The sequence below is a fragment of the Heptranchias perlo genome, chromosome 22, assembly GCF_035084215.1.
Source record: "Heptranchias perlo isolate sHepPer1 chromosome 22, sHepPer1.hap1, whole genome shotgun sequence".
Taxonomy (NCBI): Eukaryota; Metazoa; Chordata; class Chondrichthyes; order Hexanchiformes; family Hexanchidae; genus Heptranchias; species Heptranchias perlo.
In genome coordinates, this window is record NC_090346.1 from 50,265,309 (window position 1) to 50,408,365 (window position 143,057).

Below are 143,057 nucleotides of genomic sequence, written 5' to 3' on the forward strand. Positions count from 1 at the left end.
ACTCTGGACAGGCCGGCTGGACAATCCACGCCCTCGGGTAGGTTGACTGGACTAAACAACAACTACTACTACCTGCATTTACACAGCGCCTTTAAACATAGGAAAAGATCCCGAGGTCGCTCACAGAAACTAATCAAACAAAAAGTGAGGAATCTTACAACACCAGGTTATAGTCCAACAAATTTATTTTTAAATCACAAGCTTTCAGAGATTATCCCCTTCGTCAGATGAATGAGTCAATGAAACAAAAGTGGACACGGAGCCAAAGGAGGAGATATTAGGACAGGTGACCAAAGGTTTGACCAAAGATGGGTTTGAAAGAGGAGCGGCAGGTGCAGAAGAATGGGAGGGAATTGTAAGCATAGGGCCTGGGTGGCTGGAGGCACAGCTCTCAATGGCAGGGCGATAAGTCACGCTACACGTAACCCCATCAGCGAACAAAAGTTAACTGTTTTTAATATAACGGGTCATTTGCTGTCTTTCTCTTCCTTCCGGATGTTTCTATGTTTCTGCCTCTTTTTTTTTGTTCTGGCCGTTTGTATATTCAGTGGCCCTGTAAGTAACACCTATCTGTCTGAACACTTTGGTTGCCTTGGCAATGGGCAGTTGAAAAGACTAACTGTAATCACCAGGTATTGTTCTGTGATTTATAAATGCGAGAGGTTCGAGGATTTCTTGACATTCACCTGAGGAAGGAGGAAGCCTCCGAAAGCTTGTGAATTTTAAAATAAAATTGTTGGACTATAACTTGGTGTTGTAAAATTGTTTACAATTGTCAACCCCAGTCCATCACCGGCATCTCCACATCAGGGCGATCAGAGTTATCTGAAACAACCTTTTTACACCCTGATACCCATTGTTATGTATTCTCTGTGCAGCTTGGCAATCTTCTTGCAGGATATCCTTTAACTCTCCGTGTACTGCGGCTGGCAAGAAAGGATCCAATTAAATTATGTCATAGACAAAAATGCTTCACTTTTTTCACAGTGACATGATCTAGAAGCACTCAGTTTCTCCTCTCATGGGATCATAGAAAGTTACGGCACAAAAGGAGGCCATTCGGCCCATCGTGTCCATCCGCAGGCTGAAAAAGAGCGATCCAGTTTAATCCCACTTTCCAGTTTAATCCCACTTTACAGCACGTGGTCAGTAGCCCTGTAGGTTACAGAACTTCAAGTGCATATCCAAGTACTTTTTAAATAAGTTGAGGGTTTCTACCTCTATCATCCTTTCAGGCAGTGAGTTCCAGACCCCCACCACCCTCTGGGTGAAAAAATTTCTCCTCAGCTCCCCCCAGTTCTTCTACTAATTACTTTAAATCCAAGCCCCCTGATCACTGACCCCTCTGCTAAGGGAAATAGGTCCTCTCTATCCACTCTATTCCCATCATAATTTTATATACCTCAATTAAATCTCCCCTCAGCTTTCTTTGTTCCAAAGAAAACAACCCCAGCCTATCCAATCTTTTCTCATAGCTAAAATTCTCCAGCCCTGGCGACATCCTCGTAAATCTCCTCTGTATCCTCTCTAGTGCAATCACATTGTTCCTGTAATGTGATGACCAGAACTGTAAGCAGTACTCAAGCTGTAGCCTAACCAATGTTTTATACAGTTCCAGCATAACCTCCCTGCTCTTATATTCTATGCCTCAGCCAATAAAGGAAAGTATCCCGTATGCCTTTTTAACCACCTTATCTAATTGCCCTGCTACCTTCACGGATCTGTGGACATGTACTCCAAGGTCCCTTTGTTCCTCTACACCTCTTAGTATCCTCCCATTTATTGTGCATTACCTCACACTTCCCTGGATTGAATTCCATTTGCCACTTTTCTGCCCACCTGACCAGTCCATTGATATCTTCCTGCAGTCTACAGCTTTCCTCCTCACTATCAACCACACGGCCAATTTTTGTATCATCTGCAAACTTCTTGATCAAGTCCCCCACATTCAAGTCCAAATCATTAATATATACCACAAAGAGCAAGGGACCTAGTGCTGAGCCTTGCGGGACCCTACTGGAAACAGCCTTCCAGTCGCAACAACACCCGTCAACCATTACCCTTTGCTTCGTGCCACTGAGCCAATTTTGGATCCAATTTGCCACTTTCCCTTGGATCCCATGGGCTTTTACTTTTTTGACCCGTCTCATGCCATCTGTGTGCCAAAGATCTTCATCTTTCCACTTTTTATTCCAAGGCTGATGCCTACTTCGCCTGTCTGCCTGCCTGTCCAACTCTAAATCTTGGAAAGCCAACATTTCTGCCAGCGTAATGTTGGAAAAAACAAAATAATTCTTTTTGGCTGCTCTAAATTGCTTCATGGCTCTGTCCTGAACCCCATTAACCTCCCTGATTGCCATTTTACATTATAGAACCAGTGAAATTTGCAGTATGGAAGGAGCAATTTAAAACTAATCCCACTGCCCCGCTCTCTCCCCATAGACCTGTATCAATCCAAAACTGTTCCCACTGCCCCGCTCTCTCCCCATTGCTCTGTAGCAATCCAAAACTATTCCCACTGCCCCACTCTCCTCATAGTCCTGTATCAATCCACAAACTAATCGTACTGCTCCACAGTCTTCCCATAGCCCTGTATCGATCTCCACACTAATCCCACTGCCCTACTTTCCCCATAGCCCCGTATCAGTTCCCAAATTAATCCCACTGCCCCACTCTCTCCCCCTAACCCTGTTTCAGTCTCCAAACTAATCCCACTGCCCTGCGCTCTCCCCATAGCCCTGTATGTTTCTCTACTTTAAGTATTTATCCAATTTTTCACTTAAAGGCAGTGTGGTGGGTGTGGATCCTCAGTATGCTGCTTGATCCTGAGCTGAGTTTCCTTCCCCATATTTGCTCCATCACCAAGCCCACCTTTGTAACATTGCCTCTGCCACTATCTCTCACTCCTCCCACTGAGACTCTCAATCCTGTTTTTATCACCTCAAGGCTCAGCATTTCAATGCTGGCCTGACCAATTTCCCCACTCTCACCCTCCAAAAGCTGCAGCTCTTCCAGAAAGCTACTGCTCATGTGCTTACCCACTTACAGCCCTGCACATCTATTACCCCAGTCCTCACCAGGCTCGATTGGCTCCCCATAGTCCTACAAAATCAAATTTAAGATCCTTATTCTCACCTTTAAATGTTTCCAAGGCCTTGTCCCACCCGACAGCAGTGACATTCAAACTCATGTCTCTGTTCACTCCTGGTCTACTCCTTGTTCCCTTTGTTGCACCATTTCAGCTGCTCTTAGTCATCTTGCATCTGGAACTCCATCCAAATTCCCTCTGCTGTGCTTCCTCCCTCCCTGCTATCAAAAGCCAACTAAGAGGTCTTATTTTCAACTGCCATTTCAATTCTACCCCTTAAATCCATTATATCTTCTCTTCTCCTTCCCACTCAGTGACCATTCTATCTACTCTCTTCTTCACAATTCTTGACTCTGTGACATTCCTCATGTTCCTCCTTCTCAGCCTCCAGTTGCAGGACTTCTAGCTGGTTTCCAATGTTTCTTCCTCTGCAACTACATTGGCTAATTCTAAAGGAAAGAACTTGCATTTATATAGCACCGTTCATTTCCTCAGGACATCCCATAGCACTTCAAAGTGTGGTCACTGTTGCATTGTAGGCAAAAACAGCAGCCAATTCATGCATAGCAAAGTCCCACAAACAACAATGAGATCATGACCAGATTGTCTGATTCTAGTGGTGTTAGCTATGGGATAAATGTTAATGTGCTCGAGTCTCTGGAGTAGAGCATGCACCCACAACCTTCCTACTCAGAGGCGAAAGTGCTACCACTGAGCCACAGCTGACAATTCGAGCTCCTTCTCAATTCCTTTCTGAGCCCTTGTACTCATTTTTAACTGTTGCTATTTGCTCTACTTCATTTAAATTTAAAATATTTGAATATCCCGATGGCCTTTGAATGATTCTCTAATCTCACTTGTTGCTGCCACCACTGCTATATTTTTGGGTTTTTACTCCCAATATTTTTAACTGCTCAGACTGCACTCCCTATAACCCAGACCGTGCCTTTACTGGGTAATTGTAGTGAGCCCAGGGGTCAAACACAAGACCCTCGTTTCAGGATTTCAAGTTATACCATGTGCTCTTAAGTGACTTTTAACATCGGAAGATGCTGTATCAATGCAAGTAACATGCTACGTCACTGACAAAAGTACTGACCAACCCCCAAAAACACACATATATATCTCTTCATAAAAACCGATGGGGGTTGTGTAGGGCAGAGGACGTTTAAATATTAGGTGCTACTTTCTGATCATACAACTTTCTTAGTTTTTAAAGAAATGTGTACATTATGACAAGTGTTCCGCTCAGAGCTCCCTGTGTTGGAATTGTTTGAATTGCAGGTAATACGAGATTTAGATTATGATGCAATTGTCTCCTGTCACAAGCTGCGAGTCAGTGCTCCCTGCACTGTACTTGGTGCCTTATATTAACTTCAACCCATCTGCTAGATGGAGAGTCTAACACAGACAGAGTCAGTGCTTCCACCACAAAACCCAGATGTGCACCAATCAACTCTCAGCTTCTTAGAATTTGTGGGTGTTTCCGGTAACTTACTGTGGAAAAAGTGACTTTGCTTGAAGCTGCACGCACAGGAGTTCCAGTGGAGGTGTAATTCTTAGTCTTTTCTACTGTCACTGAATTAATATTCCATTATCTGTTTCAGGGTGAAGTCTTAATATAACGCACACTTCCAGATTTTACTCTCCAAGGCTGTCTTGTTATCTAGTTGCTTATTGAATTCTTTCTGCCCCACCCCAACCAAAACCGTTTTCTGGTTTTCTGAAGATGGTGACTCCCCAGGTGTCTTTGCCTGACGATAAGTACTGCCAGGCTAATTGACCATCGGGGCTTCGCAGCCAAACCTGCTTGTCTGTTTCTGTGACGCTGCCTGTGCCAACCACTGCCCTGGCACAGACCGGTAACTCGGCAATAGACCAGGGAACGGGACTGAGACCCTTTGTGTCCTGTACGGTTCAGAGCCAGGCCACGCTGTGAATTGCCCACTGATGTTGAAGTTCAGACGATACTGTTCATGAATCACTTCATTGTAACCAATTACTGGTGTATAGATCGCACCTTCATTAAGGTCCTGGCACAAGAGCCTGGCTTTTCATGCAAGACGTTCTCAGGTTTAGCATCACTGACCACTGCCATAAGCAGACCTCACATTTCCTACAATCCTGACTGGACCTTTACCTACACGATATGTAAATGTAGCAAGACTCAGGATGATGAAAGAAACCTTGCCACTGAACTCTGCCTCACTGGAATATATCAAATGCCAGCATGAAATCCCCTTGTGTTCAGTAGGTGGATGAAAATGTGCTCAATCAAACTCACCCAACAGACAGCTTTGCAATGGGTACGGTAACTAATGGTTATGAGACTGGGCTAGCGACCTGGAGGTTGTGAGTTCAAATCCCTATGCCTTTGTTACCTCTAGTCTTGACTATCCCAGTGCTCTCTGGGTCAGCCTCCCATCTTCCACTCTCTATAAACTTGATCTCATCCAAAACTTTGCTCCTGTATCCTAACTCGCACCAAGTCCCATTCACCCATCACCCCTGTGCTCGCTGACCTTCATGACTCCCTGTCTGGGGACGTCTCAATTTTAAAATTCTCGTCCTTGTTTTTTAATCCCTCCATGGCCTCACCCTTCCCTATCTCTAAACTCCTCCAGCCCTACAACCCTCTGCGATCTCTGCGCTCCTCCAATTCTGGCCTCATGTGCATTCCCGATTTTAATCCGACCACCATTTTTTAAAATTTCAAAATAGACTTTATTTCATAAAAGTTGAAGGTACCACAATTCCAAGGCGATACAATTCAAAACAATACAACACGGATTGTGCACAATACGATTACAATTTAAACACAGTACATTTCTTATAATACATGGTGAACAATACAAGGTGGAATGGCCTTACACGGTGGCCTTTCCCCATAGAGCTTTTGCTTTGGCTGCACCTCGCTTCAGTGTGTCCTGTAGCACGTACTCCTGGACCTTGGAGTGGTGCCAGTCGGCAACACTCGGTCGTGGAAAGCTCCTTCAGCTGGAGGACCAGCAGGTTTTGGGTGGACCAAAGGGCCTCCTTCACCGACTTCCAGCCGTAGGTGATATCTGTCTCAGTGTGTGTCCCAGGGAACAGCCCGTGGAGCACAGCGTCCTGTGTTACCGAACTATTGAGGATGAACCGGGACAGATACCAACTCATCTCTCTCCACACCCTCTGTGCAAAGGGGCAGCCCATCAGGAGGTGGACGACAGTCTCGTCCCCGCCGCAGCCCCCAGGGCAGCTCGTGGTGGTGCAGAGATTCTGTGCTTGTTGGAAGGACCGCACCAGAAGGGCCCTTCTCACCACCATCTAGGCTACATCCTGGTGCCTGTTGGTCAGTTCCGGCAATGAGACATTCTGCCAAATGGCTTTGACCGTCTGGTCGGGGAACTGCCCGATCAGATCCACTCTCTCCTTTCCCTGCAGGACTCGCAGAATGTTCCGTGCTGTCCACTGTCTGACGACCTTATGGTCGAAGGGGTTCCTCCTCAGGAACTTCTCCACTTCGACAGGTGGTGGGGTACGGTCCAGCTGGACGGGATGTCCTGCGCCTGCTCGGTCAGCGTGGCCAGATTCAGCATTCTCAGTGTGTTGGACAGGTAGAAACTGAGCACATAGTGACACTTGGTGTTTGCGTACTGGAGCTCCACACACATCCTGAGGCAGCCACACTCAAAGGTGGCCATCAGGATCAGAGCGGCGTTGGGGACGCTCTCCCCGCTTTGTCTGGGGGCTTGTACATGGTGACCCTGCAGAGGGGTTCTACCTTGGACCTCCAGACAAAGTGGAAGATTGCTCGGGTGACTGTGAGCAGAGCTGTGGGGAATGGGCCAGACCCTGGCCACATAGAGCAACACCACGAGTACCTCACACCTTATCACCAGGTTCCTGCCGGTTATGGAGAGGGAGTGACCCCCTCCCCCCCACATACCAAGCTTCTGTTTGGCCTTGGTGACCCGCTTCTCCCAGTTTTTGGTGCAGACCTGGGGCCCCCTGAACCAGATCCCAAGCACCTTTAGGTAGTCGGCCCTGACAGTGAAGGGGACAAAGGACCAGGTCTCCCACCTGCCAAAGAACATGGCCTCACCCTTACTTCTGATTTCCTCCCCAAACCCCATTTTGGAGAGCATGTCCATCATCTACGTGTGGGATATTCTGTCTAAGGCCTTCTCCTGGTCCAGGCTGATGAGGCAGGTGTTCACCCCCCTGTCTTGCACGTAGGTGATCGTATCCCTGAGCAGCGCCAGGCTATCAGAGATCTTCCTGACGGGTACAGTACAGGTCTGATTGGGATGGATCACCCACTCCAGAGCAGACTTGAGCCTGTTAACAATAACCTGAGACAGAATCTAGTAGTCGACACTTAGCAAGGAAATGGGTCGCCAATTTCTGATATCTTCCCTCCCCCACTTCCGTTTGTAGATGAGGGTGACGATGCCTTTCCTCATGGACTTTAACATGCTGCCTGCCAGAAGCATACCCCTGTACACTTCCAGCAGGTCTGGGCCTATCCAGTCCCACAAAGCCGAGTACAACTCAACTGGTAAGCCATCGCTTCTGGGAGTTCTGCTCTTCTCGAAGGATCGGACGACCTTTGTCAGCTCGTCCAAAGTCAGCGGCCGATCCGTGCTCTCCCACTCATTGTCCTCTAAGATCTCTGTGATCGAGAGCAGGAAGGACTGGGAGGCCGTGCTGTCTGTGGGTTTCGCATCATACAGCCTGACATAAAAGGATTTGCTGATCCTCAGTATGTCGGCCGGTGAAGACATCACCGAGCTGTCTTCCTCCTTCAGGCTGCTGATCACAGAGGTCTCTGTACAGATCCTGGAAGAAGAAGCGCGAGCACTTCTCGTCCTGCTCATGGAGCGGATTCTGGACCGGAAGATGATCTTTGAGGCCTCGGAGATGAAGAACGAGGTTTGCTGGTCCTTCACCTCTGAGCTTCTCCCCGACATCGACCCCCATCGACTGCAGCTGGAGCAGATCCTGCACGCTTTTCTGGAGCTGCAACAATTCCCTCTGTGTGTCTCTCTCTCTCTCACCTTCCGAGCACCTTTGAGGATGAACAACTTCTTGATGTTGGCCTTGATCGCTTCCCACCAGTGCACTGTGGAGTTGGAGAGGGGTTTCATGGTCCTCCAACCTGCGTAATCCCTCTTTAGTTCCTCGATGTTCTCTGTGATCAACAGTCTCACGTTCAGCTTCCAGATCACCCTGGCTGCCTTCTGGTCCGTCCTGCGATTGACAGTTGGCCAGTAGGAGGCAGTGATCAGGGAAGAACACAGGCTGGACGTTGGTGGATCTGACCTTGGGCGTTGGGGACACATAAAGGAAGTCTATCCTGGAACAGATGGACCTCTCTGCCCTGGACCAGGTGTATCTCTGCGACGCTCCTCCTGCAGGGTTGCTGAAGACGTTGTGAAGCTTTGCGTCTTTCACTGCTTCCGTCAGGAGTTTGGACGTGGTGTCCAGTATTCCATTGCCCCTACTGGATCGTCCAGCCGCATCGATGATGCAGCTGAAGTCTCCGGCGAGAATGATCAGCCTGGAGGTCGCCAGCAGCATCGGGAGATACTGGAAGACCTCCGACCACTCGCTCCTGAGGGTCAGGGCGTACACATTGATCAGTCAGAGCTGGGCGTTCTTGTACAGAACGACTATCGCTGCCTCCCAACCAGATCGACTGCCCCCGGGTCCACATGCGTGACCACTGCCAGTCGTTGCTGAGGTGCAGGATCCCTCACTCCTGCAAGAACAGCAGGTCCCTCTCGACCCTGGCCAGGTAGTTCAGCACATCGGATAATTGATTTAATACAATGCACGTTTCAGGATGCAATTTTTAAATCCATTTTAAAAATACAAAAGGACAACCATCAAGGTCTTACAATTGCATCCTTCTGGGTTCCACGTGAACGTCCATTTCCGACCCTCGGTCCAGATTCTGCATTTGTGTGGTGTGCAGGAACTTCTCGACAGTCCTTGGGCTGAGGAAGGAGGCCTGTCCTCCGTTGGGGGAGGGTCCATGCTCAGAGTGGGGGTCAAGGGTGGGGTCTCGTGGGATGGTGTGTCCGTGAGATCCGTGGCCGTGAGGTCTGGCTCCTCGGCCGTCGCTGGTGGTTCGCTCTCTGCGACCGTCATGCTGCTCCCGGTTGCCCGGAGTTGGGGTGCGATGGGCACGTCGATGCTCCCAGTGCCCCGGAGCTGGGTGTTGCTGCTCCCAAGTTCCTGGAGCTGGAGCGTGTTGTTGGTGTCACTGGTCACTGTCGTGTTTTGCCGCTTCCTTTGAAGAAGGTGGGGTTTCCCCCCTTTCCTTGTTCATCAGCCGAGGAGTGGCCGCTGTTGTCCGGTGGGGACTCTGAGCGCCTCTTCCTGCTGGTCGCTCCTTTGGCGTTCGTACCTCTGATCCTATGGGACTTCCTCTTTTTCTTTCCCTGTGTTATCCATCCTTCCTCTGTCCCTGGGTCACGTTCCATCAACTCTGTGTTCTCAGGGGAAGTCTTGGGGCTGGGGTTGAGGTTTGGTTGATTTCCTCGACTGTCCCTTCCTCCTCCTTGTCCTCCTCCTCCTCCTGATCTTTGCTTCTTTTGTGGTGGGCGGTGGTGGGGGGCGGGGTGGAGGGGTCTGGCCTCCTTCTTTGGGGCAGCTACGGCTGCTGCTCTTCTGCGTCACCTCGCCTCTCGTTGCCTGTGCATAGCTGTGTCTGCGGTTTGGGCAGGTCTTGTACAGGTGACCAGCCTCTCCTCACAGGTTACAGCACTTAGCCTCCTGACAGTCCAGTGTCTGGTGGCCCTCCTTCCTGCAGTTCCTGCAGATGACCACCTTGCAGGAGGTCGCATCGTGCGTGGATTTGCCGCAGGATCGACACACTCTGGGCTGCCCCTGGTACAGCACGTACCCACGACTTGTCCTAATTGCGATACTTGATGGGAGATGGATGATGTTTCCCTCAACATCTGCCCTCCGCGTCGCCTTGATGCTCCTCTTGCTGGTCCAGATCCCGTGTGTGTCCTGGATGTCGATGCTCCGATCCGCTCTGTTCATGTATCTCTTGAGGAACATCAGCATGTCCACGACAGGCACATGCGGGTTGAACATGTGGACCGTTAGTGTTCGTTCCTCCTCCTGCGGGAATGCGAAGATCGGCTCCATGGTGAGGAGCAACAACTGCGCTTCCTTCCCCTTCTCCTTGGACATCCTGCGACATCCCTGAAGGTCACATCGAAATATCCGCTCCTTCAAGTCCTGCAGGCAGAAGATGTCCACGGCCTCAAATCCACAGGCTTCGAGAAGAACCTTCCTCACGAAGACTTTCTGTTGCCACGGCGAGGGTCCTTCACCCGTCCTTGTGGTCAGCCTGACGGTGTTTCTCACCCCGTGCCCAGGTGCTCGGGAACCTGTGGCTGCTATGTCCGCCGCAAAGAGAAACCATTTTCACCTTACTGGAAAAGGGTGTTAGACCGGTCTCCGGCCAGCATTAGGATCCACCGCAACGTCAGCAAAGCAAAACTGGTTGTAGCTGATTCTACTCGTCCTGGGAGAACCTCCTTCTGGATCACAGACACTTCCCTGCCTGGTAAGTCTACCATTGGCGGCCGTGCCTTCAGCTGCCTAGGCCCTAAGCTCTGGAATCCCCTCCCTAAACTGCTCCGCCTCTCCCCCTCTCTCTCCTCCTTTAAGACGCTCCTTAAAACCTGCCTCTTTGACCAAGCTTTTGGTCACCTGTCCTAATATGTCCTCGTGTGGCTCGGTGTCAAATTTTGTTTGATAGTCGTTCCTGTGAAGAGCCCTGGGACCTTTTACGATGTTAAAGGTGCTATATCAATGCAAGTTGTTGTTGTTGGGCTGGATCCAGAAAATGACCATGAAAAGTGCCGGATTGTTGTAAAAATCCAACTAGTTCACGAATGTCCTTGTCTGGTCTACACGTGACTCCAGTGCCACGCTATGTGGTTAACTCTCAGGGCAACTGGGATGGGCAGTAACCCATAGGTGACTCGCCAGTATCACCTGCGATGCTGTTGCCAAGGGAGACGCACTTGCCTGAAACTGGGAGTGAGGAGACACATCTCACATTGTTTGGAGATGGAAGAAGCACTGGCTTACAGACTGGGGAGAGGATGGACCCAGACAGACATGGACGCCCATCTCACTGAGGTGTGAAAATAGTGGAACAACAATCAGAGCAAAATATAAAAGATTTTCTTTTCTTATTGCTCTTGTAGCCCACGTTTAAACCAAACGTAAATAGGTCAATTTAATATCATGTAATATTCGGAATTGGTAAGAGTCATCTTGTAAAATTGAAGTAGAATATTTTTAAAAATTAATATTGGAAACAAAGGCCGAGTGACTGTGCTTAGGTGTATCACATTGGGTTAGATGATAACTCTTGTGGCCCAACTCATCTTTTGTTGAGTCCTATTTTAGTCTGCAGTGTGACTAGTTACCGTGTGCTGATTATTCTCGACATCCTGTTGTCTGTCATACTAACAGGAAGATAAAAAAAATTCAACCAACAGGAAGAGATATCACACAGACAAACTGGTTTCTTTCAGACAAGAAGTTACAGGAACCGTAAAGATTTGCCGGGAGCAGCAATTGCTACAATGAAACACCTTTAGGGGCCGTTTCCTGATGGATCTCGAGTCCTTCCAAAAAAGAATTTAGTTGCATCGATTTTAAATATAGAGAAAAGTGACAGACAGGTCTGATTCCTCGTGTGGGTCTGTTGCGGTTTTCTACTACCCACCAAGAGGCTGCCAGTAGTTTCTCTTTGAACACTCAATAATATTTGAAAGGAAATAATCTAACGGCTGCAGGGAAAGCTGCTCTCTCTACCTCCGGGCTGCCTCTGTACCAAGGGTTGTTGGACAAATACCAGGAGTTTATGTGATGATTTAATCTTTACCCGTACTTTGGTCGCACAATAACTTTCTGAAATTTCACTCATTGGGTAAGTTCTATTTTGGCCTCAATATCTTTTTGTAAATTAAGATAAATAACTTGGGTGGAACAGGACAATGGAATTGTTGCTGATATGTGACCTGACCTAGGTGGTTACAGGGCAGGAATTATTCTGTAAATTGAAATGTGCAAATCCTTCCAGTTTTGATTGGTTCAAGGAGCAAATGTTAAGGGCTAGCTGGCGGAGTGGGTCAGCTCTGGGACCAGGCTTGGTGGATCCTTTGCTCTGCTCTCTGTAAGGTTTCCATGTGAAATGAGTTTGTGCAATCTCAAACCAGTTCCTGAAGGATTGGGGCTCACAAACTCATCACTGCCCTAATTTGGTCATAATTGGCAATCTCACTCACAGAGGCCATTAGGGTGGCTGGGATAGGTGGTGATTAAGGGTGATCTAATTAAGGTGTTTAAGATGATTAAAGGATTTGAGAGGGTAGATGGAGAGAAACAAATTCCTCCGGTGGGGGAATCCAGAACAAGGGGGCATAACCTTAAAATTAGAGCTAGGTTGTTCAGGGGTGATGTCAGGAAGCACTTCTTCATACAAAGGGCAGTAGAAATCTGGAAGTCTCCCCCAAAAAATGTCCCTCTAAAATGTTCTCTAATTACCTTTTTAAAAAATGCTATTGAAGGTGAGGGATATCAGAGCTGGGAATGAAATGTCTTTGGGATCCAATGTTATTGTCAGGTATTCTCAGATCACATACAGCACGGGTTAGATACAGAGTAAAGCTCCCTCTACACTATCGCATCAAACACTCCCAGGGCAGGTACAGGGTTAGATACAGTGTAAAGCTCCCTCTACACTGTCCCATCAAACACTCCCAGGGCAGGTGCAGCACGGGTTAGATACAGAGTAAAGCTCCCTCTACACTGTCCCATCAAACACTCCCAGGGCAGGTGCAGCACAGGTTAGATACAGAGTAAAGCTCCCTCTACACTGTCCCATCAAACACTCCCAGGGCAGGTACAGCACGGGTTAGATACAGAGTAAAGCTCCCTCTACACTGTCCCATCAAACACTCCCAGGGCAGGTGCAGCACGGGTTAGATACAGAGTAAAGCTCCCTCTACACTGTCCCATCAAACACTCCCAGGGCAGGTGCAGCACAGGTTAGATACAGAGTAAAGCTCCCTCTACACTGTCCCATCAAACACTCCCAGGGCAGGTACAGCACGGGTTAGATACAGAGTAAAGCTCCCTCTACACTGTCCCATCAAACACTCCCAGGGCAGGTGCAGCACGGGTTAGATACAGAGTAAAGCTCCCTCTACACTGTCCCATCAAACACTCCCAGGGCAGGTGCAGCACAGGTTAGATACAGAGTAAAGCTCCCTCTACACTGTCCCATCAAACACTCCCAGGGCAGGTACAGCACGGGTTAGATACAGAGTAAAGCTCCCTCTACACTGTCCCATCAAACACTCCCAGGGCAGGTATTACATAGAATGTACAGCACAGAAACAGACTATTTGGCCCAACAGGTCCATGCTGGTATTTATGCTCCACACAAGCCTCCTCCTTCATCTAACCCTATCAGCTTAACCTTTTATTCCTTTCTCCCTCCTGTTTATCTAACTTCCCCTTAAATGCATCTGTGTTAGTCACCTCAACTATACCTTGTGGTAGTGAGTTCCACATTCTAACCACTCTCTGGGTAAAGAAGTTTCTCCTGAACTCCCTATTGGATTTATTAGTGACTATCCTTATATTTATGGTCCCTAGTTCTGGTCTCCCCAACAAGTGGAAACATCTTCTCCACGTCTACCCTATCAAACCCTTTCATGACCTTAAAGACCTCTATCAGGTCACCCCTCAGCCTTCTCTTTTCTAGAGAAAAGAGCCTCAGTTTTCTCAATCTTTCCTGATAGGTATATCCTCTCAGTTCTGGCATCATCCTAGTGAATCTTTTTTGCACCTTCTCCAGTGCCTCTATATCCTTTTTATAATATGGAGACCAGAACTGTTGACAGTACTCCAAGTGGTCTAACCAAGGTTCTGTACAAGTTTAACATAACTTCTCTGCTTTTCAGTTCTTTCCTCTAGAAATGAACCCCAGTGCTTGGTTTGCTTTTTTTATGGCCTTAACCTGCGTCGCTACTTTTAGTGATTTGTGTATCTGTTCCCACAGATCCCTCTGCTCCTCTACCCCATTTAGCCTTCTATTATCCAAGCAGTATGTGGCCTCCTTATTTTTCCGACTAAAATGTAATACTGCACACTTATCTATATTAAAATTCATTTGCCAATTACACGCCCATTCTGCAAGTTTATTAATGTCTTCCTGTATTTTGTCGCAGTCCTCCTCGGTAATAACAATACTCCCAATTTGATGTTGTCCACAAATTTTGAAATTGTACTTCCAATTCCCAAGTCCGAATCATTTATGTACATGGTGAACAACAGCGGTCCCAGCCAATATCTAACCAATACTTGCGGAACACCACTTCCCACCAGTCTGAGTAACTACCTTTAAGCCCTACTCTCTGTTTTCTGTTTTATGGTATAAATTGCTGCCCAGGAACTGTACACCAATAAATTACTGCCCTGGAACTATACCCCAATAAATTGCTGCCCAGGAACTGTACACCAATAAATTACTGCCCTGGAACTATACCCCAATAAATTACTGCCCAGGAACTGTACACCAATAAATTACTGCCCAGGAACTATACCACAATAAATTACTGCCCAGGAACTATACCCCAGTAAATTGCTGCCCAGGAACTATACCCCAGTAAATTGCTGCCCAGGAACTATACCCCAATAAATTGCTGCCCAGGAACTATACCCCAATAAAATACTGCCCAGGAACTATAAACCAATAAATTACTGCCCTGGAACTATACCCCAATAAATTACTGCCCTGGAACTATACCCCAATAAATTACTGCCCAGGAACTGTACACTAATAAATTACTGCCCAGGAACTATACCACAATAAATTACTGCCTGGGAACTATACCCCAGTAAATTACTGCCCAGGAACTATACCCCAATAAATTACTGCCCAGGAACTATACCCCAATAAATTGCTGCCCAGGAACTATACCCCAATAAATTACTGCCCAGGACCTATACCCCAATAAATTACTGCCCAGGAACTATACCCCAATAAACTACTGCCCAGGAACTATACCCCAGTAAATTATTGCCCAGGAACTATACCCCAATAAATTACTGCCCAGGAACTATACCACAATAAATTACTGCCCAGGACCTATACCCCAATAAATTACTGCCCAGGAACTGTACCCCAATAAATTACTGCCCAGGAACTATACCCCAATAAACTACTGCCCAGGAACTATACCCCAATAAATTACTGCCCAGGAACTATACCCCAGTGAATTACTGCCCTGGAACTATACCCCAATAAATTACTGCCCAGGAACTATACCCCAATAAATTACTGCCCAGGAACTATACCCCAATAAATTACTGCCCTGGAACTATACCACAATAAATTACTGCCCTGGAACTATACCCCAATAAATTACTGCCCAGGAACCAAACCCCAATAAATTACTGCCCAGGAACTATACCCCAATAAATTACTGCCCAGGAACTATACCCCAGTGAATTACTGCCCTGGAACTATACCCCAATAAATTACTGCCCAGGAACCAAACCCCAATAAATTACTGCCCAGGAACTATACCCCAATAAATTACTGCCCAGGAACTATACCCCAGTGAATTACTGCCCTGGAACTATACCCCAATAAATTACTGCCCAGGAACTATACCCCAATAAATTACTGCCCTGGAACTATACCACAATAAATTACTGCCCTGGAACTATACCCCAATAAATTACTGCCCAGGAACTATACCCCAATAAATTACTGCCCTGGAACTATACCCCAATAAATTGCTGCCGAGGAACTGCACCCCAATAAATTGCTGCCCAGGAACTGTACCCAATAAATTACTGCCCCGGAACTGTACCCCAATAAATTGCTGCCCAGGAACCGTACCCAATAAATTACTGCCCTAGAACTATACCCCAATAAATTACTGCCCAGGAACTATACCCCAATAAATTACTGCCCTGGAACTATACCCCAATAAATTACTGCCCAGGAACTGTACCCCAATAAATTACTGCCCAGGAACTATACCCCAATAAACTACTGCCCAGGAACTATACCCCAATAAATTACTGCCCAGGAACTATACCCCAGTGAATTACTGCCCTGGAACTATACCCCAATAAATTACTGCCCAGGAACTATACCCCAATAAATTACTGCCCAGGAACTATACCCCAATAAATTACTGCCCTGGAACTATACCACAATAAATTACTGCCCTGGAACTATACCCCAATAAATTACTGCCCAGGAACCAAACCCCAATAAATTACTGCCCAGGAACTATACCCCAATAAATTACTGCCCAGGAACTATACCCCAGTGAATTACTGCCCTGGAACTATACCCCAATAAATTACTGCCCAGGAACCAAACCCCAATAAATTACTGCCCAGGAACTATACCCCAATAAATTACTGCCCAGGAACTATACCCCAGTGAATTACTGCCCTGGAACTATACCCCAATAAATTACTGCCCAGGAACTATACCCCAATAAATTACTGCCCTGGAACTATACCACAATAAATTACTGCCCTGGAACTATACCCCAATAAATTACTGCCCAGGAACTATACCCCAATAAATTACTGCCCTGGAACTATACCCCAATAAATTGCTGCCGAGGAACTGCACCCCAATAAATTGCTGCCCAGGAACTGTACCCAATAAATTACTGCCCCGGAACTGTACCCCAATAAATTGCTGCCCAGGAACCGTACCCAATAAATTACTGCCCTAGAACTATACCCCAATAAATTACTGCCCAGGAACTATACCCCAATGAACCCCAAACATTTGCCTGAGGAAGGAGAAAATCTCCGAAAGCTTGTGAATTTAAAATAAAATTGCTGGACTATAACTTGGTGTTGTAAAATTGTTTACAAGTGTGTAGAACAAGGTTCACATAAAATTGAGACGAAACCATTCCCTTTAAGGATCATCGTATCTCTGTGTTCCCCAAAAAGATGTTTTAAATTTATGAAGCTCCAGATTCGAGCCAGGATCTGAGCATATAAAGAACAGTGTTACTTTGGGCAGTTAGGCTGGGGGGAGAGATCTCTCTTCCTCTCCTTCGCATTGCCTTTGTGTGAGCTGGAGAAGCTGCAAAACCAAGGAACAGATAAGATCAGGGCGTGAATAGGCAGATGGGGGGACGGTTGAGGAAGAACAGTGGCTATTTATCTCCTTGAGATTCTATAAATCATGTGTTTTGATGTCTGTGTGTCAGCCTTCTCTGCTGCATTTCTTACATTACAATGGTGACTACACATCAAAAGTACTTAATTGGCTGTGAAGCACTTTGGGACATCCTGAGGTCGTGAAAGGTGTTATATAAATGCAAGTTTTCTTTTCTTTCTATCCTGGGACAGTGTAGAGGGAGCTTTACTCTGTATCTAACCCGTGCTGTACCTGCCCTGGGAGTGTTTGATGGGACAGTGTAGAGGGAGCTTTACTCTGTATCTAACCCATGCTGTACCTGCCCTGGGAGTGTTTGATGGGACAGTGTAGAGGGAGCTTTACTCTGTATCTAACCCGTGCTGTACCTGCCCTGGGAGTGTTTGATGGGACAGTGTAGAGGGAGCTTTACTCTGTATCTAACCCATGCTGTACCTGCCCTGGGAGTGTTTGATGGGACAGTGTAGAGGGAGCTTTACTCTGTATCTAACCCATGCTGTACCTGCCCTGGGAGTGTTTGATGGGACAGTGTAGAGGGAGCTTTACTCTGTATCTAACCCGTGCTGTACCTGCCCTGGGAGTGTTTGATGGGACAGTGTAGAGGGAGCTTTACTCTGTATCTAACCCATGCTGTACCTGCCCTGGGAGTGTTTGATGGGACAGTGTAGAGGGAGCTTTACTCTGTATCTAACCCGTGCTGTACCTGCCCTGGGAGTGTTTGATGGGACAGTGTAGAGGGAGCTTTACTCTGTATCTAACCCGTGCTGTACCTGCCCTGGGAGTGTTTGATGGGACAGTGTAGAGGGAGCTTTACTCTGTATCTAACCCGTGCTGTACCTGCCCTGGGAGTGTTTGATGGGACAGTGTAGAGGGAGCTTTCCTCTGTATCTAACCCATGCTGTACCTGCCCTGGGAGTGTTTGATGGGACAGTGTAGAGGGAGCTTTACTCTGTATCTAACCCGTGCTGTACCTGCCCTGGGAGTGTTTGATGGGACAGTGTAGAGGGAGCTTTACTCTGTATCTAACCCGTGCTGTACCTGCCCTGGGAGTGTTTGATGGGACAGTGTAGAGGGATCTTTACTCTGTATCTAACCCGTGCTGTACCTGCCCTGGGAGTGTTTGATGGGACAGTGTAGAGGGAGCTTTACTCTGTATCTAACCCATGCTGTACCTGCCCTGGGAGTGTTTGATGGGACAGTGTAGAGGGAGCTTTACTCTGTATCTAACCCGTGCTGTACCTGCCCTGGGAGTGTTTGATGGGACAGTGTAGAGGGAGCTTTACTCTGTATCTAACCCGTGCTGTACCTGCCCTGGGAGTGTTTGATGGGACAGTGTAGAGGGAGCTTTACTCTGTATCTAACCCGTGCTGTACCTGCCCTGGGAGTGTTTGATGGGACAGTGTAGAGGGAGCTTTACTCTGTATCTAACCCATGCTGTACCTGCCCTGGGAGTGTTTGATGGGACAGTGTAGAGGGAGCTTTACTCTGTATCTAACCCGTGCTGTACCTGCCCTGGGAGTGTTTGATGGGACAGTGTAGAGGGAGCTTTACTCTGTATCTAACCCGTGCTGTACCTGCCCTGGGAGTGTTTGATGGGACAGTGTAGAGGGAGCTTTACTCTGTATCTAACCCGTGCTGTACCTGCCCTGGGAGTGTTTGATGGGACAGTGTAGAGGGAGCTTTACTCTGTATCTAACCCGTGCTGTACCTGCCCTTGGAGTGTTTGATGGGACAGTGTAGAGGGAGCTTTACTCTGTATCTAACCCGTGCTGTACCTGCCCTGGGAGTGTTTGATGGGACAGTGTAGAGGGAGCTTTACTCTGTATCTAACCCGTGCTGTACCTGCCCTGGGAGTGTTTGATGGGACAGTGTAGAGGGAGCTTTACTCTGTATCTAACCCATGCTGTACCTGCCCTGGGAGTGTTTGATGGGACAGTGTAGAGGGAGCTTTACTCTGTATCTAACCCGTGCTGTACCTGCCCTGGGAGTGTTTGATGGGACAGTGCAGCGAGCTGAAGATTAATTTTGTAAACAGGAGGAGATGGAGAACATTTCTTCTATTTTCTGCATTAACAGTTTAAAAAAACTGGTGCAGAAATGAATTGAGTTGGTGCCTGATCTGAGTGCAGATATCCCGCTCGGACTGTAACTGCAGTCTGGGCCCTGTGTAAGCTCGCATGCAGCTGCTCTCGGTGTGGTTTCATGGTTTGTGAGCCCACAGCTCTTTCAGAGTGCCGTCTGCTTGTTTGTTGTGACCTAGGTCACTCGGGTACTGCCCTGATAATAATTAGAAACTGCAGCACGACCCCAAGCTTCCTTGGTGTTTAATTCCAACCTTTTAGAAGTGCTGAAGCCTTCACAGAGGAGATGAAATTTGGTCAACGATTCCAAAACCAAATTGAGTGAATCGGCTGTTTAAAAATAATCGTTATTTGTCTGTGAATCTCTCCTGAATGTTTGTTTGGTGTTGGAGTAGATTTGTCACTTCTGCATAATGTTGTTTAGACATAAATATAAATGCCGGCCTTGCCAGCGATGCCCACATCCCATAAAGGAATTTTTAAAAATAAGAGCCTTGAAATTTTGGGGTGGAGGGAGTGGGGTTTGTCCGGTCTCCCTCCGGGGTGGGTTGCGGGAGACCAGCAGAACCCCCACAGATACAGCATAAAAGGTCAGAGTTACAGTGGGAGACTGAGAGTGCCCCCGCAGAATTTCAGGGCCAAGGTGCTTTTATTCCATCCCCCCCGACACAACCTTGGAGTCCTGCTCAGTCCCGAGTTGAGCTTCCAACCCCAAATCCAGCCCATCATCGAGACTGCCTCCTTCCCCCTCAGAAATATCACCAATCTCCACCCCTCTACCTCGGTTTCTGTGTTCTCTCTCAGATACACAGTAATAACAGGGATTCAACCAATCCCCAGCCAGTCTGAGCCCACTGTACAATAAACAACAATGCTGTGATTCACTTGTTACACACAACAACAATTTGCATTTATTCAGCGCCTTTAATGTAGTAAAACGTCCCGAGGCGCTTCACAGGAGCGATTATCAAACAAAATTTGACACCGAGCCAAAGAGGAGATATTAGGCCAGTTGAGAGTTAGGTTCTAAGGAGTGTCTTAAAGGAAGAAAGAGAGGTGGAGAGTTTTAGGGAGGGAATTCCAGAGCTTAGGGCCTAGGCAGCTGAAGGCACGGCCGCCAAACACAAACGATTGGTGTTCAGAGATATGGGCCCTCGGACTAACTCACATTTCGATCCCGCGAGGTTCTCTCAAAAATCCCAATCCCGTTCCAGGCGTGTGCAGTCCGGTCGTACACAATGCTTTAACTTTATTTTATGATCATTCTCTGAAACATTATTGTCCCCAAGCATGAACCGGACCCCCGGCCTGTACCTATCACAGCATCCTATTGTTGGTGTTTGGTGCCTATCACAGCATCCCATTGTTGGTGTTTGGTGTCACCAGCACACAACATTCCATAGAAAGCCGTCTCACCAGGAATAGCCTTCCCTGCCAATCTGCTGTCTACTGTGGATGTAAAAGATCCCATGCCCACTATTTCGAAGAAGAAGAGTGGAGTTCTCTTCAGTGTCCTGGCCAATATTTATCCCTTAACCAACATCACTGAAAAACAGATTATCTGGTCATTATCACATTGCTGTTTGTGGGATCTTGCTGTGCGCAAATTGATTGCCACGTTTCCTACATTACAACAGTGACTACACTTCAAAATTCCTTCATTGGCTGTAAAACGCTTTGGGACGTCCTAAGGTCGTGAAAGGCGCTATATTAATGCAAGTTCTTTTTTATTATTCTTGGGATGTGGGCTTCACTGGCAAGGCCAGCATTTATTCCCATCCCTAATTGCCGTTGAGAAGGTGGTGGTGAGCCGCTGCAGTCCGTGTGGTGAAGGTTCTCCCACAGTGCTGCTAGGTCAGGAGTTTCAGGATTCTGACCCAGCGACGATGAAGGAACGGTGATATAGGTACTGAACAGCTCCAGGCCGAGCTGGCTCCTTGAACCTGCACTGGCGTGAAGTTACTCTGCTCACTCATTTGTTCCGGATCCTCAATTCATTCCTTTGCTACGATCCTACAAGCTGCCCCACTGTCACTGTGATCAAGGGAGGTAGCAGTGGGTGGGCCTGAACTGGGAGAAAATCAAACAAATTAAACCAAATGTCTTGAGTGCCGCAGTTTTGAATGTTGAATAAAATATAAACTTGTGTTACAGCAGCATGGAGAAAGGGTGACCTGAGGGGCAGCTGTGGATGGTGTTGTGCAGATTGTGGTTTCAAACCGCCCTGGATGGTATGTGTTGGGAGCTGGTGTCGGGGAACAAGCAGAGGTAAGGGGTGAATATCAAACCTACTGGAACCGGCAGCACAAAGATTGACAGATGACGTCACAGGGGATTGGAAGAAGCCACTCGCACCCCTCTATACTGTAGCTGCTGCGTTAGACAATGGAAGGTACGTCTGGGGTGTGAGGCTTAGAGTGAGATGTGTGGAGTGTGACCTCTGGAATTTGAGGTTTGGAGTGTGTCACCTGGAGTGTGACTCCTTGGAGTGTGTCACCTGGAGTGTGACTCCTTGGAGTGTGTCACCTGGAGTGTGACTCCTTGGAGTGTGTCACCTGGAGTGTGACTCCTTGGAGTGTGTCACCTGGAGTATGACTCCTTGGAGTGTGTCACCTGGAGTGTGACTCCTGGAGTGTGACTCCTTGGAGTGTGACTCCTGGAGTGTGACTCCTTGGAGTGTGTCACCTGGAGTGTGACTCCTTGGAGTGTGTCACCTGGAGTGTGACTCCTTGGCGTGTGTCACCTGGAGTATGACTCCTTGGAGTGTGTCACCTGGAGTGTGACTCCTTGGAGTGTGTCACCTGGAGTGTGACTCCTTGGAGTGTGTCACCTGGAGTATGACTCCTTGGAGTGTGTCACCTGGAGTGTGACTCCTTGGAGTGTGTCACCTGGAGTGTGACTCCTTGGAGTGTGACTCCTTGGAGTGTGTCACCTGGAGTGTGTCACCTGGAGTGTGACTCCTTGGAGTGTGTCACCTGGAGTGTGTCACCTGGAGTGTGTCACCTGGAGTATGACTCCTTGGCGTGTGTCACCTGGAGTATGACTCCTTGGAGTGTGTCACCTGGAGTGTGACTCCTTGGAATGTGACGTCTGGATTATGAGGTTTGGAGTGACGTCTGGAGTGTGAAAGAACAATAGGGTTCCATCCCACCATTGAAACATTTCAAAACATCCTTCCTGTGGAGATACATCAGTGAACTCATTCTAGACACTGGCTGTTTGCACAGGCTCCTATATTATTATACTCAGTTTACTGTTGGTTCAAAGACAGTTTCTTCCCGTCTATCTCATTTAGCCTGACGTGATCCTACACTTTAATCGGTGACCGTAACAGACAGACCGACCTGGAACACCCTGCTCTGAGAATCTGCCACCGTTGCGGTGATTCCTGCTGTAAGTTTGGTAGGAGTCATCCGGGTGCCCCCTCCTCAGGACCCGGATCCACTGGGCTCAGCCATTCATTGGGGATTTCTGGATGGCCTTGAGGGGATGGTGTCTCCATCTGCTGCTATGAGGCCTTTAGTACAAGGAGGGCTGGGCCAGGGGTGGGAGGACTGGGACTCCCAAAATCGGGACAGGAGTTCTCAGTCATTTGTGTACGTACCCTATCTGTTCGAAATTGATGTGAAGTAACTGTGGCACTAAAGCAAACAAAACCTGAGTCAGCAAGTAAAGGGTGAACATTGCCCCTATGGCACAACCTGTATAAATAGAGTGAACCAGAGGTTCATGAATGACAGAGGTGGGGACCAGTATTAATGAGAAAGTAAAAGCTCACATTAATACGTCGACTTACCACATCCTCAGGGCCTCCCAAAGTGCTTCACAACCAATGGATTACTTTTTTAGTCACTGTTATTTAGACAAACACAGCAGCTGATTTGCATGCCGCAAGATCCCACAAGCAGTAAATGAGATGAATGATGGGGCTGTTTGAGGGGTGAATATTGGCCAGGACACTGGGAGAACTGCCTGCTTTGCTTCCAATAGTGCCCTGGGATCTTTAACATCCACCTGAACCAACGCAGAGCACCCAACGGAATGTTGACCTACACGGCCAAAACAGTAGAGTACAAGTCAGAGGAAGTCGTGATCAGGCTGTACAGGGCTCTGGTCAGAACACACCTTCAGTCCAGTTCTGGTTGTTGAGAAGGGCTGGAGCCTGTGCAGAGAAGAGCCAGGATGCTGATCCCCAGGGTCAGGGATCTAAGTTATGTGGAAAAACTTGGGGTATCTGAGAGGGGACTTTATAGAGTGAAGGGAATGGAATACGTCAATCCAGAACATTTCTCAAGTTAAATAGCAAGATTAGGTCAAGGGGTCACAGGTTCAAACTAGTAAATGATAATTTTAGGACTGATATCAGGAAATTCTTCTTCAAAGAATGATCAATGTGTGGAATAAACCTCCAGATAGGCAAAAACTCTGGAATCACTTAAGAAACAATTCATGCTACAATGGGGGAATGTTAGGATTTCACCTATTTTGATGGGTCAAATAGTCTTCCTCATCTCTAATTATCTTGTGATCAGGTAGATGGGGCCTCAGTTTAACATCTCATCTGAAAGACGGCACCTCCGACAGTGTAGCACTCCCTCAGTACTGTGCTGAAATGTCAGCCTAGATTATGAGCTTAAGTCCTGGAGTGGGATTTGAACCCAGAGAGGAGCGTGTTACCAACTGAGCCAAGGCTGACACTTAGAAGAGCTTGAGTGAATGCCAGTTAGGAATGAATATTGACCCAAACCCAAAACCCAGAGATGTCTGAATGTGGCCCTTTTTGGTTTTGAGGTTGAGGACTTGAATTTGCTCAAGTTTGGCTTCAGTAGACATGTCTCTGCGTTCTGCGCGTGTATAATGTCATGCTGCATGAACTGGAAGCACCTGGTGTCCCATCAAGAGCTTCCCTTTCATCATGATTGGCAGATGTTTCTGACTTTAGGGTACAGCTCCCTCTATCCCTGTCAGTGAGTGCTGGTCAGTGGTATTCCTTTAACGTCTCATTGGATTCATGATACCAGCTTTGGTCACTAGAGTTTGTTGAGTCTTCTTTGCCGAATGGCCACTGAGATTCTGGATTTTCATTCCCCATCGTGTCTTATGTGTATTTTAGGTATTTGGATCAACAGATATCAGAAGCAGCTGGTAAAATCCATCAATGGGCCCTTTCTGGAGACAATAATCCGTTACATGAAGAGGCAGGATCTGATCAGCGCTGAAGAAGTCAATCAGATTCAGAAACTGAGTGCCCCATCAGACAAAGTGAAGGCAGTCATCGATGTTCTGGCTGGTAAAGGGAACACAGCCTCCGAGTCACTGCAGACCTTTATAGAGACCACTAATTCACAGCTGTACCTTTTAATTACTGTTTATGGTAAGATGTTTTTATTTAAAGTGAACTATCCCTGTCTTCTCCCTGCTGTTGTCCCATGGTGTCTCTGGGTCCCAGGGGCTGGGAAGGCTGATCTCAGGATCCCACCAGTGCCCATCAAATCCGAGGAGCTGGCTGTTGGGAGGGCTTGGCCTCTGCTCAGTATCTCCCCACAGCAGCGCAGAAAGGCAGCAAGAAGGGCATTCAACCTGTTGACACCAGGGAATGGCACATCTCATTCGGCATCTTTCTAAACACTGAACTTAGGAGTGGAGGCAACACTCGTGCAAATAGCTATTTTATAAATTAAAGGAGCTGCAATATTATTTAATAAAGTGGATCTTTTATAGTTACACTAAAACAGTCACTGTATAAGATGTGTTGACTAGGAGCTGATTGGGTAACTTGAGTGAGTGCCAGTTGCCAGACAGACTAATGAAACTGAGACACTACAGTCTGGACACTACTTCCTGCAGTGACACAAGGACCCTGTTCTAAAAGGAGTGCTGCAATCTCTGATCTGATTGTGAGTCTGAGTTTGGCTGAATTGGAATTTCAGTCAGTGCTTCATTATTGCAGGAACTGGATTCCGTTGATATGTAGAAAGAAAAAGATTAGTGAAGACAAATGTAGGTCCCTTACAGTCAGAAACGGGAGAATTTATAATGGGGAACAGGGAAATGGCAGAGCAATTAAACAAATACTTTGGTCCTGTCTTCACGGAAGAGGACACAAATAACTTCCCAGAAATGCTAGGGAACCAAGGGACTAGTGAGAAGGAGGAATTAAAGGAAATTAGTATTAGTAAAAAAAATAGTGCTGGAGAAATTAATGGGACTGAAAGCCGATAAATCCCCAGGGCCTGATAATCTCCATCCCAGAGTACTAAAAGAGGTAGCCATGGAAATAGTGGATGCATTAGTTGTCATCTTCCAAAATTCTATAGATTATGGAACAGTTCCTGCAGATTGGAGGGTGGCAAATGTAACTCCACTATTTAAAAAAGGAGGGAGAAAGAAAACAGGGAACTACAGACCGGTTAGCCTAACATCGGAAGTAGGGAAAATGCTAGAGTCTATTATAAAGCATGTGATAACAGGACATTTAGAAAATGTCAACGGGATTAGACAAAGTCAACATGGATTTATGAAAGTGAAATCATGTTTGACAAACCTACTGGAGTTTTTTGAGGATGTAACTGGTAGAATAGATAGGGGAGAACCAGTGGATGTGGTTTATTTGGATTTTCAGAAGACCTTTGATAAAGTCCCACAAAAGAGGTTAGTGTGCAAAATTAAAGCACATGGGATTGGGGGTAATATACTGGCATGGATTGAAAATTGGTTAACAGACAGGAAACAGAGAGTAGGAACAAATAGGTCTTTTTCGGGGTGGCAGGCAGTGATTAGTGGGGTACCACAGGGATCAGTGCTTGGGCCCCAGCTATTCACAATATATATCAATGATTTGGATGAGGGAACCAAATGTAATATTTCCAAGTTTGCTGATGACACAAAACTAGGTGGGATCGTGAGTTGTGAGGAGGATGCAAAGAGGCTTCAAGGTGATTTAGACAAGTTGAGTGAGTGGGCAAATACATGGCAGATGCAGTATAATGTGGATAAATGTGAAGTTATCCACTTCAGAAGGAAAAACAGAAAGGCAGAGTATTATTTAAATGGTGATAGATTGGGGAATGTTGATGTACAAAGGGACCTGGGTGTCCTTGTACACCAATCGCTGAAAGCCATCATGCAGGTGCAGCAAACAGTTAGGAAGGCAAATGGTATGTTGGCCTTCATTGCAAGAGGATTTGAGTACAGGAGCAAGGATGTCTTACTGCAGTTATACAGGGCCTTGGTGAGACCACATCTGGAGTATTGTGTGCAGTTTTGGTCTCCTCACCTAAGAAAGGATATACTTGCCATAGAGGGAGTGCAGCGAAGGTTCACCAGACTGATTCCTGGGATGACAGGACTGTCGTATGAGGAGAGATTGGGTCGACGCGGCCTGTATTCACTCGAGTTTAGAAGAATGAGAGGGGATCTCATTGAAACATATAAAATTCTGACAGGGCTAGACAGACTGGATGCAGGGAGGATGTTTCCCCTGGCTGGGGGGTCCAGAACGAGGGGTCACTGTCTCAGGATACGGGGTAGAACATTTAGGACTGAGATGAGGAGAAATTTCTTCACTCAGAGGGTGGTGAACCTGTGGAATTCTCTACCACAGAAGGCTGTGGAGGCCAAGTCACCGAATACATTTAAGAAGGAGCTAGATAGATTTCTAGACATAAAAGGCATCAAGGGACATGGGAAGAGAGCGGGAATATGGTATTGAGATAGAGGATCAGCCATGATCATATTGAATGGCGGGGCAGGCTCGAAGGGCCGAATGGCCTACTCCTGCTCCTATTTTCTATGTTTCTATGATCTGCTGGCATCATGAACCGATCCTAATGTTAACAATAGAATGGGTCCACTTTTCACCATAAGTGGGAGAAAAATCACCATAACCATCAACTACATGGAAAATTAATATACTCAGATAACGTATGAACAGAGAACAAGAAATCTTGATACACCATTTTGGGTGGCATGTCTCCTCCACACTCCCCCCGTCTTCTCCTTTCTTTCTTTCCTACCTTCTCCCTCCCATCTCCCCCTCCTCCTTCCTTCTCTCTCTGCTCCTTCTTATCCTCTTCCTCTTCCTTTCTCTCCTTCTCTTCCTCCCCTTTTTCCTCCACCTGTTCCTCCCCATCTCCTCCTCAATTCTCCAACCAGCCCCCCCCTCTGAGTGTGGGATCAATGGATTTATCCTAAAATGGGCTAAACTGTCAGCTCCGAGTGCTTTAGAATGTCTGTTCGGTAAGATCATCGACAGTGAGTAGCCTGCGAGGACGTGTCTTGGGCAGGTCGATTACTAGTGTTGGCTGGTCAGTGGGTTCTTATTTCATTCTCTTCTGTTCTTGTTTAAAGAGCCGATGATACAGAAGCACATAGAAGTCCTGCAGAGTAAGTTCGGGAGTGGGAATGAAGTCAATGCAGTGAGTGAAAAGCCCTCCCTGGAAAGACTCACCAACCTCCTGCTAATCGATGGGCTGACGGACATCCAACAGAAGGAGCATGACGTCATGCAAACGGAGGCCACCAGAGGGATGAAGAACAGCCTGAGACATACCCCACTGGACAAACTCTTCCTGCCCCTTTCTAAGGTTAATATCCCGCCACGCATTTCAGTAACAGTTGGAGTAGCTGGAATCGGCAAGAGCACTTTAGTGAAAATATTGATGTACAAATGGCTGAAGGGGGAGTTGTACAGAGATGTCACTTTCATATTCCCTTTCATGTTCCGAGAGCTGAACTCCTTTGAAAGGATATCTGCAGAAAAGCTGGTCAAGTTGTCCTTTCCCCACATCTCTGAAACCAACCACATCCTGAACGGGACCGTGAAGGTGGTGCTAATCTTTGACGGGCTGGACGAGTTCAAGTATCCATTAGAGTTTTCAAACTCCCAGACGTGTACTGACCCAAAGAAAGACATCCAGATAGACAACTTAATCACCAATATAATACGGGGCAACATCTTCTCCCAGGCAACGGTCTGGATCACCTCACGCCCGACAGCAGCAAGCCAAATCCCAGCTGGACTTGTGGACAGAATGACGGAACTCAGGGGCTTTGGGGAAGTGGAGATGAAGGACTTCTTGGAAACACTTTTTGAAGAGAGAGCAATGGCCACACGGGTCTTTTCACATATAAAGGCCCACAAGTCACTCTACATAATGTGCTCGGTCCCGTCCTTTTGTCTAATGGCTGGGCTATCCCTTGCATACTTTCTCAGAATCAGTAACGATGGTCACAAGGCTGGAAACTTCCCCAGGACAATGACAGAAATCTACACATATTTCTTCAAGATGATTCTCAATGGAGATTGGCAGGAAAAGGAACAGGAGGCACTGAAGATTGACCAAGCCTTCAGCAATAACAAGAAACTGATCGTTAACCTGAGCAGACTGGCATTTTATGGGTTAATCAAACGTAGGTTTGTTTTCTATGAGCAGGACATGAAGGCCAATGGCATTGACCTCACATCACTACAGGGAAGCTTGTGCACTAGGATCTTCGCCAAGGACGACTCCAATATCTGTACAGTTTACTACTTTACACACATAACCATGCAGGAGTACCTGGCTGCCACTTATTATTACACAGCAGCCAAAAGGGCCATATTTGACCTCTTCACCGAGAGCGCCATGTCTTGGCCCAAGATAGGCTTCCACAATCATTTTAAGAACGCGGTTAGTAAGTCCCTCCAGTCAGAAGATGGCCACCTGGACATATTTGTGCGATTTCTCTCTGGCCTACTCTCGCCAGCAGTGAACAGATTGCTGCAGGGCTTGCTCCTGACCAAGGACGAGCACAACAGCTACCGAGGGACAGTGGTAAACCACCTGCAGTGCTGCCTGAATACCGATTACGTCATCTCCTCGAGAACGGTGAACGTGATGCACTGCCTGCATGAGCTGCAGCACACCGAGATTGCCAAAGGAGTGGCTGACGCCTTGAGGACTGGGAGCCTGGCTGGGAGACTGACCCCCATCAACTGCTCCGCTCTGGCCTACCTCCTGCAGGTGTCTGAGGAATGCATGGAAGAGACCAATCTCTCCAACTGCCTGAGCTACAATATCTTCAAGAGCTTGCTTCCCCGCCTTCTCTACTGCCACAACCTCAGGTACTTTTCCTTTGGTGTCTCTGAACCTCCATGACTTTAGGTGCGGTGGATCCCAACTAAAAGTGTTTGGTAACCAGAGGTCAGCTGCCTCAGCAGGGAGAGGATGTGGGGTTTGAACCTCAGCTCTGGGTTGAACAGGGCACCAAGATTTAGTCCAGTCTGGTTCATTCAGAGCAAGAGGCTGGAGGGGGGGCTGACATCAGGAGCAAGGGAACAGCGTTTATGGCAGGGGCTTAAAGCAGTGGTTTTGGTCTTCCTGTTATTCAGCGGGAGTATTCATCCATCACACTGTCTGACAGCAGAGGTGGATCTCGAGTTGGCGGAGGTGATGGGGAGGTAGAGCTGGGTGTCATCGGAGAACATGCTGATACTGAACCCATGTCACAACTAGATGAGGAACAGCCAGGGGTCAAGGGTAGATCTTTGGGCAGTAAGGACTGAGGGAGTGCTGCATTGTTGGATGTGTTGTACTGGGAGTTTTGCATTGTTGGAGCTGTAGGTCTGAGAGTGCTGCATTGTTGGAGGTGTTGTACTGAGAGTGTTGCGTTGTTGGAGGTGTTGTACTGAGAGTGCTGCATTGTTGGAGGTGTTGTACTGAGAGTGTTGCGTTGTTGGAGGTGTTGTACTGAGAGTGTTGCATTGTTGGAGGTGTTGTACTGAGAGTGTTGCATTGTTGGAGATATTGGTCCAAGGGAGTGCTGGAGATGCTGCATTGTTGGTGAGATTTGTGGCCCAGATGTTCCTTGGGGGACGATCTTGGTGATTCTTCTGACCCTGTGGAGTTTGCCTGGTCAGTGGGTGGGTACCTCATTAGCCTGGGATAGGCGGCTGCAAACACCACTCTGGGCAAATCTGTAATACCTGTCCCCCACTTCCTAGAAACCCCCTGTTTGCCCCACTCCCGGGAAACCCCCCTGTTTGCCTGACCTCGGCGGGAGGTGAGGGGAGGCCCAGACTCCAATACACACCATCAACTTGTGTCATTCATCTATTGTCAACTTCTCAACAAATGATAAGAACAGCCACAAGCCGGGAGCTTCTGAACACTCTGATGTCCTGTGACATTCTTAACTGTGCTTGGCTCAGTATAAAGATGTTGTGATTTATTTATTTTCTAAAGGCTGGAAAACAACCAGTTCAAAGACAACGTGATGGATCTACTGGGGAGTTTGCTGAGTGCGAAGGACTGTCAGATCCAAAAGATTAGGTATTGTCTTAATTCCTTCCAAACATATGACTGGTCAGCACCCTGGACATTTTCTATATTAAAAGCACTTTATAAATGCAAGTTGTTGTTGTTGTAGGTACTGTTACACAAACTAATTCCCAAGCACGGCAGGGTAGAACACATCGCAGACGTCACACTCCAGCACCTCCAACAATGCAGCACTCCTTCAGTATAGCACCTCTGCCAGTGCAGCACTTCCTCAGTCCAACACCTCCGCCAGTGCAGCACTCCCTCAGTCCAACACCTCCGCCAGTGCAGCACTCCCTCAGTCCAACACCTCCGCCAGTGCAGCACTCCCTCAGTCCAACACCTCCGCCAGTGCAGCACTCCCTCAGTTCTTACTGCCCAATGATCTACCCTTTACCCCTGGCTGTCCCTTATCTACTTGTGATATGGGTTCAGTATCAGCATGTTCGCCGATGACACCCAGCTCTACCTCCCCATCACCTCTGTCAACCCGAGATCCACCTCTGCTATCAGACAGTGTGATGGAGAATCCTCCTGCTGAATAACACGAAGACCGAAACCATTGCTCTAAGCCCCCTGCTATAAACGCTGCTCCCTTGCTCCTGATGTCAGCCCCCCTCTCCAGTCTCTCGCTTTGAGTGATCCAGATTGGACTAAACCATGGAACCCAGAGCTGAGGTTCAAACCTCACCTCCTCTCCCTGTCCATCACCAAGACTGCCTATTTCCACTTGTACAACATTGCCCACCTGCCCCTACCACAGATCCTCTGTCACACAGCCGCTAAACATGCTTTTGTCACCTTCAGTCTCAATTACCACAGAGCTCTTCTCTCCGGCCACCCATCCAACACCCTCCATAAACTCAATCTGCCTGTATAGTGTTCCGTGCAATCTGCCGCTCACCCATCGCTGACCTTCACTGGTTCCCTATCCCCCAACACGTTAAACCCTCCTTCTCCAATCCTTTCATAGCTTCATCCCACCCTGTGTTAGCAACCTCCTCCAGCCCTTTACCCTCCCTCCACCCCCACAATTGTTCAGTTATTATCTGATGGTAAATAATTCCACATCAGCCCACAAACTAAATTAGGCTTTCAGCACAGCTTCAGCAGTACTGACACCAGCATTGGTTTCAGGGCAGACAGTCATTAAAGAGCAGCAGAGACTTTGTGGTACATCCTGCAGGTCATTACAGACAGCACACAGTTAAACTCTGTCTCATCACATCACCATTCCGGATAGCAATGTTTTGGGCTGGTACCTAAACATTCTTGTCTCGCTGGTTGTGTCTCCTTGGGTCACTAACCCAGGACACTCTGTGGTATCGTTTAAAGAGGAAGTTGGGATTAAGCTGGGAGCATAATGGGAGTTGGGATCGGGCTGGGAGTGTAATGGGAGTTGGGATCGGGCTGGGAGCGTAATGGGAGTTGGGATTGGACTGGGAGTGTAATGGGAGTTGGGATCGGGCTGGGAGTGTAATGGGAGTTGGGATCGGACTTGGAGCGTAATGGGAGTTGGGATCGAGCTGCGAGCGTAATGGGAGTTGGGATCGGGCTGGGAGCGTAATGGGAGTTGGGATTGGACTGGGAGTGTAATGGGAGTTGGGATCGGACTTGGAGCGTAATGGGAGTTGGGATCGGGCTGCGAGCGTAATGGGAGTTGGGATCGGGCTGGGAGTGTAATGGGAGTTGGGATCGGACTTGGAGCGTAATGGGAGTTGGGATCGGGCTCCGAGCGTAATGGGAGTTGGGATTGGACTGGGAGTGTAATGGGAGTTGGGATCGGGCTGGGAGCGTAATGGGAGTTGGGATTGGACTGGGAGTGTAATGGGAATTGGGATCGGGCTGCGAGCGTAATGGGAGTTGGGAGGTTCCAGCCAATGGCTTTATTTGTGAGTGTGTGACCACAGGTGACGGTGTCTTGCGTTAACCCAGGTTGTGGATGTTGTTTGTTTTGAGCAGTTTGGCTGAAAACCTAATCAGTAACAAAGGGGCGAAGGCAATTGCTCGATCGCTGATGGTGAACAGGACCCTGGTTGCTTTAGAGTGAGTATGTTCACCGTCTGCCGTTCAGGATCTTTTCCTTCACGCACTTTCATCACTCTTCAACTGCTTGTTATTCCTCAACAGCCTCAGAAGTAATTCGATTGGCCCCAGAGGAGCGAAAGCATTCGCCGACGCCTTGAAAATAAATCAGGGCCTGGTCTCACTAAAGTAAGTGATTCACCCTGGACAGAGTGCAAAACACAAACACCAACAGCAGGGAATATTGATCAGTCCGCCAGACAAAGGTGCCCAGAGAAGGTGAGGGAAGCAGAGGGAGAGAGGCCCGAGGGGGAGGGAGAGAGGCCCGAGGGGGAGGGAGAGAGGCCCGAGGGGGAGGGAGAGAGGCCCGAGGGGGAGGGAGAGAGGCCCGAGGGGGAGGGAGAGAGGCCCGAGGGGAAAGGGGAGAGGCCCGAGGGGAAAGGGGAGAGGCCGCGGGGGGAAGGGGAGAGGCCGCGGGGGGAAGGGGAGAGGCCGCGGGGGGAAGGGGAGAGGCCGCGGGGGGAAGGGGAGAGGCCGCGGGGGGAAGGGGAGAGGCCGCGGGGGGAAGGGGAGAGGCCGCGGGGGGAAGGGGAGAGGCGCTGGGCTGGGACAAGGGGAGCGGCCCTTTAGTTTGTGGGACAGGGAAATCCAGGAAGGAATACGGGAGAAAATAAGTTTAGAAATGTAAAGGATATATGGGCCTAACCTAATATAAGGAGACCAGACCCTGGGGGATTGTACAGGCTGACCCCTGGTGTGAGTGTGACGGAGGGTCAGGGGCTCTGACCCCTGGTGTGAGTGTGACGGAGGGTCGGGGGCTCTGACCCCTGGTGTGAGTGTGACGGAGGGTCGGGGGCTCTGACCCCTGGTGTGAGTGTGACGGAGGGTCGGGGGCTCTGACCCCTGGTGTGAGTGTGACGGAGGGTCGGGGGCTCTGACCCCTGGTGTGAGTGTGACGGAGGGTCGGGGGCTCTGACCCCTGGTGTGAGTGTGACGGAGGGTCGGGGGCTCTGACCCCTGGTGTGAGTGTGACGGAGGGTCGGGGGCTCTGACCCCTGGTGTGAGTGTGACGGAGGGTCGGGGGCTCTGACCCCTGGTGTGAGTGTGACGGAGGGTCGGGGGAGGGAGCCGGCTGTTTGCTGTGTTTAATGAGCCTACTCAGTGGGTGAGTGTTGTGCTGGGGGAGCTGCTTCCTGTGGTGGCTGTACGTCAGCCTGTTGTACTGTGTGTGGTTTACACAGCCTGAGCTGCACAGTTACCGACCAACTCCGGATATGTTGCATTTGATTCACCGAAAGGCTGGCTGTTACTGCAAAACAGCATCACGTGCTGCCCAACAGGGCATGTCGATTACAAGAGGGGAAGCTTCTCAATAAAAAAGAAAGTGAGCATTGTTTCAAATGGACAGTCAGCCATTGGAGGACTGAATCCTTTTAGTTGCTTGTAAACTTTATTTACTGGGATTCACATTCTACCCAATGCATCTCTCACACTAAAACCCACAACTACTCCCTTATATATGGGAGCCAGAGAGTTCCCAACTGGTCATGCACCTGAGTCAATCATTCATCATCTGATGTAATTCACTTATGTACAATTAACAAGTGTGTGTGTCCACCCTCCATCATTTCCTCCCACACCCCAATCTGTAGCAGATAGAGGGGAGACGCTTGCTGAGGAGTCCCAGGCCCGGGCCCGCGGTGTGGGGAGTCCCGGGCCCGGGCCCGGGGTGTGGGGAGTCATGGGCCCGGGCCCGGGGTGTGGGGAGTCCCGGGCCCGGGCCCGGGGTGTGGGGAGTCCCGGGCCCGGGCCCGGGGTGTGGGGAGTCCCGGGCCCGGGCCCGGGGTGTGGGGAGTCCCGGGCCCGGGCCCGGGGTGTGGGGAGTCCCGGGCCCGGGCCCGGGGTGTGGGGAGTCCCGGGCCCGGGCCCGGGGTGTGGGGAGTCCCGGGCCCGGGCCCGGGGTGTGGGGAGTCCCAGGCCCGGGCCCGGGGTGTGGGGAGTCCCAGGCCCGGGCCCGGGGTGTGGGGAGTCCCAGGCCCGGGCCCGGGGTGTGGGGAGTCCCAGGCCCGGGCCCGGGGTGTGGGGAGTCCCAGGCCCGGGCCCGGGGTGTGGGGAGTCCCAGGCCCGGGCCCGGGGTGTGGGGAGACTGAAAGATGTGACGAGATTTTTGAAATTATGGATTAAAGTGAAGCCGTGAGTTTGTCCCTCTCGTGTCGTCTCGTCGCCCCCCCGCAATGTCCAGCTGACTATTCGCAGCTGTAACGTTTCCCTTTGCTTCCCTGCAGCCTTCAGAATAATTTTGTGGGTGAAGATGGGGCGAAGTTCATGGCGGAAGCTCTTCATGTGAACCGCAAGCTGACCACACTGAAGTAAGCACAGGAAACGGGCACTTAGCATCGTAGGAATTGCTAGAGGAAAAAAGACCAAGTTCCATCTAGTTTGCCTTCTACCCGCCTGGTAGTCGCATGATACAATGATAATGGAATTGTTGACTAATCACGGCAATCAATCTCAATCAATGAGTCTACAACAGACCCGGACATGAGGCGAGGAAAACCCCCAGTGGTGGAGAGCTTTGGGAACCAGAGGTGCAAAGTCACCTGTTCCTCCCAAACATGCTACACTTACCACGTCATGTCTCGAATTATTCATTGACTGTATCCCAAAATGTTATTTTCTGAAAGAAATCCAACAAATTTGCATTTGAATGAATCAATACTAACTGCTTCCACCATCTCCCCAGGGAGCCTGTTCTACAGATTGCCCATTCACTCACTGGTTTGTTTCTGCAGATTAGTTCTGAATTTACCCCCTTTAAGCGTGGGCCGTGTCCTCTGGTTCTACTGTTCTGGACGAGGTGGTCTGTAGGGTGCAGGTTACTCCCTGTACACTCAGAGACGAACACTGAATATCACCTCCCAGCAATTGTCAGGCAGGAGGGCGAAGGTCTCAGGTGGAAGCTGAGCCTGTTCTGGACTTCCCAGATCCCTCACAATCAGACCCAGCTCTCGGAGTGAACCCGGAGTCAATCCCATTGGGATTCTTACTGTAAAAAGCCTGCACTTTGAATACTTTGGACCCGAGCAGTAGAGTTATTAGTGGTGGGAATCTGTCACCATAACACTCTCACTGGGTAAATACTGACCCATACAGGCCAGGTTTAATCCCTGCCTGCCCTGCGCCGATTTGGCTCCAGTCCCCCGACGATGGAGGGTGAATGTCAGCCGGACTTCCCTCTCCCACTCCTTCATGTTCAACAGCAGCCATCGTGACCCTTATGGGAAAGTTCACACATGTTAATGTCAAGGGTTGGGATTGGGCTGTGCTGTGAGGCCCCCTCATGCTAGAAAAGCAGATACTCATGGTCTTTATTCACACAATCAAACTCTTCTCTCTCTTCATTTCAGCCTTCAAAAGAATTCCATTGGCCACGAAGGAGCGAAGCGGATTGCGAGCGCCTTAAAAAATAACGGGAGCCTAAAGGAACTCGTGTAAATCCCAGCTCTCTCCTTGGGGTTTGGGGGGAGAGTAAATAACTCACCAAACTTTTATTATGGAGCTTGACACCAGCAGGGAGTTCGACTGATGCTGCATCTTCACCAGTCCCCATTAACTCAGCCCCTCCCCTTCACAAGTCCCCATTAACCATCAGCCCCTCCCCTTCACCAGTCCCCATTAACCATCAGCCCCTCCCCTTCAGTCCCCATTAACCATCAGCCCCTCCCCTTCACCAGTGTCCATTAACCATCAGCCCCTCCCCTTCACCGGTGTCCCTTAACCATCAGCCCCTCCCCTTCAGTCCCTATTAACCATCAGCCCCTCCCCTTCACCAGTCCCCATTAACCATCAGCCCCTCCCCTTCACCAGTGTCCATTAACCATCAGCCCCTCCCCTTCACCAGTCCCCATTAACCATCAGCCCCTCCCCTTCACCAGTCCCCATTAACCATCAGCCCCTCCCCTTCACCAGTCCCCATTAACTCAGCTCCCACTGTGGTGCCTGATATCTTTGCCTTGTTTTCCAGCCTGTCCAGTAACTGTGTGGGTGATATTGGAGCCACAGCCATAGCTGAAGCCTTGAAAGTGAACAGAATTCTTACAACACTCAAGTAAGTGTCTGTCTCTGTGTCCTAATCGTTAGCAATCTCTCCACAACTTGTCACCGGTTCTTTAACTCAGATGGTTTATCACAGGAAATTGTTGCAGGAAAACTTGTGGATTAAACATATAGGTCAAGGGGCAGATTTTTCTAGCTTGGTCGCTGGAAAGGCAAAGTTATTCGTTCATGGGATGTGGGCATCGCTGGTGAGGCCAGCATTTATTGCCCATCCCTAATTGCCCTTGAGAAAGTGGTGGTGAGCCGCCGCCTTGAACCGCTGCAGTCCGTGTGGTGAAGGTTCTCCCACAGTGCTGTTAGGAAGGGAGTTCCAGGATTTTGATCCAGCGACGATGAAGGAACGGCGATATATTTCCAAGTCAGGATGGTGTGTGACTTGGAGGGGAACGTGCAGGTGGTGGTGTTCCCATGTGCCTGCTGCCCTTGTCCTTCTAGGTGGTAGAGGTCGCGGGTTTGGGAGGTGCTGTCGAAGAAGCCTTGGCGAGTTGCTGCAGTGCATCCTGTGGATGGTGCACACTGCAGCCACAGTGCGCCGGTGGTGAAGGGAGTGAATGTTTAGGGTGGTAGTGTAGATTAAGTGTGCTCCACCTGTCCAGGCCTCAGAGTGCCTCAGGTTGATTGAGTGGATCATGGTCAGGGCCCGATCGCATTCCCGGTGCAGGCCTGCCTCCTGACACCCGCGTCCCCGGAATAGGTGGAGGCCAACATTTCCGAAGCATGAGGCAGACGGTGCCAGAGATATGCCCAAGGTGACCCCCACTCTGCGCTAACGAGGAGTCGCACCTGGTTTTGTAAAGGACCAGCAGTTTGTTTACTGTGATAATTAACTGTGAATATGTTAATTGATTGCTGCCTAATTAATACCGATCAGCCAATTAAGTCTCCCTCAGATGGTGACTCGTGTAATTTTCTTTTTTCCAGTTTCCAGAGTAATTCCATAAGTAACAATGGAGCCACTGCCCTGACTGAAGCTCTGAAACTCAACCAAGGCCTTATTGACCTGAAGTAAGACTCTGTGCCTTGATCTGCTGGAGCTCGACACCTGGCTTTAAATGTTTCTTTGTGACTGGAGTCAGGCTTTGGGTGGAACAGTATTGGTTCAGATGTGTAAAGTTGATATTTTACATTTCTTATGACTGTGTCAGAGTGAATGTGAAATGTTATAAAATATGTTTTGTGTAGCTGTGAAATCAGAACCAAAAATGTGGGAAACACAGCAAAGGATGTAGATAGTTTGCATTTCAGTGATGGCATTTCTCCATTGTCCCTTAAGTTAGCCTCCCATTGCCTCACTAGACATCATTCCATTGCCCCTCTAGACTCCGTTCCGTTGCCCCTCTAGACTCCGTTCCGTTGCCCCTCTAGACTCCGTTCCATTGCCCCTCTAGACTCCGTTCCGTTGCCCCTCTAGACACCGTTCCGTTGCCCCTCTAGACTCCGTTCCGTTGCCCCTCTAGACACCGTTCCGTTGCCCCTCTAGACACCGTTCCGTTGCCCCTCTAGACTCCGTTCCGTTGCCCCTCTAGACTCCGTTCCGTTGCCCCTCTAGACTCCGTTCCGTTGCCCCTCTAGACACCGTTCCGTTGCCCCTCTAGACACCGTTCCGTTGCCCCTCTAGACTCCGTTCCGTTGCCCCTCTAGACTCCGTTCCGTTGCCCCTCTAGACTCCATTCCGTTGCCCCTCTAGACACCGTTCCGTTGCCCCTCTAGACTCCGTTCCGTTGCCCCTCTAGACTCCGTTCCGTTGCCTTTTGAGGTATCCTTTTGACTTACCCACCATTCTGTCAGTGGGTATGTGTGTTGTTGACTGCTGTGGGAAGAGTAGAATAGATTGCACTTTTATTAAATTGTATTTCCATTTCTAGCCTTCGAGAAAATTCTATTGGCCTCAATGGTGCAAGGGAAATTGCAAATGCACTACGTGTGAACAAGGTGCTCAGGACCTTGGAGTAAGTCTGATCCGAATACATCTATTTCTTAACACTGCAAAGGGCAGCCTTAAGCTGTTCTTGTGGTTTGTATTGTGTGTTAGCGGAGGGAAGGGTCTTTAATTCCATCGTACTGAAGTGTGAAGTGAGGGCTCTTGTACATTGTACATACCTGCTTACAAAGAATGAGTGGATTTGTAATCTTAAAGGGGCTACGATGCTCATCCTTATTAAGGATTGGCCCAACTCCAACTGTCATTATCCATTGATGATGTCAGCACAAATACTCTGATACTCTGCCCTTGAACATCTGTTTAAATATCTAATGTCATTTAAGATACACAGAGGGAATTAGCTCTGTCTTGAGGTTGCTTCTCCCAAGATTTTCTCCAATTGCAACTATTAACTGAGCAAATCGTACAAACCGATGAAAGTGAAGGAGAGACAGAGCAGCAATGATTTGAGTCCACGGTGTAATATCATGCAGCACTCAACCCACTCGCTGGTAATGCTAACCCACTGGTGGTTAGTGTGGTGACCGTGGTCCTGGACCCAGCAACCCAGAGGGCATAGGTTCAAATCCCACCAGGGCAACTTGTGAAAGTGCATTCAATAAATCTGGTCATTTATGGGGTAGAACCAGAAATTACCCTGAAAGCTTCCGAACTGGTGTAAAAACCCAACTGGTTCATCAATGTCCTTCAGGGAAGGGAACCTGCCACCTTACCCGGTCTGGCCTACACCTGACTCCAGTCCCACACTGTGTGGTTGACTCAATGTCCCCCTGAAGTGGCCAAGAAAGGCAGCCAGTTGTAGAAACAATCACTGGCAACAGGGGAAGGACAATAAAAGCAGCTTTGCCAGCATTGCCCAGGAGAAGCCTTCAGAAGGATGGTCATCACTGGTGCAATATCTACAGAAACTATCAGAGATATTTTTACTTCATCTCAATGCTCGATTGTGCAGTCCCTTCAGGTAGATGCTGTTTCTGATATAAGGTCCGCTTAATGCTCTCTGTTTCTCCTTATCAGTTTAACAGCGAACCTGTTACATGACGAAGGAACGGCAGCCATTGCTTTAGCTATCAGAGAGAATCAGACCCTCACATCCCTTCAGTAAGTACATTGATCTCTGCTCCATTTTTGAGATATTTTTCACCTCATTAGATCCCTCTGTGCTGCACGCAGTCTCTGCCCAGATCCCAGTCACGCGACACAGAGGCTGAAATACACACAACAGGGCATAACTCTTTCCCCGAGCCTTTGTTGGACCATTGGACCCAGCTGAGCTCCTCCCTGATGGAGCAGCCAAGAAACAGGAGAACCGCACCTGGAAACTACAGACACTCACCACCTAACAATGTGTTGGATTTTAACATGAGACTGGAGTTCCCATTTACTGACAGTATGAGGTTAGAGTGAGTGCGTTACTAGCGGGGTGAGCGTGGAGTGAGTGTGTTACTGGCGGGGTGAGTGTGGAGTGAGTGTGTTAATGGCGGGGTGAGTGTGGAGTGAGTGTGTTAATGGCGGGGTGAGTGTGGAGTGAGTGTGTTAATGGCAGAGTGAGTGTGTTACTGGCAGGGTGAGGTTAGAGTGAGTGTGTTAATGGCGGGGTGAGTGCAGAGTGAGTGTGTTAATGGCGAGGTGAGTGCAGAGTGAGTGTGTTAATGGCGGGGTGAGTGCAGAGTGAGTGTGTTAATGGCGGGGTGAGTGCGGAGTGAGTGTGTTAATGGCGGGGTGAGTGCGGAGTGAGTGTGTTACTGGCGGGGTGAGTGCGGAGTGAGTGTGTTAATGGCGGGGTGAGTGTGGAGTGAGTGTGTTAATGGCGGGGTGAGTGCAGAGTGAGTGTGTTAATGGCGGGGTGAGTGCGGAGTGAGTGTGTTAATGGCGGGGTGAGTGTGGAGTGAGTGTGTTAATGGCGGGGTGAGTGCAGAGTGAGTGTGTTAATGGCGGGGTGAGTGTGGAGTGAGTGTGTTACTGGCGGGGTGAGTGCGGAGTGAGTGTGTTAATGGCGGGGTGAGTGCGGAGTGAGTGTGTTAATGGCGGGGTGAGTGTGGAGTGAGTGTGTTACTGGCGGGGTGAGTGCGGAGTGAGTGTGTTAATGGCGGGGTGAGTGTGGAGTGAGTGTGTTAATGGCGGGGTGAGTGTGTTAATGGCGGGGTGAGTGTGTTAATGGCAGGGTGAGTGTGGAGTGAGTGTGTTAATGGCGGGGTGAGTGTGTTAATGGCGGGGTGAACGTGGAGTGAGTGTGTTAATGGTGGGGTGAATGTGGAGTGAGTGTGTTAATGACGGGGTGAGTGTGTTACTGGCAGGGTGAGGTTAGAGTGAGTGTGTTACTGGCAGGGTGAGTGTGGAGTGGGTGTGTTAATGGCGGGGTGAGTGTGGAGTGAGTGTGTTAATGGCGGGGTGAGTGTGGAGTGAGTGTGTTAATGGCGGGGTGAGTGCAGAGTGAGTGTGTTAATGGCGGGGTGAGTGTGGAGTGAGTGTGTTACTGGCGGGGTGAGTGCGGAGTGAGTGTGTTAATGGCGGGGTGAGTGTGGAGTGAGTGTGTTAATGGCGGGGTGAGTGTGTTAATGGCGGGGTGAGTGTGTTAATGGCAGGGTGAGTGTGGAGTGAGTGTGTTAATGGCGGGGTGAGTGTGTTAATGGCGGGGTGAACGTGGAGTGAGTGTGTTAATGGTGGGGTGAATGTGGAGTGAGTGTGTTAATGACGGGGTGAGTGCGGAGTGAGTGTGTTAATGGCGGGGTGAGTGTGGAGTGAGTGTGTTAATGGCAGGGTGAGTGTGGAGTGAGTGTGTTAATGGCGGGGTGAGTGTGGAGTGAGTGTCTTAATGGCGGGGTGAGCGTGGAGTGAGTGTGTTAATGGCGGGGTGAGTGTGTTAATGGCAGGGTGAGTGTGGAGTGAGTGTGTTAATGGCGGGGTGAGTGTGGAGTGAGTGTGTTAATGGCGGGGTGAGCGTGGAGTGAGTGTGTTAATGGCGGGGTGAGTGTGTTAATGGCAGGGTGAGTGTGGAGTGAGTGTGTTAATGGTGGGGTGAGTGTGTTAATGGCGGGGTGAGTGTGGAGTGAGTGTGTTAATGGCGGGGTGAGCATGGAGTGAGTGTGTTAATGGCGGGGTGAGTGTGTTAATGGCGGGGTGAGTGTGTTAATGGGGTGAGTGTGGAGTGAGTGTGTTAATGGCGGGGTGAGTGTGTTAATGGCAGGGTGAGTGTGGAGTGAGTGTGTTAATGGCGGGGTGAGTGTGTTAATGGCGGGGTGAGTGTGGAGTGAGTGTGTTAATGGCGGGGTGAGCGTGGAGTGAGTGTGTTAATGGCGGGGTGAGTGTGTTAATGGCGGGGTGAGTGTGGAGTGAGTGTGTTAATGGCGGGGTGAGTGTGGAGTGAGTGTGTTAATGGCGGGGTGAGCGTGGAGTGAGTGTGTTAATGGCGGGGTGAGTGTGGAGTGAGTGTGTTAATGGTGGGGTGAGTGTGGAGTGAGTGTGTTAATGGCGGGGTGAGTGTGGTCTCAGTATCTCTGAGACTTATTTTGTGGCCAAGTTTGACAAATGAGAATTTAAAAAATTAATGAATTTAAATTTTAATTTATTTTGAATAACAGATCATATTTACCAAAAAAGATGGAAAAGTTGCTGTCCAAACTCAGTGCACTTAATGAGCAGAGAGATCGGTGCAGTGATATTTGTAAAGGTTTAAATAAGATGGCTTTAAATTGTTCAGTGTTGTACATTATGCCGATGTTTCATGTACATCTTAGAATTAGTTGGAGAATATGGATGTGAGAGGCTGAAAGGCACTTCCCCATTTAATGTCTGTCCATCTTCTCTTTCACAGTCTTCAGTGGAACTTCATCAGTTCAGAAGCTGCCAAAGCCTTAGCTCAAGCACTACAATCCAATCGCAGCATCACCAGCTTGGAGTAAGTCTCAGTCTCTCTCACGTACAACCAGCTGCATTTTATTCACTGCCGCACCTCCACTGTGCGGCAATGAGGCCGGAGAGTCACAACCCCAAAATACACCCCTCAGGCCATCTCTCATGACCTCTCCAATCTCGAGGTCTCAATCACCGATCAGCTGCCAAGACCGCCCGACGCTCCCCCATCTCAGCTCCTCTGCTGCTGAAACCCTTCCTTAGGCTTTTGTCACTTCTACACTTGACCTTTCTAACGCTTTCCTTGCTGGTGGACAGAGCTCCTTATGCAGAGACCAGGCCATGGAAGGAGTTAAACATGAGGATGAGAATATTATATTGGGGGACCAGGAGCCAATGTAGGTCAGTGAGGATGGGGGTGATGGGTGAGCCCGAGACCAGGATTAGAATTACCACCTGTGCCCCTCTCATTACATTATTTACATTCCTGCTGACATCCTCAACATTAATTATTTGGACTTGTTTTGTTTCCAGCCTTCAGGAAAACAGCATTGGAGATGAAGGAATCATCGCTCTTTCAGCTGCACTCAGATGTAACTCGGTGCTGACCTCCTTGTAGTAAGTTCCCGTTTCTTGTTTACTTCGGCTAACCTGAAGTAATGGGTTTGATTTAAATATCAAACCCCATCTAAGCTAACAAACTGCAGTGAAGGAGGTTCCAGGTTCCAGGGTACAGGGTACAACCTCAGAATCAGTGCGAAACCAACCTAATATTGACGGAAGGGTCAAGGACCAAAGGACATCGATTTAAGGTGATTGGCAAAAGAACCAAAGGTGACATGAGGAAAAACATTTTTACGCAGCGAGTGGTTAGGATCTGGAATGCGCTGCCCGAGGGGGTGGTGGAGGCAGATTCAATCATGGCCTTCAAAAGGGAACTGGATAAATACTTGAAAGAAATTGCAGGGCTACGGGGATAGGGCGGGGGAGTGGGACTAGCTGGATTGCTCTTGCATAGAGCCGGCACGGACTCGACGGGCCGAATGGCCTCTTTCCGTGCTGTAACTTTTTTCTATGATTCTATGATAATGCTTTTTCGATGGTGCTTAAACTGGTAAACACTATAGTGTAAATTCAATGCTCCCAGTGGGGAACCCTGCTCAGAGTGTGGAGATAGGGTTACAACATCAGGGCAGATCTCCGATCCATGCTCCCTCTGACCACAGCTCTCCACGGGGAGCACTGAATTTACTCCAATGTCCGATCTTTAAATAAACAGTCCCCTCCTATTGGCTGAAAGGGCACATTGTATTATTGAACGGCAGGGTTACACAGCAGACTGTAAGTATCGTTAAATCACCTTGGTTTTATTGCAGGCTGCTGATTGGTGCATGTGGGTCTGTTCACGGAGTGGTGTCGGTGTGAAGGGTAATTTTCTGGTCTTGGGATATGTTAAAATTTGAATTGATTCCACGATCTTGCAGTTCCTCACCGCCCCCACCCCCCCAAAAAAAAATTGGCCGTGTGGTTGATAGTGAGGAGGAAAGCTGTAGACTGCAGGAAGATATCAATGGACTGGTCAGGTGGGCAGAAAAGTGCCAAATGGAATTCAATCCGGAGAAGTGTGAGGTAATGCATTTGGGGAGGGCAAACAATGCAAGGGAATACACAATAAATGGGAGGATACTGAGAGGTGTAGAGGAACAGAGGGACCTTGGAGTGCATGTCCACAGATCCCTGAAGGGAGCAGGACAAGTAGATAAGGTGGTTAAGAAGGCATACAGGATACTTTCCTTTATTAGCCGAGGCATAGAATATAAGAGCAGGGAGGTTATGCTGGAACTGTAAAAACATTGGTTAGGCCACAGCTTGAGTACTGTGTACAGTTCTGGTCACCACATTACAGGAAAGATGCAAATGGACTAGAGAGGGTACAGAGGAGATTTACGAGGCTGTTGCCAGGATTGGAGAATTTTAGCTATGAGGAAAGATTGGATCGGCTGGGGTTGTTTTCTTTGGAACAAAGGAGGCTGAGGGGAGATTTAATTGAGGTATATAAAATTATGAGGGGACTAGATATTGTGGATAGGGAGGACCTATTTCCCTTAGCAGAGGGGTCAGTGATCAGGAGGCATAGATTTAAAGTAATTGGTAGAAGGATTAGAGGGGAGCTGAGGAAAAAATTTTCACCCAGAGGGTGGTGGGGGTCTGGAACTCACTGCCTGAAAGGGTGGTAGAGTCAGAAACCCTCAACTCATTTAAAAAGTACTTGGATGAGGTAACTTTCTGTGATTCTATGATTCCCCCCCCCCCCCCCCATCAGACTGTTCTTTGATCCCTGGGTACATTCAACCCCCCCCCGCCCCCTGGTGTGACACCTAAATTGGATTTTCCAATCCAGTAGATTGTAGGAGGAAGATAAGACTGAGGGCGGGGAGGAATTGTGCAGTTTGGAGGCAATGAGAAAGAATGAGACAAGTCTTGATTTGAACACAGTGAGGATGCAGGGAGGAGGAGGAGTTTGTAGGGGATTTGGAGCTTAAAGGGACAGGAGAGGAGCGGAGCACTGAATGAAAAACGGAGAAAGCCAAGGAAACATGCAGTGTAGAGATGGAGGTTGAGGAGGAGAGTCGGATTGCCAATTAGATGACAAAGAAAGAAAGTACTTACATTTATACAGCACCTCCCACAACCTCAGGATGTCTGAAAGTGTTTCACAGCCAATTAAATACTTTTGAAGTGTAGCCACTGTTGTAATGTAGGAAACGTAGCAGCCAATTTGCACACAGCAAGGTTACACCGTGTATTGGGAGAGATATGAGGCCAGGCTGTCGTTAATTGGTCCCTTTCACTCCAGCCTACAGGGAACGTCAGTGGGTGTGAGAGGTGCCAAGGCCTTGGCCGAAGCCTTGATGGTGAATAAGAGCCTGACAACTCTGGAGTGAGTACAACCCCACTGTTAATGATACCTTTGAATGTCAGCACTCACTTACACGGATGGGGCCATTTACTGGATACTGCACAAGTGCTGGTTTCACCCCGGCTAAGGCACTGAGTCCAATCCTGGGCACTGGTTCACAGGAAGGAGATAACTGCCCTCAAAGGAGTTTGGAGATCGGGAATTTAAGTTATAGACAGAAGGTTCAGGAAGTTGCTTCATTTTCTTTGGAGACTTGGAGATGATCTACTGGAGGTTTTGGAGATTATGAAGGGACTGACCACTCTGATCGAGGGGAATTGTCCAGTGCTGAAAGATTCAAATCCCAGGGGATGTTAGGAGTAAGAAGGAAAGTTGGGTGGGTGGGGTTCACGAAAAGGGCCATTACAGTTATGGAATAAATTCCATTTGAAGCCGACAAAATATCTGGGGTCAAGAGATAATTAGATGTGTTTCTGGTAAGAGAAGGAATTGAGGGATATGGTGAGAAGGTGGGTTGTGTCCAGTCCTTGTAAGCTGAGTGTGTTTATGATCTGTTTCAGTCTCCGAGGAAACGCGGTGGGTGTGGCTGGAGTGAAAGCCATCGCCGCTGGTCTGAAAGTCAACAGCAGCCTCCGGACCCTCAAGTACGTCCATCATTCACGTTCCACAGTTTAACCCGCGTCCTTGGAAAACACATTTAAAGTACTTGAATTAAATGCAGCGATGGTGATGGAATCTCGCCTGAGCTGAGTGTGGGAGGTAGGGCTGGACGGCAGGTCCAGCGGAGCGGGACCGAGAGCTTATCTGCACCACACACAGTGACTTACTCTGAAAGGACAGAGACGACAAACATGGCAAGATTCCACAAACAGGAATAAGATTAATAACTGGGACGTGGGCCAGGATATCAGGACCCTTTGCTCTATGAGTAGTGCCCGGGGATCCTCAGAGTCAGGCTGGGTCTCAGTTTAAGGTCTTGTCTTGAACACAGGTGAGACCACATCTGGAGTATTGTGTGCAGTTTTGGTCTCCTTATCTGAGGAAGGATGTCCTTGCCATGGAGGGAGTGCAACGAAGGTTTACCAGACTGATTCCTGGGATGGCAGGACTGACGTATGAGGAGAGATTGAGTCGACTAGGCCTGTATTCGCTGGAGTTTATAAGAATGAGAGGTGATCTCATCGAAACATATAAAATTCTAACAGGACCAGACAGACTAGATGCAGGGAGGATGTTCCCAATGGCTGGGGAGTCCAGAACCAGGGGTCACAGTCTCAGGATACGGGGTTTGCCATTTAGAACCGAGATGAGGATAAATTTCTTCACTCAGAGGGTGGTGAACCTGTGGAATTCTCTACCACAGAAGGCAGTGGAGGCCAAATCATTAAATGTATTCAAGAAGGAGATAGATATATTTCTTAATGCTAAAGGGATCAAGGGATATGGGGAAAACGTGGGAACAGGGTACTGAGTTAGACGATCAGCCGTGATCATTTTGAATGGTGGAGCAGGACCAAAGGGCCGAATGGCCTACTCTTGCTCCTATTTTCTATGTTTCTCAATGTTTCTACAGCATTGCTTACAGTGCAGCACTCCCTCAGTACTGCACTGGCCTGGATTACATGCTCAAATCCTGGGATGACCTTCTGACTCAGGTGAAAGTGCCACCAACTGAGCTAAACTGACACTTACACTAATTGTGAGTGACACTGGGAGTATTTATTGCCCATCCCTAGTCACCCTGAGGGCATTAAGAGTCAGCCACACAGTGTGGGATGGGAGTCACGTGTAGGCCAGACCGGGTAAGGACGGCAGGTTCCCTTCCCTGAAGGACATTAGGGAACCAGATGGGTTTTTACGACAATCCGACAGCTTCACGGTCACTTTTTCTGGTACCAGCCCACAAATGGCCACAGCTGGCGATGGTGGGATTTGAACTGGCAACCTCTGGGGTGCAGGTCCAGGCCCAGAACCACGACCGAACCTGAATATCGGTTACTCGCGATATAAAAACAGAAAATGCTGAAAATACTCAGCAACTCTGTCAGCACCTGGGAAGAGAAAAGGGGGGCTAATATTTTGGGGGTCAGAGGGCAGTTGCTGATTGGTTGCTGGACGTTCCCAGAATATTCTGCTTCTCTTTCTTTTTACATGTTGAATTAGAGACCAAGGAATTGAAGGAATTTCAGTGACGACCAATGGAAATGATCTGTAGGAGTGGGAGTTTAGCCTTGAGCGAGGGCCTTGCATCACCTGCACTCGGATCAGATAAAACCTGGAATTCTTAGTTTTAAGTTGCATCTGTCGGTTTGGCTCTGAGATGAGTGATGCATTGTGGGCTTTGCCGCTTCTCGACCAATCGGAATGCTCCTTTGCTCATACCCTTGATCAAATAATCCAGTTTCCACATTTTCTCTTTTGCAGCCTTCAAGAAAATTCCTTGGGTCTCGATGGGGCGATGTGCATCGCAATTGCTTTGAAATACAACCACAGCCTAAGCCACATCAAGTAAGTGTCTCCTTTGCTTTTGTCCTGGCTCATTTCACAATCTGCTTTCTCCCCCGTCCCTCTTCTAGGCCCCCACGGTAACCAAGAGCTACCAAGAGCTACAAAGAGTAAAGAAACTCCAAAAGGCAACAGAAGTGACTTTGATAGTAACCCAATGTACCTGTGAAGAAATTGATATTTGGCTTCATGCCGTTTACAGCTGACTCCACACTGGATTATCTTTTTTTTTCAAAAAAATACTTTATTCATAAAATTTGCAGCAATACATACAATACAGTTGTCATATCACATTCCAAACGTACACAATACAGATTATACAATTTGCAGATTACATCAAGTACAGTTCAATGAACACATTGGACATAATTACAGTTCATCACACTCTAGGGTGCCTCATTGCATTACACTCAATACAGATTATTGATTACAGATTCATTACAGGTACATTACATCAATTTGTATTTTACATTCTGCCCGGGGGTTTTTTTTCCCTGATTGCAGCCCCTCGGTATACAATGGCGGGAAGGCTCTAAACGGTTGCCTTTCCCCACAGGGCCTTTGCGGCGGCCGCACCCATCCTCAGTGCATCCCTCAGCACGTAGTCCTGGACCTTGGAATGTGCCAGTCTGCAACACTCGGTCGAGGACAGCTCCTTGTGCTGGAAGACCAGCAAGTTTCGGGCAGACCAAAGGGCGTCTTTCACCGAGTTGATGGTCTTCCAGCAGCAGCTGATGTCCGTCTCAGTGTGCGTCCCCGGGAACAGCCCGTAGAGCACAGAAACCTGTGTTACGGAACTGCTCGGGACGAACCTGGACAGATACCACTGCATCTCTCTCCAGACCTTCTTTGCAAAGGCACATTCCAGAAGGAGATGGGTGACGGTCTCGTCTCCACCGCAGCCTCCTCTGGGACAGCGCGCGGTGGCGCTGAGAGCCCGGGAGTGCATGAAGGATCTGACGGGAAGGGCCCTTCTCACCACCAGCCAAGCTAGGTCTTGGTGCTTGTTTGAAAGTTCTGGCGATGAGGCGTTCTGCCAAATGACTTTGACAGTCTGCTCAGGGAACCAACCGACAGGATCCATCGTCTCCTTTTCCCGCAGGGTCTCGAGGACGTTACGTGCGGACCACTTGCTGATCACCTTGTGGTCAAAGGTGTTTTTCTGCACAAACCTTTCCATGAAGGACAGGTGGGGCGGTACGGTCCAACTGGATGGAGCGTTCCGTGGCAGCGTGGCCAGGCCCATCCTTCTCAACACCGGGGACAGGTAGAACCTCAGCACGTAGTGACACTTTGTGTTTGCGTACCCAGGGTCTACGCACAGCTTGATGCAGCCGCACATAAAGGTGGCCATCAGGATGAGGGCCACGTTGGGCACGCCTTTCCCCCCTTTCTCTGGAGATTTGTACATTATGTCCCTGCAGACACGGTCCATTTTTGATCTCCAAACAAAGCAGAAGATGGCTCGGGTGACTGTCGCGGCGCAGGAGCGAGGTATGGGCCAGACCTGCGCCACGTACAGCAACACAGAGAGCACCTCGCACCTGATGACCAGGCTCTTGCCCACGATCGAGAGGGATCGTCGATCCCACAGTCCCAGTTTCTGCTTAACCTTGGAAATGCGCTCTTCCCAGTTTTTGGTGCACGCCCCGGCCCCCCCGAACCAGATCCCCAGCAGCTTCAGGTAATCCGACCTGATGGTGAAGGGGACAAAGGATCGGTCGGTCCAGTTCCCAAAGAACATGGCCTCGCTCTTGCTACGATCTACCCTGGCCCCCGAGGCCAGTTTGAACTGGTCGCAGATGCTCATCAATCTGCGGACCGACAGCTGATCCAAGCAAAAGACGGCGACGTCATCCATGTACAGGGAGGCCTTGACCTGAGTACCTCCGCTGCCTGGGATCGTCACCCCTCTTATTTTTTTTTTTATTCGTTCACGGGATGTGGGCGTCGCTGGCAAGGCCGGCATTTATTGCCCATCCCTAATTGCCCTCGAGAAGGTGGTGGTGAGCCGCCTTCTTGAACCGCTGCAGTCCGTGTGGTGAAGGTTCTCCCACAGTGCTGTTAGGAAGGGAATTCCAGGATTTTGATCCAGCGACGATGAAGGAACGGCGATATATTTCCAAGTCGGGATGATGTGTGACTTGGAGGGGAACGTGCAGGTGGTGTTGTTCCCATGTGCCTGCTGCCCTTGTCCTTCTAGGTGGTAGAGGTCGCGGGTTTGGGAGGTGCTGTCGAAGAAGTCTTGACGAGTTGCTGCAGTGCATCCTGTGGATGGTACACACTGCAGCCTCTGTGCGCCGGTGGTGAAGGGAGTGAATGTTTAGGGTGGTAGTGTAGATTAAGTAAACAGGCGTTAATCTGTTAAACAACCTGTCAGACCTTCCATTGCCTCCCGTTTGTTCAGGGAGACATTTTGAGCCCTGGCATACTTGTGACAACGATGATGTGACAGTATTTAATTGGTCAATGTTCCATCTGTTACTTGGTCTAAAGTCTGTCCTGTGTCGGATTTGTACGTTCTCTCCCCCTTCGAGCTGGAGCTAAAGAGGACAACACTGTAACATTTCATTCCATTGGCTCTTTTTCTCTTACAGTCTCCAGGGCAACAGGATTGGAGAATCAGGGGCAAAGGTCATCGCTGCTGAAATCATAAGCAAATCCCCGCACTGCGTTGTTGAAATATGAACCAAGCAGGACCTGGGCACGAATCATGAGCAGTAATGAGCATCTCACAGTGTCTCCTTCCTCCTTTAACCCACTCCATGTTACTCTAGATGCTTCATACACTTCGAAATATTCCCAACAGCTCCCCATTGGATAGATCTCAGGGTCTCGGATAGGTGTTTACTGGGTGTGGTGACCCCCAGATCTGGGGGTCTCGGATAGGTGTTTACTGGGTGTGGTGACCCCCAGATCTGGGGGTCTCCGATAAGTGTTTACTGGGTGTGGTGACCCCAGGACTACGTTTTTTTTCTCACTGCTGTTACTGAGGAGTTAGTATATTAATCATCCCACTCACAGGAGCAGATGACGTAACAGCAGTGACTGTATGTGTGAAATGACTAAACACACACTAATCTAATCCCTGCAAAAAGGCTGACTCCGGCACGGTCCTGGACGCAGGCTAATGCTGGAACTGTACTTTTCATCCTTTCTAGAATATTCTCCACCTGAGTTTGAGTTTGTCAAAATATTTCTTCCCAATTCCACTTGTAGAACCTGTCTGAATAGTTTTATTTGCTGGGACTGTTCCCGTCTGTCATTGGACAAACGTAGGACCCTGTCTGTAACTTAATCGTTCCAACAGCGCAAGGACTGTGCCCCAACACCCCAATCCCAGAAGTGCTGCTGTAGTTCAGTCAGAGGACAGAGATGTGATTAATTATTATTCACAGATAAACCACAGGGAATATTCCACAGGATCAGCAGTAATCACGAGGGGAGTTAAACCATGTGCTGCTCAGGAATCCTCCTGGTAAATAGACCCCATGTTTGAGGGAAGCAGACTCGTCCGTAATCCCTTGGTCTGTCACAGGCCAGGTTCCCCTCTCCTTCCATTAATCGTGCAGCTTTCTGTGAAATTCGGCACTGGCAGTGTCCTGGCTAGTTGCTCTGTGTTGGGGCTGTGCAGAGTAGCTGAGTGTGTAGGTAGGAGGCATGTGTGGGCAGTTGTTCTGTTTGTATATAAGTTATTTACAGTACAAATTTTTATTTATCTTTTTTTCAGTAAATGCACCGATTAAAAAAAATTGAGTGTTGAAGTGTTTTTGGGGCGGGGGCGTCTTGTCTCTGGCTTGTGTTGTACCTGCTTCTTTCTGTCAGCGGGTCACCATTAACCCTTTGTGGACTGATCCCAATTGTCATATTCTGCCTGTCAGGTAATCGAGCACTCAAAGGGAGGACAGGTCAGAGAGCTGGAACTCCAGTTTTGGAGCTCTGTCTCAGCCCCACGCTCCCTGCGTGAAGTCTTTCTGCTTTACGCTATTATTTTACTTGTAAATAAATCCAGAACGGTAGTTTAGCCAATGCAAAGTGGGCTGATGATACAATAGCTTCCAAGTGACAGGAGGTGTAAGTGACCATCCTACGTGTCCTCCAGGGAGCAATTGATTGTGATTGGGGTTAGATGGAAGATTCGGTTCTTAGGAGCCTTGATCTGCTCCTAGAAACTACCACCAGTCCGTGCAGATGTGGAAAAGTGTTGGGAGACGGCTCATCCCATCTGTCCCTCACTTTAACATCTCATCTGTGCCTCACTTTAACATCTCATCCAAAGCACCTCTGACACTCCCCGAGGACTGCAGTCTTGGTGGTATAAGCAAGTCTCGTTGTGGGGTTCACAGTCTCCTGGCCCAGAGGGAAAGTGCTGTCAAAAAAAAGTAAAATCTTCCATCGTGAATTCTTGGTGATAATATTGAAGCCTGCGATTCCAAGTGTGTGGAAGTGGATTGTCATGTAGTTCAAATAAGCCCAGCTGTGTCTGCGTCTGCATCTGTGGGAAGGATCCACAGGTTGGATATTCCACACTGCATAGAATTATAGAATGGTTACAGCACAGAAGGAGGCCATTTGGCCCATCGAGCCTATGCTGACTGTAAGAACAATCCAGTTAGTCCCATAGCCCTGCAAATCTTTCCCCTTCAAGTATTTATCCAATTCCTTTTTGAAAGCCATGACTGAATCTGTTTCCACCACCCCTTTAGGCAGCACATTCCAGATCATAACTACTCGCTGCGTAAAAAAGTTTTTCCTCATGTCGCCTTTGGTTCTTTTGCCAATTACCTTAAATTTGAGACCTCTGATTCTCATCCCTTCCACCAATGGGAACAGTTTCTCTTTATTTACTTTATCTAAACCCTTCATGATTTTGAACACTTCTATCAAATCTCCTCTCAACCTTCTCTGCTCTAAGGAGAACAACCCCAGCTTCTCCAGTCTATCCACATAACTGAAGTCCCTCATCCCTGGAACTATTCTAGTAAATCTTTTCTGCACCCTCTCCAAGGCTTTACATCTTTCCTACAGTGCGGTGCCCAGAACTAGACATAATACTCCAGTTGTGGCTGAACCAGTGTTTTATAATGGTTCAACATATCTTCCTTGCTTTTATGCCTCTATTTATAAAGCCCAGGACCTCGTCTGCCTTTTTAACCGCTTTCTCAACCTGTCCCGCCACCTTCAAAGATTTGTGCACATATACCCCCAGGTCTCTCTGTTCTTGCACCCTCTTTAGAATTGTGCCCTTTAGTTTATATTGCCTCTCCTCATTCTTCCTGCCAAAATGTATTCACTTTGCACTTCTCTGCATTAAATTTCATCTGCAATGTGCCTGCCCATTCCACCAGCCTGTCTATATCCTCTTGAAGTCTATCACTATCCTTCCAAGTTTTGTGTCGTCTGCAAATTTGGAAATTGTGCCCTGTACACCCAAGTCCAAGTCATTAATATCAAAAAAGCAGTGGTCCCAGTACCGACCCCTGGGGAACACCACTGTACACCTCCCTCCAGTCCAGAAAACAACTGTTCACCACTACTCGCTGTTTCCTGTCATTTAGCCAATTTTGTATCGATGCTGCTACTGCCCCTTTTATTCCACGGGCTTCAATCTTGATGATAAGCCTATTATGCGGCACTTTATCAAACGCCTTTTGAAAATCCATATACACCACATCAATCGCACTACCCTCATCAACCCTCTCTGTTACCTCATCAAAAAACTCAATCAAGTTAGTTAAACATGATTTGTCTTTAACAAATCTATGCTGGCTTTCCCTAATCAATCCACACTTGTCCAAGTGACTACTAATTCTGTCCCGGATTATCGTTTCTAAAAGTTTCCCCACCACTGAGGTTAAACTGACTGGCCTGTAGTTGCTGGGTTTATCCTTACACCCTTTTTTAAACAAGGGTGTAACATTTGCAATTCTCCAGTCCTCTGGCATCACCCCTGTATCTATGGATGTTTGGAAGATTATGGCCAGTCCCTCTGCAATTTCCACCCTTACTTCCCTCAGCAATCTAGGATGCATCCCAGCCTTTCTGGTACCTCCTCTTTATCAATTTATAGCCTATCCAGTATCTCAACTACCTCCTCTTTTACTGTGACTTTGCCAGCATCTTTTTCCCAATGGTTGAATATGATCAGTTTGCTTCCTGAGGGTGACAGTGTGCCTTACTCCCCCCTCCCCGATCAATGCAAGTAGCCCCTAAAAAGGCACTAATTCTGAACCCCAGTACTGCAGCTGGCAACAGATAAACTCAATGTTGACCAAGGCCAATGCTGAATTACACAAGTTGGAACAAACCTTTCCCATCTCACTGTGACAAGGCACAGAAATCTTAATGGACTGGAATGAAACTAGCACACTGTGTAAAGCAACATGCTGAGATTTATTTTGCTCCTGAGGTGGCAATACAAGATATAGAATCATTTACCTGAAATATTTAATATATATTAAACAGGACAGTAGCATCTTTGTTTCATTTGTGTCTCTAGTTGTAAAATATTAAAATCAGAAACATATAAAATAAACTCTGAATAATACAACAAAAACAAGTATGCAAGAAACAAACTGATCTGTAAAATGACGACTGCTTCAATGTGCGAGGCTGTGATTACAGGTGGAATCTCTACCCCTTTCCCCACACAGAGGCTGAGGGCAGTGTAAGTTTGTACTGAATAGAAACTCTTACACCAGCTGCTTAATTTGTTCCCAGTGTGACCTGCAGGCCGGACAAACCTGACTCCTAATAGCTCCATTTGCTGATTACAGAAAGGATGATTGAATGTAGTGCGATTTAGAATGAAAACATTCTCCATGTCCCACAGTAAACCGATTCAAAGAGAGGCCGGCCCCTTTAAGGGGCTTTTAACTGAGACTCAAGATTGTCTTCCTGTTATTGGGTTCTATAAGCTCATTCCATCAGGTGCCTGTCTCTCAGTGTAAGGTTTGGGAAGCAATGTTAATCGGAAGATCTGAAGCCTCAGCTCTCATTAATAATGCAGTAGATTTCTCCTGACCATATGGCACCTCCTCCATTGTCTGGGCATGGAATATGTTTGTTACTTCACTTACCACTGTGCTCTGGGGATGACATGGGGCAGAGTTTTGTCTTTCCTGCCTGAACTTTAAACCAAGCCTGGGTGGAGTGGAGAGAGGAAACTTGGGAGGGAGGAGAATCGCACACCCATAATGGAGCCTCATTTCCTCTCCGTTGCTCTACACACAAGACATGAATGTATTGCTTCTGGACATTGCAACTGGCCCTTTAAAATGCAGAGCCTTCCCTGTCTATGGTCCCTGTTGTTAGTGATACTTCCCTTGATCATCATGAACACCCTGGGAGATAAATTGCCCAGTGGTGCAGAAAGGAATGCTGTGTTGATTGTAGACACACTGACCATCCATCATCTATGTTGAGGCTGGAGTCATGGGCGAGTGGAGATGCTTGAATCGAGCTGAACAAGAAAGCCTGTTTTCCCCAAAAGGAATGATGCCAGGTTTGTAACCTTGACAGCCCTGAATCTCACGTGAATGTTTGCCCTAAAGAGTCAGAACTCTGACAGCTATCATGGCTCATTGGTCCTGCTCTTAGTTGGATTTACGTGCTGCCTTTTCTCCAGAATATAACAATCTCCACGACTTGATGCACAATCTGCGGATTGATGCAATTGGGCAACTGCAGCCTTGGGATCCACAGTCCTCATGTTTAGTTGATCAGACTCGCTCACCAATTAGTATCCAGGCCTTCAGGTGAAGCAACTTGAGCTAGCAGTGAACATCTCCAGCGTCCACAGGGTGTCTTCCTGTTGACAGCAGCTGGGGAGAAGGCAGAGGTTAATCCTCTTCCACCTCCCCAAGGAACCTATTGGGGAGGGACCAGCAGCAATGGAGATGAAAGGGGGTTACGTAGAAAGCTTCAAAAAAGGTTGATCAGATCCCACCCTGAGGAGTAAGCAGCACTGATGGACGTGAGCAGACCTGGGCGACACCAACTCAACCTACTCCCTCAGGTATATTTCATTGCACAATAAATGAACGATTGCAGAATAATAAATATGGAAAAAAAGAAAAAAAAACTGTTCCAACCATGGAAAAAAATTGAACAAAAGTTTGAGCAAAAAGTTTCGAAGTTGCTTCGACCACTTCCCCACCTCTCTGGAACAGCAGCAGTTTGTTGTGTTATAGTTTGGAGCTGTGGAGGTGACGATGTAAATATTGTTAGTGCAGCAGGCTAGGAGTCTTGGAGCACGATCTGATGAATACTTTGAGGAGCCAGAGAGTCAAATAAACAGCTGAGCGATCGTTCCACCTGTTCAACATAAGGAACTAAGATAATGAGGAGTAATCATTCACCCCACAAACCACACAGGACAGCTACAGGGAGTAATCACCCCACAAACCACATGGGACTGAGGTACAGGGAGTAATCACCCATAAACCACACTGGACTGAGGTACAGGGAATAATCACCCATAAACCACATGGGACTGAGGTACAGGGAATAATCACCCATAAACCACACGGGACTGAGGTACAGGGAGTAATCACCCATAAACCACATGGGACTGAGGTACAGGGAGTAATCACCCATAAACCACATGGGACTGAGGTACAGGGAGTAATCACCCATAAACCACATGGGACTGAGGTACAGGGAGTAATCACCCATAAACCACACGGGACTGAGGTACAGGGAGTAATCACCCATAAACCACACGGGACTGAGGTACAGGGAATAATCACCCATAAACCACACGGGACTGAGGTACAGGGAATAATCACCCATAAACCACACGGGACTGAGGTACAGGGAATAATCACCCATAAACCACATGAGACTGATCTACAGGGTGTAATCTCCGTGCTTAATGACATGGCCCAGAGGTTGTGGTTGTTCTGGGGGGAGGATCTGGAAATAGTTCCTTTAAGTTGACAGTACTGAGACAGGAACTGAACTTTGCTGCAATCGTTTCAAAACCAGATTGGAAAATACCTAAAGGAAGTTAAATTGTTTCAATTGGTTGATTCAAATTAGGATTTAATCAAGTAATTGCAAAATCGCCAGTATGGTTCAGGAAGAGAAATGCTAACACAGACCATCTTTGTAAAGTAGCAAAGTAGCATTTGTTATTTTACGCAAGATGTAATAATTCACAAATGTACAAACTTTACGACATTATCAAGAAGAACAGATTAGCAGAATTGTGTGAATGTGGATGAGTGTAAGGTGCGGACAGCTGCTGTACCGAGTACTTGCCTGCGGCTCACTCTTTGCGTAAATGAAATACTGCAGGCAATCCTGAAGCTCCAGTTTTTCCCAAGCAAGGCTGAAACAGACAGGAGCAGTTTATTTGGGAATTTTGTTCCAAACATATAAATTATTTATGAAAAGAATTAGACTTCTCTGAATTTTCCACTCCAGGGATTTTTGCTTCCTGTACCTGAGAAAGTTCGATGACCTAACTTGCTGTTCTTATTCATCAAATGGAAGAAGTCCAGGTTGGCAATGGGGAGAATCAGTAGCACTCCCTGCTTTACTCTCCTTCCTGCAGCATATAAACCTGCTTCTCTTGTGTTGATGTTTTAGTTATATTGCAGGATGTGGAAACACATTGGAGCAGATTTGAACTGTCGTGCGGCCGCCTGTCGATAGCGCAGATTGCTGGCTCAGTCCGTATTCAGGGCCGGGTCTCAGTACCATGTGGCTGGCGGGTGGGCGCCAAATGGGCTCCTCATCTTAGCTCAGCCTGGAGGCCGATTCGGCCGATATCAAGGTGGGCCTGGAGGGGTGGGGGGGTGGGGGGGGGGGGGGAGGAAGGGGAGGGCGAGGGCAGTTTGTGAGAGGGGGAAGCCTGGTCAGTAACAAACCACATTTTTATGGAGCCCAGAGGATCACTTCTGGTCCTCCTGGTTCCACAACAATAATTAAAAACTTATCTTTTTGGCTCCCCTTGAGCTGGACTGTTGGGTGTAACTGGCCGGAGTGAACAGGCTTTGTCCAGTTGTGCCCCAAAAATGGTAATTAGGGTCCTATGTACGTCACTGGACCCCAATGTGGGTAATAAAGGACCTATCAGTGGAATCGGGCAGCTCTCCGGCCCTTCCGAAGCTGACGTTGACCAGATTGGGAGCAGGAACAGGCGGTAAGTTTTGTAGGGGAGCTAACGCCTTGTGTCTGCCCAGCGACGCCAGTAAAAAAATCTCCCTCATTATACACAATAAACATTCTAATTCCCATGGAGGGGGGCAGAAGGCTGGAGGAAAAGTTCTTACCACTAGGGGATGCTTCCATTCAAAGAACAAAGAACGTACATGGTATAAAAGTCTGTCCTCCTCATTATAACATCCTTCAGATACACCAAGAGTCTGATCCCATGGTACGGATGAGGGGAGGGGGTAGCTGGGGAGGGGGGGGGAGCGGGGGAGGGGGGAGCGGGAGCGGGGCGGGGGCTGCTGACAAAGCACAGCTTATCGTTGGCTGACAAGTGCATTCGTGTTTGGTTAATGAAACAATTGGCAATCCTGCAGATTTTGACTTTAGCCAGTGACCTTCTGGCAGCTCACCACCACCTTCTCAAGGGGCAATTAGGGATGGGCAATAAATGCCGGCCTCGCCAGCGACGCCCACATCCCATGAACGAATAAAAAAAAACCTTTTGTGAGATGAATTTAGACTATGAGGAAATCCTTTAAAATAATTTTCAGGGGGAAACTCATTAGTTATGCCTTGTTTGGGGCACTGGGAGGAGATCATAAGGAAAAAGGACACAGGAGGTCAGTTGACTCTGTTATAAGATAAACCCTCGATGCTAAAATATGAGCCTAGTCATTGCTCCCGGACATTGGACTGGGACTTTCTACACAAACAGCAGATATCACAGTGACAGATAGAGGAGGAGGGCTGCAGCAACGGCAGACAGTGAAAGGCACAAGTGCTGCACTGACTCTCCGTGTGGGTGGAGAGCTGATTTCTGAGCCTCAGTGAATCAGTGAGACCCACTGTCTGTGCCAGAAACCCTCAGACTACAGTTAACAGCATTTCTGGGCTAAATCAAGCAATATGTTCACCTGAGAGGAGAATCTTCAGGTTTAACCAAACTCCCAGCTCTTGCAGGTGTCCCTGTGAGGCCTTTCCTGGTGCTCTCTATTAGTCAACAGACAGCTGCTGATTTGGGGGCTGGAATTTCTGGGCCTACACTAAATGTCAAGGGATTAACACTGTTCGTTTTTCATTCGGCTTCTGGTAAATAGGAATCTAGCCCTCTTTCAGAGCCCCTCCCCCAGCCTCTCCATCCACCTTTGCAATCAAATGACCAAAGGTTCAATTCATAGAATAGATTCATAGAAATTTACAGCACAGCCACCCGGCCCATCATAACTGTGCCACCCAGCCTGATCCCACTTCCCAGCACTTGGTCCGTAGCCCTGTAGGTTTCGGCACTTCAAGTACACAACCAAGTACTTTTTAAATGAGTTGAGGGTTTCTGCCTCTACCACCCTTTCAGGCAGTGAGTTCCAGACCCCCATCACCCTCTGGGTGAAAAAAATTCTCCTCAGCTCCCCTCTGATCCTCCTACCAATTACTTTAAATCTATGCCTCCTGGTCACTGACCCCTCTGTTAAGGGAAATAGGTCCTTCCTATCCACTCTATCTAGTCCCGTCATAATTTTATATACCTCAATTAAATCACCCCTCAGCCTCCTTTGTTCCAAAGAAAACAACCCCAGCCGATCCAATCTTTCCTCATAGCTAAAATTCTCCAGCCCTGGCAACATCCTCGTAAATCTCCTCTGTACCCTCTCTAGTGCAATCACATCTGTAATGTGATGACCAGAACTGTACACAGTACTCAAGCTGTGGCCTAACCAATGTTTTATACAGTTCCAGCATAACCTCCCAGCTCTTATATTCTATGCCTTGGCTAATAAAGGAAAGTATTCCATATGCTTTTTTAACCACCTGTCAAAGGAGGAAGCCTCCGAAAGCTTGTGGTTTTCAAATAAAACTGTTGGATTATAACCTGGTGTTGTAAGATTCCTTACATCTGCTACCTTCAGGGATCTGTGGACATGCACTCCAAGGTCCCTTTGTTCCTCTACACTTCTCAGTATCCTCCCATTTATTGTGTATTCCCTTGCCTTGTTTGCCCTCCGGAGGATACGCTGTCAGCAACTGAAGATGCGACCGGTTTGCTCACCTATTCAGCAGTGTACCAAAGCAGCAGATTCCGTTATCTCTCTCAAGAGCCAGGATCAGACAGGGACCTCGTGTGAGCAGTGAGCACTGAAAAAAAAAATCAGAACTATAGACATCTGGCAAAGAGATAGCATGAAAGAAAGATACGCACAACTGGCCCAAAGCTACATTCCAACCCCACGCACTCAAATATCTCTGGGACAGAGAGAGCGTGAATAGATAGAGATAGGAATACACAGGGAGAAAACCTTCATTACTACATGTAATTAACACTGTACGGGCCACCCAACTGCGTGACCTGCCTGGCCCAGTGCATTTGTTCTTATTAACAGCAGTCTCCCTTGGCCAGGTTTACTGGTACGGTTTTGACTTGTTCTCTCCATTTAATGTCCCATTAGAAGTACGACTGTGAACCTGAGCACACACTGAGAGCAGCAGAATGACAACCAACCAACTAACTAACTGTACACAACTGTTGAGGGAAACCTTGTCCGACAGGTACAGTGGGCGAGAGTTGGCGCGGGTGTGGGTGAGAGTTGGCGCGGGTGTGGGTGAGAGTTAGCACGGGCGAGAGTTGGTGCGGGTGTGGGTGAGAGTTAGCATGGGCGTGAGTTGGCGCGGGTGTGGGTGAGAGTTAGCATGGGCGTGAGTTGGTGCGGGTGTCGGTGAGTTAGCATGGGCGAGAGTTGGTGCGGGTGTGGGTGAGAGTTAGCACGGGCGTGAGTTGGTGCGGGTGTCGGTGAGTTAGCATGGGCGAGAGTTGGTGCGGGTGTGGGTGAGAGTTAGCACGGGCGTGAGTTGGTGCGGGTGTCGGTGAGTTAGCACGGGCGAGAGTTGGTGCGGGTGTGGGTGAGAGTTAGCATGGGCGAGAGTTGGTGCGGGTGTGGGTGAGAGTTAGCATGGGCGTGAGTTGGTGCGGGTGTTGGTGAGTTAGCACGGGCGTGAGTTGGTGCGGGTGTGGGTGAGAGTTAGCACGGGCGTGAGTTGGTGCGGGTGTCGGTGACTTAGCACGGGCGTGAGTTGGTGCGGGTGTGGGTGAGAGTTAGCACGGGCGTGAGTTGGCGCGGGTGTCGGTGAGTTAGCACGGGCGAGAGTTGGCGTGGGTGTGGGTGAGAGTTAGCACGGGCGTATGTGAGAGTTAGCACGGGCGTGAGTTGGCGCGGGTGTGGGTGAGAGTTAGCACGGGCGTGAGTTGGTGCGGGTGTGGGTGAGAGTTGGTGCGGGTGTGGGTGAGAGTTAGCACGGGCGAGAGTTGGTGCGGGTGTGGGTGAGAGTTAGCACGGGCGTGAGTTGGTGCGGGTGTGGGTGAGAGTTAGCACGGGCGAGAGTTGGTGCGGGTGTGGGTGAGAGTTAGCACGGGCGAGAGTTGGTGCGGGTGTGGGTGAGAGTTAGCACGGGCGAGAGTTGGTGCGGGTGTGGGTGAGAGTTAGCACGGGCGAGAGTTGGTGCGGGTGTGGGTGCGAGGCGGCGCGGGCGCAGGCGAGAGTGAGATGGTGCGGGTGTGAGAATAATAATCTTTCTGTAAAGCTCTCCTCTCCTATGATAATCCTGTGACTGTTTTCACATATTTTCCCACTCCCTTTCCAACACACGGTTCGATTGCACACACGGACAGTTTTCTACACGTGCTGTCCCAGTGAGCAGCCGCATCGCTGGGAGGGTGTCTAGGTACAGGGTGCGCTGTGAATGTCCGAGAATAGCAGTGAAAGGGTCGTACTGTCGTCGAGATGTTGCCCACACCGATGAGCTCTGCCACATGCTGAGCCTGTGACTGATCCAGGAAGCTCATCCTTGCCCCCATCAGCCGAAACTCACAGCTCCCCAGCTGGTCCAGCACTTCAATGTACGGTGGGTGGTGGCACTTTGTGATGAGGGGAGAGGGCAGCAGCAGGCACATGGTCTGGCACAGTGCCCTGGGCAGGAGCAGATCTGTGGGAGGAAGAGAGAGGGGCAGGTGATTAAATCTGGCACAATGGCAGGAAAGTGAGATTCATTTCAAATGTAATGTTCCAACACTGAGATCTGAGAATTACAGACTTTCAGCTTAATATAAACAGCCTTCGGGAGAGATCCCCTCACTCAGATACACACACAGCCCGAGGGAGGGGGCCCCTCACTCAGATACACACACAGCCCCCGGGAGAGGGCCCCTCACTCAGATACACACACAGCCCGAGGGAGAGGGCCCCTCACTCAGATACACACACAGCCCAAGGGAGAGGGCCCCTCACTCAGATACACACACAGCCCCCGAGAGAGGGCCCCTCACTCAGATACACGCACAGCCCCCGAGAGAGGGCCCCTCACTCAGATACACACACAGCCCCCGAGAGAGGGCCCCTCACTCAGATACACACACAGCCCCAGGGAGAGGGCCCCTCACTCAGATACACACACAGCCCCCGAGAGAGGGCCCCTCACTCAGATACACACACAGCCCAAGGGAGAGGGCCCCTCACTCAGATACACACACAGCCCCAGGGAGAGGGCCCCTCACTCAGATACACACACAGCCCCCGGGAGAGGGCCCCTCACTCAGATACACACACAGCCCCCAAGAGAGGGCCCCTCACTCAGATACACACACAGCCCCCGAGAGAGGGCCCCTCACTCAGATACACACACAGCCCGAGGGAGAGGGCCCCTCACTCAGATACACACACAGCCCCAGGGAGAGGGCCCCTCACTCAGATACACACACAGCCCCAGGGAGAGGGCCCCTCACTCAGATACACACACAGCCCCCGAGAGAAGGCCCCTCACTAGAGTAGAGTTAAGAGAGAAATCAGGAGGGCAAAAAGGGGATATGAGATTGCTTTGGCAGATCAGGCAAAGGTGAATCCAAAGAGCTTCTACAAATGTAATGTTCCAACACTGAGATCTGAGAATTACAGACTTTCAGCTTAATATAAACAGCCTTCGGGAGAGATCCAAAGAGCTTCAACAAATACATAAAGGGCAAAAGGGTAACTAGGGAGAGAGTAGGGCCTCTTAAGGATCAACAAGGTCATCTATGTGCGGAACCACAAGAGATGGGTGAGATCCTGAACGAATATTTCACATCGGTATTTACGGTTGAGAAAGGCATGGATGTTAGGGAACTTGGGGAAATAAATAGTGATGTCTTGAGGAGTGTACATATTACAGAGAGGGAGGTGCTGGAAGTCTTAACGCGCATCAAGGTAGATAAATCTCCGGGACCTGATGAAATGTATCCCAGGACGTTAAGGGAGGTTAGGGAGGAAATTGCGGGTCCCCTAGCAGAGATATTTGAATCATCCACCGCTACAGGTGAGGTGCCTGAAGATTGGAGGGTAGCAAATGCTGTGCCTTTGTTTAAGAAGGGCGGCAGGGAAAAGCCTGGGAACTACAGACCAGTGAGCCTGACATCTGTAGTGGGTAAGTTGTTAGAGGGTATTCTGAGGGACAGGATCTACAGGCATTTGGAGAGGCAGGGACTAATTAGGAACAGTCAGCATGGTTTTGTGAGAGGAAAATCATGTCTCACGAATTTGATTGAGTTTTTTGAAGGGGTAACCAAGAAGATAGATGAGGGCTGTGCAGTAGACGTGGTCTACATGGACTTCAGCAAAGCATTTGACAAGGTACCGCATGGTAGGTTGTTACATAAGGTTAAATCTCATGGGATCCAAGGTGAGGTAGCCAATTGGATACAAAATTGGCTTGACGACAGAAGACAGAGGGTGGTTGTCGAGGGTTGTTTTTCAAACTGGATGCCTGTGTCCAGCGGTGTGCCTCAGGGATCGGTGCTGGGTCCGCTGTTATTTGTTATTTATATTAATGATTTGGATGAGAATTTAGGAGGCATGGTTAGTAAGTTTGCAGATGACACCAAGATTGGTGGCATTGTGGACAGTGAAGAAGGTTATCTAGGATTGCAACGGGATCTTGATAAATTGGGCCAGTGGGCCGATGAATGGCAGATGGAGTTTAATTTAGATAAATGTGAGGTGATGCATTTTGGTAGATCGAATCGGGCCAGGACCTACTCCGTTAATGGTAGGGCGTTGGGGAGAGTTATAGAACAAAGAGATCTAGGAGTACAGATTCATAGCTCCTTGAAAGTGGAGTCACAGGTGGATAGGGTGGTGAAGAAGGCATTCAGCATGCTTGGTTTCATTGGTCAGAACATTGAATGCAGGAGTTGGGATGTCTTGTTGAAGTTGTACAGGGCATTGGTGAGGCCACACTTGGAGTACTGTGTACAGTTCTGGTCACCCTATTATAGAAAGGATATTATTAAACTAGAAAGAGTGCAGAAAAGATTTACTAGGATGCTACCGGGACTTGATGGTTTGACTTACAGGGAGAGGTTAGACAGACTGGGACTTTTTTCCCTGGAGAGTAGGAGGTTAAGGGGTGATCTTATAGAAGTCTATAAAATAATGAGGGGCATAGATAAGGTCGATAGTCAAAATCTTTTCCCAAAGGTAGGGGAGTCTATAACGAGGGGGCACAGATTTAAGGTGAGAGGGGAGAGATACAAAAGGATCCAGAGGGGCAATTTTTTCACTCAAAGGGTGGTGAGTGTCTGGAACGAGCTGCCAGAGGCAGTAGTAGAGGCGGGTACAATTTTGTCTTTTAAAAAGCATTTGGACAGTTACATGGGGAAGATGGGTATCGAGGGATATGGGCCAAGTGCAGGCAATTGGGACTAGCTTAGTGGTATAAACTGGGCGACATGGACATGTTGGGCCGAAGGGCCTGTTTCCATGTTGTAACTTCTATGATTCTATGATTCTATAGTTCCCGCCCTCACTCTGGTAACATTATGGGGGGGGGGGGGGGGGTGGAGTTATATTACCGATTGTTACTGTGAGGGTTGGGCTGTAGTACTGACTGGTATTGTTACTGTGAGGGTTGGGCTGTAGTACTGACTGGTATTGTTGCTGTGAGGGTTGGGCTGTAGTACTGACTGGTATTGTTACTGTGAGGGTTGGGCTGTAGTACTGACTGGTATTGTTACTGTGAGGGTTGGGCTGTAGTACTGACTGGTATTGTTACTGTGAGGGTTGGGCTGTAGTACTAATTTCTGAACCCTCTCTGAATTAGTTGACTGCATCAATAGTCATTCTGTGGCGACTATTACAGTCAATGGTCAACTATTTTAAGGACGGTGGAACATTTAGTGTGTGGAGCCCTGGTCCTGGGGCTGTTGCTGAAAGTTTGGAGCTTCTGTTTATTTGGGTTTGGAAGATATTGTAAGGATTACCTTGCTGCTGGTGCCATGTGGGAGCTCTTGAATCCAAGTGGGTGAGAGCTAATGACCGGACAAGCTTACGTTTCTGTGTGAACTCAGGGCTGATGAGCCAGTCCTTTCTGTTACTGCCAATCTGCAAACAAAAATTGGAAATGGAAGGAATGCATTAAAATGAGAGCTGAGGGGAAGTTGAAGGAGCGATGCTCTTACCCGGGGGTCCGCGATTTCCTAGTGCTTTCCCGGTTGAGGTGCTGGCCCAGTGGTCCCATGTTGATGGTCCCGGTCTCACACGACCATTGGGCGTCCCCAGAGATCTGTCAGAGGCCTCAGAGCAGTCCTGCCAGGCCCCGATTTGTGGGGGAGGGGGGGGCAGGGGGGGGGCAGGGGCGGGGTGGACAGGAGAGCTGCTGGAGTGTGCCTGGGCTTCACGGAACTGTCACCCAGAGTGAAAGTTGATATTAGCACTAAACAGTGACAAGACAAACACTACCCTACACATCGCTATCTTTCAAATTAAAGTAACATGTTGATTGAGTGTAGGCTCTGTGTTTATGGAGGTGAGAGATCTCAGCATTAAAGTCTGTTTATAAGGCAAGCTGTGGGATATCAGGTCTCCCAGAGGTTTTACTGTATTCAGAGACACTTTACCAACGCATCTGGCAAAGATATTACTGTAAAACGGGCCCTGCAAATCCTCGGGGGTTGTGACTCCGGCAACTATGGTGGGAATGCAGCCACCTTCGACCCCACTGAAGACACTGGATACACCAGTGGAAGTTTACTGGGCTGGGAGGGGGAAACAGGTGCTCGTCTCCCTCCCCCAGAAAGCGTGAGGCTGCTCCCCACCAGTGTCGGTGGCTGCTTGCAATATTAGAAAAGTATTTCCCCCTCATCTTTGGGGGTCTGCTCTTTCCCCCGTAGCCCTGTAAATTTTTTCCCTTCAAGTATTTATCTAATTTCCTTTTGAAAGTTGCTACTGAATCTGTTTCCAGTTCCCTTTACTCTAAACATACAGACATCTTTACAAAATAATGGGGCATCTATGAGCACGTTCCTTCAGAACAAGTGTCAGGTTTTACCTGTTCATCCTGCATCATTTGTGACTCTTCACAGCAAAGTCCTTCTGGGAAAAATGCCTTCACATCCTGGATCGCAGTCCTAAAAGAGGAAGAACCTGTAAAGGAGAGGATCAGACACAGAGTAATGGCAATCAACACGTGCAAGTGTGCTTCGATGTTTGCTCCAATAAGTTTACACTATCTATAATACATTAAATTCACTCCTAATTTGGGTGTCACCTCCGGCCCTGCCTCTAGGGGGCACCTGGATAGGATTTCCCATCATTAGGTGAGCAGCTAACATCTGTCACACCTGCAGCTGCCGACTTCTACCACCAGCTGGCTCGTGCCCTCCAGCACTGATCCTGGCAGAGTTTGTGGGGGGGCTCCCCATTTCTATTGGGCTGGCGGGTGCCCACGTCACTATGGGCTTGATCCCAACGTAACTGTGAAATTGTCTAAAGGACCTGAACAGCCACTGCTCAGCTGATCACTCCTTGAAGTTTCAATATGGTGGCCCAATATTTTCACTGTGTGAACAGAACTACGTGCTAGAGCAGTCACTAATGTCACAAATGTACAGCAATAATGATGACACTGCTTCTTAAAACGACGGTAGTCATGATGTGGAGATGCCGGTGATGGACTGGGGTTGACAATTGTAAACAATTTTACAACACCAAGTTATAGTCCAGCAATTTTATTTTAAATTCACAAGCTTTCGGAGGCTTCCTCCTTCGTCAGGTGAACGATGTGAACTTGGTGTTGTAAAATTGTTTACAATTCTTAAAACGACAGCAGCGAAGTAGGATCCACAGTTTATTCATCCTGCGAGCGTTTGGTAAAATGGATACATTGCATTAAACCTACCAAAGTGCCTATTGCAAGTGTGTTCAATGATTTACCATACAAGCCATTATGGACTAGGTCTGTCCCACAGTGACCTCTCCATAGGAACTGGTCCAGGGCTCTGGCCTCCTGGGGATCTTCAGGGCCAAGCAAGTCAAGCAGTTTTTTCACAGAATTATCTCGTTGAACGCACAAAATGACAGAAGGACCTGAGGTCAGGGAATCGATGCTGCATTTCACCAGTCCTGGGTTCTGGAAACACAGTTCAGATATTGTAGGTCAGGAGTGCACTGACCAGCAGATGTCAGTGTTGAGTCACAGAAAACCAATGGTGAAATATACCATTTTTGCTATTATAGGGTCCCAGGCTATACACACACTGAGAATACATCCACCCACAATATACAGAGACTGTACACACTGAGAATACATCCACCCACAATATAGAGACCGTACACACTGAGAATACATCCACCCACAATATAGAGACCGTACACACTGAGAATACATCCACCCACAATATAGAGACCGTACACACTGAGAATACATCCACCCACAATATACAGAGACTGTACACACTGAGAATACATCCACCCACAATATAGAGACCGTACACACTGAGAATACATCCACCCACAATATAGAGACCGTACACACTGAGAATACATCCACCCACAATATACAGAGACTGTACACACTGAGAATACATCCACCCACAATATAGAGACCGTACACACTGAGAATACATCCACCCACAATATACAGAGACTGTACACACTGAGAGAATACATCCACCCACAATATACAGAGATTGTACACACTGTGAGTACATCCACCCACAATATACATTAAATCACCCTTGCCCAGATTGTGCTATTTCCGTTCCCAAAACTGGCCAGAATTTCTATGCTTGTGTATGTAAAAAGTTAATGAGACTAAAAGGAGTAAAGTCCCCAGGCTCAGATAGTCTCCATCCTAGAATACTGAAGGAGGAAACAGCAGAGGTAAACATAATTTTCCAATCTTTGGAAAAAGGAATTATGCCAAAGGCTTGGGGGAAGGTGGCAAATGTCAAATGTTACAGCTCTCCTCAAAAAAAAACAGGACACACCCGGAAAGGCACAAAAGGAGTGATATTAAAGTTTGCAGATGATACCAAATTAGGAGCGTGGGAAAACACAAACCGTGAGGAGAATGCCGAAGGTTGCAAGAGAGCATTCGATAGGTTAATGGAGTGGGCAGATAGGTGGCTGAGAATTTGGGAAAGGCAGTATAGTGAATGGATGATCCTTAACAGAGTGAAGGAACAGGGAGATCATGGGGTGCAAATACAGAGATCTTTAAATGCGGGAGTTCAGGTAGAAAACCATGAAAAAAGAAAATGGAGTTCTGGGTTTTATACATCGAGGCACTGAATATAAAGATAAGGAGGTTCCCCTTCAGGTCACACTCCATCTGGAATACATCACATGTCCCCATGTCATCATCTTGTCTTTGGTAGGTGGATGAATAGACACTGTACTAGGGCAAGGCTCAGGCTATAAACCAACAAAGTCTGCTTGACTAGCTGCGTTGTTTGGAGGGAATGGGTAGGGTTGTTTGTGAGACTGCTTTGCACATCTTTACCGAAAGAGATGGAAACAAAGCTGCTGCAGACAGTGTTACCCGACAGATTAAGCAGCCTGTAACCACATACTTGCACCTGCTATTAGCTAAACGGGGTGATCCCCACCTGGAAACACAGGGGAGCCCCAGGGGTTTATGTCAATTAGGACACTTTAGTATGAGAGCAAATTCCTTCAACAGCACGCACCTGCTGAATGCTGCATGGAGTCAGAAATGAGGCCTTTTCTGGGTCCAGACTGACGAGTTTCATCCCAACGACACAGAAATGCTCCAGGTCTAACTTGCGGAGGATCTTGAGGAGATGGTGTGGCCAGGCGGAGGGCTTGATAACCAGCACAGTAAACAAAGGCTGGGCTCCTACAACAAACAGCAGCACAATCATGGACATTTCACCAACTTTCAGTGACATACCACTAAACCCAGATGGTTTAGGGATATATGCCAACTAGGGCAGAAGGATTAGGAGGGCAACTCAGGAAGATCCGTCAAGGTTCAAGAGCAACACTTTGGCTGTTTGTATTAGAATCTTGATTCATTTCTACGGTGAGGTAAAGGATATGTGAAGTTTACATGAATTGTACGGAGAGCATAACATGGCCTCCCTAGAGGTGATAGATATGAACACTCAGCACTTACCCAGTAGCATGTAGCTGAAGATGGATTCTGTGTTGACAGTTTGTGTTCCTTTACCTGAAACAGGATGAAGAGTGATAATAGTCAGACAGTCGGTGTTGAAAGGGTGAATCTTTACTAGAGATACAAACGGAACATAAACAATAGGTTCAGCAGGCTGTTATCAGTCTCAGAAACATACAGCAACATAGGGCAATCAGAGCGACAGTCAGGGATCGGTATTTGTTGTATTGTCAGTGGATTCTCACTGTTATCATTACTGAAACCCCTGCTTTATGCCTAAGTGATTATACATACCTGCCATGGTGTTACCAGATCTGAGAGCGGGAGACAGAAACTTCAATAAAGGCCGGGCGTCTGGATCTGCAGACAATACAGTGTGTACATAAATACAGAGAGCAATTCAACAATCAATGAAACACCCTGAGCTATTGGGAGTCGATGGTTATGAAATTGTATTTTAAAGAAAGAAGACTGACTCACCTTTAGTCGTCAGTCCTCTTCTACTTCACGTCACGAAAAGATACGTAATTCAACCGGAAAATCAGACCAACAATGATTGAGCGACTTTTCAACTAAAAGCCACTTATCTATCTCTTACTGCAGGAAGATGGCTAAAAGAGGCAGGTGATCAGAGGCTGAGGCCCAGGGTTGGTTGAAAATCTCCCACAGTCTTGGGGATAATAAATAGCAGGAATATAAAAGCCTGGGTTTTCCTGTCCTGTTAACTTTGTCAATTGCCCATGCTCAAAAGATACCATTGCCCGGGTACCAGATGGGGACCGAGATGCCCAGTGCACTTCTTCAGTGTTGCTGAGTGATGACAGGCTACAGGCCAGTGGCCAAACCAGCAGGCCAGCCTAAATCAGGACTGGCAGCAATGGAGGATGAGACCTGGGTCCAGGCCTCTGCCTGGTTGGGTGGGTGATGCTGTGAACACCTTCCACTCTCACTTGATTCTGTCGGATGTAAGAGTGGGAGGATAGATCACCAAATGGGATACTGAGATCTCCCTGGGCCAGGATCATCTGAGATGGGAGATTCTGTAGCTCAGGATTTCCTTGCAGTGACCGAGTTCATCACATTTCCTGTGAGGTGAACCTGGAGCAGGCTTCACATATTGAGCAATGATGGAAGGTGTTGATCCTGAGGGCTGTGGGAGGCTGCTGCTGGGAAATATCTACAGAGCTCGATGTAAGTCCTGGACCCAGGCAGAGGAATGGGCCTGAGGTCCATCGAGATTGGATCGATCCCAGCAGACTTCAGGTAGCTTCAGGTGAACGGTACAAACTTGTTCTCAGCCTTCACTCAAAGTCAGAATTCCAAACTCTCTAAAATGATTCTAACTCCATACCAAAATCAGAAATTAGCAAAAACAAAACCAACAGACGGTGATCAATCTGTCTCTGTCGGAGGAGAGGACTGAACATGCCTGTAACTTAAAGAGAAAAGAATGAAAGGACTGCCTCAAACCAATAAAACTGTCTGACTCCTGGGGCACAAACTTGCTTAAGACAGTGCTACAGGTGATTCGCCCCTTGTGGGATCATGGCAGTTCTGATTTGTACGTGTATGAGGAAGAAGTGAACGTAGTTTTAAAATGAAAAGCCAACCCCGGAGGATAGTGAAGGATTCCTGTGGGATCTGAAGAATGCAAATGAGAAGTAAATAAGAAAGCTAATTTCATTCCGGGTCTACTTTCTACACATTCGAGATTTTTCCCCTCCTCGGGGTCAGTGTTTCTGTCCCTTTAGGACTAACCTCATCTCTCATCTATTGGGAGGTCCTCCCCACCTGTGAGATGAAACATGGATCATACCTGAGATCAGCTCTCTGTCAGTGAAGAACAAAGCAGCCTGTCTGAAGGCGAGCTCTGGAGTTGCTGACATCACTTTCTCCAGGTTGCCGTGGTTTTCCTTGAACAGACTGGCCCTGGGTTTGTTTGTGGTGAGGATTTCAGCCAGCGCATTGAAGGCACCCACACGGCGCAGCACGCACACTAGAGCTGGGCTGGATACCAGGCAGCCAATGCTCCCCTGCCAGTGTCTGTCACCCACTTCATATGGGGTCAATTCCTTGGCCTGGCTTCGGCTCAGATGTGGCAGCCATTTCAACCCGAGAAGCTCAAAGCCTCCATCCATCATTTCATCACCTGAGGAGGGAATCACAGGTTAGAGACATCCCCCAGGTAAGCCCAGATATCACACTCCTGCACCTCATACACGCCAACCTACACTACCAGCAAAAGCTGAGCTGACATGGCCCCAAAAAGCCCACAACTTCAGAACAGCTCCGGTATGTGAAATCCTGAAGTAAAATGATGCATTCTGGTTCATTTTAAGCATTTGTTTAATTTCACACTTTGTCTGACATCCAGGCTCGGATGAGCTATAAGTTGTTCCAGCTCAACTCCGGGAAAACCAAGCCACTGTCTTCAGCTCTGGCACACTCCACCAACCTCACCAATGATTTGAACCCCGTGCCAACCACTTTCTCTGGCTGAACTTTGTAATCCTGTTTGACCCTGAGCCGACCTTCACACCTCACATCATTTCCATCACAAAGGCCGCTTACTTCAACCTCCACAATATGCCCCACCTCAGCCTCTTTAACCCTGAAAGCCTCCTACGTCCCTTTGTCACCTCCTGACTTGATAACTCTGATGTTTCCTTGCTGGCATCCCATAATCCACCCTCTGTAAACTCCAACTTGTCCTCAACTTTGCCACGGCATCCTGTCTTACTCGCCTGTCACTCCCGTCCTCACTGACCAACTCTGGCACCCCAGCCCCATGCGCATTAAATTTAAAATCCTCACCCTCATCTTTAAATCCCTCAATGAACTCAGCCAATCTTATCTGCAATTCTCTCCGGCCTTGTATTACCCCTGAATTCTCTGTTCCCCTGACTGACCTTTTGTGCATCCACCCCTTCACTCCTCCATTGGTAGCAGCCCTACTCTCTAGATCTCCCCCCTTCGACCTCTCTACCACGTTCTCCTCCTTTAAAAACCTCAAAACTTCTCAGACCAAGTCTTTGGTCACCTCTCCCGCTCGTTCCCTTCTTGGCCAAGTGTCTGCTTTCGTTACACCTTTTCTGTGAAGCACCTTGGAGAATTTGTTACATTACAGGCGTTAAATAAATGTATAAATGTGGTAACCAGTCTCACCTGATTGGTTGCGTGATTTGTTTGATGCCGGGCGTAAAAGGTCTCGCAGACAGTTCCCGGCATTCTTCATAGCTCTGTGTCCAGTGAGTGTGAGAACAACAACTTGCTCCAGTTCAGGGTTGGACACAAAGCTGTGTTTATACAGCACATCCAGAGAGAGAGTGCCAGAATGGGGCACAGCACTGAGAGCTCCTCCTACACACAGGCAAAAAGGAATTCCATCACCTCACTGCACAGCACAGAAAATTACTTACTGATGATTTTCACTTCTATGTGAAACCAAGTACACTGGTTAGAGCTGGACAATTCTGTCATGAAATAGAAACATAGAAAATAGGAGGAAGAGTAGGCCATTCGGCCCTTCGGGCCTGCTCCGCCATTCAGAATGATCATGGCTGATCGTCTAACTCAGTACCCTGTTCCCGCTTTTTCCCCATATCCCTTGATCCCTTTAGCATTAAGAAATATATCTATCTCCTTCTTGAATACATCTAATGACTTGGCCTCCACTGCCTTCTGTGGTAGGGAATTCCACAGGTTCACCACCCTCTGAGTGAAGAAATTTCTCCTCATCTCGGTTCTAAATGGCATACCCCGTATCCTGAGACTGTGACCCCTGGTTCTGGACTCCCCAGTCATCGGGAACATCCTCCCTGCATCTAGTCTGTCTGGTCCTGTTAGAATTTTATATGTTTCGATGAGATCACCTCTCATTCTTCTAAACTCTAGTGAATATAGGCCTAGTTGACTCAATCTCTCCTCATACGTCAGTCCAGCCATCCCAGGAATCAGTCTGGTAAACCTTCGTTGCACTCCCTCTATGGCAAGGACATCCTTCTTCAGATAAGGAGACCAAAACTGCACACAATACTCCAGATGTGGTCTCATCAAAGCCCCGTACAAATGCAGGCTCCATGAGAAACAATGGGGGATGCAACTTCAAACTGGTCTGAAAGAAGCTCGAGCCACTAGACTCTGGGGTCCCTGCTACTGGCCGGGTACTCCCTGGCTCAGAGGTTGGAGGGGTTTTTTCCCCCACTCGCTGTTTATTGCGAAGCCTTACCCAAGCCTTGCAGTATTTGCTCGGTGTAGGGAACCACGTGAAAACACGATCCAATCTCAAATTCAGTATCGAGGGGAAACCTGCTCCGCACACCTCCAATTAACCCCTGTTCTGTCAGCTCATTCGCTAACCCTACAGCAGGACAGAAGCACAAAATTAGTATAACGTGACATGAAATGCAGTGTGTGAACAGCTGTAAAAATGCAGGCAGACCAGGAACTGCAGAGGAATTTGTAGCTCGTTTAAGACCTGACGTTGCTGCAAAAACTTAGCCAACAGCTCCATACTGGTGAAATATTCCGATTGTTGTACCTTTCAGTAAGCTGACAACGTGGTGACTCGCATTTTCTTTTCTTATAAGCAGCAAAAAACAGGGACAGTGTGGCTCAGCAGTAGGAGGCTCACCAGTCAGGACTCCAGAGTGGCCTGTTTGACAAAACACTGCGATCTGCAACGGCAACGGAGAGTTCCTGAGAACTGCAGCTCCCAATAAACGATGGGTTGCAGATTATTCGACTGTTCACTATCCAGCATTCTATAATCAGTTAAATACATTCTTACCAGATACACTGCATCTCATACTCCCCAATACTATCCCCACAGCTTTATCCTGCACTCTCCCCATTACTGGCCAGGTTCTACCAAATGACCCCTTTTACCTCTGAGGTCATATCCCACAATCCTTTATAATGGTACGGTCCCATCTCATAGTCACTATTACACGTGAATCATAGACTCAGAAATTTACGGCACAGAAGGAGGCCATTCAGCCCATCATGTCTGTGCCAGCCGATAAAGAGCTATCACGCCTAATCCCACTTTCCAATGATTGATCCGTAGCCCTGTAGGTCACGGCACTTCAAGTGTACATCCAAGTACTTTTTAAATGAGTTGAGGGTTTCTGCCTCTACCACCCTTTCAGACAGTGAGTTCCAGACCCCCACCACCCTCACTCCTCAACTCCCCTCTAATCCTCTACCAATTACTTTAAATCTATGCCCCTGGTTATTGATCCCTCTGCTAAGGGAAATAGGTCCTTCCTATCCACTCTATCTAGGCCCCCCATAATTTTATATACCTCAATTAAATCTCCCCTCAGCCTCCTTTGTTCCAAAGAATAAAACCCCAGCCTATCCAATCTTTCCTCATAGCTAAAATTCTCCAGTCCTGGCAACATCCTTGTAAATCTCCTTTGTATCCTCTCTAGTGCAATCACATAGTTCCTGTAATATGGTGACCAGAACCATATGCAGTACATGTGAAGTCTGAACTGTTTCAACTATGTCAATTTTTCCCTTAAAAAATACAATGTTCTCTGCTTCAACCACTTCCTGTGGGAAAATATTCCACGGTGCAACAACCCTCTGCCCATTCTGCAAACCGTGCAGTCTGTTACAATCCTCCTCACAGTGTGCCAAACCTACTTTTCAATATTGTGCTCCTTATACCGATGTTAGGGTAAAATTTGGTCTGACTCCGAGTGGTGATTTTCCCACAACACCGAGAACAAAAGTGGACCCAGCACTGACCCATCCAACCTTTCTCCAGTCCGAGCAACACCCATTTAGATTTTTATCCATGCTACATTTCCGCATACCACATGCCTGAACTTTTGTAACAAGCCTTCTGTGAGATACCTTAAGAATGCCTTTTTAAAGTAAATAGACAGATCCTCAGCAATCCCTTTATCTACCCAAACTTTGTTAAATTTGTCAACAATGACTTTCTTTTAACAAATCCGTGTTGGCTCTCCTTGATTAACTAATGCACAGGAACAGGAGGAGGCCATAGAAAACCCTCAAGTCTGTTCCATCATTCTATTAGATCATGGCTGATCTGTACCTCAATTCTACCATCTCCCTCTCTCGAACAATTTGTGCTGTACCCTCTTACTGTGACCCCTGACCTTCCCCCAACGTGCCGTACCCTCTTACTGTGACTCCTGACCCTCTCCCAGTGTGCTGTATCCTCCTGTGAACCCCTGACCCTCTCCCAGTGTGCTGTACCCTCTTACTGTGACCCGACCCTCTCCCAGTGTGCTGTACCCTCTTACTGTGACCCTTGACCTTCCCAGTGTGCCGTACCTGCATACTTGCAATCCCAAGGCAGCCAGCTCTCTTTGGAGACAACCAAAGGCGTCGCATACCCTGCAGACTGAATCCTCGTCTGGTACACACGGATATTATGTCTCCATAGCAATGTGGAGGCACAGCAGGAGATACCAGTAGAAATATGTCAGCTGGGACACAAGCAAAAGTAAGAAAATCAGCTTATCGCCCTTCGTAGGAATGGTACCGCGCATCGCCCTTCGTAGGAATGGTACCGCGCATCGCCCTTCGCAGGAATGGTACCGCGCATCGCCCTTCGCAGGAATGGTACCGCGCATCGCCCTTCGCAGGAATGGTACCGCGCATCGCCCTTCGTAGGAATGGTACCGCGCATCGCCCTTCGCAGGAATGGTACCGCGCATCGCCCTTCGCAGGAATGGTACCGCGCATCGCCCTTCGCAGGAATGGTACCGCGCATCATGTCTTGCAGCAACGATAGAACGTATTATTCTTCACAGGCCAGACTGGGACCTAAACCTGTGGCCTTTCAGTGAGAGTCAGTCTAAACCCACAGCCTCCTGACTGGGTGAAGGACCCTTAGTTGTTTGTACAATCGATGATTCTTTCTGTCTGTGGTCTGTGTGGAGGGATCTAGAGCATTCACCTTTAATGGTTGCAACAAGTGTAGCAGGAGGCCTGTAGGTCTCGTTGGAGTCCATGTGGGCTCCTGTGCACTTGGGACTGTTAGATCTGTGAATGAAGAATAGTTACAAAATAGAAATAAAATCAGGCTGTGAATTGAACACATGCATTTGCCAAGGTTTTACGAGAAAAATATTTTAAATTTACTTTTCTTGATTCTTCTGTCAGCCATGGCTCAGTTAGTTGCACTCTCGCCTCTGAGTCAGAAGGTCATGGGTTCAGGACTTGAGCCAATAATCCAGGCTGACCCTCCAGTGCAGTACTGAGGGAGTGTTACACTGTCGGAGGTTCAGTGCTGAGGGAGTTCTGTACTGTCGGAGGTCTGCACTGTCGGAGGAGCAGTACTGAGGGAGTTCTGCACTGTCGGAGGAGCAGTACTGAGGGAGTTCTGCACTGTCGGAGGAGCAGTACTGTGGGAGTGCTGCACTGTCGGAGGAGCAGTACTGTGGGAGTGCTGCACTGTCGGAGGAGCAGTACTGTGGGAGTGCTGCACTGTCGGAGGAGCAGTACTGTGGGAGTGCTGCACTGTCGGAGGAGCAGTACTGTGGGAGTGCTGCACTGTCGGAGGAGCAGTACTGTGGGAGTGCTGCACTGTCGGAGGAGCAGTACTGTGGGAGTGCTGCACTGTCGGAGGAGCAGTACTGTGGGAGTGCTGCACTGTCGGAGGGGCAGTACTGAGGGAGTTCTGTACTGTCGGAGGAGCAGTACTGAGGGAGTTCTGTACTGTCGGAGGAGCAGTACTGTGGGAGTGCTACACTGTCGGAGGTTCAGTACTGAGGGAGTTCTGCACTGTCGGAGGGTCAGTACTGAGGGAGTTCTGCACTGTCGGAGGTTCAGTACTGAGGGAGCGCTGCACTGCGGTAGAATCTCTGTAGGTGTTCCCTGATTCCCCACTGTAACTTCCATTTCAATGTGTTACACACCTGGATTTCGAGTTGTTCTTCTTGCCAGGGTTCTGAATGCCGACTCGTACAATCCCATTTTCAGGAATCCTTCCACCAAACCATACACACAGCTCCCATTGGATTCGGCTTTCCTGGTGTGGGGAGTAGAGGAGTGGTTCATCGCGATGCTTGCAGTAAAGAGCATTGATGGAGTGCTGGTCCGTCACAATGGCCAGCTGAGGATCAGAGGGCCCAACAATGTCCATCCACAGTACACCAACATTCACCCCTCTCAGTGCTAATGCTAGCACAGGCCTTGGGTCCGTGTCAGGAGAGTAAGCAGAAGGCAGCTTACCTATGGAGAGAGAAAATACTGTAACCCATATCAAATTGCACACATGAAAAATTGCCTTTCAGGTAAATTATGTAATTATGGTTTGGGATTCTATTATAACTTTTGTTCAATATAGAAAGATTTTTGAGCAGGCTGACTCGAGTGAGCGAATCCAGACCAGGGCTCGCTGCCTGATTCTCCAGAGGAAAGATACTCCAGCAGGACTCGCCTGTGATTGTGGTGCTCAGATTAAGTTTGACAACACAGCCTGTATTACAGGTCACGTTTGGCATTGCACTCTGTTTACCTGCACTCTCAGCCAGGAGGCTGTGTGGTGGGTGAAGTAGTCGAAGGCCACAGATATCTATACCACAGCCAAGGATGAGCTGCAGTGTGTGGTGAAAAGCCATAGGATCAATGAATAAGTTCTCAAACACTAGCGCCATGGTAACCTGAAATAGAGTAATGTTGAAATGAATCAATCGATTGACACTTTAATTCTCAGTCCATGTGTAAAGCAATCTATTATCCTTCACATATAAGGGACAAACTTACAGATGGGCCGTACTAGTGGGGAGTTTGCCTGCAGTTTCCTACTATGTGCAGTGGTGAGCGTGGCTCACTATTGGTATAATGCATTTGTAAAATTGGCTCCTAATTTTACTCGCTGGAGTACTAATACTGTACAATGGCCACAATACCTTGACTGCCATTTCTCGCATGTGCTAAGTCAGTGTAAGCATTACCGTCTTTCGAGATACAATATGCACGTTCAGACAGGACAGTTCCATTTAAACTATGTTACTGGCATATGACAGCAGTATGTGATCTTGTGATCTGGCCTTACCTCAGGCTTCTCCTCATAGCTCTCCCCAATCTCAGTTGCAGTGGGACAGTAGCTCTCGTCTGTCTCTACCGTCTGCCAATAAAACCCAGTCACAGTCTCAAATATCTTCTCAACGGCCTGTGCAAAAACCCAGAGACCGAGAAGTTAAGTCCAAACGATGATCAAAGTCACATACTCAAAGAATCTGTGCTTGCACAGTATCTTCTACATCCTCCCAGCGAGACTAAACAATGAATATACTCAGTGTGATCAGTGTACACACTCAAGTGTGATCGTATGATCAGTGAGCGCGCTCGGCCCGAGCAAACAGCGAGCGCGCTCGGCCCGAGCAAACAGCGAGCGCGCTCGGCCCGAGCAAACAGCGAGCGCGCTCGGCCCGAGCAAACAGCGAGCGCGCTCGGCCCGAGCAAACAGCGAGCACTTAGTGTGAACAGTTTATTCAAGCCCACCTTGGTGTCTGGGTTGACAGAGATCACCGAGTTGAGACGAGCGGGGGGAAGGTTGACACGTGGGGGGGACAATTGTTCCTGAAGAGAATCATTCAGCTGCTTCCTCCACCATATCGCTGCTTGCAGGCACGTTTGGGATAAGAATTTCACAACCAGCTGGTAAAATATAGATGTTCCTCGCAGTTCCTCCTTCACCTGTGAATAACCAAAAAGAGGAGGCTAGGACAGCCTGTTCTCCAACCAGACAATCCACAGTGATCGTTTCCCTCTTAGTTATCCAAACCCCAGAACCATTGGCCACTACCGTGCTGACTAGCCTCTCATTGAGAAGAGGTAGGGCTCGACAGACACCACATCTGGTTAAGGCACCAAAGATAGATCACTGACCTTGCAGAGTTTTCTTCATTTTTTTAAACGACAAGCATCTTCCACACACAGTACAGTCCATACAGTCCTGGAGACTTTTTGGGGAAACCACAGGCTGGGCACGTTCACCTATGATGGGTTCATGTCACAGATTTTGGGTGGTGCAGATGGTTGTCCTGCTCACACTGTTCCTGTGCTGTATATATGCCCTGCTCACAGTGTTCCTGTGCTGTATATATGCCCTGCTCACAGTGTTCCTGCGCTGTATACAATTCCTGCTCACACTGTTCCTGTGCTGTATATATGCCCTGCTCACACTGTTCCTGTGCTGTATATATGCCCTGCTCACAGTGTTCCTGTGCTGTATATATGCCCTGCTCACACTGCTCCTGTGCTGTATATATGCCCTGCTCACACTGCTCCTGTGCTGTATATATGCCCTGCTCACACTGCTCCTGTGCTGTATATATGCCCTGCTCACACCGCTCCTGTGCTGTATATATGCCCTGCTCACACTGCTCCTGTGCTGTATATATGCCCTGCTCACACTGCTCCTGTGCTGTATATAATTCTTGCTCACACAATGCAATACCAGCTCATTCTCATCTCCAAGTAACTTAAAAATGAAAATCCTAAGATCCAAAGTTGTGCCCCTGCAAGTTGAGAGGGCTGAGATGGGAGGGAGGGAGTGTAGCAGGTGGAGTATGCATATCAGTGCAAGAAGGAAAGGAAAATGCAAGGTACTTTCTTCATTCAGTATCCTCTACATAAAGCAATGTTGAGATTAGGAAGAGTCAGCACAGACAGCCTGAGCAAAACATTACTGACCTTGTTTTTTCGGATGTTACTGAAGGTGAGTTTGCTGGGGCCCTGACCCTGACCCATCGGTACCACACAGACATAAAGAGCCAGGCTATCTTCATGCCAGGCCTGCTGGAGACCCACAACCTGAAATGGTGCCCTCACTTCAACCTCAGCACAGTCTCCATATAATTTGTTCACAGAAAGCAGCTGAGTGGGAACCTGGTCAATAGAAAATGCAGTTTGTTTATAAACCCATTACATTTAGAAAGTTGGGCAGTTCAGTTCACTTACAAATATTAGGTGGTATTTTTCTTTCAGATAGTCATCAACTTGCAGTCAGCTATCAACTACACACCCGTATTAAAGCACTCCTGTCCTGGTGGTGTGAAAGAAAATAAAGTTAAGGCTGTGTCTATGTGGAGACCTCAACCCCTGGTCTACATGCCACATCTGTGTAAACAGTCAGCTCATGAATGCTGGCTGTATCTGATCGTTCTATCTCAGCCATAAACTCACCAGAGAAAGAAACCACGACACCAGTGCGTTATATAAGTTGGATGTGTTCACTGCACTGTTCAACAAGTGGCTGGTCTGCTGTCCACTAGTCACAAGTTGCCCACAGCTGGAGAGATGGACAGTCAGTAGAAGCATGTCACTTCTTCCTTTCTGTAGTAAAGTGCTGATGTTGGGCAAATAGGAGGCCTCCTGAAAACAAAGAAGAGAATGAAGCAGTAGTCACCTAGCTTCACCATGGTCTTCCTCAGTCTTTAAATGGAATTCATCCAACATACCAACTGATAGCCCAGTTATCCAAAAGGAGAAGATGATTCAGTAAGACTGCAGCCACATATCTCACACAGAAGGGGTGATTTTAAACCCCAAGAACGGGCGGGTTGGGGGCGGGTGGGAGTTGAAAATAGTTGTTTTTTTGGTTCCCAACCGTGACCCGGCTTTATTTCCGGGTTTAATGTCGGCACGTAAAAGTACAGGCTTCCCACTGGGAATGCAAAGTCCGAAAATGTTGCGGTTGCGACCCAAAAAAACAACTATTTTCAACTCCCACCCGCCCCCAACCCACCCGTTCTTGGGTTTAAAATCACCCCCAGTATCTCTGTCCCCACACTGTCACCGTCTAATTCATAGAATCATAGAATGGTTACAGCACGGAAGGAGGCCATTCAGCCCATCGAGTCTGTGCCGGCTCTCTGCAACAGCAATCCAGCTAGTCCCACTCCCCCACCCTTTCCCCGTAGCCCTGCAAATTTTTTTCCCTTCAAGTACTTACCCAATTCCCTTTTGAAGGCCATGATTGAATCTGCTTCCACCACCCCCTCGGGCAGTGCATTCCAGATCCTAACCACTCGCTGCATAAAAAAGTTTTTCCTCATGTCGCCTTTGGTTCTTTTGCCAATCACCTTAAATCTGTGTCCTCTGGTTCTTGACCCTTACGAACATACGAATTAAGAGCAGGAGTAGGCCATTCGGCCCCTCGAGCCTGCTCTGCCATTTGATAAGATCATGGCTGATCTGATGGTGACCTCAACCCTACTTTCCCGTCTACCTACTATAACCTTTGACTCCCTTGTTAATCAGGAATCTATCTAACTCAGCCTTAAAAATATTCAATGACCCTGCCTCCACCGCTCTCTGGGGAAGGGAGTTCCACAGACTCACGACCCTCAGAGAAAAAATTTCTCCTCATCTCCATCTTAAATGGGGGACCCCTTATTTTTAAACTGTGGCCCCTAGTTCTAGTCTCTCCCACAAGGGGAAACATCCTCTCAGCATCTACCTCTTCAAGTCCCCTCAGGATCTTCTATGTTTCAATAAGATCACCTCTCATTCTTCTAAACTCCAATGTATACAGGCCCAACTTGTCCAACCTTTCCTCATAAGATAACCCCCTCATCCCAGGAATCAGTCGAGTGAACCTTCTCTGAACCGCCTCTAAACCAGAAGCAATTATGTCCTTTCTTAAATAAGGAGACCAAAACTGCACACAGTATTCTAGATGTGGTCTCACCAATGTCCTGTACAACTGTAGCAAAGAAGAGGCTCTGTAAACATCCCCATCCTCAATGATGGTGGAGTCCAGCACGTGAGTGCAAAAGACAAGGCTGAAGCGTTTGCAACCATCTTCAGCCAGAAGTGCCGAGTAGATGATCCATCTCTGCCTCCTCCCGATATCCCCATCATCACAGGAGCCAGTCTTCAGCCAATTCGATTCACTCCACATGATACCAAGAAACGGCTGAGTGCACTGGATACAACAAGGACTATGGACCCCGACAACATCCCGGCTGTAGTGCTGAAGACTTGTGCTCCAGAACTAGCCGCGCCTCTAGCAAAACTGTTCCACTACAGCTACAACACAGGCATCTATCCAACAATGTGGAAAATTGCCCAGGTATGTCCTGTCCACAAAAAGCAGGACAAATCCAATCCGGCCAATTACCGCCCCATCAGTCTACTCTCAATCATCAGCAAAGTGATGGAAGGTGTCGTCGACAGTGCTATCAAGCGGCACTTACTCACCAATAACTTGCTCATCGATGCTCAGTGTGGGTTCCACCAGGACCACTAGGCTCCAGACCTCATTACAGCCTTGGTTCAAACGTGGTCAAAACAGCTGAATTCCAGAGGTGAGGTGAGGTGAGAGTAACTGCCCTTGACATCAAGGCAGCATTTGACCAAGTGTGGCACCAAGGAGCCCTAGTAAAATTAAAGTCAATGGGAATCAGGGGGAAAACTCTCCAGCGGCTGGAGTCATACCTAACACAAAGGAAGATTGGAGTGGCTGTTGGAGGCCAATCATCTCAGCCTCACACAGTATCTCTGTTTCAGCCCCACCTCCAGATGATGCATTCACTGACAGTTACAAAGGCTCCGCACTATAAATGGAAACAGAGGAAATCCCATTTCTTGTTTCATTTTCCTTCCTACACCTGCACTTTGGGTGAAAAAGCTGCAAGATAGAGGAATCCTCAGAGCAGTGGGAGTGCAGTACTCCGGCTACATAGATACGTTCTCAATAGCAATGAGCGCTGACAGGCCTCAATAAAAAGGGGCTGAGTGGGTGTAAACAATACGAATGAAAGGAGCTCACAGGCTTTCCCTGCGCCTTGGTGTCCGCACTAACCATGTTGAAGAGGAGTGGTGTTCCCTCTGCAGCACACTGTTTCCCCGTCACGGATCTCAGCGGCTTCAGGCTGTCGAGCTGCCTGTGTAGTCGTTGCCGGCTCTGCTGCTCCTTCCTGCATCGCTCTCTCTGCTGTTGGTCATTCGGCTCCAGGCTGTGACTGGCACATGGATTACTGCTTGAAAATTAAATCAAAGGACCTTACAATAGGCAAGGAAATAATTCCATCCAATTTACTCAATAGCAGCAGTTAAATCTCATTATCACAAACTGCTGGGAAAGGAGTTCCTATCAGGAATTCATCTTATTGAAGGTTAATCTCCACTGACTGGAATGTTACATTACTTGCCATAAATGTAGGTTGATTGTTCTTTCGACAAAGTTTTGCCTCCACTAATGAATGTGGTGTGGCAGAAAAATAATCACATTAGACACTGGCCCTTTAAAAAGTTCACACTCCGAGCGGTGATGTGATCTCTCCCCATTCTTCTGTATATAGGGCCTCGCTCTGTGCCAGGACATCATTCTTTGGGGGAGAAGGTACTGAGGTAACATGAGCACTGAAACATAAAACAATCTCTATCTTGTTACCGCCCACCACCCCCCCATGTGTTGGATGAGGACATGATCAGGCTCTGCTGTGATGGTCAGCCAAGCGTGAATAGCCACCCATCACTCACGGCCTAGACTGATGGCCTCTTGACTGAGGTATCAGAGGACTCCTGAAACCCACTGCACTGAACACCAACAAGTCACTATTTTCAGGAGAGGAGGAGGGAGAAAGGGGCAAGAAATTGGGGGCAAAGAAACAGCTTTTCAGTGAGGAGGTTACTGATTTGATGCATTAACTACAACCATAACAACTTGCATTTATACTGCGCCTTTAGCATAGAGTAACATCCAAAGGCACTTCACAGGTGGAAAAATGAATGCTAAGCCAAAGGAAGAGAGATTAGGAAGGGTGACTGAACACTTGGTCAAAGAGGTGGATTTTAAGGAGAGTTTTAAAGGAGGAGAGGGAGATTGAGATGCAGAGAGGTTTAGGAAAGGAATTCCAGAGCATGGGGCCTAAGTAGGTGAAAGCGCAGTGGTCATGAGCGAGGGACGATGCACAAGAGATGGAGTCCGAGAAACAGAGAGTTCTCTTAGGGGGTTAGAATCATAGAATCTTACAGCACAGGAGGAGGCCATTCAGTGCATCGTGCCTCTGCTGGCTCTTTGAAAGACCTATTAAATTAATCCCACTCTCCCACTCTTTCCCTATAGCCACTGAGGTTGTAGGGCTGGAGGGTGTTACAGAGATCAGAATAGGCAAGGCCATGAAGGGATTTAAAGTTAAGGATGAGAATTCTAAATTTGGGGTGTTGGGGAACCAACAGCCAATGTGGGTGAGCCAGGACAGGGGTGTTGGGCGAGCGGGTCTTGGCGTAGCATAGGAAAGAAGACAGGATATTGTTACAGTCTCTATTCACATTCACCCTCTCAAATATACGGCAGTACCTGTTTTCATTTGCAGGATATTGCTCCCGCTTAGGTAATGCTGGCTCACTCTGTCTGACAGCCTGTTCTATGACTTTTGAAGTAGAGTTTTTCAGTGCAGAAGCAGGTGTGAGGATCAGCTGGTCACCAGGTGGACTGAGCTCCTCCAGGGCTCCTCTCTCCGTGTTGGAGTCTGGAGTCATAGTCAGCTCACATTGCACACTGACAGGCTTCCTGCTTTCAGTTCTTACTTTTCTTCTCTTCCTCTGCACTGGTCTGGCCTCTTTGAAGGTTGTTCCTGCCTGCCCAGCACCACATCTAGAATCACTGACTGGCACTTTTGAGGGCTTGACAGTGGCTTTTCGCATTTGCCTCAGTAACATGCTTTTCCCTGTACAGTCACTGTGTGTGGTAGAAAAAATAATAGAATCACACACATGAATGGCAATAAAATCATGTGAATTGGGCACACAATTCTGCAACGTGTATACCTGTGATTTCCTGGTATGCTTACCCGCGATTGCCTGATATGGCAGCTGGCAGCCGGGGCTCCCCACTAGTAGTGCACATTCATAAATCAGGCCCTTATAGTTACCAGTGTATGTTGCCCTCTGTAAAAGTTGTCTAGTTCCCTTAAACTTCAGTACAAACTGGTATATATTTCAGTTTCAGGAAGAAAAATATTATTTAACACCCTCATTGGTGGCAAGCAGCATCATTGTGCTGTAACTTATATGGATATCACAGCAATCTGTGCCACGTGATGTGATCTTAGTCCCACAGGTAAATATGAACACATCGCAATTCATTCACACCACACCAGTCAACATACTTCAAACAAGTTCCTTCAGCTACTTCACCTCTAGTTTGATGGGACTAAAACTGAGCTGTATGAGCTCAAATCCCAAATATCCACTCAGGTAGCACGATTCTCATTCTCACACTAAACGGTTAATCTTTCTTACCCTGAGTCATTCTGTGGCTCCTCCTTCTGTTCTTGGTCACTGTTCTGGGCTGACATGCTGTCGTGGCTATCCTCTTCAAAGGATGAATCAGTAGAACTGTGTAAAGCAACAGATACGGGAACAGCAATTGGAGATAAGGATTCACCTTCGTACCCTCTGCCAGTCGGTGAAGATCCCTGGCAGCACCATGACTGTGGGAAATGAGTAAACATGCAGGCACGGTGATCAGGGCTCATGAACCCAGTAAATCCCACAGAAACCTGATAGGACACAGGTATTCACAGCTCCTGAGATTGCACACTGAGGGGATGAAATGACGACTCTACCTTGGCTAAGCTTTCTTTGCTTTGGGCTTGATATATGGGTGGTTCTGTAATCCTGCCCTCCCGGTGCGGAGAGTATTCACAGGGAGCGTAGTTCAGGAAAACACATGCCTGCAAATTCTCCCTGTTTGGCAGTGCTGGCTCATGGATAACCTGTTACTTACATCAGTAACATCGTGGACACTTCGGAAGGAAATGGACCATTTTCTCAATGCTGTTGAGCTATGAGGGGAAACAATGCTTGTAAACTACTTGTGATTTGGAGATGCCGGTGATGGACTGGGGTGGACAAATGTAAGGAACCTTACAACACCAGGTTATAGTCCAACAGTTTTATTTGAAAATCACAAGCTTTCGAAGCTTACCTCCTTCGTCAGGTGAGTGAGTGAGTGACTCACTCACTCACCTGACGAAGGAGGTAAGCTCCGAAAGCTTGTGATTTTCAAATAAAACTGTTGGACTATAACCTGGTGTTGTAAGATTCCTTACATTTGTAAACTACTTAAGTAGGCTTACGTCTCCCACATCTGTCACTTTACACCATCATCCCACATCTGTCACATCACACCATCGTCATATCACACCATCGTCTCCCACATCTGTCATGAAACAAGCACTCCAGCCACACTCCATTTGTACAGGTGGCAGAAGTCAAGTCTTATGTTGCACTGTTCAGAATTCACAGAGTGTGCAGCCCATCTACACAAGAACCTTTTTGCAGCGAGAAACAATACAGCAAACCTGTAACTTAGCATCCACTGAACACTTCTTATAAACTACTTTACAGCATGTCACCTAGGATTACTGTCCATTACCTTTCATTTTGCAGACATGTGAGCTTTTGCTGTCTGTCTCTGCAGCCAGCCTGTGATGTGCTTTCCTGCTCCCAGTTCCGTAGGTCAATGAAAACAGTTTTAGGTTCAGAAGCATTTTTCAGTGTCAGGTTTTCTGCCATCCCCCAGGTACATGTGTCTTCTTCAGGACTGAGAGCATGAAACGAGGGAACAAGAAAGATTAACAAGGCTATCGTTTAACAAAAAAGATTAATAGGGTTTTGTTTAACTGCCGTCTGAAACTCACCAGGAGCTGAATTTAATATTAAATATTGAGAAATGTACTTAAAGAATGAAACTAAGAGCTGGGTAGCTGTACCTCTGCAGATCTAGTCTGACAATTGGAGATCAGCTTCGGATGATATTCTCAGCCCGCTTGTATGTGGTGAGGCGAGATTGAGGGTCTGGGGTTGGATCAGCGGTGGAGGAAGTGAACTAGTCGGGACACGGTCCCACTACTGAAACGGTCAAGTAGACAACCAGATTGATTGACCGAGGAGTCCTGTAGAGGTACACACAAAGTGGGCCCCAGTAGGAGATACTCACAAAGTGGGCCCCAGTAGGAGATACTCACAAAGTGGGCCCCAGTAGGAGATACTCACAAAGTGGGCCCCAGTAGGAGATACTCACAAAGTGGGCCCCAGTAGGAGATACTCACAAAGTGGGCCCCAGTAGGAGATACTCACAAAGTGGGCCCCAGTAGGAGATACTCACAAAGTGGGCCCCAGTAGGAGATACACAGGTGGGCCCCAGTAGGAGATACTCAGGTGGGCCCCAGTAGGAGATACACAGGTGGGCCCCAGTAGGAGATACACAGGTGGGCCCCAGTAGGAGATACACAGGTGGGCCCCAGTAGGAGATACACAGGTGGGCCACCCTGCCCTGCCCTCGCAAGCAAGGATGTGGTGTGAGAACAAACCAAATGCGAATCCTTCAATACATATGCTCCAATTATTAAATATTCCAACAATTCAAATCTCAATGATAAATAAAAAGTGCTTATATCAAAACCAAATTACCAGATAACAGTACACCACAACATACCGTGAGATATCAAATACACCACGGTATTGTAAATTATTAATTACACTGCCGTATACCAAATACGACACAATATATCATGAGTTATCAAATACACTGCGGTATACCATGAAACAACAAATACACCTCCTATGTAGATCTGATATAATGGCTGGACATTTCCTTGGAGTTGCTCTTTTCCCTGCCATCATAACAGACGGAAATGCAGTTTCCACCAGTGACTGCACTTCAAAGCAATTCATTGAATATCAAACATTTGGGGCTGTTTCTAAGAGAAATGATCAGGTGCTCTATAAAAACAATCTGTCTTTCAGAACATCATGAATGTAAAAGATCCCATGGCACTATCCAAGGAGGAGGAGGTGTCCTGCCCGACACTCCTCCCTCAACCAACATCACCAAAAACAGATTTGTTTGTCATTCTTCTCATGTGCTGTTTGGAAGAGCTTGCAGTGTGGAAATCAGTCGCTGTGTTAGTCTACAAAACTACTCTGAACATCAAAACTCATTAATTGACAGTAAGGTTCTTTGGGATATCCTGAAAACACGATAAGGCAGCATATAAACAGAAGTTCTTTAGTTACATATCTTAATCATTAATGACCGTCAGTGTTTTGTTTCTGATTCCCATTCTCCGATTTTAAATTAAAAGCACATTTGCTGAAATCATATTTTGAATAAATTAAACATAATTTATACAACACATTATTAAACACAAGCTTGTTTTATACCTCAGGAAGTGTTTGAGGCCATCGGCTCTGCCTCCAGTAAGCTTGGTCCACCTCTCCCTGTCGGACTGGTACACTTCATTACACACTGGCGTTTCGTTTTTCAACGTGACAGCTCCTCCTGACTGCTTGACACACAGCAAGGTGAGCTGTTCCATAAGACTCTGCTCACTAATAGCACGAGAAGGTACTGCATAGCAAAGTAAGAAGACTCACAGTGAAATCTGCTCTTACACTATGTGCAGATCTGCATTTCCTTTGACACAACAGAGGCAATTTTAACCTAACCCGCCCGTCAGGAAACTGACGAGATGGGGTGGAATGCGGGCTTTACACCCGCCTGGTTTTACTCTCTATTGATGTCAGTGGAGAGCAATATCAGGCGAGGTGTAAAACCGACATACCACTCTATCCTGTGGGTTTCCCGCCCGGCAAGTTAGGTATAAAGGCCAGGTAAGGTACAACTCTGAGACACAATGAACCAGTACAGTACACAGCCCCATTAGTGTACGGTTCTTTATAGCTTAGAACTGAGGGACGCTCTGTATTCTTAGTGGTAACCAAGTACCTGCAGGTACCCACCAAATGTTCTCACTGATTTACCCACTGTAAAGTTACAATGAAAGTCATAATGCTTGTTACATAAAAACATAGGAGCAGGAGCGGGCCAAACGGCCCCTCGAGCCTGCTTCGCCATTCAATCAGATCATGGCTGATCTTCGACCTCAACTCCACTTTCCTGCCCGATCCCCGTTTCCCTTGATTCCCCCAGAGTCCAAAAATCTATTGATCTCAGCTTTGAATATACTCAACAACTGAGCATTCACAGCCCTCTGGGGTTGAGAATTCCAAAGATTTACAACCCTCTGAATGAAGAAATTTCTCCTCATCTCAGTCCTAAATGTCTGACCGCTTATCCTGAGACTATGCCCCCTAGTTCTAGACTCTCCAGCCGGGGAAACACCCTCTCAGCATCTACCCTGCAGAATCTTATATGTTTCAATGAGATCACCTCTCATCCCTGTAAACTCCAGAGAGTATAGGCCCATTCTACTCAATGTTATAGACCTAAAAGAAATCAGCCATGTATCTTCAACATGCAGCAAGCCAACTGTACTCTATCTAAACGTCTGGGATGAAGACATATTACAAGGGATGTAACGGCATACTTGCATTGGAGGCAGTTCAGAGAAGTTTCACTAGGTTGATTCCGGGTATGGAAGGGTTGTCTTATGAGGAAAGATTGAACAGGTTGGGTCTATACTCATTGGAGTTTAGAAGAATGAGAGGAGATCTTATTGAAACATACAAGATTCTGAGGGGACTCGGTAAGGTAGATGCTGAGAGGATGTTACCCCTCATGGGGGAATCTAAAACCAGGGGGCATAGTCTCAGAATAAGGGGTCGCCCGTTTAAGATGGAAATGAGGAGGAATTTCTTCTCTCAGAGGGTCGTGAACCTTTGAAATTCTTTACCCCAAAAAGCTGTGGAGGCTGAGTCATTGAATACATTCAAGGCTGAGTTAGACAAAGTTTTGATCAGCAAGGGAGTCAAAGGATATGGGGAAAAGGCAGGAAAGTGGAGTTGAGGTAAAAATCAGATCAGCCATGGTCTCATTGAATGGCACAGCAGGCTCGAGGGGCCGAATGGCCTACTCCTGCTCCTATCTCTTATGGTCTTATGGAAGCAATAGCCTGTACCTGACTCAGTCAATTACAGCCTTGGTCCAAACATGGACAAAAGAGCTGAATTCCAGAGGTGAGGTGAGAATGACTGCCCTTGACATCAAGGCAGTATTTGACCGAGTGTGGCATTAAGGAACCCTGGTAAAATTGAAGTCAATGGGAATCAGGGGGAAAGCACTCCATTGGCTGGAGTCATAGCTAGCACAAAGTAAGATGGTAGTGGTTGTTGGAGGCCAATCATCTCAGCCCCAGGACATTGCTGCAGGAGCTCCTCAGGGCAGTATCCTAGGCCCAACCATCTTCAGCTGCTTCATCAATGACCTTCCCTCCATCGTAAGGTCAGAAATGGGGATGTTCGCTGATGATTAGTGTTCAGTTCCATTCGCAACCCCTCAGATAATGAAGCAGTCCATGCCCGCACGCAGCAAGACCTGAACATCCAGGCTTGGGTTGATAAGTGGCAAGTAACATTCGCACCAGACAAGTGCCAGGCAATGACCATCTCCAACAAGGGAGTCTAACCACCTCCCCTCGACATTCAACCGCATTACCATAGCCAAATTCCCCACCATCAACCTCCTGGGGGTCACCACTGACCAGAAATTGGACCAGCCACATAAATACTGTGGTTACAAAAGCAGGTCAAAGGCTGGGTATTCTGCGGCAAGTGACTCACCTCCTGACTCCCCAAAGCCTTTCCACCATCTACAAGGCAAAAGTCAGGAGTGTGATGGAATACTCTCCACTTGCCTGGATGGGAGCAGCTCCAACAACACTCAATAAGTTCGACACCATCCAGGGCAAAGCAGCCCGCTTGATTGGCACCACATCCATCACCTTAAACATTCACTCCCTTCACCACCAGCGGACCGTGGCTGCAGTGTGTACCATCCACAGGATGCACTGCAGCAACTCGCCAAGACTTCTTCGACAGCACCTCCCAAACCTGCGACCTCTACCACCTAGAAGGACAAGGGCAGCAGGCACATGGGAACACCACCACCTGCACGTTCCCCTCCAAGTCACACACCGTTCTGACTTAGAAAAATATATCGCCGTTCCTTCATCGTCGCTGGGTCAAAATCCTGGAACTCCCTACCCAACAGCACTGCGGGAGTACCTTCACTACATGGACTGCGGCGGTTCAAGTAGGCGGCTCACCACCACCTTCTCAAGGGCAATTAGGGATGGGCAATAAATGCTGGCCTGCCAGTGACGCCCACATCTCACGAATGAATTTAAAAAATCCCAGAGCCGAGACTACCCAACACTCATACTGGACGCTTGAAGTAGAAAAGTGTTTCACTCCTCACCGTAATCAGCACATTCACCAGAAACATTAAAATAAAAACCCCAATTTATGATAAATTCACCTAACTACTGCTGCCTCCTTCAGGTTGCTTCTCAAGCTCAGACTTGCAGCTGAGCACAGTCCCTGATGTGGAGGATCCGGGGAAACTGCCCACATCCAGCACAGGGTGAACCACTGGGAAAAAGTTTCTACTTTTAAAAATGTTTCATTGCAATTTTTCTTTGGTTGCAATACGCTGACATATATCGTGATCTTCACGTACAGTGGAGATGGTACACCGTGCTACAGAATGGCTAGGCTTTCACACCACCCTGGAGACCAACTCCAGGGACCGGCACTGGTGGTAAGAGTGCACTGATGTGCTTGCCACTGTGTCAGTGTATGCTGGGTTTCTGTCCTGCCATCAAAGCTTTGGGGTATTCCTAGTCAGGTGAAGTGCAGCTTGGTGTCTGAGCTATGTGGGGAGTGCTATTCCCTCCAACACTCTAAGATGGATTGTACCTTCCTGTTGTTGGCTTATTTTGGCAGTGTTACTGAGTACAGTCACAGGCCAAATCTTCCCACAGCAAAGAAACATGATGGTGAATGCCCAGACATTTCTGAGCTCCTGGCTGGAGGAGGCTACATTGTAATGAGTGTCCCAAACACCCCAGCTTCCTGCTGTAGGGAGATCTATGAAGGCCATCCTAAACTCTTTGATCCTGGTGAGGAGGATCTGTGGGGAGAACCTTTCCCCAACCCCTAGACTGTCTCACTCTCATGAATGCAGCTCTGACTATCCCATCCCATGGTTGAAGGAAAACTGTGTAGTGGTGAACTGATTGCCAAAGGCAATGGGGAGAGAGCAAACAGTTAATAGATTGTAACTAACGGAATGAGAATGCTATCTCTGCTTACCTGAAGCAAAGCAAGTGCTATTCACGGTGTTCTCTAAATCACTACTGCTGTCTTCCACCTGTTGCAGACTCTGTAGGATCCCATCCAAGTCTACTTGGTCTATACACTACAAACAAGTTCAACAGCAACTGGAGGTCAGCTTGTCAGCTCACACAAAATATTATCTGAGATTTAAAATTAAATGAGAGCATCTGTTTAAAGAAGACAGTTCATTTGGCTGCCAAGGGCAGCTTTCAGTGGTTGAGGACACACATTAGGAAGACCAAGATCTTTGTCTTGTTACAATGACACTGGTGCCGATGGATGGGGCTGGAGCAGAGAAGACCACTTCAGAGATCACCAAGCTCTGTTGGTCGAGGTGAGGAGATCAGCTGAACACCAGTCAGAGGGCTGGATGCTCTGGTCACTCATTTGTTGGGTAGCACCAGCCCAGTAGATAAACCTAAAGGTCAAGGTCATTGTTGACCGGTACTGGAGGAAGCTGTGTGGGACCAGAAGTGCCCGGACTCCTCCTCTCTGGCCATTTGAGCCAACACACTGCTCAGAAAATGCATCCTTAAGGGGACGTTACAGAGAATGATTCATGCCACCTCTTAATTCATATCTGACCTTTGTGTTCAAGCACACTGTACCAGACAGAGTGAGTGAGTGTGCATGTGTGTGAGAGAGAGAGAAGCAGACAGATAGACAGACAGATAAAGACTCACAAAGACACTCCCGAAGACAGTGGGAGTTTGGATTCATCTTTGACAGTAACCCAAAATGTGGAAGCTGTAAAATTTAGAGTAAGAAGAGTAGAAAGAACTAAAAAACGTAACAGGCCCCCTAATCCCTTTACTATCTAGTCAGGATCTCACTCAAAGAAGAAACGGTATTACCCTGTTCCAATCAGATAGATGAAACCTTTAGTCTCTCCAAGTTTAATTTGGTCCAGATCCCAAAAGGTAACTGGTCAGTATTCTAACTCTACACCACTCTGCCCTCTTCTGGAACATCTTAAGGAAGCACTTGTGTCTTTAGCAGAAGAGGAGAATGTTTATCAGCTCACCTCTAAAGAGAGTATAGGTGTTCTGTGAGTGTGTCGTCCGACAGACGTTGACTCCTCTCTGCTTAGCCCTTCCCTTGACACTTGTTTATGTTCCTTGTCTCTTTTGGAATTCATTAAGTGCCTTTCAGTAGTTTTTGCCTTGTCCAGGATAGTCTCTGGGGTGATTTCTGGGATATTTTGCATGAAGTCCTTTGCAGTTGTTAATTCTGAAAGTCCAGCTGTTGCTGTGATTGGGATAGACCAGTAATCTAAATTCCCATCTCCACTGGCTTGGCACCTTAGGCTTTTCTGTTCCTTATTACTAATAACTTTTTGTGTTATGGATGAATGCGGGTCTCCACCACCTTTATTTCCCAGATCCACAAGGTGCTCCTTTTTACCAGGCCTCGATTCTGTTTTTAGGTCCAGTGAGTTCTCACTCTCACCAGTGATAAAAGCTGCTGATAGTCCCAGTGATTCAACACTTAAAGTACCAGCTTCACCCTCCGTACATTTATCAGTAGTGTTTGAATTTTCCAAATGCTTGGAATTCTCACTCCTAAAGTCCTCATGAACATCAGACGGTCTTTGCCTGTACTCTTGTGCCCAAGCCTCACGTGGGCATCTTGCAGATTCCAACATTTCCTGTGGACATTCAGAAACCATTGACACCAAAATGGACATTCAACGTTTTGAGAGCTAAGACTTTGAGGAGAGAGGTAGAGAAAAACACTTAAAAAACAATCGATAGGATGAGAAGCCTCACTATGAACACGGGTCGGAGATAGAGCCATGACACTGTAATAAACAATTCTGCATCCTGCATTTGTGTCTAGCAGGCTCTGCACCAACACTGGAACCTTGCACTTTCTGTCCTACATATAAAGTATAGTGAGTCAGATGTTCTTTTATCCAGAAGATTCTGCAATTCCTCTCCCATCCTGCCTTGCAGAATGGTGTATGGCCGATTTTATTTAAGCCTGAAAAGTTCCGCTTATCCCAATTTCTTTGTGTTATTCATAGAGGCAGTGCACAATGCTGACATTGAACTTGACTATAGAAGGGCTGGAGATGAACTATTACAAAATTGGTCCAAATGAAGCGAGAACAATTGGGAGCACCAATACATGCTGCCATGGAGAGGGGACAGATGGGGGGGGTGTTTACTCGCTCAGCTATCAGTCCGCGGGGCTGAGCAGAGCCCAGGCCATTCAGAGAGAGAGAGAGACACATCACTGGACTGCTCTCATACCACTTGTAACGGCAGCTCATGGACAGGGTGATGTAACGCAGCCTCAGCGGTGCATTCATTTTAATTAATAAATTAAATGGCTTGTAACAGGTTTAGTTTGTTGTTAGGTTGCTTTACTGACTAAAATACAAAGAAAATCAGCACAATACACTTCAACACGCGGACTATAGCGCGTATACCTCAACGCGCGGACTATGGCGCGTATACCTCAACGCGCGGACTATGGCGCGTATACCTCAACGCGCGGACTATAGCGCGTATACTTCAAATCAATGCAGTGTTGGCCCAGATGGAGAGTTGCGAAACTGATGCCCCATCACGGGCAGGTGAACAGAATCGTCTCAAGGGGAAATCAGTTCAAGTTGAATCAGAGCTGAGGCAATGTCTGCAATGAAAATCCTAAACCAGATTCTAGCGTAAAATAAAATGGAGCAGAGCAGAGGCAGCGTGATACTGCAGGATGTTAAGGGAATGTTATACATGTTGAACAATTGGATTTTACCTCAAGAATTGGGTCATCGAGGGATAACTCTCTCAAGTCTTCCGGCAGGTATGAAAGTAGCCCTGTGGTGCCACGCTGGAAAATAGCAACTTCACCATCTTCTGAACCCGACTGTGCAAAAAACAGATACAGAACATGAGGATTTAGATCTGATTGCAGTAAGGGTGAAGAATAAGAGAGCTGGGCTCATGTGTGGGGTACTTCATATTTATGTTCACAAGTGATATCAGGGGTTACAGGTCTGAGGAACCAAAGCAGGAAATGGTTAAAGTGAAGGACACTATGCAAGTCAGGACCAACATTGGGGCTTGCTGCTGCTCAAACCCTCAACTCGACTAGTCTATTCCAATGCTCTCCTGGCCAGCCTCCCATCTTCCACCCTCCATAAACTCCAGCTCATCCAAAACTCTGCTGCCCGTATCCTAACTCGCGCCAGGTCCCGTTCTCCCATCACCCCTGTGCTCACTGACCTACATTGGCTCCCAATCTGGGAACGCTTCGATTTTAAAATTCTCGTCCCTCTCCCACTAGACTCTCACTCTATACTCTTCCCCCCCCTTTCACTCTCCCACAGGCTCTCACTCTATGCTCATCCCCCGTTTCACTCTCCCACAAGACTCTCACTCTATGCTCATCCCCCCTTTCACTCTCCCACTAGACTCTCACTCTATGCTCATCCCTCCTTTCACTCTCCCACTAGACTCTCACTCTATGCTCATCCCCCCTTTCACTCTCCCACTAGACTCTCACTCTATGCTCACCCCCCTTTCACTCTCCCACAGGCTCTCACTCTATACTCTTCCCCCCTTTCACTCTCACTCTATACTCATCCCCCTTTCACTCTCCCACTAGACTCTCACTCTATACTCTTCCCCCCTTTCACTCTCACTCTATACTCATCCCCCTTTCACTCTCCCACTAGACTCTCACTCTATACTCTTCCCCCCTTTCACTCTCCCACAGGCTCTCACTCTATGCTCATCCCCCCTTTCACTCTCCCACAAGGCTCTCACTCTATGCTCACCCCTCCTTTCACTCTCCCACAAGGCTCTCACTCTATGCTCATCCCCCCTTTCACTCTCCCACAAGGCTCTCACTCTATGCTCACCCCTCCTTTCACTCTCCCACAAGGCTCTCACTCTATGCTCACCCACCTCCCGCTAGGATCTCACTCTATACTTTTCCCCCTTCCACTGCTCCCTCATCATCTCTTTCAGCCTCTTTCTGCCTTTTGCTGAACTTTCTCATAAGAAAGCTGAAGCGATGAACACAGGATGCTCATCGCAGTGGCCGAACCTGTTCTGCACAGTTTGGGTGAATGGAAGTACCTGTTGTAGTATGGTCGCCCACTCCAGGACAGGAGCCTTTACACTTGAGCTGAAATGTTCCGCCACACCAGCAGCGAGCTATCTCATCCACCGCCAGGGCACATCTGGAAATCACAGATGCACTGCCAACTGTCCTATTACCTGCTGGTGACGTCTGAGGTATCTCACCATCAGTGCGGGCTCAAGGAATTCAATCCTATATTTAATAAGGAGCATGATTAACTGTGGTATTCCAAAGCTGAGACTTACTGATGAAAAGTCTGAATCCAGGGAGGGGAGTTCATCCTTAACGTAAGCAAATATCATATCCCAGTATGATTTGCGATTATCGTGAGCAGTAGTTAAGCTGTCATATGTTCTCCGAAGTTCACAGCTGTCTTCATCACCCTGTGCTGATTTCTGATTATTATTTGAAGTCATCTTTATTCAGGGTCTTGCTTCCTCATGTAGTAGGAATCTGAAAACACAAACAATTAAATGGTTTGGATCATTTACATTACTTGATGATTGATCCTTACAATCATTAGATGACACGCCCACAGGCTCTCCCGCCAGTCAGACTGTGGAAAATGCACGAAAGGAAAGATCATTCCACATCAGATGTGTTCTTTTTATCCTACAAAACAATTCCAGTTAGAGGAGCCTATGTTACAGAGAAGCTAACTGACACCCAATGGAATGAGAAAATGTATCAGGAAAGAGGATTAAAATGGCAGCAAAGGAATATACGAACTGAAGGAGCCCATTCAGCCTGTTCAATCATTCAACTAGATCACGGCTGATCTACACCTCAACCCCATTTACCCACCTTTGCTCCATATCCCTTGATACCCTTACCCATCAAAAATCTATCAATCTCAGTCTTGAAAATTTCAATTCACTCAGCATCCACGGGCTTTTGGGGGTAAAGTTTTTCAGAGTTCCACAACCCTTTGTGTGAAAACGCAAAATAAAGTTCACCTCCCACTACTGAAACTGTTCACAATGAGGCATTTCCCGTCTAATGACAGGAAAGTGCGTCCACCTGTGATTCCCCATGACTGAGTTAGCAATCTCCCTGTGTGAGGTGTCACACGGCGACCTGACACTTCTTCAGAGGGAGGGGGAGCTGATCAGCACAGGTTTCCCAGAAGCCAGTAATGGAGCAGTGGCAGAAGTTTTGTTTCACGTGTCCTGCCAGGGAGCCGTGCTGTACTGAAAAACCTGAAGCAGGGTAAAGAAAGACTTTGCAATTATATGGCACATGACATCCCAGAGCACAGCTGATCTGCCCCCCACCAAGGTTGTTCCCTCCGGGTTTCCCCCCGGGTAGTGGTTTATCCCCCCCGAATTGGGTTTTTCCAGGTTTCCCCCCCCCCCACCCCGGGTTGTGGTTTTTCCGGGTTTTTTCCCCCCGGGATGCGGTTTTTCCGGGTTTTTCCCCCCGGGTTGTGGGTTTTCCGGGTTTTTTCCCCCCGGGTTGTGGTTTTTCTGGATTTTTCCCCCCGGGTTGTGGTTTTTCCGGGTTTTTCCCCCCGGGTTGTGGTTTTTCCGGGTTTTTTCCCCCCGGGTTGTGGTTTTTCCGGGTTTTTCCCCCCGGGTTGTGGTTTTTCCGGGTTTTTCCCCCGGGTTGTGGTTTTTCCGGGTTTTTTCCCCCGGGTTGTGGTTTTTCCGGGTTTTTTTCCCCCGGGTTGTGGGTCCTCTCCCCGGGTTGTGGGTCCTCCCCCCCCCCCCGGGTTGTGGGTCCTCCCCCCCCCCCCCCCGGGTTGTGGGTCCTCCTCCCCCCCCCCGGGTTGTGGGTCCTCCCCCCCCCCACCCCGGGTTGAGGGATCCCCCCCCCCCCCAGGCTGAGGGATCTCCCCCCAGGCTGAGGGATCCCCCCCCAGGCTGAGGGATCCCCCCCCGGGCTGAGGGATCCCCCCAAGGCTGAGGGATCCCCCCCCAGGCTGAGGGATCTCCACCCCCCCAGGCTGAGGGATCTCCACCCCCCCAGGCTGAGGGATCTCCCCCCCCCCCCAGGCTGAGGGATCTCCCCCCCCCCCCCCCAGGCTGAGGGATCTCCCCCCCCCCCCCCCAGGCTGAGGGATCTCCCCCCCCCCCCCCCAGGCTGAGGGATCTCCCCCCCCCCCAGGCTGAGGGATCTCCCCCCCCCCCCCCCAGGCTGAGGGATCTCCCCCCCCCCCCCCCCAGGCTGAGGGATCTCCCCCCCCCCCAGGCTGAGGGATCTCCCCCCCCCCAGGCTGAGGGATCTCCCCTCCCCCCCAGGCTGAGGGATCTCCCCTCCCCCCCAGGCTGAGGGATCTCCCCCCAGGCTGAGGGATCTCCCCCCCCCCCAGGCTGAGGGATCCCCCCCCAGGTTGAGGGATCCCCCCCCCCAGGCTGAGGGATCTCCCCCCCCCCAGGCTGAGGGATCTTCCCCCCCCCCCCCCAGGCTGAGGGATCTCCCCCCCCCCAGGCTGAGGGATCTCCCCCCCCCAGGCTGAGGGATCTCCCCCCCCCCCCCAGGCTGAGGGATCTCCCCCCCCCCCCCCAGGCTGAGGGATCTCCCCCCCCCCCAGGCTGAGGGATCTCCCCCCCCCCAGGCTGAGGGATCTCCCCTCCCCCCAGGCTGAGGGATCTCCCCCCCCCCAGGCTGAGGGATCTCCCCCCCCCAGGCTGAGGGATCTCCCCCCCCCCAGGCTGAGGGATCTCCCCCCCCCCCCAGGCTGAGGGATCTCCCCCCCCCCCCAGGCTGAGGGATCTCCCCCCCCCCCCAGGCTGAGGGATCTCCCCCCCCCAGGCTGAGGGATCTTCCCCCCCCAGGCTGAGGGATCTCTCCCCCCCCCCCCCAGGCTGAGGGATCTCTCCCCCCCCCCCCAGGCTGAGGGATCTCTCCCCCCCCCCCCAGGCTGAGGGATCTCCCCCCCCCCAGGCTGAGGGATCTCCCCCCCCCCAGGCTGAGGGATCTCCCCCCCCCCCCCAGGCTGAGGGATCTCCCCCCCCCCCCAGGCTAAGGGATCTCCCCCCCCCCCCAGGCTGAGGGATCTCCCCCCCAGGCTGAGGGATCCCCCCCCCCAGGCTGAGGGATCCCCCCCAGGCTGAGGGATCCCCCCCCCAGGCTGAGGGATCCCCCCCCAGGCTGAGGGATCCCCCCCGGGTTGTGGTTTTCCCCCGGGTTGTGGTTGGTTTTCCCGGGATCCCCCCCGGGGTTGGGTTTTTTTTCCCCCGGGGTTGGGTTTTTTTTCCCCCGGGGTTGGGTTTTTTTTCCCCCGGGGTTGGGTTTTTTCTGGGTTTCCCCCCCCCGGGTTGTGGTTGTTTTTCCCCCGGGTTGGGGGTTTTTCCCCCGGGTTTTTTCCTACCTCACTAACGGTCCCTTGGTTTAAAAACACCCGGCACAAGATGGCTGCCCTGCCCCTGTTGCCCTTGGTTACCCGACGCCTGTTGGCCAATCAAGCGGCTCTGCATGACTTGTGACAAGGAGTGGTCAGGAAAGTACAAGAAGGCCCTCTCCCATGTAAAAGTGCGGTGCTCCTCCAGGCACAGCACCACTGCTTCGGAGGACTCCTTGTCATTGCTGCAGGGACACTTGACGGATGCGGCTCCTTGAGCACCAAGTTCCTTTGGCTCCAGATGAACTTTTTTTTTATTCGTTCACGGGATGTGGGCGTCGCTGGCAAGGCCGGCATTTATTGCCCATCCCTAATTGCCCTTGAGAAGGTGGTGGTGAGCCACCTTCTTGAACCGCTGCAGTCCGTGTGGTGACGGTTCTCCCACAGTGCTGTTAGGAAGGGAGTTCCAGGATTTTGACCCAGCGACAATGAAGGAACGGCCGATATATTTCCAAGTCGGGATGGTGTGTGACTTGGAGGGGAACGTGCAGGTGGTGTTGTTCCCATGCGCCTGCTGCCCTTGTCCTTCTAGGTGGTAGAGGTCGCGGGTTTGGGAGGTGCTGTCGAAGAAGCCTTGGCGAGTTGCTGCAGTGCATCCTGTGGATGGTGCACACTGCAGCCACAGTGCGCCGGTGGTGAAGGGAGTGAATGTTTAGGGTGGTGGATGGGGTGCCAATCAAGCTTTGTCCTGGATGGTGTCGAGCTTCTTGAGTGTTGTTGGAGCTGCACTCATCCAGGCAAGTGGAGAGTATTCCATCACACTCCTGACTTGTGCCTTGTAGATGGTGGAAAGGCTTTGGGGAGTCAGGAGGTGAGTCACCCGCTGCAGAATACCCAGCCTCTGCTGTGGTTTGTTTGTAAGGAGTCTTACAAACACCAGGTTATAGTCCAACAGCTTTATTTGAAATCACAAGCTTTCAGAGCTTTGCTCCTTCTTCACTCACCTGACGAAGGAGCAAAGCTCCGAAAGCTTGTGATTTCAAATAAAGCTGTTGGACTATAACCTGGTGTTGTACGACTCCTTACATTTGTCCACCCCAGTCCATCACTGGCATCTCCACATCGTGGTTTGTTTGATAAGTGGTTAAATACAATGATTAATCTAGAAAATGCTGGAAACACTCAAACACGCTGTTTCCGCAGTATTTTGCTTTTGTTCATGTATAATCTAATTACTTTTATATGCTTTTTTCCCGTTTAAGGAAATTTAAGGCTGATTTCTGCATTGCTCATTCCCAATGCAGAGCCGAGCACGAATCCGAAGTCAGCGCCCCAAGCTCTGGAACTCTCTGCCTGAAAGGGTGGTAGAGGCAGAAACCCTCATCGCATTTAAAAAGTACTTGGATATGCACTTGAAGTGCTGTAACCTACAAGGCTACAGAGTGGTGAATCTTTGGAATTCTCTACCCCGGAGGGCTGTGGAGGCTCAGTCATTGAGTACATTCAAAACAGAGATCGATAGATTTCTAGATATTAAAGGTATCAAGGGATATGGGGATGGTGCAGGAAAATGGCGTTGAGGTAGAAGATCAGCCATGATCTTGTTGAATGGCGGAGCAGACTCGAGGGGCCAGAGGGCCGACTCCTGTTCCTGCTCCTATTTCTTATGTTATTATGGACCAAGTGTTGGAAAGTGGGATTAGGCTGGATAGCTCTTTTTCAGCTGGCACACACTATGGGCTGAATGGCCTCCTTCTGTGCCATAAATTTCTATGATTCTATAGTTGGGAGGACCGCCACTCATTTGCGCCCTTTGATCTGTGCTCCCATAGACCAAAGCTCCAAATCAGGAGCCAAGATACCCCAAATCAGTCCCTTGTGATTAAACAGCTGTAGAGCTTGAAATTCCCTTGCATAGGAAACAAAGCATTTAAAATAAGGTACATAAGAAATAGGAGCAGGAGTAGGCCATACGGCCCCTCGAGCCTGCTCCACCATTCAATCAGATCTTGGCTGATCTTCGACCTCAACTCCACTTTCCCGCCCGATCCCCATATTCCATGATTCCCCTGGAGTCCAAAAGTCTATCTATCTCAGCCTTGAATATATTCAATGACTGAGCATCCACAGCCCTCTGACCTAGAGAATTCCAAAGATTCATAACTCTCTACGTGTAGAAATTCCTCCTCATCTCAGGCCTAAATGGCCGACCCCTTATCCTGCAACTATGTCCCCTAGTTCTAGACTCTCCAGCCAGGGGAAACAACCTCTCAGCATCTAACCTGTCAAGCCCCCTCAGAATCTTATATTTTTCAATGAGATCACCTCTCATTCTTCGAAACTCCAGAATGTATAGGCCTATTCTACTCAACCTCTCCTCATAGGGCAACCCTCTCATCCCAGGAATCAATCTAGTGAACGTCCTTTGCACTGCCTCCAAGGCAAGTATATACTTCCATAGATAAGGAGACCAAAACTGTATGCAGTACGCCAGGTGAGGTCTCACCAAAGCCCCGTACAATTGAGACCTCACCTGGAGTACTGTGTAAAGTTTTGGTCTCCTTAGGTAGATTAAACAGGGGCAGCATCTTGCCACTGAGTCAGAGGTTATGGGTTCAAGCCCCACTCCAGGACTTGAGCACATAATCGAGGCTGACTCTTCAGTGCCATACTGAAGGAGTGTTTCGGATGAGACGTTAAACCGAGGCCCCATCTTCTGTCTCCATTTGATGTAAAAGATCCCTTGGCACTATTCGAAGAAGAGCAAGGGAGTTCTCCTAGGGTTGCTAAATCTGGTTGGATGTATTCCTGGAGGTTTGATCACATCATTTCTGATTGTGTGACATTTAATCATGTGATATATGATCACATGACGCTTTCCTGCTGTTTGCAAATATTGCATTTACTTTTCAAAGATAGGGCCTCTGCGATTGAGTTTATTTGCTTGTGGTTTCAGCTAGCAGCTGTCATGTTAACAGCCCTGGGTACTCCCAGTGTCCTGACCCTCAGCACCACTAAGACACATTAACTGCTCTTGCTGTGCAGAAATTAGTTGCCATTTTTCCCTACATTACAACAGTTCAAAAGTACTTCATTGACTGTGAAGCGCTTTCAACGGTCGGCTGGTTTAAAAACACCTTGCACTTCTGTGACTTCTTGAATTTTCTCTTCTTTCTTTAAACAGGGCAATGGGCCACAAAGAAACTTAATTGCAGCAATAGCAAAATTTCCTCGCAGAAGAACAATTTTTTTGTAACAGCAGAGGCGAGGAGTCCTCCGGGGCAGTGGAGCAGCCCCTGGCGGAGCAGGGCACTTTGTTCAGGCGGAGACCTCTCTTGTTTTTGCCAGCTTCTTTGTTATAATTCCCGCTGGGCCGTGTGATTGGTTGATCCGCGTCACGTGGCTTTGTGTAGCCGGAAGAGAAGCAGCGCTGACCATCTCGGTGGCCATTTTCTGCTCAACGACAATATTTGTGTTTAAAAGGTACTGGGCGCTGCAGGGACAAGGGGCTGCGGTCGGAGAGCGACTGGCTGGCAGGTATTTTCCGCGGCAGTGGAGTGGGGAGAGGGGTGGAACAGGGACCGGGCGGCAGGGCGGCAGGGCCCGGGGGGCCCAGTAACCCATGGCAACAGGGGTCACCGGCAGACTGACGGAGCGACGGTAAACTCGGCAACTTGTGGGATTCTTCAATCATAAACTTTAAAAGATGCTTCAATGGATGAGGAGTGATTCACAGAGCGCTGATGTTCTCTCTCGTGCTTTTACACCTCACTCACTCTTTGACGCGACGCGATGTTTAAACACGAGCAGCAGTCGGCCATTCGGCCCCTCCAGCCCGTTCCGCCATTCAGTCACATCACGGCTCACCTCCAACCTCGACTCCACTTTCCCGCCCGATCCCCTGTGTTACTGAAGTCCGTACATGAGCGGACCTTGTGTCCTCAGGGTCAGTGAATTTAGGCGCGGGTGTGACTAGCGCCCGATGGGCTGCGGTGGGGAGGGCAGTATATTTTTTTTCATAAAATTTGCAGCAATACATACAATACAGTTGTCATATCACATTCCAAATGTACACAATACAGATTATACAATTTGCAGGTTACATCATAGAAGTTTACAACATGGAAACAGGCCCTTCGGCCCAACATGTCCATGTCGCCCAGTTTATACCACTAAGCTGGTCCCAATTGCCTGCACTTGGCCCATATCACTCTATACCCATCTTACCCATGTAACTGTCCAAATGCTTTTTAAAAGACAAAATTGTACAGTTCAATGAACACATTGTACATAATTACAGTTCATCACACTCTAGGGTGCCTCATTGCATTACATTCAATACAGATTATTGATTACAGATTCATTACAGGTACATTACATCAATTTGAATTTTACATTCTGCCTGGGGGTTTTTCCCTGATTGCAGCCCCTCGGTATACAATAGCGAGAAGGCTCTAAACGGTTGTCTTTCCCCACAGAGCCTTTGCGGTGGCTGCACCCATCTTCAGTGCGTCCCTGAGCACGTAGTCCTGGACCTTGGACTGTGCCAGTCTGCAGCACTCAGTCGAGGACAGCTCCTTGCACTGGAAGATCAGCAGGTTTCGGGCAGACCAAAGGGCGTCTTTCACCGAGTTGATGGTCTTCCAGCAGCAGTTGATGTCCATCTTGGTGTGCATCCCCGGGAACAGCCCGTAGAGCACAGAGTCCTGTGTTACTGAACTGCTCGGGACGAACCTGGACAGATACCACTGCATCTCTCTCCAGACCTTCTTGCAAAGGCACATTCCAGAAGGAGATGGGTGACGGTCTCGTCTCCACCGCAGCCTCCTCGGGGACAGTGTGCGGTGGGGCTGAGAGTCTGGGAGTGCATGAAGGATCTGACGGGAAGGGCCCTTCTCACCACCAGCCAAGCTAGGTCTTGGTGCTTATTTGAAAGCTCTGGTGATGAGGCGTTCTGCCAAATGACATTGACAGTCTGCTCGGGGAACCAACCGACAGGATCCATCGTCTCCTTTTCCCGCAGGGTCTCGAGGACGTTATGTGCGGACCACTTGCTAATCACCTTGTGGTCGAAGGTGTTTTTTGCATAAACTTTTCCACGAAGGACAGGTGGGGTGGAACGGTCCAACTGGACGGAGTGTTCCGTGGCGACGTGGCCAGGCCCATCCTTCTCAACACCAGGGATAGGTAGAACCTCAGCACGTAGTGACACTTTGTGTTTGCGTACCAAGGGTCCACGCAAAGCTTGATGCAGCCACACACGAAAGTGGCCCCTTTCTCTGGAGATTTGTACATCATGACCCTACGGACACGGTCCATTTTTGATCTCCAGACAAAGTGGAAGATGGCTCGGGTGACTGTCGCGGCGCAGGAGCGAGGTATGGGCCAGACCTGTGCCATGTACAGCAACACCGAGAGCACCTCGCACCTGATGACCAGGTTTTTGCCCACGATCGAGAGGGATCGTCGATCCCACAGTCCCAGTTTCTGCTTCACCTTAGAAATACGCTCCTTCCAGTTTTTGGTGCACGCCCCGGCCCCCCCGAACCAGATCCCCAGCACCTTCAGGTAATCCGACCTGACAGTGAAGGGGACAAAGGATCAGTCGGCCCAGTTCCCAAAGAACATGGCCTCGCTCTTAGTACGATTTACCCTGGCCCCTGAGGCCAGTTCGAACCCACTGATACTGAACACACTCGCCCGGTCCTGACCGAACAGTGGGATGCGCCAGGACTGGGCTGTCTGGGATCAGCCACCCCAGTGTCGATGTGAGGAAGGTGTGTGATGAGCTAATCTGTTTGTACAGGGGGTGAGTGCAGCATGTCTGAGCTGAGTGACGAGGCAAGTGAGACCGAGCTCCTGAATCGCAGCCTGTCCATGTGGCACGGCTTTGAGCAGCTGATTGGCTGTGAGGACCTGGACATCGCACTAGACCTTCACACGGCGTCGTCGATCGGACAGTATGATGCAGTGAAAGAGTGCATCCACAGGTAGGGCCGACAGGGCACTGAGTGCATCCACAGGTAGGGCCGACAGGGCACTGAGTGCATCCACAGGTAGGGCCGACAGGGCACTGAGTGCATCCACAGGTAGGGCCGACAGGGCACTGAGTGCATCCACAGGTAGGGCCGACAGGGCACTGAGTGCATCCACAGGTAGGGCCGACAGGGCACTGAGTGCATCCACAGGTAGGGCCGACAGGGCACTGAGTGCATCCACAGGTAGGGCCGACAGGGCACTGAGTGCATCCACAGGTAGGGCCGACAGGGCACTGAGTGCATCCACAGGTAGGGCCGACAGGGCACTGAGTGCATCCACAGGTAGGGCCGACAGGGCACTGAGTGCATCCACAGGTAGGGCCGACAGGGCACTGAGTGCATCCACAGGTAGGGCCGACAGGGCACTGAGTGCATCCACAGGTAGGGCCGACAGGGCACTGAGTGCATCCACAGGTAGGGCCGACAGGGCACTGAGTGCATCCACAGGTAGGGCCGACAGGGCACTGAGTGCATCCACAGGTAGGGCCGACAGGGCACTGAGTGCATCCACAGGTAGGGCCGACAGGGCACTGAGTGCATCCACAGGTAGGGCCGACAGGGCACTGAGTCCCAACATGGGTTGATACTGTATCAGCACAGTGCAAAGAGCTCCGTTTAAAGACGTGGATTCTTCTAAATCAGCATTAAATCTACATGTATTTTTAAACGATCTCTTTATAAATATTAATGTGTGATTAGATCACATGCTTCAACACCTGATTGTTGTTCAATGACCTGCCAAACTTCCGCCAGCACAAAAGTGCATGTGTGGATGCCAGCCTGTTAGTATTGTGTCGATCTGTCAGTTATTCCTGCAAAACAACCCCCATTCCATCAGTAATCCAAGTGTAACACCCTCTCCCCCATCAGTAATCCCAGTGTAACACCCTCTCCCCCATCAGTATTCCCAGTGTAACACCCTCTCCCCCATCAGTAATCCCAGTGTAACACCCTCTCCCCCATCAGTAATCCCAGTGTAACACCCTCTCCCCCATCAGTAATCCCAGTGTAACACCCTCTCCCCCATCAGTAATCCCAGTGTAACACCCTCTCCCCCATCAGTAATCCCAGTGTAACACCCTCTCCCCCATCAGTAATCCCAGTGTAACTCCCTCTCCCCCATCAGTAATCCCAGTGTAACACCCTCTCCCCCATCAGTAATCCCAGTGTAACACCCTCTCCCCCATCAGTAATCCCAGTGTAACACCCTCCCCCCATCAGTAATCCCAGTGTAACACCCTCTCCCCCATCAGTAATCCCAGTGTAACACCCTCCCCCCATCAGTAATCCCAGTGTAACACCCTCCCCCCATCAGTAATCCCAGTGTAACACCCTTCCCCCCCCCATCAGTGATCCCAGTGTAACACCCTCTCCCCCATCAGTAATCCCAGTGTAACACCCTCTCCCCCATCAGTAATCCCAGTGTAACACCCTCTCCCCCATCAGTAATCCCAGTGTAACACCCTCCCCCCCCCCCGCCCACCCATCATAATCCCAGTGTAACACCCTCCCCCCATTAGTAATCCCAGTGTAACACCCTCCCCCCCCCCCATCAGTAATCCCAGTGTAACACCCTCCCCCCATCAGTAATCCCAGTGTAACTCCCTCCCTCAATCAGTAATCCCTGTGTAACACCCTCCCCCCCATTAGTAATCCCAGTGTAACTCCCTCCCCCAATCAGTAATCCCAGTGTAACACCCTCTCCCCCGCCCCCCATCAGTAATCCCAGTGTAACACCCTCCCCCCAATCAGTAATCCCAGTGTAACACCCTCCCCCCCCCCCCCATTAGTAATCCCAGTGTAACACCCTCTCCCCCATCAGTAATCCCAGTGTAACTCCCTCCCCCAATCAGTAATCCCAGTGTAACACCCTCTCCCCCGCCCCCCATCAGTAATCCCAGTGTAACACCCTCCCCCCAATCAGTAATCCCAGTGTAACACCCTCTCCCCCATCAGTAATCCCAGTGTAACACCCTCCCCCCAATCAGTAATCCCAGTGTAACACCCTCCCCCCAATCAGTAATCCCAGTGTAACACCCTCCCCCCCCCCCCCCATTAGTAATCCCAGTGTAACACCCTCCCCCCAATCAGTAATCCCAGTGTAACACCCTCCCCCCATCAATAATCCCAGTGTAACTCCCTCCCCCCATCAGTAATCCCAGTGTAACACCCTCTCCCCCATCAATAATCCCAGTGTAACTCCCTCCCCCCATCAGTAATCCCAGTGTAACACCCTCCCCCCATCAATAATCCCAGTGTAACTCCCTCCCCCCATCAGTAATCCCAGTGTAACACCCTCTCCCCCATCAATAATCCCAGTGTAACTCCCTCCCCCCATCAGTAATCCCTGTGTAACACCCTCTCCCCCAATCAGTAATCCCAGTGTTGGGGGGTCACCATTGACCAGAAACTTAACTGGACCAGCCACGTAAATACTGTGGCTACAGGAGCGGGTCAGAGGCTGGGTATTCTGCGGCGAGTGACTCACCTCCTGACTCCCCAAAGCCTTTCCACCATCTACAAGGCACAAGTCAGGAGTGTGATGGAATACTCTACACTTGCCTGGATGAGTGCAGCTCCAACAACACTCAAGAAGCTCGACACCATCCAGGACAAAGCAGCCCGCTTGATTGGCACCCCATCCACCACCCTAAACATTCACTCCCTTCACCACCGGCGCACAGTGGCTGCAGTGTGTACCATCCACAGGATGCACTGCAGCAACTCGCCAAGGCTTCTTCGACAGCACCTCCCAAGCCCACGACCTCTACCACCTAGAAGGACAAGGGCAGCAGGTACATGGGAACAACACCACCTGCACGTTCCCCTCCAAGTCACACACCATCCCAACTTCGAAATATATCGCCGTTCCTTCATCGTCGCTGGGTCAAAATCCTGGAACTCCCTCCCTAACAACACTGTGGGAGAACCTTCACCACACGGACTGCAGCGGTTCAAGAAGGCGGCTCACCACCACCTTCTCAAGGGCAATTGTAAACAATTTTACAACACCAAGTTATAGTCCAGCAATTTTATTTTAAATTCACAAGCTTTCGGAGGCTTCCTCCTTCGTCAGGTGAACGATGTGAATCTCCACATCCGGCATCTCCACATCATGACTTCTCAAGGGCAATTAGGGATGGGCAATAAATGCCGGCCTGGCCAGCGACGCCCACATCCCATGAATGAATTTTTAAAAGTGACCCTCTCCCCCCATCAGTAATCCCTGTGTAGCAGCCCAGGTTAGTGCCCCTGCTTTCAGTGATCTGTGAGTACTTTCGACCCCCCCCCCCCCACCCCAAACACGATTACAGAAAAAGAAAACCAGTGTTGAGCTCTATAGACTGTAATTTATTATCTCTGAGTTTGATGCCAGCCTTGGGTGTACCCCTGGGCTAATGGAGCAGGCGGTGACCGGGCCGGGGTGATTGGTGTGTCGAGCTGAGTGATTGATGCTGTCTCCCAGTGTGCCGGGTGACGTGCTGGGTGCAGGGAATGACTCTCACTGTTACCTGTGTTTAGAGGAAAAGTGAACCCAAATCAGAAGAACCACGGGGGCTGGACCCCTCTGATGTACGCCTCATACATCGGCCATGATACCATCGTTCACCTCTTGCTGGAGGCAGGTGTGGATGTCAACATGACGACGGAGAGAGGGCAGAGTGCCCTGATGCTGGCAGCGAGCTGTGGGAACGAGAGCATTGCCTATTTCCTGCTTCAGGTCTGTTGGTTTCAGCCTCATCGATTCTGCCAGGTGGTCCCTCCTCCTCAGGTAGCAACACATGTTGGAGCAAAGCTGGCAGGGAATGTGTCAGACGTACAGGCCGGGTTAAAAAATCGGAAGGACCTGACGTCGTGCACACAGTGCAAAAGAACGTCCTGGGTAGGCAATGAATGAGATTGAATTAATGCAGAGAGACAGAGAGAGAAACCTGGGAGTAAAAGACTCTCACTTTCAATGTCCAGACACTGTGGTGAAGCAATTGAAATGGGATGCTTGGGTATCTAGCCCGAAGGGTTGGGTGTGAGTTCACAGCGGTTATGCTCTCACTTATAATAATGTACTATAATAATTAGAGAGAATCAGGACAGGACACCCAGACCAATCGAGCGTAAAGGGATGAGCTACGAGGAAAGATTATAGAAGCTCCAACTCTACAGTAAGGATTTAATGGGACATCTTTAAGGATATAAATATTAAATGGGAGAGATAGAACAGATAAGTGCAGAATCTTACTGCAAACTTAGCTACAGAAATAGAACCAGAAATGGAAATTAGGGCTTCAATGGGGGAGGGATGGGCTTCAGTGGGAGGGTCAGGGTACGGGAGGAATGGGCTTCAATGGGAGAGTTAGGGTACTGGAGGGATGGGCTTCGATGGGAGAGTTAGGATACTGGAGGGATGGGCTTCGATGGGAGAGTTAGGGTACTGGAGGGATGGGCTTCGATGGGAGAGTTAGGATACTGGAGGGATGGGCTTCAGTGGGAGGGTTAGGATACTGGAGGGATGGGCTTCGATGGGAGGGTTAGGATACTGGAGGGATGGGCTTCAGTGGGAGGGTTAGGATACTGGAGGGATGGGCTTCAGTGGGAGGGTTAGGATACTGGAGGGATGGGCTTCAGTGGGAGGGTTAGGGCACTGGAGGGATCGGCTTCGATGGGAGGGTTAGGATACTGGAGGGATGGGCTTCGATGGGAGGGTTAGGGTACTGGAGGGATGGGCTTCAGTGGGAGGGTTAGGATACTGGAGGGATGGGCTTCAGTGGGAGGGTTAGGATACTGGAGGGATCGGCTTCAGTGGGAGGGTTAGGATACTGGAGGGATCGGCTTCAGTGGGAGGGTTAGGGTACTGGAGGGATGGGCTTCAGTGGGAGGGTTAGGATACTGGAGGGATGGGCTTCGATGGGACAGTTGGGGTACTGGAGGGATGAGATTTGATGGGCTGAATGGCCTTTTCTTATGTTCATGCAGCAAGGAGCTGAGCTGGAAATGAAGGATGACAGAGGCTGGACAGCGCTGTTCCATTGCACCAGCACCGGGCACCAGCAGATGGTGAAGTTCCTCCTGGATAACGGGGCTGATGCAAACCTAAAGTAAGAGACAGAGTGGACAGCAAATTAATGTCCTTCACCCGAGAGGTTGTCTGAGGTATTCTCTGCCGACACGAATAAAATGAAAAAAAACACAGCCGGTCTATCAGCATCTGAAAAGACAGATTAATGTGTTGGGTTGAAACTCTTCATCAGACCCCAGAACCTCATCTCCACCTGAATCATTAAACTAGAGTACGACAGACGGTTACTCTCCTGTTGGCTTCTCAGAATCTGGAGGGCAGCGGGGGGAGGAGGGAGGAAGGGACCATCCTGTTGTGATCATCACTATCACATTCCAGTCCAATTTCAGGGCCAGAGTGTTTCTCCAAAACCTTTGTACAAGTAAAAAAATCACATAGGATGTTCCCTGACATTGGGGCAGATTTCTGTTCTGTTGCTCACACTTTGTTCCCATCTCTCCTGAAGTTGTAATATTTTAACAGAAATCCAGTTCGGAGGTCGATGCAAGTGTAGTAACCTCGTTATAACCCTAATATTTAACCCCTCCCTCCCCATGTAATATCAATAACCCCATTGTTGCTAACCCCACCCACCCATCCCGTTCCTGCAGTAATCCTGTTGTCTCCTTCTGTTTCAGAGAGCCTGTGTATGGATTCACTCCCCTGATGGAAGCTGCTGCTTCAGGTCATGAAATCATAGTCCAGTACCTCCTGAACCATGTAGGTGTCTGACACTTCCCACCTTGTCCTGTGTCACAGAAAAAATGATGGGTTGGGGCAGATGGGTGGAAGTGAAGTCTGAGCTGGGTGGGACAGCTCTTCAGCTCTCTCTTGATGGTGGTAGTTCCCCTATGTGTTTACTATCCTGAACCCAAATAAATGAAAGTCAGCACGGATTTGTTAAAGGAAAATTATGTTTGACTAACTTGATTGAGTTCTTTGATGAAGTAACGGAGAGGGTTGATGAGGGTAGTGCGGTTGATGTTGTGTATATGGACTTTCAAAAGGCATTTGATAAAGTGCCACATGATAGGCTTGTTAACAAAATTAAAGCCTATGGGATTAAAGGGACAGTGGCAGTGTGGATACAAAATTGGATAGGTGACAGAAAGCAGAGAGTAGCGGTGAACAGTTGTTTCTCATACTGGAGGGAAGTATACAGTGGTGTTCCCCAGGGGTCAGTATTAGGACCACTGCTCTTTTTGACATAAATTGATGACCTGGACTTGAGTATACAGGGTATAATTTCAAAGTTTGCAGGTGACACGAAACTCGGAAATGTAGTAAACAATATGAAGGAAAGTAACAGACTTCAGGAAGACATAGACAGACTGTGAAATGGGCAGACACATAGCAGATGAAATGTAACGCAGAGAAGTGTGAAGTGATACATTTTGGTAGGAAGAATGAGGAGAGGCAAAATAAACTAAATGGTACAATTTTAAAGGGGGCGGAGGAACAGAGATTTGGGGGTGTATGTACACAAATCTTTGAAGGTGGCAGGACAAGTTGAGAAGGCTGTTAAAAAAGCACATGGGATCCTGGGCTTTATAAATAGAGGCATAGAGTACAAAAGCAAGGACATTATGCTGAACCGCTATAAAATGTTGGTTAGGCCGCAGCTGGAGTGATGTGTTACTTCTGGGCACCACGCTTTAGGAAGGATGTCAAGGCTTTAGAGAGGGTGCAGAAAAGATTTACTAGAATGGTGCCAGCGATGAGAAGCTGGGGTTGTTCTCCTTAGGACAGAGAAGGTTAAGATCGAGGTGTTCAAAATCATGAACGGTTTTGATAGAGTAAATAAGGAGAAACTGTTTCCAGTGGCAGAAGGGTCGGTAACCAGAGGACACAGATTTAAGGTGATCGGCAAAAGAGCCAGAGGCGACATGAAGAAACATTTTTTTACACAGCCAGTTGTAATGATCTGGAATGCGCTGCCTGAAAGGGCGGTGGAAGCAGATTCAATAATAACTTTCAAAAGGGAATTGGATAAATACTTGAAGGGAAAATATTTACAGGGCTATGGGGAAAGAGCAGGGGAATGGGACTAATTAGATAGTTCTTTCAGAGAGCCAGCACAGCCTCCTCCTGTACTTACTATGATACATGCAGGACTTGTCTGTAAGTCACACTGACAGGCTGCCCCATCGTTCTGCTGGTTAGTGGTGAGCTGGTGAGCAGCTGAGCCCCACAGACCAGGAAGGTTCCAGTCATTCCCCAGTGTGTGCTGAGTCAACTGACCTCAATAAGCTAGGCGGGAGGCGTGAATCGGGCAGGTTGTGTCTCCTGAACTCTACCCAGTGACTCTTGCTGAAAAGCGTGTATGGACATTGAGGGAAGAGGTTGGGACTGGGCTGTAATACCCCCCCCCCCCACCACGCACTAAGCTCCGGAGAGTTGGATATGAACAGCAGGTTATGGCTGCACCTGTGGAGGTTCTGGACCACGAGCGACCTGCCCCACTGCACAGAGCCAGCCCAAGCTGCTCATCGTACCGATCGACACCGAGTGCCTCAGTAATGTGGAGTGATTGCTGAGGAAACTCCCAGGGCTTCTGTGCCACTGACACTGGACAGGTGGAGGGACTTGCACAGCTCACGGCTCTGCTGTGTATGGACAGTCAGCTGTTGGTGGGACTGTCGTATGGAGGATTTGTATTCGTTGGTACTGGGTAGACACCGAGCGTCTAGTCCAGCAGGAACATCCCAGGAACCTGTTCAGATTATAGTGAGCCTTGTCTAGTCTAAGCTGATGTAGGCAGCAAGCAGTTAGGAAGGCAAATGGTATGTTGGCCTTCATTGCAAGAGGATTTGAGTACAGGAGCAAGGATGTCTTACTGCAGTTATACAGGGCCTTGGTGAGACCACACCTGGAGTATTGTGTGCAGTTTTGGTCTCCTTACCTAAGAAAGGATATACTTGCCATGGAGGGAGTGCAGCGAAGGTTCACCAGACTGATTCCTGGGATGGCAGGACTGTCGTATGAGGAGAGATTGGGTCGACTCGGCCTGTTTTCACTCGGGTTTAGAAGAATGAGAGGGGATCTCATTGAAACATATAAAATTCTGACAGGGCTAGACAGACTGGATGCAGGGAGGATGTTTCCCTGGCTGGGGGGGGTCCAGAACGAGGGGTCACAGTCTCAGGATACGGGGTAGGACATTTGGGTCGGAGATGAGGAGAAGTTTCTTCACTCAGAGGGTGGTGAACCTGTGGAATTCTCTACCACAGAAGGCTGTGGAGGCCAAGTCACTGAATATATTTAAGAAGGAACTAGATAGATTTCTAGACACAAAAGGCATCAAGGGGTATGGGAAGAGAGCGGGAATATGGTATTGAGATAGAGGATCAGCCATGATCATATTGAATGGTGGAGCAGGCCCAAAGGGCCAAAAGGCCTACTCCTGCTCCTATTTTCTATGTTTCTGTGTGGACCTGGTGTGAGCCTAGTCTGGGTGGGATGCTGACTCTGGGCAGGGGGCGCCATGTTCTGTAAACATGCAATCATTTTGTTTTGTTGGGGGCGTGAGTGTGTGTGTGCGTGCCCAGTGGGTGGGTGGGTGTGTGTGGGGTGGGGTGGGGTGGGGGGGTGGGGTGGGGTGTGTGTGTGTATGTATGTGGGGGGGCCCGGGCCCGGGGGGAGGGGTATTTGTGGGCCCAGTGGGGGTGTGTGTGTGTGGGCCCAGGGTCTAATATTCGTCCCATTCTGAACACAGGACGTCCAGGTTGATGTGAAAGATGAAAATGGAGACACCGCTCGCTCCTTAGCACTGATGTATGGGTACATGAAGATAGCCAGTCTCATCGATCTGCACACAGCCCCAGTGTCCAAGTCAGTCCGCAGGGACACAGGTAGGTTGCTTCCTTTTCATCTAAAGTCTGGGTTTGTTTTGGAGACTCTGCGCCTTGTTGCAATGTTAAGGTCAGTAAACTGCACCAGGCATTGGATAGCCTGTGATAGGCCCCTGCCTCAGACTGTCCCACACGCTAGCCAGGAGATCCCACAGTAACACCATACTGGGGAGAGGGGGGTCGGTGCTCGGAGTAGGGCTGAAACTGCAACATTGGCGAGTTGAGGCCAGATCAGAGCAACGTGGAATCATAAGAACATAAGAAATAGGAACAAGAGTAGGCCAGACGGCCCCTCGAGCCTGCTCTGCCATTCAATCAGATCGTGGCTGACCTTTAACCTCAACTCCACTTTCCCGCCCTATCCCCATATCCCTTGATTCCCCTAGAGGCCAAAAATGTATCTATCTCAGCCTTGAATATATTCAGTGACTGAGCATCCGCAGCCCTCTGCGGTGGAGAATTCCAAAGAGTCACGACCCTCTGAGTGAAGAAATTTCTCCTCATCTCAGTCTTAAATGTCCGACCCCTTATCCTGAGACTATGTACCCTAGTTCTAGACTCTCCAACGAATGGAAACAGCCTATCAGCATCTACCCTATCAAGCCCTCTAAGAATTTAAATGTTTATACGATCACCTCTCATTCTTCTAGATTCCAGAGAGTATAGGCCCATTCTACTCAATCTCTCCTCATAGGACAAACCTCTCATCCCAGGAATCAATTTAGTCTGGGTCTGAACCCTAAGAGGAGGATTTGTAACAGCGAGCAGCCTGTAAAGTGTGAAAGAGCAGATCTGAAGCTCCTTAATCTCCCTCCAGGAATGGATGAAGAATTCAGCTCCTCCGATGAGTCCTGCCCATTCCAACCTCGCCACCCACACCTTCGCCATCCACATTCCCGGAGATCGAAGGGCCCCACTATTCACGATGGGCCGCAGGCACTAGCTCACATCACAGGCCTTGGAGCTGATGGATGGCCACAGCAGTACGGTATGGCCAGTTTCATCGACTGTGGGGGATTGAAGTGTGGTCAATGGGGTGGGGAGAGGTTGAATTGTATTGGGGGGGGCGGAGGTTAAAGTGTGTGTCTCATCTGAAAGACGGCACCTCCAACAGTGCAGTACAGGGGTGTCAGCTTAGATTATGGGCTTAAGTTCTGGAGTGGGGTTTGAACCCACATCCTACTGACTCAGAGCACTACCAACTGAGCTAAACTCCACGGTAGATCTAATTTGACTGGGAAGGCTTAGAGGCATAGGATAAGATTCCCAGTGAAATCTGGGTGTGCTGTGGGACTGAATAAATTGTATTTTATAGGAGAGTCCTGTATTAATAAACAGCAGTCGTAGTTTTCAGTTCCCCCCCACCTAAACTCTTTATTTCTTCTTTCCGTGTTCTCACATTCACTCTCTTTTCAGAGTCTCTCCCACCACAAGGGTACGTCACATTTAAAAACAACCAGGATGAAGATGGAGAAGATATCCGGAACCGCGATGTCACCTCCCCGATTAATGAGCACGATGTAGAGAGCACCAGCAGCAGGGGTAGGTGCAGCCCCTCCTGTCTCAGCATTCACGGGCAGCTGATGGGCAGGGTCTATCCCTTACAGCTGGTTCTTGGTGTGAGTGAGGGTGTGCATGTGCGTGTGTCACAGCTCTTCATCCAGGGAGAGCCATGACCGTCTATAGAGAGTTGGGAGAATAGGACTATCAGCAGCTGAAAGGAAAAAAGGCAGGTTATCGTTTTAGGTAGCGACCCTTGATCGGGACCCTCACTTGAACCGTTAATCACTTTTCCTTCTCTCTGTTGCCTGCACTCCTGCTGTGTATTTCCAGTGTTTTCTCTTGCTTTCTGTGCGCGGTAACTGACTCAGTGGTTGGGCTGGGTTTCCCTGCCGGGCAGTGTTTTTGGGGTGGGGCTGAGAGTGTTGGATATCCCAGGCTGGTGGTGATGTCCCTAACAATGACTGACAGTTTCCCTCCGCTGTAGAAGAGAATCCTTTCTGCAGCACCGATACCGTGACTGCCCGCCGGAGCAGCAGCAGCAGCAGCGAGGGGCTGGCGAAGACGCTGGGCGTTAGCCGCGAGGGATCCGTGGAGAGCAACGAGGTGAGAGGAGGCGCGTGAGGGCGCTGCCCATTTACTCACCGCACTTTGCTAGATTTCAGGGCGTTCCCAAACTGGAAGTGGACCTCCTCAAATTCTGCCCTTCGATAGCCCACTGAGCATGTCCGGTCTCAGCTGGAATCCTGCTGCGCTCGCAGATCACAGCTCAGCACATCCACTGTCACCTGTCCAGTGTGTGAGTTGCTCACTTGGGATCAGGAGAACAATGTTTGCAGGTGGGGCAGGGTGAGATTGGATGGGTGCTGCCACATGGGGTGCAAGGTAGGTGAGACGCAGCATGAGGAGGTTGTGGAGGAGGGCGCGGCGCAGGCGGAGGAGGAGGGCGCGGCGCAGGAGAGTCGCAGCACGAGGAGGGCGCGGCGCAGGAGAGTCGCAGCACGAGGAGGGCGCGGCGCAGGAGAGTCGCAGCACGAGGAGGGCGCGGCGCAGGAGAGTCGCAGCACGAGGAGGGCGCGGCGCAGGAGAGTCGCAGCACGAGGAGGGCGCGGCGCAGGCGGAGGAGGAGGGCGCGGCGTGGGTGAGGCGCAGGAGGAGGAGGAGGGTGCGGAGGATACTGCCGGTAAATGAAGTGCTGCACAGGGAGGAAGTGATGTTGTATAGACAGGATGCAGAGCGCTGCACAGGCAGTGTTCGATTGGGGGGCTGGGAGGCACAATCAGCCTTTCCTGTTTGTACGTGGACGGGCTGGGAGAAATGCAGTCGGCCCACTAATGTGTTCTGGGACAGACATTTGTAAATTTGTCCTCGAGTTATTAGGGATACAGTGATGGAGTGAAGGGTGGTGGGATATAGTCTGAGTGCTGTATTAATGGCTGCACTGTCCATATTCTTTACAAATCAAATCCTTTTGTGTCTTTTGAAGGATTCCGATCAGCCCAATAAATGCTATAACCGAAGGCAGTTGAGAAGTCGCAGAGGCCTCGGACGGAGGTGTACCAGCAGTCAGAGCTCCCACTCATGTGACAGCGACATTCCCACAATTCCCAGTCCACACTTACTGATTCCGAATGAGGAGGCGTCTGAATACCAAGGACCAAAGGTACCATTGACTGAATCGTTTCAGTGCCATATGCAGCAGTTTGGGACTGTGTGTCGTGAATGGGCTTTGCAGACTCTTCTCCTGGGATGTGCCTTTTGTGAGGCCAGAAACTTTCTATAATCTCATCCTGACACTCTGCATTTTCAATAATTATCTTTTACATTAACCTTTAATCACAGCTGTGTACAGGGTGAAATAAAAACAGGAACTGCTGGAGAAGCTCAGCAAGTCAGGCAGCATCTGTGGAGAAAGAAACAGAGATAACGTTTCAGGTCAAAGACCTTTCGTCAGAACTGGAAGATGTTAAAAGAGTTAAAGTTTTTGAGCAAGTACAGAGTCAGGGAAAGGAGGGAGGGGGGGAGGGAGGGGAGGGGAGGAAAGGAAAGAACAAAAGGGAAGGTCTGTGATAGGGTAGAGGGGAAGAGTGATCAAATAACAAAAGGGATGATGGTGCAAGGCAAGGAGGATGGTAATGGGACAGGTTAAGAAACTTAAGAGATCAAAAGATTGACCTGTAGCAGCCGTAAATGGCAGCAGCAGAACCAGCACTAGCTGACTGGAAAAAATGGGAGCAGTGGTTATTGTCTGAAGTTATTGAAATCAATGTAGAGTCCGGAAGGTTGTAAAGTGCCTAAACAAAAGATGAGGTGCTGTTCCTCGAGCTTACATTGAGCTGAGTGGGAGTGGGAGTGGGAGTGGGAGTGGGAGTGGGAGTGGGAGTGGGAGTGGGAGTGGGAAATGACCTACAGGTCAGGGTCACGCTTCTGGACAGAGCTTCTTGTGTACAGGGTGAAGTGTTCGGAGTCCAGTTTCTGATCTGAGTGAGACACTTCACAAACCCATTTAACATCTGGAGCTGGGTTATTTTTCAGAGTGAAATATATCAGAGAGGTGACATTTTTAGGTTCTGGGCAACTGTTACTCTCTCGCAGACACTGGGATACTGTTAGACTCTCTCTCTCTCGCAGACACTGGGATACTGTTAGACTCTCTCTCGCAGACACTGGGATACTGTTAGACTCTCTCTCGCAGACACTGGGATACTGTTAGACTCTCTCTCGCAGACACTGGGATACTGTTAGACTCTCTCTCGCAGACACTGGGATATTGTTTAGACTCTCTCTCTCTCTGGCACTGGGATACTGTTACTCTCTCTCTTCTCTCTCTCTCACAGGCCCTGGGATACTGTTTCTCTCTCTCTGTTTCTCTCTCTCTCTCTCACACAGGCACTGGGATACTGTTACTCTCTCTCTCTCTCTCTCACAGGCCCTGGAATACTGTTTTTCTCTCTCTCCCTCTCTCTCTCCCTCTCTCTCTCCCTCCCTCTCTCTCTCCCTCTCTCTCTCCCTCTCTCTCTCCCTCTCTCTCTCCCTCTCTCTCTCCCTCTCTCTCTCCCTCTCTCTCTCCCTCTCTCCCTCTCTCCCTCTCTCTCTCCCTCTCTCTCTCCCTCTCTCCCTCTCTCTCTCTCTCTCTCCCTCTCTCCCTCTCTCCCTCTCCCTCTCCCTCTCCCTCTCCCTCTCCCTCTCTCTCTCTCTCTCTCTCTCTCTCTCCCTCTCTCTCTCCCTCTCTCTCTCCCTCTCTCTCTCCCTCTCTCTCTCCCTCCCTCTCTCTCTCCCTCCCTCTCTCTCTCTCTCTCTCACAGGCCCTGGGATACTGTTTTTCTCTCTCTCCCTCTCTCTCTCCCTCTCTCTCTCCCTCTCTCTCTCCCTCTCTCTCTCCCTCTCTCTCTCCCTCCCTCTCTCTCTCTCACAGGCACTGGGATACTGTTTCTCTCTCTCTCTCTCTCTCTCTCTCTCTCTCTCTCTCTGGCACTGGGATACTGTTACTCTCTCTCTCTCTCTCCCTCTCTCTCTCTCTCTCTCAGGCACTGGGATACTGTTTTTCTCTCTCTCTCTCTCTCTCTCTCTCTCTCACACACAGGCACTGGGATACTGTTACTCTCTCACTCTCTCTCTCTCTCTCTCTCTCTCTCACACAGGCACTGGGATACTATCACTGAGCTATATGACCATGCTACGTATCACATGTCCATGTCCTAATGCAGTACCCACCTCCAGCAAGAGGGTCACTGTAATGATCAGGGAAAATGAGCCCTGAGAGCCTGTTATATTCTTGTCTAGCCAGTGGACATTGAGCTGCTTGTACCAACTGAGATCAGCCAGTAGATTGAGGTTTGAAGCCGGGGTCTGCCTAGCTGGTGTGGCTCAGCACTGCACCACAGGGTGCATTTGGCCACTCAGCCACAAGGGGAGCTCCATTGCAGGTACACACTGTTGTGTATCATAGGCATCAGTGATGCTTTCAGCACCAACTCCACATGACCTGATTCTTCACCGATACAAACTCTGAAATACTCGCCCCCCCCACCCCCCTCTCTTCTGTTCTCTGTGGAACAGGCTTGAGGGGCTGAATGGCCTTCTCCTGTTCCTGTGTTCCCTCCTGTTGGTTGACAGCCGTTTCCTCAGTGGTATTGTGGTCTTTTATCAATATTCCTTCTTGTTGCAGGATTTGCCAGAGTTTCTGGAACAGATCGGCTGCCTAAAGTATCTCCACATCCTCGAGGAGCAGGACGTGGATTTGCGGATATTCCTCACTCTGACGGAAACTGATCTGAAAGAAGTAGGCATTACGTGAGTAGGTGTTACATGAACAGGCAGAGCCGAGGTAGAGGGCACACACAGTCCTGCTGAGGTTTAACCTGCTAACACCACAAAACTCACAAGCTTGTTGCTGTTTGTGCCTGAGTGTCGTGGCCCTGCCTGGTTCAGATATCAGATTGCCAGTCCACCAGAGCTTGACTCTAATTTTCCATCCTCCGACACGTGGTCTTGGAGCCATCTAGATGGTAAAGAGAAGCTCCTTACCAACCCTCCCAGGGTGGGCATCCACTCGCTGGTCATTAGGCAACGGCCGAGCACGGGTCTGAGCCTTCACCAGGGGCTCAGCGGGTACCAGGGGCTCACCACAGGATGTGTCACTGCATCACCACCATCCCTTAGTGCCCACAGGAAGCTGAGGTACATTTCCTGAAGCATGTGTCAAGTTCCCTTCGAACGGTGCAGGAGCCAAAAGGTCAGAGTGGGAGGTGGAAACGTTCCCCAACATGCTTCAGAAAAAGGGGGTAAGGAAAGAAAAAGGGATATAAAATAGGGAGAGAATGGGATGGGGGGTGGGTGGCAGGTCACTGATGAAGATCCAGGAGGAGTGTGACTTGTTGGTGTCTCTGCAGGTTGTTTGGACCTAAAAGGAAGATGACGGCTGCGATTGCCCGCTGGCACAGTAACGCTCTGCCCCTCAACAACATCCTGGAGCAGGTCTACGCTGACCGGCTGGAGACAGAAATGCAGGAAATGGCCATTCAGCTTCATAAGGTGCAGTTTATTTCATGGGACTGAAAGCAACTAAACCATCTGTGAGTCATTAATTTCCCAGGGCAGGTACAGCACGGGTTAGATACAGAGCAAAGCTCCCACTACACTGTCCCATCAAACTCTCCCAGGGACGGTACAGCACGGATTAGATACAGAGTAAAGCTCCTTCTACACTGTCCCATCAAACTCTCCCAGGGACGGTACAGCACGGGTTAGATACAGAGTAAAGCTCCCTCTACACTGTCCCATCAAACACTCCCAGGGCAGGTACAGGGTTAGATACAGAGTAAAGCTCCCTCTACACTGTCCCATCAAACACTCCCAGGGCAGGTACTTTTATTTGTTGCCATTCGGAGTCAGTATTCAGGGGGTGTGTGCAGTGTGAGCACAACTGTACTGGGTAATTCTTTTCCAGTTATTCACTGGGTGCTGTGGGATAGACTCACTCTATTCATCTGCCTTGATATCCCTTTGTCGATGTGAAAACTCTAGCACTGAGCAGCCAGCAACAGGTCATATTCCAATCTCTGGATCGTTTCATTGATGTTTTGTGGTTCCTTTGTTAGAAGTGTGAGGAGGTGGAGGTGCTGAAGGGACGAGTGTCCCAGGAGCAGGAACTGCGGGCTGTGGTGGAAGGGTTTTTAATGGAGGATAAGACGGCCTGGAAACAACAACAGAAAGAGATTGAAGAGACATTGGGGGTCTGTCGAGACACAATCAATGTCTTCGAACAAATCAAGTGAGTCAATCCTAATTTTGTAATGGACTGCTTGTGACTTGGGCCTGCTGGGTGCAGAGGGAAGTGGCTGAGCCTTAACATCCTTGGATCCATAGCCGGGTAGGGAGTGGGGTAGCTTAGAGACTGTGTGAAACAAGGCTGTTGCCGTGTAATGGATTTGGTGAGTGTCTCGGCCCGGCCCCTCGCTGTATTTTGTTGGTGTCAAGGATTTGATGTTAGCTAGTACGGTAACACAGTAACCATCACCCAGCCGACATAGGCCGAGCTCTTTGTGTTAACCCTGGAACCACTCCTAGCATCTACTCGATTGAGTGAACAGCTTCTCATCAATTTAACTTAATTCCCAGAGCTTGCCAGTCTGAACTATGGGCCCGATTGAAGGATGGAAGTGGACAGAGGAGGAAAGCAGAGGTCAGGAAGCAGCCACAAAATGCAAAGGAAGGTGAGTAATGGCTGAGTTAGGGGCTGAGCTTGTGACCCCAATTACAACATTAGCGGATTCCATAGGTCTCTCATGTTCCCAGTAACCCAGATCTGAATAAATCCAGCTCTATTACAGCAACTAACTTTACTGCTGTACAGTCCCAGTGGACCAGAGGGGCTGAAGGTCCTGACTTCTTGAGGAACAGTATCAAGGGCACCATTGGCCCAATTGACCACCCGTTATGTGTAAACGTAGATGGTGAGTGTAGGCTGAATGTGCCTTCGTAGCTGAGCCCCATCATGTCCTCAACTGACATCCATGGGCCGGAATCCTGGCTGATTTTATCTATCCCCCCTCCCCCTTCCCTAACCCAAGGGGCCTGAGATCCATTTTACAATCCCTGCCGCAACCCACATCTCTTAGAGTATCCCTGAATGAGTGACGTCTACACCTGGTTATTCAAAGAGCTCGTTCTTGTCCTTCAATCTATCAGCTTGGAAGGGTAGAACGATAGAAATGGAGCTCAAAAAATCATCTCCCCGTTGGCATCACTCTCCCCTCTGAGTCAGAAGGTTGTGGGTCCAAACTCCACTATAGACTTGAGTGCACAATCCAGGCTGATACTTCGGGCAGTACTGAGGGAGCGCTGCACTCTCGGAGGGTTGGTACTGAGGGAGCGCTGCTCTGACGGAGGGTCAGTATTGAGGGAGCGCTGCACTCTCGGAGGGCTGGTACTGAGGGAGCGCTGTCTGACGGAGGGCCAGTTTTGAGGGAGCGCTGCACTTTTCTTTGGAGAATCAAGATATTATTTGCCTGTTCGGTGTTCAGGAGGATGTTGGAAAGCCCAGGGCACTATCTGAAGGAGAGCAGGGAGTCCTGCTTTTTAAAAAAAAATTATTCTTGGGATGTGGGCATCGCTGGCAAAGCTGGCATTTATTGCCCATCCCTAATTGCCCTTGAGAAGGTGGTGGTGAGCCGCCTTCTTGAACCGCTGCAGTCCGTGTGGTGAAGGTTCTCCCACAGTGCTGTTAGGGAGGGAGTTCCAGGATTTGGACCCAGCGACGATGAAGGAACGGCCGATATATTTCCAACTTAGGATGGAGTGTGACTTGTAGGGGAACTTGGAGGTGATGGTGTTCCCATGTGTATGCTGCCCTTGCCCTTCTAAATGGTGGAGATTGCTGGTGTCCTAGCCAGCATTCCCCCTTCAACCTACACCATCAAGCACCAAATAACTGCTCGTTCATCTTATTTAATATTTGTGGGATCTTCCTTTGTGCAAACTGGCTGCCGTATTTACCTACATAGCAGTCATTATATTAGAATTAAGTAACCCATTGGCTGTGAAGTGCTTTGGGATGTCTCTGAAGGTGCTGTGTCAATGCAAGTTCTTTCTGAAATTCTGGTCTGTGCAGCAGGTCGGAGGTTGAACTGATGGGTTCAGTTGCTTCCTTCACTCCCTTTTGGTTACTGGTGCATTTTATGACCTGTGACCCAGGCTATGGGTGTTGCTAATCTTTGTTCTTCTCTCTCTTTCCAGAAGGCCTTGCTAACTGGAAATCTGTGCTGAGATCCCTGAGCATGTCAGAACTGAGTGCAACTCTTAAACAATGCACAGGAGAAATGGGTGAGCCAGAGTCTCTGGGAAATCTCCAGCTGTGTGTGTGTTGCAGATTGCTTTATAATATGTGCACAAACTGACCGCTGTGGTGTGAAGTGCAGATATCGTGTGGCAGAGCAATGAGGCTCCTTCACTGTCGGAGAACAAATGATGTCTTCTGGGCAGCCCAGGTAGATAACTCTCTAGGGATGTACTTACCCATCGATAGAGACGGCTCATTCTTCAACCAGATGTACTACGCTCACCGAGCTGTTACATCATCAGCCCCTATGTCCTTTGCTGGGCATTGGAGATATACCTACCTGCTCTTACCCTCAGGTGTGTGGTCAAACCAACTGAGCCCGTCACTTGAGTACATCTCGTATACGGAGCAGGAATGGCAACGGTCGTGTAAATGATGCAAAACATCCAAAAGGCACGTTTCCTAGTTTGGAACGGTGCTGATTTGGCCCCTGTCGGCGGGAGTGGCCCCTGTCGGCGATCTGGCTGAAGCTGTACTGACTGGGTTTGTGTTTCTAGGTAAAGGTGTACGAACAGTCGAACAGAACCTGGAAAACCTGCTGAATTCAGACAAAAGGAGCCCGGACTGGACACAGAATGCTGATATCTGACACCGGTAAGTGAAGCTTACACAGAGATACCCTTCACAGCACCGGCAATCCCCACAGTGCCCAGCAGCTGTTCCAGTACATGGCTCTGCCCTCTCTCTGGCATCGCCCCTCTCTCCCACTCACCACTTAGTTTAGATTTTCTAGGAGTTGCCAGGATGTGCTCAGTGAGGGGAGGTAAATGACCCACATGAACCCTCCTGCCGGGGGATAAATTCCACTGTTCATGCTGCACCCTCTCTTTCTTTAATGTCCATTTGTGGCTATTTGTTGCTGATATTTTTTTCTGTCTTTCCTTCTTAGGTCCAACACCAAGAGATTTCTGAGGGATTCATGGAATCCAGTATTAACTCACTGGACGGAGGGTGAAAATGCCACCCTGAAGAAAAGCAGTCTTTCTCTACCAGGTTCTGGACCCTGGGCCTATCCAAGACCCAGGTTGGACTCAGGGATAATGAGTGGGAGAAAGAGCCAGCCGAGCCCTGGCCAGGTCCTGGGGACATGCAGCTCCTGTGATGCAGTGTTGAGATAGGGAGGTGGGGCCCAGCGGAGACAGGCAGCCCATCACCTTCCTGACACTTTCTGCATCTCCTGAAGTGTAATGGACACCATGCTTGTTTGGCCATTTTGTCAGTCTGGCAGTAGCTCATTTCACCATTAACTCCCTTCAACGTCTGACCAGCTGATACTCTGAAAACTGGTTAGCCCAGCTCTAGGGCAGCCAGTTCTGTCTAATGTAAATGGCTGACACAATTCCTGTCCCCCGCAAGTTCTTAAGTGTGGCGAGGAATATTTTAGTCAAAAGCTGGAATGGAGATGTGGGAGTGTGCATGAGGGCAGCTGGATACTGAAACCATCTCTTCAACAATGATCAGCAATGTGAAACCACCATATTCTGGTCTGCAGAGTAACTGGAAAGCTATAATTTGACACTCTTCAGAGAGCAAGGCCTGAATAATGAACTGTGACCTTGCAGAGAGCAAGACCTGGACCATTGAAATGCAGAGAGCAGGTTCTGGGCAAATGAACTGTGACCTTACAGTTATCGAGACCTGGATAGTGCAGAAAGCACTTGTCCAGTGAATAAACCAGACACAGGCTGTCTGTGACTATGTGGCACCTAAGACGGGATGTGAATATGATCACGGGGTGTTGGTGTGTTTACACTGGCGGCATTAATTACAACATACACCAACTAGTTTCCTTGGATTCATTTGAAGGTTTTGTTTTCAAACAGCAATGTATTGAGTTGTTGCAACCCCAGTCTGGTTATAGTGAATTGTAAACAATTTTACAACACCAAGTTATAGTCCAATTTTACAACACCAAGTTATATAACTTGGTGTTGTAAAATTGTTTACAATTGTCAACCCCAGTCCATCACCGGCATCTCCACATCATGGTTATAGTGAGTGAGTGGGGTTTATACCCGCGTAGGGTGCAGGCTGCATCGACTGTTCTTTCTTTGCTGCTTCAGTGCTGTTCTTAAAGAGATGGAGAAAAAAAGTACAAGAAAATGGTGAGAGACTCGAGTTCTTGGCCCATGCGTAATAATTTCAAGAGAAACACTACAACTCACAGAACCCCTGTGATAAATGTGTGGGGCCCATAAATATGGGGGATGGGTCTCGCCAGTGACCCACAGTAAGGAGCCACCAGCCGTTTAACATATAAGGATGTATGACTGTGTCTGTAAACATCTTCAACAGCCTCGGTGTCCCCAGGCTCTTCATGTAGGATCGCTTTTTCATCAATTGAGACAAGACACCAAGGTCAGAGCCTTAACAGGACAATGACCCTCTGTGTATTTTCAAGTTTCAATTAAACTTTCCAGATCAAACGGCCTCTCGATCATTTTGCAATGTCCCAGACTGTGACGACCGTCAGCTGCTGACTGCCTTAACCTCCTGCCCCCGAGACAGCTCGATGGGGTCGGGTTACAGATCTCATCACCACCCTGACAGATTTGGGCAGCCTGTTTCCAGGGATCTTGGAATGTAAGGCCCCTGTCACATGCAGGGTGGAACATAGGAACAGGAGGAGGCCATTCAGCCCCTTGAGCCTGTTCCACCATTTAATCAGATCATGGCTGATCTGCACCTCAACTCCATTGGTTCCATATCCCTTGATACCCTTACCCAACAAAAATCTATCGATCTCAGTCTTGAAAATGTCAATTGACCCCAGCATCCACAGCCTATGGGGGGAGAGAGGTCCAGATTTCCACTGGGAGCGGTACATAATATTCAGGATCTTCACGCTGGGGTTAAATCTACTCCAGTCCAATTTTGTCAGTAAATCTCTGCATTTGTGAGTGGCAAAACACACTGTAAGTAGTACATCAATAAACTGGGAGCAAATGTCTTGTGCAATCAAGTCTGACAATGGTGTCAACACCAGACCATGGTTTCTGCGTGACCCCCGGACGGATAAGCCTCTAACCTTTGTGAACAAAAGCCAAAATACTGCCATTGCTGGAAATCTGAAACAAAAACAGGAAACAGGAACAGGAGTGGGCCGTTTAGCCCCTTGAGCCTGTTCCACCACTCAATAACATCATTGCTGATCTGTGACCTAACTCCATATACCCGCCTTAGCCCCATTTCCCTTAATACCTTTGGATAACAAAAATCTATCAATCTCGGATTTAAAATTAGCAATTGAGTTAGCATCAATTGCCGTTTGTGGAAGAGTTTTCTAAACTTCTCCCACCCTTTGTGTGTAGAAATGTTTTCTAACTTCACTCCTGAAAGTCCTGGCTCTAATTTTTAGGCTGCGTCCCCTAGTCCTAGACTCCCCAACCAGCGGAAATAGTTTCTCTCTTTTTACCCTATCAGTTCCCCTTAATATCTTGAAAACTTCAATCAAATCACCCCTTAATCTTCTAAATTCTAGGGAATACAACCCTAGTTTGTGTAATCTCTCCTCGTAATTTAACCCTGGAGTCCAGGTATCATTCTAGCAAAGTTACACTGCACTTCCTCCAAGGCCATTATATCCTTCCTAAGGTGCAGTGCCCAGAACTGTACACAGTACTCCAGGTCTAGTCTAACCAGGGCTTTGTATAGCTGTAGCATAACTTCTACCCTCTTGCATTCTAGTCCTTTAGCTATAAAGGCCAGCATTCCATTAGCCTTGTTGATTATTTTCTGTAACTGTCCATGACATTTTAATGAACTATGTACATGGACCCCTAAGTCTCTTTGGACCTCCACTGTTTCAAGCTCTTCACCATTTAGAAAGTACTCTGATCTATCCTTTTTAGGTCCAAAGTGGATGACCTCACACTTGCCTACGTTGAAATCCATTTACCACAGTTTTGTCCATTTACTTAATCTATTAATATTGCTCTGTAATTTTATGCTCCCACCTACACTGTTTACAATGCTGCCTATCTTTGTGTCATCAGCAAACATGGATATGTGACCCTCTATCCTGTCATCTAAGTCGTTAATAAATACAGTGAATAGTTGAGGTCCCAACACAGATCTCTCTGGGACACCACTAGTCACATCCTTCCAATTTAAGTATCTGCCCATTATCCTTTCTCTCTGCCTCCTGCCGCTCAGCCAATTTCCTGAAACGAGAGAACTTTGTAAGATTATAGTTAAGACTTCTTCAGTGTTCTCACTTACTTCCTTTAAAACCCTGGGATGGAAATCATCTGGTCCTGGGGATTTGTCACTCTTTAGTACCATTATTTTCTTCATTAATGTTAATTTGCTTACGTTAATTATGGTGAGTCCCCGGCCCTGATTCAAAATTAGTTTCCTTGGGGTGTCCGGCATGCTATCCTCTTCCCCCACTGTAAATACTGGAAAGACTCAGCACGTCAGGCAGCTTCTGCATAGAGAACAGAGGGGCTAATGTTCCAGGTACGGACCCTTCATCAGAACTGAGATTACAGATAGACAGCATTTTAAAAGGAACAGAACAAGGGGAGGGGGAAAGAACACACACAGTAAAGTCCTCAAGTGGAGAAGAGATGGTTAAATGGCAGAAATGATATTAGCAGGAGACGATAGGAGGCAGAATGAGAGAAATCAAAGAAATAAGTGCCATAAAGGAGACCGAGCGTGTGTGAATAGCTGAAGGGATGGAAGATATGCAGGGGGAGAGGGTAGCACAGAAAACTGGCAGTCGTGGCCCAGAAATCCGGTAGATGATCTGTTGATTGCAGAGGCCCGTGGGGGGGATCGTGAGGACAAGGGGGTCTCAGCAGATGGGCTGAGGCAGCGGTGGAGACGGGCGATGTTACAGAAGTGGAAGTTTACAGTCTTTGTGATTGTGAGGATATAGGGTTGGGAACTGAACTCGGGGCTTGAGTTTGCAAATAATCTGGTTCAGACTGAGATATGGCCGGGAAGCAGGGTGAAGTTGGTGACGAGGGAATGGAGTTTGTGGTAAGGGCGAAGGTGATGGATTCGATCATCCCAATGTTCAGCTGGAGGAAGTTAAGGCATTCCCGCCAGATATTGCTCTGCTTCTCCTAGAAGGACAAGGGCAGCAGGCACATGGGAACAGCACCACCTGCACGTTCCCCTCCAAGTCACACACCATCCCGACTTGGAAATATATCGCCGTTCCTTCATCGTATCTGGGTCAAAATCCTGGAACTCCCTAACAGCACTGTGGGAGAACCTTCACCACACAGACTGCAGCAGTTCAAGAAGGCAGCTCACCACCACCTTCTCAAGGGCAATTAGGGATGGGCAACAAATGCCGGCCTCGCCAGCGACGCCCACATCCCATGGACAAATAAAAAAAAACAATCCCAGCTTCTCCAGTCTCTCCACATAACACAAGTCCCTCATCCCCGCTACCATTCCAGTAAATCTCTTATGCTTTTCAACCATCATTGCACATTACTCAGGCTGTTGACAAAATATGAACTTAATTATTGCGATCTGTTTATTTGTAGCATTACTCAAAATGAAGGAAAGACATTTAACTCTAGACACCAAACCCTAGAATTCTGATGGATTTATTTTGTCAGAACTGACGAAAGGTCTTCGACCTGAAACGTTAACTCTGTTTCTCTCTCCACAGATGCTGCCTCACTTCCTGAGCTTCTCCAGCGTTTTCTGTTCTTATTTCAGACTTCCAGCATCCGCTGTATTTTGCTTCCTCTTAAATATATCTGTTAGTCACCTCAACTACTCCTTATGGTAGTGAGTTCCATAAACTTTAACATAACTTCTCTACTTTTCAATTCTATCCCTCTAGAAATGAACCCCGTGCTTTGTTTGCTTTTTTAATCGTCTTATTAAACTGTGTCGCTACTTTTAGAGATTTGTGTGTCTGTACCCCCAGATCCCTCTGCTCCTCTGCCACGTTAAGACTCTTATTTTTCAAGGAGTATGTCATAGAATCATTGAAAGTTATGGCACAGAGGGAGGCCATTCGGCCCATCGTGTCCGTGCCGGCTGAAAAGGATTAATCCCACTTTCCAGCACTTGGTCCGTAGCCCTGTCGGTTACGGCACTTCAAGTGCACAACCAAGTACTTTTTAAATGAGTTGAGGGTTTCTGCCTCTACCACCCTTTCAGGCAGTGAGTTCCAGACCCCCACCACCCTCTGGGTGAAAAAATTTCTCCTCAGCTCCCCTCTAATCCTTCTACCAATTACTTTAAATCTATGACCCCTGGTCACTGACCCCCTCTGCTAAGGGAAATAGGTCCCCCCTATCCACCCTATCTTGTCCCCTCCTCATTATTCCTACCACAATGCACCACCTCACACTTATCTATATTGAAGTTCATTTGCCAATTACACGCCCATTCTGCAAGTTTATTAATGTCTTCCTGTATAAAGGGGAACCAGTGGACATAGTGTATTTAGACTTCCAGAAGGCATTCGACAAGGTGCCACATAAAAGATTATTGCTCAAGATAAAGAATCACTGGATTGGGGGTAATATTCTGGCATGGGTGGAGGATTGGTTATCTAACAGGAAGCAGAGAGTTGGGATAAATGGTTCATTCTCGGACTGGCAACCAGTAGCCAGTGGTGTTCCGCAGGGGTCGGTGCTGGGTCCCCAACTCTTTACAATCTATATTAACGATTTGGAGGAGGGGACCGAGTGTAACATATCAAAGTTTGCAGATGATACAAAGATGGGAGGGAAAGTAGAGAGTGAGGAGGACATAAAAACCTACAAGGTGATATAGACAGGCTGGGTGAGTGGGTGGAGATTTGGCAGATGCAATACAATATTGGAAAATGTGAGGTTATGCACTTTGGCAGGAAAAATCAGAGAGCAAGTTATTATCTTAATGGCGAGAAACTGGAAAGTACTGCAGTACAAAGGGATCTGGGGGTCCTAGTGCAAGAAAATCAAAAGGTTAGTATGCAGGTGCAGCAGGTGATCAAGAAGGCCAACGGAATGTTGGCTTTTATTGCTCAGGGGATAGAATATAAAAACAGGGAGGTATTGCTGCAGTTATATAAGATATTGGTGAGACCGCACCTGGAATACTGCATACAGTTTTGGTGTCCATACTTAAGAAAAGACATACTTGCTCTCGAGGCAGTACAAAGAAGGTTCACTCGGTTAATCCCGGGGATGAGGGGGCGGACATATGAGGAGAGGTTGAGTAGATTGGGACTCTACTCATTGGAGTTCAGAAGAATGAGAGGCAATCTTATTGAAACATATAAGATTGTGAAGGGGCTTGATCGGGTGGATGCGGTAAGGATGTTCCTAAGGATGGGTGAAACTGGAACTAGGGGGCATAATCTTAGAATAAGGGGCTGCTCTTTCAAAACTGAGATGAGGAGAAACTTCTTCACTCAGAGGGTAGTAGGTCTGTGGAATTTGCTGCCCCAGGAAGCTGTGGAAGCTACATCATTAAATAAATTTAAAACAGAAATAGACAATTACCTAGAAGTAAAGGGAATTAGGGGTTACGGGGAGCGGGCAGGAAATTGGACATGAATTTAGATTTGAGGTTAGGATCAGATCAGCCATGATCTTATTGAATGGCGGAGCAGGCTCGAGGGGCCGATTGGCCTACTCCTGCTCCTATTTCTTATGTATTTTGTCGTAGTCCTCCTCAGTATTTATGCCCCCAATTTGGTGTCCGCAAATTTTGAAATTGTACTTCCGATTCCTGAGTCCAAATGGTTTATGTAAATGGTGAATAACAGCGAACCCCACACCGATTTAATACCTAATTTGCAACTTTTTTTCAAATTTCAAAATATAAAACCCAAAGATGTTTTATCAGTACATTAAGAACAAGAGGATAGCTAAGGAAAAGGTGGGACCTATCAGGGATGATAAGGGTAACTTGTGTGTAGAAGCAGAGGATGTGGGTAGATTTTTAAATGAATATTTTGTCTCCGTATTCACAAGGGAAAGGGATGATCCGGACGTAGTAGTTAAAGAGGAGAGGTGTCAAATATTGGATAAGGTAAACATTACGAGAGAGGAAGTACTAGAGGGACTGGAATCCTTGAAAGTTGATAAGTCTCCAGGGCCGGATGGATTGTTTCCTGGGCTATTGAAGGAAGTCAGGGAGGAAATAGCGGATGCTCTGAGGATCATTTTCCAATCCTCACTAGATACAGGGGAGGTACTGGAAGACTGCAAACGTAGTACCATTGTTTAAAAAGGGTACAAGGGAAAGGCTGAACAATTATAGACCGGTCAGTCTGACCTCGGTGGTGGGCAAACTATTAGAATCAATACTGAGAGATAGGATAAACTGTCACTTGGAAAGGCATGGTTTAATCAGGGATAGTCAGCATGGATTTGTTCAGGGAAGGTCATGCCTTACAAATCTGATTGAATTCTTTGAGGAAGTGACAAGGAGGATTGATGAGGGTAGTGTAGTGGATGTTGTCTACATGGATTTTAGTAAGGCATTTGACAAGGTCCCACGTGGCAGACTGGTCAGAAAGATAAAAGCCCATGGGATACAGGGAAATGTGGCGAATTGGATCCAAAATTGGCTCAGTAACAGGAAACAAAGGGTAAAAGTCGATGGATGTCTTAGTGAATGGAAATCCGTTTCCAGTGGTGTGCCACAGGGCTCAGTGTTGGGTCCCTTGCTGTTTGTGGTATATATTAATGATTTGGACTTGAATGTGGGGGGCATGATTGGCAAATTTGCAGACGACACAAAAATTGTCCGTGTAGTTGATAGTGAAGAGGGTAGCTGTAGACTCCAAGAAGATATCAATGGGTTGGTGGAGTGGGTGGAAAAGTGGCAAATGGAGTTCAACCCGGAGAAGTATGAGGTAATGCACTTAGGGAGGGCAAACAGTAAAAGGGAATATGCAGTAAACGGGAATATATTGAGGGGTAGAGGAAGTGATGGACCTTGGAGTGCATGTGCACAGGTCCCTGAAGGTGGCAGTACAGGTAGATAAGGTTGTGAAGAAAGCATACGGAATGCTCTCCATTATTAGCCGAGGTATAGAATACAAAAGCAGGGATGTAGTGATGGAACTGTATAAAATGCTGGTAAGGCCACAGCTGGAGCATTGTGCGCAGTTCTGGTCACCACGTTACAGGAAGGATGTAATTGCTCTGGAGAGAGTGCAGAGAAGATTTACAAGAATGTTGCCAGGGCTTGAAAATTGCAGCTACGAGGAGAGATTGGACAGGCTGGGGTTGTTTTCCTTGGAGCAGAGGAGGGTGAGGGGAGACTTGATTGAGGTGTACAAAATTATGAGGGGCCCAGATAGAGTAGACAGGAAGTACCTGTTTCCCCTAGCGGGGAGTTCAAGAACGAGAGGACATAGATTTAAGCTGATTGGCGAAGGATTAGAGGGGACATGAGGAAAAACTTTTTTACCCAGAGGGTGGTGGGAGTATGGAATTCGCTGCCCGAATTGGTGGTCGAGGCAGGGACCCTCAACTCTTTTAAAAAGTACCTGGACCTACACCTAAAGTGCTGTAAGCTGCAGGGCTATGGACTGGGTGCTGGAAGGTGGGATTAGAATGGGCACCTGGTTGTTCTTCGAGCCAGCGTGGACACGATGGGCCGAATGGCCCCCTTCTGTGCTGTATCTTTTCTATGGTTCTATAATTTATTTCATAAAATTTAAGGATACACACAGTTCAATGTAAATATCAAATTACAATAGAGAACAATACAACTCAGATTGTACAATACAAACACAGTACACAATACATTCTGTACAATACAAGGTGGGACGGCCTTACACGGTGGCCTTTCCCCATAGAGCCTTTGTGTAGGTCGCACCTCGCTTCAGTGCGTCCTGCAGCACGTACTCTTGGACCTTGGAGTGTGCCAGTCGGCAACACTCGGTCATGGAGAGCTCCTTCAGCTGGAAGACCAGCAGGTTTCGGGCGGACCAAAGCGTCTTCTTCACCGAGTTGATGGTTTTCCAGTAGCAGGTGATATCTGTCTCAGTGCGCGTCCCGGGGAACAGCCCGTAGAGCACAGCGTCCTGTGTTACTGAACTGTTGGAGATGAACCGGGACAGATACCAACGCATCTCTCTCCACACCCTCTGAGCGAAGGGGCAGCCCATCAGGAGGTGGATGATGATCTCGTCCCCGCCACAGCCTCGAGGGAAGCTCGTGGTGGTGCAGAGATTCTGTGCATGTTGGAAGAACCACACTGGGAGGGCCCTTCTCACCACCATCCACGCTACATCCTGGTGCCTGTTGGTCAGTTCTGGCGACGAGACGTTCTGCCAAATGGCTTTGACCGTCTGGTCGGGGAACTGCCCGATCGGATCCACCCTCTCCTTTCCCTGCAGGACCCCCAGAATGTTCCGTGCCATCCACTGTCTGACGGCCTTGTGGTCGAAGGTGTTCCTCTTCAGGAACTTCTCCACCTGGGACAGGCGGTGGGGTACAGTCCAGCTGGACGGGACGTCCTGTGTCTACTCGGCCAGTGTGGCCAGACCCAGTCTTCTCAGTGTGGTGGACAGGTAGAAGCTCAGCATCTAGTGACACTTGGTACTGGAGCTCTACACACATCCTGAGGCAGCCACACACAGGTCTTAGCTAAGCAGACATTTGGTGTCTTGGGCTATGGCTTCCTGGGCCAAACCCCCCTGATCTCACACTCTCACAGGACTGTTATTTTCTCCTTTCTCTCCCACTCTGAGACACCAGAATGGTAGAATGAACCCATGCAGCTAACAACCAAACATAGAGCACCAGTTTGCTTGGGATTAGGCAGTTAGAAAGTTGCCTTTCACCTAGACCATCACAGGGAAATGATGAAGCTCACTGTGGGAAACTGTATTCTGTTCTTTCATGTATCTTATGTAAAAGAGACCAGTTTGTTGGTTTGCAATTGTGTCGCCTCACTAGAGTGTTTTTCAGTCTGCCTCCTGTAAAGTCAGAGTGCATGTGGTGACACAGTGAGCCAGTATATGCAGCAAAGGTTCTAGGTTACAATCCCCAGGTCACACTATCATTTAACTAGATAAGGGGGAGTAAAGGGTCATCATGGCGGGTGGAGGGTGTAACGTCCATTTATAGCAATGTCTGGTGACACGGAATCCAAGAGCCTATCTAATGTAAAACCAGAATGTTTATAATGGTAACCCTGGGAGACTGGGGGGAGTTATTCTTTGGGGTTTAATGACAGTGCCTCCTCCAACAATGTAGTTCCCTTTTAAGTACTGCATTGTGGTGTTCAGTGTTAAAGTTAACCTGCCAGAGGGATGGGTTTCGATGGGCCCAATGGCCTTTTCTCATGACTTTCCTCATATTATATTAGCAACTCCTAATGCAACTCAACTTAGGAGGTCTGCACATTATAGGGAAACCTTTGATCTCAGAGTTAACCATCATAACCAGCAATTAATTTGTTTATTTACAAAGTGTACATGAATGGAAAGAATTTGCAAGGCTACGGGGATAGGGTGGGGGCGAGGGACCAGCTGGATTGCTTTTGCAGAGAGCCGACACGCACTCGATGGACCGAATGGCCTCCTGCTGTGCTGTAACCACTCTATGATTCTGTGTGTTCAAAATTGACATGTAGGTCTACTACACACATTGTACATTGCATGTTTGAATGAACTTATGTGTCATGGGTTGAACACATGACATGTAACATCCAATGGAAAAGTTCATTAAAAACAGGGAGGAGCAAAAACTTAAAACATAACAGCAAAAGAGAGCAAGAAAGAACAAACTTGTATTTCTATTGAGCCTTTCATGTTCTTGGGACTTCCCAAAGTGCTTGAGAACCAATGAAGTACTTTTTGAAGACACTTGGTGTTTGCGTATCGGGGCTCTACACACATCCTGAGGCAGCCACACACAAAGGTGGCCATCAGGATCAGGGCGGCATTGGGGACGCCCTTCCCCCCTTTGTCTGGGGGCTTGTACATGGTGGCCCTGCAGACGGGTTGGAAGATTGCTCGGGTGACTGTGACGGCGGAGCAGTGGGGAATGGGCCAGACTTTGGTCACGTAGAGCAACACCACGAGTACCTCACACCTTATCACCAGGTTCCTGCTGGTTATGGAGAGGGAGCGCCTCACCCACATACCAAGCTTGTGTTTGGCCTTGGTGACCCACTTCTCCCAGTTCTTGGCACAGGCCTAGGGCCCTCCGAGCCAGATCCCAGCACCTTCAGGTGGTCAGACTTGACAGTGAAGGGGATAAAGGATCGGCTCTCCCACCTGCCAAAGAACATGGCCTCCCTGTTACTTCAGTTCACTCTGGTGCCCAAGGCCAACTCGAACTGATCGCAGAAGCCCATCTGTCTGTGGACCGACTGCTGATCGGAGCAAAAGACGGTGACGTCGTCCACGTACAGGGAGGCCTTAACCTGAGAGCCTCCGCTGCCTGGGATCATCACCCCCCCACCCACCCCCCCGATCCCTTTGTCCTTCCTGATGGATGCGGCAAACAGCTCGATACAACATCCGAACAAGACCGCAGAGAGAGGACAGCCTGGCCTGACTCCAGATCTGATCGGAAAGCTCTCTGACTCCCACCCGTTGATTAGGACTGCGCTACGGATGTCCGTATAGAGCAGTCAGATCCAATCGCGGATTCCCTCCCCAAACCCCATTTTGGAGAGCACGTCCATTGTGTACGTGTGGGATATTCTGTCGAAGGCCTTCTCCTGGTCCAGGCTGATGAGTCAGGTGTTCACCCCCCTGTCTTGTACGTAGGCGATCTTATCCCTGAACAGCGCAAGGCTATCAGAGATCTTCCTGCCGGGTACAGTACAGGTCTGATCGAGGTAGATCACCCACTCCAGAGCAGACTTGAGCCCGTTGGTGATGACGTTAGACAGAATCTAGTAGTCGACATTTAGCAAAGAAATGGGTCGCCAATTTCTGATATCTTCCCTCCCTCTCCCCCTTCCGTTTGTAGATGAGGGTGATGATGCCTTTCCTCATGGACTCTGACATGCTGCCTGCCAGAAGCATATCCCCGTACACTTCCAGCAGGTCTGGGCCTATCCAGTCCCACAGAGCCGAGTACAACTCGACTGGTAAGCCGTCGTTTCCCGGAGTTCTGCTCTTCTCGAAGGATCGGACGGCCTTTGTCAGCTGGTCCAAGGTCAGCGGCCGATCCGTGCTCTCCCACTTGATGTCCTCTAAGATCTCTGTGATCGAGAGCAGGAAGGACTGGGAGGCCGTGCTGTCTGTGGGTTTCGCATCATACAGCCTGACATAAAAGGATTTGCTGATCCTCAGTATGTCCGCCTGCGAGGACATCACTGAGCCGTCTTCCTCCTTCAGGCTGCTGATCACAGAGGTCTCTGTACAGATCCTGGAAGAAGAAGCGCGAGCACTTCTCGTCCTGCTCCATGGAGCGGATTCTGGACTGGAAGATGATCTTTGAGGCCTCGGAGATGAAGAACGAGGTTTGCTGGTCCTTCACCTCTGAGCTTCTCCCCGACATCGACCCCCATCGACTGCAGCTGGAGCAGATCCTCCTGGAACTGCAACAATTCCCTCTCTCTCTCTCTCACCTTCTGAGCACCTTTGAGGATGAACAACCTCTTGATCTTGGCCGTGATCGCTTCCCACCAGTGCACTGTGGAGTTGGAGAGGGGTTTCATGGTCCTCCAACCTGTGTAATCCCTCTTTAGTTCCTCGATGTTCTCTGTGATCAACAGTCTCACGTTCAGCTTCCAGATCACCCTGGCTGCCTTCTGCTCCGTCCTGCGATTGACAGTCGGCCAGTAGGAGGCAGTGATCAGGGAAGAACACAGGCTGGACGTTGGTGGATCTGACCTTGGGCGTTGGGGACACATAAAGGAAGTCTATCCTGGAACAGATGGACCTCTCTGCCCTGGACCAGGTGTATCTCTGCGATGCTCCGCCTGCAGGGTTGCTGAAGACGTTGTGAAGCTTTGCGTCTTTCACTGCTTCCATCAGGAGTTTGGACGTGGTGTCCAGTATTCCATTGCCCCTACTGGATCGTCCAGCCACATCGATGATGCAGCTGAAGTCTCCGGCGAGAATGATCAGCCTGGAGGTCGCCAACAGCATCGGGAGATACTGGAAGACCTCCGACCACTCGCTCCTGAGGGTCAGGGCGTACACATTGATCAGTCAGAGCTGGGCGTTCTTGTACAGAACCTCTGCTACGAGCAGGCGCCCCCCACCACCACCTTATCCTCGGTGATGGTGAATTGGCCTCCTCACAGCAGAATCCTCAGGCCTGAGGAACAACTAACGCTGCCTCCCGGCCAGATCGACTGCCCCCGGGTCCGCATGCGTGACCACTGCCGGTCGTTGCTGAGGTGCGGGATCCCTCACTCCTGCAAGAACAGCAGGTCCCTCTCCACCCTGGCCAAGTAGTTTAGGGCATCTTGGAGTCAATTTAATACTACACACATTTATGGATGTAACAAGAATGTCCTACTGCCATTACCAGTGACATTATATGAAGCCACTTAGGCCAGTACCGGTGGCCCTAAACGCCGCAGTAAATACCTCCGCGCTGGGTCATTCACCCGCCGTGTGAATCAATGCTCAGGACGGTTACTGGAGACTGATATCTACTTTATGCAAATTAGTGCCTGCTGGGTAATGGACGAACGACATAAACTGTATTTCTTTTTCACACAATTATAACTTTACAAAGGGTGAAGCGAAGATTAATTGTGTTTATATTCGATTTCATACTGGGTGCTGGGAATTGGCGAGGAGGCGGTTCATGGTCAGCCTAAGGTAAAGGGGGTTTGCTGCGGGTGGAGAGCGGTGTGGCGGCAGGTTTCGGGTAAGACTATACTTTTAGGGATCATTTCTATAGTTTTTTACTTGAGAAATGTGTTCTGAAGTGTTTGGTCTCACTAACCACGAGGAGGAGATGCAGCGTTTCCTTCTGAGCGTGAAGCGGGCTGCCGGTGTTGCTTTAAGCAAGAGCTGGCGGCCATTGATGACCGTTCCCTTCTCTCACTGTGAGAGTAGCGGAGGGAGGAAACGCATTCTGAGTGGTTAGTTTTTTAAAAACTCCAAAGTAAGAATATTTCTCATTTAATAGTTACAGGTTTTCCTGTTTGATCGGAATGTGAATCTTCACAATTATAGTGCTTGCATCTCACTATATTCATTCTCATGCAGGCTGGCGCATTCCAAGGTGCTCAGGGTCGCACTGAGGCTGGGGGCTGCCGCCGCAAAAGGCTCTGTGGGGAAAGGCAACCATTTAGAGCCTTCCCGCCATTATATACCGAGGGGCTGCAATCAGGGAAAAAAAAACACTGGCAGAATATGAAATTCAAATTGATGTAATGTACCTGTAATAATCAATAATCTGTATTGTGTACATTTGGAATGTGATATGACAACTGTATTGTATGTATTGCTGTAAATTTTATGAATAAAGTATATTTTAATGAAAAATAAGTTTGCTCTGAACTGATTAGGTACAGTAGCTGAAATAACGTAAAGAAGCGCAAAATCTAGGCTTACAGTGCAGTGCAGTACTGAGGGAGCATTGCACTATGAGAGGTGCCTTTTTTCAGATTAAATGATAGACCGAAATATCTACCATTCCAGGTGGATGTTAAAGATTATGACACTATTTCAAAGAACATGAAGGGAGTTCTCCTAGGTGTCCTGGCCAATATTTAGCCCTCAACCAACATCACAGAACAGGTTATCTGGCCAATACCACATTGTTGTTTGTGGGACCTTGCTGTGCGCAAATTGGCTGCTGTATTTCCTACATTACAACAGTGGTTATACTTCAAAAGTGCTTTGGGACGTCCCGTGATCATGAATGCCGTTATTTAAATGCTAGTTCTTTCTTTAGTATTGCTGCAATTTTACTCCAGCTATAAGAGGCCTGCTAATTTTTGAGCGGACACATTATACACTGAAACGTTACTTCTGGCGGAAAGTGAGCAGTTATTTTTTTAATTTCAAAATATACTTTATTTCATAAAATTTAAGGATACACAGATCAATGTAAATACACAATTACAATTCACACGATACATTACAGGTCGCTCACCCTCCGATTCCATTATTACAATTCAAAACATATCTTATAGTGAATACTGTACAATACAAGGTAGGATGACCTTACATGGTGGCCTTTCCTCATAGAGCCTTTGCACAGGCCGCACCTTGCTTCAGTGCGTCCCACAGCACGTACTCCTGGACCATGGAGTGTGCCAGTCGGCAACACTCTGTTGTGGACATCTCCTTCAGCTGGAAGACCAGCAGGATTCAGGTGGACGAAGGGCCTCCTTCACCGAATTGATGGTCTTCAGCCGTTGTTGATATCTGTCTCAGTGTGCGTCCCGGGGAACAGCTCGTAGAGCACAGGTCCTGTGTTACCGAACTGTTGGGGATGAACCGGGACAGATACCAACACATCTCTCTCCACACCCTCTGCGTAAAGCGACAGTCCACCAGGAGATGGACAACAGTCGGGTCCCCGCTGCAGCCCCGAGGGCAGCTTGCAGTGGTGCTGAGATTCCGAGCGTGGAGGAGATTGCGGGGGCTCTGACACATATATTCAGAACCTCTCTGGCCACAGGGGATGTGCCAGAGGACTGGAGAACCGCTAATGTAGTACCATTATTCAAGAAGGGGAGTAGGGAAAAACCGGGGAACTACAGGCCAGTGAGCCTAACATCAGTGGTAGGAAAATTATTGGAAAAAATTCTGAAGGACAAAATTAGTCTCCACTTGGAGAAGCAAGGATTAATCAGGGATAGTCAACATGGCTTTGTCAAGGGAAGATCATGTCTGACTAATTTGATTGAATTTTTTGAGGGGGTGACTAGGCGTGTGGATGAGGGTAACGCAGTGGATGTGGTATACATGGATTTCAGTAAGGCCTTCGATAAAGTCCCCCACAGGAGACTGGTCAAGAAGGTACGAGCCCATGGAATCCAGGGTGCCTTGGCACTTTGGATACAAAACTGGCTTAGTGGCAGAAGGCAGAGGGTGATGGTCGAAGGTTGTTTTTGTGACTGGAAGCCTGTGGCCAGTGGGGTACCACAGGGATCGGTGCTGGGTCCCTTGCTGTTTGTGGTCTACATTAATGACTTGGATATGAATGTAAAAGGTATGATCAGTAAGTTCGCTGATGATACAAAGATTGGTAGGGTGGTAAATAGTGAGGAGGATTGCTTCAGTCTGCAGGACGATATAGATGGGTTGGTCAGATGGGCGGAACAGTGGCAAATGGAATTTAACCCGGAAAAGTGCGAGGTGATGCACTTTGGAGGGACTAACAAGGCAAGGGAATACACAATGAATGGGAGGACCCTAGGCAAGACAGAGGGTCAGAGGGATCTTGGTGTGCAAGTTCACAGATCCCTGAAGGCGGCAGAACAGGTAGATAAGGTGGTAAAGAAGGCATATGGGATACTTGCCTTTATTAGCCGAGGCATAGAATATAAGAGCAAGGAGGTTATGATGGAGCTGTATAAAACACTGGTTAGGCCACAGCTGGAGTACTGTGTGCAGTTCTGGTCGCCACACTACAGGAAGGATGTGATCGCTTTGGAGAGGGTGCAGAGGAGATTCACCAGGATGTTACCAGGGCTGGAGCGCTTCAGCTATGAAGAGAGACTGGGAAGATTGGGTTTGTTTTCCTTGGAGCAGAGGAGGCTGAGGGGGGACATGATTGAGGTGTACAAAATTATGAGGGGCACAGATAGGATGGATACTAAGGAGCTTTTTCCCTTCGTTGAGGGTTCTATAACAAGGGGACATAGATTCAAGGTAAAAGGCGGGAGGTTTAGAGGGGATTTGAGAAAGAACTTTTTCACCCAGAGGGTGGTTGGAGTCTGGAACTCACTGCCTGAAAGGGTTGTGGAGGCAGGAACCCTCACAACATTCAAGAAGCATTTGGATGAGCACTTGAAATGCCATAGCATACAAGGCTACGGACCAAATGCTGGAATATGGGATTAGAGTAGACAGGGCTGATGGCCGGCGCGGACACGATGGGCCGAAGGGCCTCTATCCGTGCTGTATGACTCTATGAAAGACCGTACTGGGAGGGCCCTTCTCACCACTGTCCACAATACACCCTGGTGTGTAGAGCCCCAGTACGCAAACACCAAGTGTCACTACGTGCTGAGTTTCTACCTGTCCCACCACACTGAGAAGACTGGGTCTGGCCGAGCAGACACAGGATGTCCCATCCAGCTGGACCGTCCCCCACCACCTGTCGCAGATGGAGAAGTTCCTGAGGAGGAGCCCCTTCGACCACAAGGCCGTCGGACAGTGGACTGCACGGAATGTTCTGAGGGTCCTGCAGGGAAAGGAGAGGCTGAATCTGATCGGGCAGCTTCCTGACCAGACGATCGATGCCATTTGGCAGAATGTCTCGTCGCTGGAACTGACCAACACCCGGAGGTGAGCAGTTTTTAAAAAATATATATACTTTATTCATAAAATTTGTAACAATATATACAGTACAGTTACCATATCACATTTCAAACATAGACAATACAGATTATACAATTTGCAAGATACATAAGATACAGTTAAAATATGATTCAAACAATACAGAGCCTTCCCGCCATTGTATACCGAGGGGCTGCAATCAGGAAAATCCCCCCCCCCACCCCGGGCAGAATGTAAAATTCAAATTGATGTCATGTACCTGTAATAAATCTGTAATCAATAATCTGAT

The 143,057-nt window shown here is 48.7% G+C and overlaps 3 protein-coding genes and 1 non-coding gene across 9 annotated transcripts; 3 read left to right on the forward strand and 1 right to left on the reverse strand.

Moving 5' to 3' along the window:
- The first annotated feature begins 11,615 nt into the window (after positions 1 to 11,615).
- On the forward strand, positions 11,616 to 50,978 carry nlrc3 (NLR family, CARD domain containing 3). 2 transcript variants are annotated; one of them, XM_068003623.1, is made up of 19 exons: positions 11,616 to 12,041; positions 21,560 to 21,797; positions 24,519 to 24,779; positions 27,755 to 29,510; positions 30,631 to 30,717; positions 32,668 to 32,751; positions 32,836 to 32,919; positions 35,016 to 35,099; positions 36,138 to 36,221; positions 36,755 to 36,838; positions 37,768 to 37,851; positions 38,712 to 38,795; positions 39,806 to 39,889; positions 42,603 to 42,686; positions 43,175 to 43,258; positions 45,498 to 45,581; positions 46,121 to 46,204; positions 47,985 to 48,068; positions 50,663 to 50,978. In XM_068003623.1, exons 2-19 carry the CDS (start codon positions 21,791 to 21,793, stop codon positions 50,751 to 50,753), a joined length of 3,294 nt encoding a protein of 1,097 aa, XP_067859724.1. In that variant the 5' UTR covers positions 11,616 to 12,041; positions 21,560 to 21,790; the 3' UTR covers positions 50,754 to 50,978. The 2 variants fall into 2 exon arrangements, with proteins under 2 accessions (XP_067859724.1, XP_067859723.1); XM_068003622.1 differs by having other exon boundaries at positions 21,563 to 21,797.
- A 3,475-nt stretch (positions 50,979 to 54,453) lies between these two features.
- On the reverse strand, positions 54,454 to 97,269 carry LOC137340822 (dynein axonemal assembly factor 8). The gene is made up of 31 exons (XM_068003624.1): positions 97,082 to 97,269; positions 95,505 to 95,615; positions 93,772 to 94,395; positions 92,724 to 92,829; positions 88,833 to 89,019; positions 87,043 to 87,210; positions 85,905 to 86,000; positions 84,961 to 85,341; positions 83,461 to 83,635; positions 80,838 to 81,026; positions 80,346 to 80,540; positions 79,152 to 79,346; positions 78,703 to 78,819; positions 78,163 to 78,307; positions 77,561 to 77,876; positions 76,600 to 76,685; positions 75,972 to 76,126; positions 74,200 to 74,335; positions 73,888 to 74,019; positions 72,825 to 73,019; positions 71,476 to 71,808; positions 69,954 to 70,019; positions 69,660 to 69,713; positions 69,211 to 69,380; positions 67,454 to 67,649; positions 66,570 to 66,664; positions 65,503 to 65,623; positions 61,987 to 62,198; positions 60,271 to 60,356; positions 57,330 to 57,399; positions 54,454 to 56,381 (listed from the first exon to the last, which is right to left on the reverse strand). Exons 1-31 carry the CDS (start codon positions 97,250 to 97,252, stop codon positions 56,304 to 56,306), a joined length of 5,361 nt encoding a protein of 1,786 aa, XP_067859725.1. The 5' UTR covers positions 97,253 to 97,269; the 3' UTR covers positions 54,454 to 56,303.
- Positions 97,270 to 103,516: 6,247 nt separating this feature from the next.
- anks3 (ankyrin repeat and sterile alpha motif domain containing 3) lies at positions 103,517 to 126,827 on the forward strand. Of its 5 annotated transcripts, none has more exons than XM_068003625.1 (17): positions 103,517 to 103,602; positions 105,926 to 106,109; positions 109,680 to 109,878; positions 111,129 to 111,250; positions 111,849 to 111,930; positions 114,926 to 115,061; positions 115,879 to 116,049; positions 116,478 to 116,603; positions 117,049 to 117,167; positions 118,048 to 118,224; positions 120,730 to 120,854; positions 121,454 to 121,595; positions 122,162 to 122,334; positions 122,682 to 122,776; positions 124,299 to 124,385; positions 124,899 to 124,995; positions 125,291 to 126,827. In XM_068003625.1, exons 2-16 carry the CDS (start codon positions 105,940 to 105,942, stop codon positions 124,988 to 124,990), a joined length of 2,016 nt encoding a protein of 671 aa, XP_067859726.1. In that variant the 5' UTR covers positions 103,517 to 103,602; positions 105,926 to 105,939; the 3' UTR covers positions 124,991 to 124,995; positions 125,291 to 126,827. The 5 variants fall into 5 exon arrangements, with proteins under 5 accessions (XP_067859726.1, XP_067859729.1, XP_067859731.1 ...); XM_068003626.1 differs by having other exon boundaries at positions 103,576 to 103,656; XM_068003628.1 differs by lacking the exon at positions 116,478 to 116,603.
- Positions 126,828 to 139,177: 12,350 nt separating this feature from the next.
- On the forward strand, positions 139,178 to 139,394 carry LOC137340971 (small nucleolar RNA U3). Its single transcript, XR_010966929.1, has one exon. It is a non-coding gene; the product is annotated as a small nucleolar RNA U3 (small nucleolar RNA).
- The last annotated feature ends 3,663 nt before the right edge of the window (positions 139,395 to 143,057 follow it).

Bases quoted from the DNA above. Each gene is read 5' to 3' on its own strand.
- LOC137340822 (XM_068003624.1), bottom strand. From the start codon at position 97,252: ATGACTTCAAATAATAATCAGAAATCAGCACAGGGTGATGAAGACAGC. The intron at 81,027-83,460 runs GTTAGTGCGGAC...CTTTGTTTTCAG, and splicing joins CACCACTCCTCTTCAACATG to GAGGCCTCCTATTTGCCCAA. The intron at 69,381-69,659 runs GTAAGTGCTGAG...TGTTTGTTGTAG, and splicing joins CTTCAGCTACATGCTACTGG to GAGCCCAGCCTTTGTTTACT.
- nlrc3 (XM_068003623.1), top strand. The intron at 43,259-45,497 runs GTAAGTTCCCGT...CTTTCACTCCAG, and splicing joins TCGGTGCTGACCTCCTTGTA to CCTACAGGGAACGTCAGTGG. The intron at 45,582-46,120 runs GTGAGTACAACC...GATCTGTTTCAG, and splicing joins AAGAGCCTGACAACTCTGGA to TCTCCGAGGAAACGCGGTGG.
- anks3 (XM_068003625.1), top strand. From the start codon at position 105,940: ATGTCTGAGCTGAGTGACGAGGCAAGTGAGACCGAGCTCCTGAATCGC. The intron at 115,062-115,878 runs GTAGGTTGCTTC...ATCTCCCTCCAG, and splicing joins GTCAGTCCGCAGGGACACAG to GAATGGATGAAGAATTCAGC. The intron at 124,386-124,898 runs GTGAGCCAGAGT...TTGTGTTTCTAG, and splicing joins ACAATGCACAGGAGAAATGG to GTAAAGGTGTACGAACAGTC.